This window comes from Eleutherodactylus coqui, chromosome 13, assembly GCF_035609145.1.
Source record: "Eleutherodactylus coqui strain aEleCoq1 chromosome 13, aEleCoq1.hap1, whole genome shotgun sequence".
Lineage (NCBI taxonomy): Eukaryota > Metazoa > Chordata > Amphibia > Anura > Eleutherodactylidae > Eleutherodactylus > Eleutherodactylus coqui.
Window position 1 is genome coordinate 129200676 of NC_089849.1, and position 144179 is coordinate 129344854.

Consider the following 144179-nt stretch of genomic DNA (forward strand, 5'->3'; position numbering starts at 1 on the left):
ATCCCCCAGAGCGGCCCCAGCGGGAATAGTGACATCCCCCAGAGCGGCCCCAGCGGGAATAGTGACATCCCCCAGAGCGACCCCAGCGGGAATAGTGACATCCCCCAGAGCGGCCCCAGCGGGAATAGTGACATCCCCCAGAGCGGCCCCAGCGGGAATAGTGACATCCCCCTGAGCGGCCCCAGCGGGAATAGTGACATCCCCCAGAGCGGCCCCAGCGGGAATAGTGACATCCCCCAGAGCGGCCCCAGCGGGAATAGTGACATCCCCCAGAGCGGCCCCAGCGGGAATAGTGACATCCCCCAGAGCGGCCCCAGCGGGAATAGTGACATCCCCCAGAGCGGCCCCAGCGGGAATAGTGACATCCCCCAGAGCGGCCCCAGCGGGAATAGTGACATCCCCCAGAGCGGCCCCAGCGGGAATAGTGACATCCCCCAGAGCGGCCCCAGCGGGAATAGTGACATCCCCCAGAGCGGCCCCAGCGGGAATAGTGACATCCCCCAGAGCGGCCCCAGCGGGAATAGTGACATCCCCCAGAGCGGCCCCAGCGGGAATAGTGACATCCCCCAGAGCGGCCCCAGCGGGAATAGTGACATCCCCCAGAGCGGCCCCAGCGGGAATAGTGACATCCCCCAGAGCGGCCCCAGCGGGAATAGTGACATCCCCCAGAGCGGCCCCAGCGGGAATAGTGACATCCCCCAGAGCGGCCCCAGCGGGAATAGTGACATCCCCCAGAGCGGCCCCAGCGGGAATAGTGACATCCCCCAGAGCGGCCCCAGCGGGAATAGTGACATCCCCCAGAGCGGCCCCAGCGGGAATAGTGACATCCCCCAGAGCGGCCCCAGCGGGAATAGTGACATCCCCCAGAGCGGCCCCAGCGGGAATAGTGACATCCCCCAGAGCGGCCCCAGCGGGAATAGTGACATCCCCCAGAGCGGCCCCAGCGGGAATAGTGACATCCCCCAGAGCGGCCCCAGCGGGAATAGTGACATCCCCCAGAGCGGCCCCAGCGGGAATAGTGACATCCCCCAGAGCGGCCCCAGCGGGAATAGTGACATCCCCCAGAGCGGCCCCAGCGGGAATAGTGACATCCCCCAGAGCGGCCCCAGCGGGAATAGTGACATCCCCCAGAGCGGCCCCAGCGGGAATAGTGACATCCCCCAGAGCGGCCCCAGCGGGAATAGTGACATCCCCCAGAGCGGCCCCAGCGGGAATAGTGACATCCCCCAGAGCGGCCCCAGCGGGAATAGTGACATCCCCCAGAGCGGCCCCAGCGGGAATAGTGACATCCCCCAGAGCGGCCCCAGCGGGAATAGTGACATCCCCCAGAGCGGCCCCAGCGGGAATAGTGACATCCCCCAGAGCGGCCCCAGCGGGAATAGTGACATCCCCCAGAGCGGCCCCAGCGGGAATAGTGACATCCCCCAGAGCGGCCCCAGCGGGAATAGTGACATCCCCCAGAGCGGCCCCAGCGGGAATAGTGACATCCCCCAGAGCGGCCCCAGCGGGAATAGTGACATCCCCCAGAGCGGCCCCAGCGGGAATAGTGACATCCCCCAGAGCGGCCCCAGCGGGAATAGTGACATCCCCCAGAGCGGCCCCAGCGGGAATAGTGACATCCCCCAGAGCGGCCCCAGCGGGAATAGTGACATCCCCCAGAGCGGCCCCAGCGGGAATAGTGACATCCCCCAGAGCGGCCCCAGCGGGAATAGTGACATCCCCCAGAGCGGCCCCAGCGGGAATAGTGACATCCCCCAGAGCGGCCCCAGCGGGAATAGTGACATCCCCCAGAGCGGCCCCAGCGGGAATAGTGACATCCCCCAGAGCGGCCCCAGCGGGAATAGTGACATCCCCCAGAGCGGCCCCAGCGGGAATAGTGACATCCCCCAGAGCGGCCCCAGCGGGAATAGTGACATCCCCCAGAGCGGCCCCAGCGGGAATAGTGACATCCCCCAGAGCGGCCCCAGCGGGAATAGTGACATCCCCCAGAGCGGCCCCAGCGGGAATAGTGACATCCCCCAGAGCGGCCCCAGCGGGAATAGTGACATCCCCCAGAGCGGCCCCAGCGGGAATAGTGACATCCCCCAGAGCGGCCCCAGCGGGAATAGTGACATCCCCCAGAGCGGCCCCAGCGGGAATAGTGACATCCCCCAGAGCGGCCCCAGCGGGAATAGTGACATCCCCCAGAGCGGCCCCAGCGGGAATAGTGACATCCCCCAGAGCGGCCCCAGCGGGAATAGTGACATCCCCCAGAGCGGCCCCAGCGGGAATAGTGACATCCCCCAGAGCGGCCCCAGCGGGAATAGTGACATCCCCCAGAGCGGCCCCAGCGGGAATAGTGACATCCCCCAGAGCGGCCCCAGCGGGAATAGTGACATCCCCCAGAGCGGCCCCAGCGGGAATAGTGACATCCCCCAGAGCGGCCCCAGCGGGAATAGTGACATCCCCCAGAGCGGCCCCAGCGGGAATAGTGACATCCCCCAGAGCGGCCCCAGCGGGAATAGTGACATCCCCCAGAGCGGCCCCAGCGGGAATAGTGACATCCCCCTGAGCGGCCCCAGCGGGAATAGTGACATCCCCCAGAGCGGCCCCAGCGGGAATAGTGACATCCCCCAGAGCGGCCCCAGCGGGAATAGTGACATCCCCCAGAGCGGCCCCAGCGGGAATAGTGACATCCCCCAGAGCGGCCCCAGCGGGAATAGTGACATCCCCCAGAGCGGCCCCAGCGGGAATAGTGACATCCCCCACAGCGGCCCCAGCGGGAATAGTGACATCCCCCAGAGCGGCCCCAGCGGGAATAGTGACATCCCCCTGAGCGGCCCCAGCGGTAGTAGTCACTATTAACGCTGGGGCCGGTCTGGGGGATGTCACTATTACTGCTGGGGCCGCTTTGGGGGATGTCACAATAACGACATCCCCAGCTGTAATAAACGCTGGGGCCGCTCTGGGGGATGTCACTATTACCGCTGGGGCCGGTCTTGGGGATGTGTCATCCCCCAAAACGGCCCCAGCGGTAATAGTGACATCCCCCGAGCGGCCCCAGCGTAATAGTGACATCCCCCAAAGCGGCCCCAGCGGTAATACAAGGGCCGCTCTGGGGGATCACACTATTAATGAGATCCTGGGACCGCTCCGGGGGGGGATTATAGTGTGATCCCCCAGAGCGGCCCTTGTATTACCGCTGGGGCCGCTTTGGGGGATGTCACTATTACGCTGGGACCGCTCGGGGGATGTCACTATTACGCTGGGACCGCTCGGGGGATGTCCCAGCGTTAATAGTAACATCCCCCAGAGCGGCCCCAGAAGTAATAATGACGTCCCACAGCGGCCCCCTGTCACAGATGACAGCTGCAGTAGAGGATCCAGCTGCCGGCACCCTGTAATTGTTTTTTAGGGAAGGGCTTTAAATATAAACCCGGCTGAAGAAAGGGGAGTCTGAATGAATATAAACCCCTCCCTGAAAAACAACCGAAACTGGTGTCAAAAAATAATCAAAGCCCTTACCTTGAAAACAATTACAGGGTGCCGGCAGATGGATCCTCTGCTGCAGCTGTCATATGTGACGGGGGGGGGGGCCGCCGCGGGCAGTCGTCTGTGACGGGGGGGCCGCCGCGGGCAGTCGTCTGTGACGGGGGGCCGCCGCGGGCAGTCGTCTGTGACCGGGGGGGGGGGGGGCCGCCGCGGGCAGTCGTCTGTGACGGGGGGGGCGGCCGCCGCGGGCAGTCGTCTGTGACGGGGGGGGGGGGGGCCGCCGCGGGCAGTCGTCTGTGACGGGGGGGGGGGGGGGGGCCGCCGCGGGCAGTCGTCTGTGACGGGGGGGGGGCCGCCGCGGGCAGTCGTCTGTGACGGGGGCAGCAGGGAATCCTTTATTCCCAGCGGGGATGAAGAAAACATCTGCCGCATGTGGTGGTGGGATGGGGGTGGTGGGGTGGTCATGGCAGCCCGCCCAACATACTGGCCTGTAATAGGGCCAGTAAAAAAAAAAAAAATATGCATAGGGTTGCCACCGGCCGGTAAGTATGCAGTGAATCTGCATGTATTGCGCATCTTTACGCTGTGACAGTGTCTTATTTTCAGGGAGGCGCGGTAGATCATCGTCACAACTCGTATGTCCTACACCAGAGCTCGCCCTAAAGCGGTGGCTCCAGAGTTCTCATCTTTTGCTGTGCTGACTGCGCTGTGAGTATTCTGCGTCTGGCCGCGGTCCGAGTCTCGCAGTCTTACCGCCACGGCGCGTCTTCTACATTGACGCTGCTTGGCAGATGTGCGGAGAGCTCTTACTGCGACCGGCCACACGTGCTTTAGGATGTTCACGCGTCTTCCATCCGCTGCTTCGAGGACTGCCGCTATAATGGCGCCTCCTCCGCACGCCCCCTGGCTGCTGGACTCGGAAATAGCTGAAGTCAAAGGAGTGGAGCAAAACCCAAAAGGTGTTGAAAGCTCGATGTCTGGAGAGGGTTGTAGAACAGACATGATGGAGATGTGCCGACCAGGTAGACGGCTGGATCGGTGGGTAAGAGGACTGCCAGCACAACTCTCCAGTGAAAAGTCATTCGGCAATGGGATAGGATACCCAACTTGTATTTAGTGAGTTCACCCCAAAACCCGTATCCGTTGCTGGCTTTGAACTCCATCAGTCATGCTGGGGGGTACATTTCTACGAGGGGTGCAGAAGTACAGGGGGTGGACAAAAATATGGAAACACTGTTCGAAATTCATGCCTTATTGAAATAGGATTTAGAATCCCATGTAACATAAGACATGTAGAGACCGAGGTTAAGCAGAGGTAATATGACACAGATGCTGCCGGCCAGAAGTGAACATCTACCCGAGCTACAAGGTTCCATTGATCAGGAGTTTGAGCCACTCAGCTGCTGTTACCAGCCGGCTCCCCCCCCCAGAGCAGGGCAAGAGGTGAAGTAAATACAAAGTGGGTGGGAAAGCTCTCAGCCAAGCAGGGGTCAGGGCGGCTCAGGGCTCATGATTAAAATCCTGTGCACTTTGGTGTTTCCATATTCCATACACCAGAGCAGGGGGCCCAGGGCTGTGACACCGGCAAGGAGGAGCATCTTCGGAGGTAGTCATGCCCATCTCCGGCCTTACCAGAGGCTCACATCACTGTTCTCTCCCACCCCTATGCTTCATACTGATGACAGGACAAGTCAGGATCTCCCCAGGAAATGGTTATTTCATGTGCGCACAGACCCCGGTGGAGTCCTCATCCCAAAGACCAGAGGGATTCTACAAGAGCCTTCCACAGCGCGGGCGGGCGGGCATTAGGAGCGAACACTTCTTGGTTCATCTTCTATCCATGCATCTGTATGTACGTAGCGGGTATAAGAACAGTCGGGGGGGGGGGGGGTGCAATCTTAGTATCCAACTACAACAGTGTGAGCAGAGACTTACAATATACTGCAGGTCTCTATGTACTTTGGCTGATAACAGAGAGGCAGTAGCAGTTAAAGTACATTAATGTCCTCGTACCACATTTCTGCCCCTTTGCTCCATTGGGGCCCGGCTGAACCAGTGACGCCACGTCTAGGATTGTCTAATGGCAGCTTTTCTGTATTCCTTTTCCACACTTACCTCAATAATACAACAGGATGCCAAAACTCGTGAGCTCCCTCTGGTGCTGGGTTCGGGTAATCAGCATTCTACCTTTTAACTCCTTCGTACATCTCAAAGTCACCCGCAAGAAGTTAATTGGCTCGGAATTTTGGACCTAAAATGACATGGTGGAGACTTGCTTGAGGCCCTTCACCTCGGCGATGGCGATATCGCCGCCAGACAATCACCACAAAGTTGCATTGTTGTTGAGGCGATGTTGAGCGTCGGTGGTGCGATGTCCTTGAAGAACTTCCCGCATCGCTGCTGCCTGGGTTTTCTTGCGCAATAGACATCAGATGTTGGTAACGCCAACAACACATCGACCGAACATCGCAAGTTTGTGTGTTGCAGTGCGATAATTCGGAGGCTCCATGGGGAAAGCTGGGAGACAAAAATAGCAAAACATAGAAAGACGGGCGAATGTCGCAACATGGCATGATAGAAAACATGGCGGATGGGAACAAAGCCACTGAAAAGCCTGGGATTCAGAATTCTGAGTGTGAAGGGAGCCTTAAAGGGTCATTTATCCAGGAAGGGGTCCGCTGACTTTGGGGTTCTTCATTCTGGGTGCTGTGGTTGTTCTATAAACACTGGCGTTGGGCGTCAGCTGCCATCGCCGTATGAGGACTCGTTTTTTCTGGGACGCGTTGTATTTTTTAATGGCGGCGCTCTGGGCTCCATATAATGTGCTGAGGAACGTTTGTTATTGGATTATAAAACCCCAATCTGCCGTGGAGACAGAATCGTATAGTACTTCAGAAATCCATAGAACTGAAAATTAGAGATGGGCGAGCACCAAAATGCTCGGGTGCTCGTTACTCGAATCGAACTTTTCGTAATGTTCGAGAGCTCGTTTCGAGTAACGAACCCCATTGAAAACAGTGGGCGACTCGACCATTTTTCAATGGAGCTGTGGCTGCTGTCGGCCCCCTGAATTGTTTTTCATGTAAGAGCTTTACATATAAGCCCTTCCCTGAAAAACCAGAATTTTAGTGTAAAAAAACCCACTTCGCCGCCGCTGCCATGTCCCCTGTGGGGATGCAGAACACAGCTGCCACATGCGGCAGATGTTTCCTTCATCCCCGCTAGTAAAAGAATTCCCTGCTGCTACATCTGCCACATCTGTAACAGATGCAGCAGAGGAAATCTTCAATTCTCTACCGCAGCTGTCACACGACAGCTGTGGTAGAGGATCCTGCTGCCGGCTCCCTGTCATTGGTTTTCAGGGAAGAGCTTTAAATATAAGCCCTTCCCTGAAAAACCAGTAAAAGCAGTGTAAAAACCAAAAAAATATATACTCACCTCCCTTTAGCTGCTGGGGATCAGCCGCGTCTTCTCTGCGCTGTTCCCCAACTCTGTAGTCAGCAGGCGGGGATTTAAAATCCCCGCCTGCTGAAAGAGCTGATTGTGATTGGCTGAGGCGCTCAGCCAATCACACACAGCTCTCACCTGTCATTTATTCGGCAAGAGCTGCCTGTGATTGGCTGAGGTGGTCAGCCAATCACATTCAGCTCTTTCAGCAGGCAGGGATTTTAAATCCCCGGCTGCTGATAGATCAGCACTACAGAATCGGGGACATCGAGGAGAAGACGCAGCTGAGCCTCGGCAGCTGAAGGGAGGTGAGTATCTATTTTTTTTTTTTTTTTGTTTTTTACAGCACTTTTTACTGGTTTTTCAGGGAAGGGCTTATATTTAAAGCTCTTCCTTGAAAACCAATAACAGGGAGCCAGCAGCAGGATCCTCTGCCGCAGCTGTCATGTGTGACAGCTGCAGTAGAGAATCGAAGAATTCCTCTGCTGCATCTGTCACAGATGTTTCCTTCATCCCTGCTGCTACATCTGCCACATGCAGCAGATGTGTTCTGCATCCCCGCGGAGGACACGGCAGCGGTGGAGGGTAAGTTTTTTTTTTTTAAATTTTTTTACACTAAAATGATTGTTTTTCATGGAAGAGCTTTACATATAAGCACTTACCCGAAAAACAATGCAGGGAGCCGGCAGACCACTGTTTTCAATGGAGCCGCCTGCAGCAGCCACGGCTCCATTGAAAACAATTTATTGTGTGTCCTGTCCATCCGCACTATATGACAAGACTGCGCCCCTGTCCTTCTGGCTACATAAGATTAGGGACATTTATGAGAACTATTTTTGAATAGGGCATGTTGGTCCAAACGTATGGCATAAACGGCTCACATAAAAGGGTTCTGTTCATATGATTAATGAATAGACCCGAAGGGAGTGCAGGCATTCAGCACTGTTGTGCCATCACTATATGGGCAGCCATAGTAATGAAATAGTTTAAAGGGTGTGTTACCAAAGAATCTCGTCCAGGGCATGTACAAGGTGGGTGACCCTTCTCTAGAAGGCATGTGCCACTGGGCAGGACCACCAGAGGTGTTAACAGGAGCCTATAGATTTATAGCCATGGAAGCATGAATTGGCCCCTTCCAGATAGTAAGGGTTCTACACAAGGCTTACCTCCCCCCTATGCGAATGCATACTATCTGACGTCTCGGTCAGGGTGACCCGCCAGTGGTGCCAGTGCTCCAGGGTTAGTGAGGACTGCAGGGTAGGTTAGCGTTTTGTAGTGTGCTAGAAGAAATGTTACAAACTATCCACACATGGGATTAAGCTTCCAAACTTGCTGATAATTCCAAGGAGATGTCGGGCGCAGGTCTTGTATGTGGAGGGGGCGTTACAGTAAGGAGTTTCAGGTTTTGACTGACTGATTTTATGGCCGGAGACTACACTAAACTTTTCAAGCGCTGATAAACGATTGGGGAAGGAGGTTGGGGGGAGTAGTTATAGTCCGTTTATTTGCTGACTACCTCCTCCTACGTTTACAATTAGTATTACTGGAGCGCCAAATATATTGGGGTTTGTGTGAATAGCCGTAGCTAGTGCAAACAACCCTGACGAGTACCCCTTGTGATATGGACTGGGGGTGGGTCGGTGGACACCATTTTAAGGTATGCTGTGGGGTTGGAGTAAAGAGGATTTGGTGGCCTCTTTCTAAATATCATCTCCACTATCTTATGAAGAACTACATGTAGGACCAACAGAGGCTGTCGAAAGCTTTGTCTATCCAACGCAGTAACTGAGTCGTGTTTTAGAGACATTTGCAGAGTGAATAAGGTTTAATATCTTCCGCACATTAGCGGGGGCTTGGCTACCTTGGATAAAGCCCACTCGATCCCGGTATTTTAGGGTCAATTAGTTACTACCTTTCCTATTACGAAAGATGGATGTGAACAGCTTGAGGTCAATACTGAGGAGGGACATTGGCCTGTAATTAGAGGGTAACGTATGGTCTTTGCCCAGTTTGGTTGTAATGAGGGTTTGTAGAAAGTCATGGTGGACATAGCCGTGCCGTAGAAAGTGGTTTAAGAGATCGATCAAATGGGGTTTCGGGATCAAGGCAAACATTTTGTAATATGAGGCAGTAAAGCCAGCGGGAGCTTTGCCTTTCACTTGTTTGCCCAATGCACGTCCTTCTCAGTCACGGCAGAGTGGGATCGGTCAGGGCAGCTTCTAATGGGGGAGTTGGAGATTACGTTACTTCTAGAAAGGCTGCAGTGCTTTGTGTGGTTGTGATTATATTGATGGAATGCATTCTAGATTTGGCCCAGTTTGAGATGGATTTCATGAATCCCATTAATAGACGGCCTTTCTCTACATTTACGGGCCAATTGTGTATTGAAAGAGACTGAGTCTAGGCCAACACGTTCTGTTTTATGAGTCAGGATAGCGGTAAGTTCTCATCTGGAGTCTTGGACAGCCTGCTGCAATCTAGGGAGGGCTGCGGAGTGTAAGCTACTTCTAGCTCATGGATTGTGGTCTAAATTTGCTTGGCCATGGGATCTTCACTTCTTTAGTCGTGAGGCCTGAGGGATAAAAGTCTCCCTGATGACAGGTTTGTGGGCCGAGCCATGGATGTCTGTTCATGTGGAATCTGAACTATTGTACTGGGGCCCGTCTTCCAGTTTCTGTTTTGTGGCGATGACAACATTGAGGTTGGTGAGTAGGGCTTCATTAATCTCCATGAGAGGAATATGTGTGTGACGTAAATAGGAGCTCCGTAAGAACGGAGTCATGATCTGACCAGGCGCACACTAGATGGTGAGAAAAAGTCAGGAGAGGGAGGGAAAGCGAGTTCGTGGCGATCCAGTCCAGTCTACAGTGATGTCTATGGGCTGGGGAGTAAGACGTCTTACAGTGATGTCTATGGGCTGGGGAGTAAGACGTCTTACAGTGATGTCTATGGGCTGGGGAGTAAGACGTCTTACAGTGATGTCTATGGGCTGGGGAGTAAGACATCTTACAGTGATGTCTATGGGCTGGGGAGTAAGACGTCTTACAGTGATGTCTATGGGCTGGGGAGTAAGACGTCTAACTTTTTTTTCAAGGATTGAATCCCCTCTAGGTATCTGCCAGTGTGAGCATCTGAAAGGTTTCTTTAAACTTGACATTCAATTTTCTGCCACGTGGGCGAGGAGCCGGGGAGTCTATAGCAGGCTCAAGGGAGAACGTAAAATCCCGACACCATAGTAATCGAGGGTAGTCCAAGGAGGTGAGGGCATCGCACATGGAGAGGAAGTATGCTGTTGGGGTATTATTAGGAGCAGAAGTATGTATAGTAAATAACTTCTCATTTCCCCAGTAGAATTCCATGCAGACTTAGCTCATCAGTAATGGACTTGGTGAGCGCAGAAGGAAGGGATTACGCAGAAAGATTACCATTCTAAGAGCAGGGAAGTAGCAATGAGTTTGGTAGGGGTTAAAGAACCCCTGAGATGTTGGTGTGAACTGGGATTCTTGTATGCAAATGACATCAGGTTTGTATCTTACATAGCCCATTAAAGGGGCTTTCTTAGGTTTATGGGGAGAGTTAAGACCCCAGACGTTGCGGCTTAAGAGTCTACAGTCACTATGTGTAAAGAAGGAATTCTGCTAACCAACAGGCAAGAGAAAGTCTAAGGGCTCCTTTCCACTGGCGATAATGATAATCGCTGCGAGAAAATCGCAATGTTAAAATCGCATCGCTACAAAATCGCAAGTTTTTGCGTTGCGAGAATCTGTTTTGCCATTACACTGTATGTGCGAGAGAAAAACGGAAACTGCTGAAACAATCCCCCTGCTGCGATTGTTAATCCTCGCATCGCAGCTTGCCCTTAAACATCACTAATGGAAAGGTTGTCATAGAACATGTGTGGGACTTTCCTGCGAGCGCGCACCCTCGCATCGCACTGAAAACGCACGATTATCTCGCCAGTGGAAAGGAGCCCTAAGGAGGAGAAGCCAGACCTTTAGTTAGTTACAAGTAAGGAGGGACCTGATAGTCTTCAGGAGTGAAGCAGCCGAGACCCATGCCAATACCCCATGTAAGCAACCTTCCGTAAATAAGTAGAGTAGCATAGAAAGAGTAATGTGGGGGAGGCCGGCATGAGAGGCATACCTGCATATAACAGTAGGACAACATGGTGGGGATCAGGCATACCTGCATATAACGGTAGGACAACATGGTGGGGATCTGAATGGGAACGTACAGTAGGATAAAGCTGGAAGGACAACAAATTCCTGAGAAAGAAGCGTGTCTGGCGCAGCGAGGCCACGGCCGTAGAGATTATCCGCTATAGCTACAACGTGCGCTCCCATCGATTGTATACAAGATGGATAGAGCCGAACAAAAAGCTCTTGTGGGGAACAAAGGCACTTGTGACCAGGACTAATTGGGGTTTGGGGGTGTTGAAGGGCGCATTCTCTGCCGCCTGTTCTCTCAGAGCCTAGAAGGACGCTGGGATAGTGGGATTTATGATCCTGAAGAGTGGAACCTCACAAGCGATGTTGTCTCGTGCTCAGTGTGTCTAGTACATTCTGGAAATATAGCATAAATGGAAGACCCCAGCGGTATTCGGTTGGTGCTCTTTGTGGGGCTGTGGTGATTTGGCATAGCTGTCGTAGGAGCTCAAGGGTGGATGGGGCCAGATCTCGAAAAGTTCTTTCTGGTGGCAGAGAGGATCCTGTACCTCGGGGTAATGAAGCTTTAGGATCATGTCCCTTGGTTGGTTGGGGCTTCATTCAGATTAGATCATATCCATAGTTTGGCGCAGGCTTGTGGTAATGGAGCCAGGAATACGTTAAGCACAGTAGAGCGTTTGGCCAATCCATGGATTGTAGGCCGGCTCGTCTGGACCGGTTTTCAAGGTCCTCAAGCTTCAGTTCAAGTTGCTCTATTGTATTCTGGTTGTTCCCGATGCGGGATCAGCATCCATTGTTCTAATAATGTCCTGTCGTTTGCGTTGGCACCATCTTAGAATGCATATGACTTTTTCATCGCTTTTTATTGCTTTTTTACCTGGAGACAGGGTGAGGGAAAAAGCACATTTCTGGCGTTATTTTTTTTCCGGACAGTGTTAACCATGCAGGGTAAATAATGCGCTGCTTTGATAGATCGGACTTATACATTTGGTATCGCTGCGCCTGTTAATAAAACTAAAATTATTTAGATTCTTTTATGGTAAATAGGGCTTTTTTAAAAACTTTTTTACTAATTATTTAAAAAAAGTAATATGGACAACTTTATTGATCTTATTTTTACTTTTTTTCCCCGTCCCCCTATGGGACCACAACTAGCGATGCTTTGATCGCTCCTGCAGTTTATTGTAATGCAGGCATATTGTGAGGCAGTCTATCAGGCCAACCCATGAGCATGGCTTGATAGGCATTCTGCCAAGGCTGCCCTGGGGTCTTTTAGAAGGCTCCCAGCTGCCATGACACCAGCTCAGCTCCCTGCGATCTCATCGTGGGTGGGGGCCATACGGGACCCTCGAACATTGTATGGGGGATTTAAATGCTAGTCAGAATTGGCAGCGTCCTCTAAAGGGTTAACAGCTCTGATCAGCCGTGCGGCTGAGTGGAGCTGTTGCCGCCGGGTGTCGGCTGTAATAAACACCCGACTCCTGCGTTGTATCCCTTCATACAGTTGGTCCTGCAGTGGTCGGAGTATGTATGTCCTATAGCGGGTTGGAATAAGCAGGCTATAGCGCTCCCATGTAAAAGCTCCGTTTTGTTTAGGTTGGGTCTGCGCTACTTTTCCATTTCAGCTACATTCACAATTTTGTAAAAGGATATATCCCAATCGGGGAATCGGTGGAGGGCTCACCTCTGTTGTAGTTGGAAGACCCTCCCAAGTGTTGGTCCTCCATGCCTGCCTTCAAGATGGCGCCTGCCCACTTCACGGAGTACGTGGAGAGCAGAGGAGATATAGTAGCGCTGCCCTCTGGCTGGGGTCTTGGGAACGGCAGGCCAGCGGTGGGGAGAAGCTGGAACATCCACAATTAGTAGCGTGGCCAGGCTCAATGATTCACTCATGTGCCGGTCTCTGCTTGTAGGACTTTTCCATCTTCCACCCCAAAGAATGTAATAAAAGCCCCCTGGGATTCCGCCATTGTTTTTAGAGCATTCACCATTTGGTAAAAATAACCTGCTAAGACAGTTATCTGCCCGAGCTGTCTGTTCTCACCCCACGTGTAGATCTGCCCTCACTACGCCCATCGGAGGAGCTGTCTGTTCTCACCCCACGTGTAGATCTGCCCTCACTACACCCATCGGAGGAGCTGTCTGCCCTCACTACGCCCAGCGGAGGAGCTGTCTGTTCTCACCCCACGTGTAGATCTGCCCTCACTACGCCCAGCGTAGGAGCTGTCTGTTCTCACCCCACGTGTAGATCTGCCCTCACTACGCCCATCGGAGGAGCTGTCTGTTCTCACCCCACATGTAGATCTGCCCTCACTACGCCCAGCGGAGGAGCTGTCTGTTCTCACCCCACGTGTAGATCTGCCCTCACTACGCCCAGCGGAGGAGCTGTCTGTTCTCACCCCACATGTAGATCTGCCCTCACTACGCCCATCGGAGGAGCTGTCTGTTCTCACCCCACCTGTAGATCTGCCCTCACTACGCCCATCGGAGGAGCTGTCTGTTCTCACCCCACCTGTAGATCTGCCCTCACTACGCCCATCGGAGGAGCTGTCTGTTCTCACCCCACGTGTAGATCTGCCCTCACTACGCCCATCGGAGGAGCTGTCTGTTCTCACCCCACATGTAGATCTACCCGCCCTCACTACGCCCATCGGAGGAGCTGTCTGCCCTCACTACGCCCATCGGAGGAGCTGTCTGCCCTCACTACGCCCAGCGGAGGAGCTGTCTGTTCTCACCCCACGTGTAGATCTGCCCTCACTACGCCCATCGGAGGAGCTGTCTGTTCTCACCCCACGTGTAGATCTGCCCTCACTACACCCATCGGAGGAGCTGTCTGCCCTCACTACGCCCAGCGGAGGAGCTGTCTGTTCTCACCCCACGTGTAGATCTGCCCTCACTACGCCCAGCGTAGGAGCTGTCTGTTCTCACCCCACGTGTAGATCTGCCCTCACTACGCCCATCGGAGGAGCTGTCTGTTCTCACCCCACATGTAGATCTGCCCTCACTACGCCCAGCGGAGGAGCTGTCTGTTCTCACCCCACGTGTAGATCTGCCCTCACTACGCCCAGCGGAGGAGCTGTCTGTTCTCACCCCACATGTAGATCTGCCCTCACTACGCCCATCGGAGGAGCTGTCTGTTCTCACCCCACCTGTAGATCTGCCCTCACTACGCCCATCGGAGGAGCTGTCTGTTCTCACCCCACCTGTAGATCTGCCCTCACTACGCCCATCGGAGGAGCTGTCTGTTCTCACCCCACGTGTAGATCTGCCCTCACTACGCCCATCGGAGGAGCTGTCTGTTCTCACCCCACATGTAGATCTACCCGCCCTCACTACGCCCATCGGAGGAGCTGTCTGCCCTCACTACGCCCATCGGAGGAGCTGTCTGCCCTCACTACGCCCAGCGGAGGAGCTGTCTGTTCTCACCCCACATGTAGATCTGCCCTCACTACGCCCATCGGAGGAGCTGTCTGTTCTCACCCCACGTGTAGATCTGCCCTCACTACGCCCAGCGGAGGAGCTGTCTGTTCTCACCCCACGTGTAGATCTGCCCTCACTACACCCATCGGAGGAGCTGTCTGCCCTCACTACGCCCAGCGGAGGAGCTGTCTGTTCTCACCCCACGTGTAGATCTGCCCTCACTACGCCCAGCGGAGGAGCTGTCTGTTCTCACCCCACGTGTAGATCTGCCCTCACTACACCCATCGGAGGAGCTGTCTGCCCTCACTACGCCCAGCGGAGGAACTGTCTGTTCTCACCCCACATGTAGATCTACCCGCCCTCACTACGCCCATCGGAGGAGCTGTCTGCCCTCACTACGCCCAGCGAAGGAGCTGTCTGCCCTCACTACGCCCAGCGGAGGAGCTGTCTGTTCTCACCCCACATGTAGATCTGCCCTCACTACGCCCATCGGAGGAGCTGTCTGTTCTCACCCCACGTGTAGATCTGCCCTCACTACGCCCAGCGGAGGAGCTGTCTGTTCTCACCCCACATGTAGATCTGCCCTCACTACGCCCATCGGAGGAGCTGTCTGTTCTCACCCCACGTGTAGATCTGCCCTCACTACGCCCATCGGAGGAGCTGTCTGTTCTCACCCCACCTGTAGATCTGCCCTCACTACGCCCATCGGAGGAGCTGTCTGTTCTCACCCCACGTGTAGATCTGCCCTCACTACGCCCATCGGAGGAGCTGTCTGTTCTCACCCCACATGTAGATCTACCCGCCCTCACTACGCCCATCGGAGGAGCTGTCTGCCCTCACTACGCCCATCGGAGGAGCTGTCTGCCCTCACTACGCCCATCGGAGGAGCTGTCTGCCCTCACTACACCCATCGGAGGAGCTGTCTGTTCTCACCCCACGTGTAGATCTGCCCTCACTACGCCCATCGGAGGAGCTGTGTTCTCACCCCACATGTAGATCTACCCGCCCTCACTACGCCCATCGGAGGAGCTGTCTGTTCTCACCCCACCTGTAGATCTGCCCTCACTACGCCCATCGGAGGAGCTGTCTGTTCTCACCCCACGTGTAGATCTGCCCTCACTACGCCCATCGGAGGAGCTGTCTGTTCTCACCCCACATGTAGATCTACCCGCCCTCACTACGCCCATCGGAGGAGCTGTCTGCCCTCACTACGCCCATCGGAGGAGCTGTCTGCCCTCACTACGCCCAGCGGAGGAGCTGTCTGTTCTCACCCCACATGTAGATCTGCCCTCACTACGCCCATCGGAGGAGCTGTCTGTTCTCACCCCACGTGTAGATCTGCCCTCACTACGCCCAGCGAAGGAGCTGTCTGTTCTCACCCCACATGTAGATCTGCCCTCACTACGCCCATCGGAGCTGTCTGTTCTCACCCCACCTGTAGATCTGCCCTCACTACGCCCATCGGAGGAGCTGTCTGTTCTCACCCCACGTGTAGATCTACCCGCCCTCACTACGCCCATCGGAGGAGCTGTCTGTTCTCACCCCACGTGTAGATCTGCCCTCACTACGCCCATCGGAGGAGCTGTCTGTTCTCACCCCACGTGTAGATCTGCCCTCACTACGCCCATCGGAGGAGCTGTCTGTTCTCACCCCACGTGTAGATCTGCCCTCACTACGGCCATCGGAGGAGCTGTCTGTTCTCACCCCACGTGTAGATCTGCCCTCACTACGCCCATCGGAGGAGCTGTCTGTTCTCACCCCACGTGTAGATCTGCCCTCACTACGCCCATCGGAGGAGCTGTCTGTTCTCACCCCACGTGTAGATCTGCCCTCACTACGCCCATCGGAGGAGCTGTCTGTTCTCACCCCACGTGTAGATCTGCCCTCACTACGGCCATCGGAGGAGCTGTCTGTTCTCACCCCACGTGTAGATCTGCCCTCACTACGCCCATCGGAGGAGCTGTCTGTTCTCACCCCACGTGTAGATCTGCCCTCACTACGCCCATCGGAGGAGCTGTCTGTTCTCACCCCACGTGTAGATCTGCCCTCACTACGCCCATCGGAGGAGCTGTCTGTTCTCACCCCACGTGTAGATCTGCCCTCACTACGCCCATCGGAGGAGCTGTCTGTTCTCACCCCACGTGTAGATCTGCCCTCACTACGCCCATCGGAGGAGCTGTCTGTTCTCACCCCACCTGTAGATCTGCCCTCACTACGCCCATCGGAGGAGCTGTCTGTTCTCACCCCACATGTAGATCTGCCCGCCCTCACTACGGCACCTGAAGTGGTTGATTTTAGAACACATTAACCCCTTAGTGACTGCCACTGTGCCTCTTTACAGCGTTTTTTCCCCCCATACCACCAGAAAACAATTCTACATCACGGAAAAGTCTTGATGACCTTTTATTTTGGCCACATATGGATATAAGACTCCCCAGACGCCGCGGACTCTGCTTCATATTCTGACACGGTTTAAAAACTAATGGAGACTTTTTCTATACTCAAGACAGCCAATCAGCCGCCTGTAATATGGTAGGTATGATTTCCGTATACGAGGCCCAGTGCCGGTATGATGGACGCGCACCGATTCATACTCATCAGACACACCAGCGCCATGTAGGTCCCAGCGATGAGCGGCAGGCAGCATGGTGCAGGAAGATCCCCGCTTCTCAGGCGATCAGGAATATATGATGGATAAGCGTTTACGGATAGCTTGGCATCACAGACTGACCCTTTGGCCGCTGGCGGGGGCCACGCTCCTACAGGCTTGCTGGGCATTTCAGTGCGAGTTTATTAAGGGACAATAGAGCTTCTGCCTTCTGGACCGATCTCCTATAGTCCTCAGGCGACCTGCACACGGGCAAGCGCGATATCAGGCGGGGAAATGCGGCCCAATATCACGCTCACCAATATGCGTTTTCATGGCGATGCAAGAATCATCAAAAGAATGGGGTCCATATTCTCGTGACGCACAAATCTGGCGCAGGTTTCTCAGTCACGTGAAGCGGCCATATTCTTAGATAACCCCAAGCAAAATCCCAGCTTGACAAGCAAAACTCCATTCTGTTACACGTATGTACTAGAATTAATCTTAATTGATCACATTAACCCTTAGTATACCAAAATGTGCAGCGTTTCATGTCGAGCATCGAGAAGATTTGTTGTCCAACACCAGCCTCCACCGGCCAGCACAGCGTAGACTTTATGTTCTGGTAGGTTTTAAAGGACTTTTCTACTCCTGTCAGACCTGATGAACATTAGAAAAAGGTAATTCAACTTTTTTCCTATCCACCAGTGTTTCCCACCTCCAGGCCTCGGGGACCCCCAGCAGGTCATGTTCTCAGGATGTCCTCAGTAATTACATCAGCTGTACAATGCTGAGGACATCCTGAGAAGATGACCCGTTAGGCTCCGTCCTCAAGACCCCTAACGGGTCATCTTCTCAGGATGTCCTCAGCATTGTACAGCTGATGTAATTACTATCAGTCCTCAGGGACCCCCAACAGGTCATGTGCTCAGGATGTCCTCAGCATTGTACAACTGTTGTAATTAGGGGTCTTGAGGACTGAGCGTACTTGCAACAGTTGTACAATACTGAGGATATCCTGAGAAGATGACCCGTTACGCTCAGTCCTCAAGACCCCTAATTACAACAGTTGTACAATACTGAGGACATGTAATTACAGGTGATTACTGTCAGTCCTCAGGGACCTCCTGCAGGTCAAGTGCGGAGGACATCCTTACAACATGACCTGCTGGGGGTCCCTGAGGACTGACAGTAATTACATCAGCTGTACAATGCTGTCAGTCCTCAAGGACCCCCAGCAGGTCATGTTCTCAGGATGTCCTCAGCATCTTACAGCTGATGTAATTACTATCAGTCCTCAAGGACCCCCAACAGGTCATGTGCTCAGGATATCCTCAGTATTGTACAACTGTTGTAATTAGGGGTCTTGAGGACTGAGCGTACTTGCAACAGTTGTACAATACTGAGGATATCCTGAGAAGATGACCCGTTACGCTCAGTCCTCAAGACCCCTAATTACAACAGTTGTACAATACTGAGGACATGTAATTACAGGTGATTACTGTCAGTCCTCAGGGACCTCCTGCAGGTCAAGTGCGGAGGACATCCTTACAACATGACCTGCTGGGGGTCCCTGAGGACTGACAGTAATTACATCAGCTGTACAGGGCTGTCAGTCCTCAAGGACCCCCAGCAGGTCATGTTCTCAGGATGTCCTCAGTGTTGCACAGGTGATGTAATTATTGTTGGTGCCTCAGACATTGCCGCAGGTGTTCTTACGATAGGATATCTTGAAAACCTGACCTGCAGGGTCCTGAGGACTGGAGGTGGGAACACCGCTGTGGACATAATCATTATGTCTAATCGCATGTCAAACACAGCATTACTTATTGTTCAATTTAACTCCTTTTAACGATAATTGTTCGGTTTAAACGGAGTCAACGACTGACTAATTCTCATTCACTTTTCATTCATTGTTATATGAAACATAAACCCACCGTTGGCTCATTCACTTATTGTTCGGCATAAACCGCGCTCGGTCACTTTCACATTCGCTGTATAAGACTGAACGATTCTTGTTTGACAGAGCGGCACGAGAGCCAATGGGGTTGTCTAAAGCAGTGTTCCCCAACTCCAGTCCTCAGGGACCCCCAACAGGTCATGTTTTCGGGATTTCCTCAGTGTTGCACAGGTGATGTAATTATCGTCAGTCCTCAGACATTGCCACAGGGGTTCTTACCATAGGATTTCCTGAACCTGTTGGTGGTCCCTGAGGACTGGAGTTGGGGGACCCCTGGTCTAAAAGGAGCATTACTCTGCAGACTTTGAGAAAATTAACTCTTAGTATACCAATTAGGATTAATTATACCCCATGTGCAACCGGTTGCAGCCTTGCTTTTAAACCCAGGTGCCCACCTGCTCAGCTAGGGCTGAGCGGGCACATTGGGAGCAGCAGAAATCAGAATGCTTATGTAGCTCAGACCAAAGATTTTCAACATATATTCATTATTGCATACATTTTAATTCTACTGCTGGAGACCCCCATCCTCTACATATACCCCCTACTGAGGCTGAAGCAGCTTATCTCCCTACACTGTTGCTTAAATCGCAGCTCCTATGGACAGTGGTGGGGAGTGGGTTACAAACGTGTCTCGATAGTGAGGATCAAGAAAGGTGGCCACTCTTTTTGGGAACGTCTACCTATCTCCATGGCCGACCAAAAGTGCAACACTGGAGATGGACAGAGGTCAATTTAAATAGAGAACCATTTGGGAACTTCCTAAGTAGTTGCGGCTAATCTTTACGCATCGGAGCTGGTGGGAAGCCCTCGTCAAGCTTCATGTGGAGCAAAGCTCCTCGAAATGTGAATAGTAATGTGAAAAGAAGTTATAAAACAATAACTAAATCCTCAAGTGACGGTGAGAAGGCCAAAGAGGAGCGGATCCTTCTAGACCCAACCGTTGTCCATCTCATAATCCAGAAAACTGTTTGTCTCTTCAGCAAATTCTTGGAAATTTAACAAGACGTTTTCCTCATCGATGTGTTGATCTATGGAATAGGAAACCAGATCACTGTAATAAGAGGTTTCACATTCTGGGTAGGAGGAGGTCGGTGGGGTTCTCTCAGTGGCGACGAGGTGGGAACTCTTGCCGAAGCCCTTGCCATAGTCAGGCCTCTCTCCTGAGTGTGTTCGCCGATGGGCGTCAAGACTGGAGCTACTGGAGAACGACTTCCCACATTCCGGACATGTAAACGGCTTCTCTCCCGTGTGGACACGCCGGTGTCGGAGAAGATGAGGTTTACTAGTGAAATACTTGCCACAGTCCAGGCAGACGAAGGGTTTCTCCCCGGTGTGAGTCCTCAGGTGCTTCAGAAGATTGGAATCCTGATTGAATTTCTTTCCACATTCTAAGCACTCAAAAGGCTTCTCCCCCGTATGGATTCTCTGGTGCCGAATCAGATGAGGGTTACGGGCAAAACGTTTCCCGCATTCCTTACAAGCAAACGGTTTTTCTCCTGTGTGTATCCTCTGATGCATAATGAGGTTCGAGCTGCTGGAGAAGAACTTCCCACACTCCAGACATTCGAATGGCCGTTCCCCTGTGTGTGTCCTCTGATGCCGGATGAGATGTGGACTGTTGGAGAAACATTTCCCACATTCTAAACATATATAGGTCTTGTTTCTCGAGGCGCTGGCGTCATTTAAACAGTTACTGTAAGTCAGCAACGACAAACTGAGATCAGCTGGTTGATGACTGATTTTCCAGTGGCCTTCATTCCTGAAAGGATCATTGTTCGAGGAGTTTCCTAAAGGCAGATAGAAGTCTTCACTGAGCCGCCGATTGGTAAATGTTGGTTCGTTACCTTTGGGAGACTTAGGAGAAAATATGTTAGCATCTGTGGGGTTTCTTCCACCGCATGAAGAAGGCTCTTCCTTAATAAGAGGCGGCAATCGCCCTTGCTCTGTAGATGTATACGCCGTGCAGTCTTGGAGCCTTGTAGCATTACATGAAGCTGCTTCTATCTTAATAGGATATGGACATTGCTGCGTATGAGCTGAAGGTGTATATACTTGGGGTTGTGCAAGGCTTCTTCCATCGCACGGTTCTTCTTTAATGTAAGGAGCTGGACGATGCGGTATATGACTCGGGGGGGCATCATTTGCAGGTTCTGCGGGTCTGTCTTCATCACATGAGCCAACCTTTCCCTGTGGAGACGGAGATGGATATTGTTCGCTATGACTTGTGGCTGGATTACGGTTTTGGTTTGCGAGGCTTAGACTATGACATGAGGCTGACTGGTCCTTCATATGAAGAGATGGGGATGTATGGACGCTTGGAGCTTGGAGGTTCTCTCCATCACATGAGACCGCTTCCTCTTTAATAGGCAGTGGACATTGCATGGAGGCCCCGTTAGGTCGATCTGAAGAAAAGAAACACAAATGTGGAATACGTTTCTAGAGTTATCAATTTTTGTGCACGATGTTTTGGTGACTCTCTTCTTACCCGGAGGTGTGAGGGGCCGGTGGTCCTCCATCATGACGTCCTTGTAGAGACCCTTATGTCCTTCTAAGTACTCCCACTCCTCCATGGAGAGGTGGACACTGACGTCCTGACACCTTATGGGGACCTGACAACACAATATACAGTAATCAGCCAGAACCATCACCACTTGTGTTACTGTATAACGTCCCCCATCCTCCCCGGTGGTCTCACCTCTCCCTTGTGTTACTGTATAATGTCCCCCATCCTCCCCGGCGGTCTCACCTCTCCCTTGTGTTACTATATAACGTCCCCCATCCTCCTCCGTGGTCTCACCTCTCCCTTGTGGTACTGTATAACGTCCCCCATCCTCCCCGGTGGTCTCACCTCTCCCTTGTGTTACTGTATAACGTCCCCCATCCTCCCCGGCGGTCTCACCTCTCCCTTGTGTTACTATATAACGTCCCCCATCCCCCCTGGTGGTCTCACCTCTCCCTTCTGTTACTATATAACGTCCCCCATCCCCCCTGGTGGTCTCACCTCTCCCTTGTGTTACTATATAACATCCCCCATCCTCCCCGGCGGTCTCACCTCTCCCTTGTGTTACTGTATAACGTCCCCCATCCTCCCCGGCGGTCTCACCTCTCCCTTGTGTTACTGTATAACGTCCCCCATCCTCCCCGGCGGTCTCACCTCTCCCTTGTGTTACTGTATAACGTCCCCCATCCTCCCCGGCGGTCTCACCTCTCCCTTGTGTTACTGTATAACGTCCCCCCTCCTCCCCGGCGGTCTCACCTCTCCCTTGTGTTACTGTATAACGTCCCCCATCCTCCCCGGCGGTCTCACCTCTCCCTTGCGTTACTATATAACGTCCCCCATCCTCCCCGGTGGTCTCACCTCTCCCTTGTGTTACTGTATAACGTCCCCCCTCCTCCCCGGCGGTCTCACCTCTCCCTTGTGTTACTGTATAACGTCCCCCATCCTCCCCGGCGGTCTCACCTCTCCCTTGTGTTACTGTATAACGTCCCCCATCCCCCCCGGCGGTCTCACCTCTCCCTTGTGTTACTGTATAACGTCCCCCATCCCCCCCGGCGGTCTCACCTCTCCCTTGTGTTACTGTATAACGTCCCCCCCTCCTCCCCGGCGGTCCCCCCTCTCCCTTGTGTTACTATATAACATCCCCCATCCTCCCCGGCGGTCTCACCTCTCCCTTGTGTTACTGTATAACGTCCCCCATCCTCCCCGGTGGTCTCACCTCTCCCTTGTGTTACTATATAACATCCCCCATCCTCCCCGGCGGTCTCACCTCTCTCTTGTGTTACTATATAACGTCCCCCTCCTCCCCGGTGGTCTCACCTCTCTCTTGTGTTACTATATAACATCCCCCATCCTCCCCGGTGGTCTCACCTCTCCCTTGTGTTACTGTATAACGTCCCCCATCCTCCCCGGTGGTCTCACCTCTCCCTTGTGTTACTATATAACGTCCCCCATCCTCCCCGGTGGTCTCACCTCTCCCTTGTGTTACTGTATAACATCCCCCATCCTCCCCGGTGGTCTCACCTCTCCCTTGTGTTACTATATAACGTCCCCCATCCTCCCCAGTGGTCTCACCTCTCCCTTGTGTTACTGTATAACGTCCCCCATCCCCCCGGTGGTCTCACCTCTCCCTTGTGTTACTATATAACATCCCCTATCCTCCCCGGTGGTCTCACCTCTCCCTTGTGTTACTGTATAACGTCCCCCATCCTCCCCGGTGGTCTCACCTCTCCCTTGTGTTACTATATAACGTCCCCCATCCTCCCCGGTGGTCTCACCTCTCCCTTGTGTTACTATATAACGTCCCCCATCCTCCCCGGCGGTCTCACCTCTCCCTTGTGTTACTGTATAACGTCCCCCATCCCCCCGGCGGTCTCACCTCTCCCTTGTATTACTGTATAACGTCCCCCATCCTCCCCGGTGGTCTCACCTCTCCCTTGTGTTACTATATAACGTCCCCCATCCTCCCCGGTGGTCTCACCTCTCCCTTGTGTTACTATATAACGTCCCCCATCCTCCCCGGCGGTCTCACCTCTCCCTTGTGTTACTGTATAACGTCCCCCATCCCCCCGGCGGTCTCACCTCTCCCTTGTATTACTGTATAACGTCCCCCATCCTCCCCGGTGGTCTCACCTCTCCCTTGTGTTACTATATAACGTCCCCCATCCTCCCCGGTGGTCTCACCTCTCCCTTGTGTTACTATTGATAGGGGTCAATCAATATTAATCAATAACCTAACATAAGAAAGATAAGGAAACAGTGTAATGAATGTGACATTAGTTATTTGGTTATATAATGTTATGTATTATATGTAAAACATTCCGGAAGTTGCTAGTTGAATTTGGATATAGAATCATATGTAAAAAGGGATATTCAAGCGTTTATTTGAATATTGATTTTAGAATACTAAATGTATGATTAATTAGATTTTATTCAGCTATCTTACTGAATACCAACTTATCAACTTTGTGCTGACTCCCGAGTAGGTGGCTGAACCAGTTTTGTCTATGTGAAAACTAGAAACAATGTCCCCTCTTTTGATGTGCAAATTGTTGATGGATCTTTAAGATTACATTCTGATTAAGTAGGTACTCAGCCAGCCAGGAGACAACCTTTATTATCACATGTAATTGTTTTATGTATAGTTCAAACAGCTTTGTTGATACCTTTTGTTTAAAAGGCTTTGGATTTACAGCCCTATTGTAATCTGTTGGAATGAGGGTTTGGTCAGCAAAAGTAGAATGAAACTAGGTATTGGAAACGCCTTCTTTCCAACTTGCATATAAACTAGCAATGTACAACAATAAACGGAATTCATTCTGATTTACTAAGTCTGTGTATAGTGGGTCATTATGGTTCTCAACTATGAGTACTCTATATAATATTTCCTCTTAATTTGGATACAGGCAACATTCGCATTTCGGTTTGCGTTCCAGACCCCCCACAGTTTATTTGGCGCCCGACAAGTGGGGCAGAAGCTAACTCCTTACCTGCAGCCGATACCTGACGACACTACCTGACGACCAGCCGGACCAGAGGCCACGGGACCCCAGATCTACAAAACACCGGTATACGGTAAGCTCTTGACTTGCCACTCAAGCTCTGGGCTCTCCTGACTTCATTCAGTCCTCGTGTCGACAGGGGGTGAGTTGCTGTATGTTATATAGGACGCTTCTGCCTGTTATTTACGGTGTTCTTAGTGACCGTGCTAGACGGAAGAACCCTTGTGTGTATATTGCCATGTTGCCTGTAGTAATTGTTGAAATCTGTACGTTGATTGTCTGTGTCATGTTAGCCATAATTTGCTTTTACTGAGTCTGTTATAATATCACCAGAAGTCCCCTAAACCCCCCCTTAAGGAGTCCGTAAAACTATTCCAGGACCAGGGACCAGGGGTCCTTAGTTTACTAGGTGATATCAGGTCCTGTTTACTTAGTGATGAATAGTGGGAAATAAAAATAAATAGTTATCCTGCCAGTTTCGGACTTGGCAGAAGGGACCGCCAGATTTATCTGAGGAAAGCTGTATGCATCCTCAATGCTGTGTAACAGTGGTAAATCAAGAGGTAAGTCCATAAGAGAAAGGGAAGGGGGAGACGTACGCAGACAAACGTATAAAATATAGAAAGATAGGACTTAGAAAAGCGGGAACCTTTTAACTATGAGTTCTGGCAATAGTACGGGAAAAAGCATATGAAAGATATCAGAGACGCCGGTTTAGATAAAGGAACAGACAATATGGGAAACGTACAGGGCAAGTAGTATGCCTATATGGAAATCAGCTAGAGAAATAGTAAAAGACTGCACAGAAAATAATGAAACACAATTGTTTTATGTGTGTGAAAGAATACAAAACAATAAGCCTCTTGGTGTACATAAGCCGCCAGCCCTTGTCCATACTGCTGGTAAAGAGGATAAGGTGTGAAAGATAGCTAAAGAAATTGGCAAATGAATATTGGTCCCCATCCCACTTATTAGGGTCCCAATCAACTACAGTATGAACCTTTTATAGTGTCTAACTCTCTATAAAGCGTAATTTGAACTAAGTCTTGCTCCTTGCAGCAATACATTAATAGCGATGTGAACAGGATTACGCAGAGAGTAATACACTAGTTTGTTTTAAAGGAAAATTTTGATAAACTGATAGTTGAAGAATTTCTTGTGATAATCTGGCATAGTGTGAAAATGTCGCCGTTTAAGAAAATCCGCAATAGTACGAAAATGTCGGTAGCTAAGAACAAAGAAGTGTCCGATGAATTGTTAATTATGCCAGGGTGGAATAAAGCCCCCTATAATATATTGGCCGCTGAGTGGTCACAGTGTGGTGAATATGAGTATATGGGTAGAAATGGGCATAAGTTGTATTGTGTTTGTCATTGGGTAGCCTATTCTGAACGAATTGTGTAAAAACCGCGGTACTAAGAGTTTTTCTTATCTATACATAATTCGCTCATTATTGGAAGTCTGGTGTACAGTAAATACAATCCCAATTTCTACTTCACATATTATCAGTCCGTATAGGAATGAAGAAAAAAAACAACCCCTTAGTGAGTGTGAATTTGCAGTTTTGTAAGGTGGGGGCAAGTGTATTACATTCTGGGTTAATCTTAAATAGTCAGCCCAGGTTATTTACACACAATAGAAGATGGTCACAGGCAGTGGAACCTGTTATACAGCTTTGCTATCTATCTGGAGAAGTTTCTCTGTAGACTAGAGGGCCTACTTGTCTTTGCAAAGAAATGTGAATTGAGAATTGGTTATATTTGGCTGCACAAGAAAAAGCCCCTATGTTGTATTATATTAAATATATATATACTTTGTTCAATATGGGAAGTTCTATGAACAGTAAATACAATCCCAGTTTCTACTTCACATGAGATACTTGTGTTATATGGTGTGTATACTGTCCGGTGGCTAGAAATGAAATGAGGCAAGAAAGACCAAACGCTGAGCCAGACCACAGGGGGTGGAGCTAGGTGATGTAAGGAGATGGGAGGGAAGAACAATAGGAAGAGGTGTTCCTCCACCCTCAACACAGACCAGCCTAGCTGAGAAGTATACGTCTTGTAATTACTAATAATTAATGCTGTTTGAAGTCTGAATGTTTTAGTTGCTTATTAATATCTTAGCTATTGTTTCATAGAGATAAAATTCAGTGTCATAGAAAGGAAGACAGACGCTGATGAAATAAGAAACTTGTAATGAATTATGTGAATTATACGGTCTTAAAAATAGAGAATATAGGGATTTTAAGATATATATATATATATTTTTGCTTTTTGTGTAAATCTCAGTTCTGTGATTGGTTGGACGTCTATATCACTGCTAAATGCTGTTAGTACTGCACTGTCTCTGAGAGAATGTTCTGTAGGAGAGACATGCAGACGACCAGCATCAAGGGGTGGAGCTAGATAATGTAAAAGTAGGTAATGTTTCATCCTTCTTTTGTCTACAAAAGGAGGGGGTGAGGAGCTTGGGCAGTTAGGAAATTTTTTTCTTCTTAAATTTGATGAGACATTGCAGGCAGGATCAGATTAATAATGAATTTGCTTAAAGAATATCATATTCCAATATGAATACATGTTTGTGGATTATTCTGCCTTGTTGTAATTCATGTCTGTTATTTGTACTAATATCTTACAAGCCTTATCTGCATCCATCAAATTTTCACCGGATGGATCGGTACGGGTTGAGACCTCAAGTGACAGTTCAGAGGAGGTTTGTAAACTAACTGCTCTCTTGGTAGATCCGGCTCATGCATTTGTCTTGATAGCTACTGCAGAAACTCAGCTTTCCGCAGGTCCTGACAAATAGTAAGCCACCTCCAAGACAAACTCCAATTCCTGAGTCATTGCTTAGCACAAGGAACTGGATATCTGACATAGGTGATCCAGGTATTGCAGGTCAGCAATTTCTAAATTTTTAAATTTAATTTTTATATTTTTTTTTTTTGCAACAAGGTTCTGATCTATTTTAATAGAATACCAGCTTGATTATCTAGCAGTAATTGGTGCAAGGGGTTTCAGGAGTGCCGATTCAGCTGGCAGAAACTGAACCGCTAGAGGTAATGTTTAAAGGCTCGTGATGCCTCATGCGCTTCCTTGTGCTGGAAAGTCCTGAAAGCATATTGGGAACCGATGTGATGGGACCCTTGGGATGTTGTATTGAACTTCACCCGTCCGGTGAGGCTCGTATACACCCCGGGTCTGAAAGTCACCTGACCTTCTGTCGGATGGCAGCAGACCTAGCGACACCTCTCCCTGTCCTCACTCTTACGCACGCAGAAGAACAAGTTCTTAGTGTCGTTCCTTCGAGCCTTTGGGCTACCAGTCAGATGGACCTCGGCAGACTGTCTGTATTTGTTTGTATTTAATTTCAGAGGAAAGCAGTACTGTTGGATAGTGCTGCCACAAGGGGCACAGTATAGCCCAATACCAGTTCACCAGATTCATGAAACTGGTATTAGACGCCTGGCCAATTCGCGAGGGCACCGCCCTCTTGTAATATGTTGATGATTTGTTTTTATTTTCTTTTATGTACTGCTGACACAAATAGTTACCTCAATGCATCACTAAGCCTTTTGTGTTTCCTCCATCAGAGTAGAATGGCTGCAAAGCCAGCAAAGAGAAACTTCTTAGATCACACCATGGTGATCTACACCCCACATGACATACATGGTATCCTGACACAGGTAAGCCGTAGACATCTGTCCCGTGCTAGACAGATCAAAATGGATCATGCAGTACACTCTTCATCCAATGTCTCATTTCAACGTTGCACCACTTTGAATCCGGCCACCTTATTGCCATTAGGTGACACTGATTCAAATGGGGGAGTAAGTACAGAGGACCAGCTTTTTGCAAATTCTCTGACTGATGATGAAGAGGAGGCCTTTGACGCAGAACACCAGCATGATTGTGACAGCTGGGTTCGCACATGTCACTGACAAACCCCTCCTAAACCCCCACCTTGAAATGTTTGTGGATGGATCTAGATACCTGAATGACGAAGGAAGGTTTGTAACAGGTTTTGAAGTAGTCACACTGAATGAGATACTTGTACAAAAGCCACTGCCGTCATACATGTCAGCGCAGGAACTGAGGCCTGTACGATTGAAAAAGGTACCACTGCTAATATCTACACTGATTCCAGGCTCGTCTTTGGTACTGCACACGATTATGGACCCATTTGGTGGTCCAGGAGCTTTCTCACGGCACAAGGCAAGCCCATTAAGCTATCATGTTGCCAGGACAGGTGGCCATAATAAAGGTTAAAGCACACACGCAGGGGCAGTCACCAGAGAACAAGGGGATAGGGCAGCCAAGGCTGCAGCCCTCCTGGACAGTACGCAAGACCCCTTGTGCTGTAAGTTGGATCTTGGTCCCACCACTCTTGTTGATTTGGGATTTGGCGTCCTACGGGACGTAGATGATGTACCAGCGGCTGCCTACACCCACCTCGCCGTCCTAGCTCACGGGAAAGTGCATACCTCTCGGAATGCCATGGTTTCTGTTGTGGACAAGGTATGGTATGCTCCAGGGTTCGACAGGTTGGCGAAGGCATATGTGAAGGCATGTGAAGTGACCACTGTATCCTATTCAGAGATTACAAATCGATTACATCCAGCTCTCCAAATCAGGCAGGTATGAGTACGTTCTTGTGTGCGTGGACCTGTTCAAAGCCACCGCACAATGTACAGTGGCTAAACTTGTGTCAGAACTTGTATGTAGATTTGGGGTACTAGAGACAATTGAGAGTGACAGAGGTACACATTTTACAGGTGAAGTGATGCGAGAGGTGATATCAGCCCTTGGGGTGGAACAAGCGTTTTACACTCCATACCACCCGCAGAGTTGAAAGAACTAAAACGGTATGCTTAAGTTAAAAGAAGTGTTTGGCTCTATGCCAAGATTAGGCCTGTACCATCCACAGGCCCTGCAGCAGGGGTGTGATAAGGTTATTGAATATGTACAAGAATTATGTCGTAAACTGAAAATAACACACGGTCTAGTGTTTTCCCCAATTCCAGACCCTGACAACCTAGAGGGGACTCATTTCTTGCCGCCTGGAGACTGGGTGGTCGCAAAAAGACACGTAGTAAAGGCCTTGGACCCAAGGTTTGACGACCATACCAAGTTCTGTTGTCAACGCCTACTTCTGTAAAAGTGGATACATGCCTCCCACTGCAAGAAAGTTCCCGAGCCAGAGGAAAAGTGATGGGTGGGATCCCGGCGTTGTTTGGGTGGGGGGGTAATGGACATTTTGACTTTGACTTCTGCATTTTGTCTTATTGGACTGTCTTCTTATTGGGAAACACCACTACGAACGATCCACATGGAGAAGCGATGGACTGGATGGGCAAATATTTCCCACACATGTATGCCCAACCTCAGGAGTGGAGAGGACATTTTGCGGACTTTTCTATTATCTGTCCCCACTCCTGTAGAGACTCTTCGAGACATATACTCAATAGTTCACAATGATAGTGATGTAGTAGATGACAATGTTGTTCAGGAAAACACCTTCCTTAATTTATTTGAATATTGTCCCCATTGCGATACCATTGAATATACACATTGGACGAATATAACTCGGTTTTAGGTGAGAAATGTTGCGTTGGCTGAAGAATGTTGTAATTTTACTTGTGACTCTAATGAAATCGGGAAATGCCAACGAATTAAGGCAACAGAAGTAACAACTACTCTGCAATCGTCCGACTAGTATAATCTTATGTGTATATATATATATTGCAATTAAGGTAATAATTTTATGCACAGCTAAATGTACTGAATGCCGATTTTCTACACCCCTTTAAGTGTCTAATATGACGATGACGATATTGATGTTGATAAATCTAAGATTACTGTATTGTAAACTTGATTGACTTGCAATATTTGATATTATGTCTTCATATCTTGATGGACATAGAGTGCACCATTCCTACCTGGGAACCCGGCACCTATGGGTGACAGAACCAGGAGATAATGGTGGCTCTGATGTCCAAATGGGGGAATGATAGGGGTCAATCAATATTAATCAATAACCTAACATAAGAAAGATAAGGAAACAGTGTAATGAATGTGACATTAGTTATTTGGTTATATAATGTTATGTATTATATGTAAAACATTCCGGAAGTTGCTAGTTGAATTTGGATATAGAATCATATGTAAAAAGGTATATTCAAGCGTTTATTTGAATATTGATTTTAGAATACTAAATGTATGATTAATTAGATTTTATTCAGCTATCTTACTGAATACCAACTTATCAACTTTGTGCTGACTCCCGAGTAGGTGGCTGAACCAGTTTTGTCTATGTGAAAACTAGAAACAATGTCCCCTCTTTTGATGTGCAAATTGTTGATGGATCTTTAAGATTACATTCTGATTAAGTAGGTACTCAGCCAGCCAGGAGACAACCTTTATTATCACATGTAATTGTTTTATGTATAGTTCAAACAGCTTTGTTGATACCTTTTGTTTAAAAGGCTTTGGATTTACAGCCCTATTGTAATCTGTTGGAATGAGGGTTTGGTCAGCAAAAGTAGAATGAAACTAGGTATTGGAAACGCCTTCTTTCCAACTTGCATATAAACTAGCAATGTACAACAATAAACAGAATTCATTCTGATTTACTAAGTCTGTGTATAGTGGGTCATTATGGTTCTCAACTATGAGTACTCTATATAATATTTCCTCTTAATTTGGATACAGGCAACATTCGCATTTCGGTTTGCGTTCCAGACCCCCCACACTATATAACGTCCCCCATCCTCCCCGGCGGTCTCACCTCTCCCTTGTGTTACTATATAACGTCCCCCTCCCTGGCGGTCTCACCTCTCCCTTGTGTTACTATATAACGTCCCCCATCCTCCCCGGCGGTCTCACCTCTCCCTTGTGTTACTATATAACGTCCCCCCCTCCCCGGTGGTCTCACCTCTCCCTTGTGTTACTGTATAACGTCCCCCATCCTCCCCGGCGGTCTCACCTCTCCCTTGTGTTACTATATAACGTCCCCCCCTCCCCGGTGGTCTCACCTCTCCCCTGTGTTACTATATAACGTCCCCCATCCTCCCCGGCGGTCTCACCTCTCCCTTGTGTTACTATATAACGTCCCCCATCCCCCCCGGCGGTCTCACCTCTCCCTTGTGTTACTGTATAACATCCCCCATCCTCCCCGGCGGTCTCACCTCTCCCTTGTGTTACTGTATTACGTCCCCCATCCTCCCCGGGGGTCTCACCTCTCCCTTGTGTTACTATATAACGTCCCCCATCCTCCCCGGCGGTCTCACCTCTCCCTTGTGTTACTGTATAACGTCCCCCATCCTCCCCGGGGGTCTCACCTCTCCCTTGTGTTACTATATAACGTCCCCCATCCTCCCCGGCGGTCTCACCTCTCCCTTGTGTTACTGTATAACATCCCCCATCCTCCCCTGGCGGTCTCACCTCTCCCTTGTGTTACTATATAACGTCCCCCATCCCCCCCGGCGGTCTCACCTCTCCCTTGTGTTACTATATAACGTCCCCCTCCCCGGCGGTCTCACCTCTCCCTTGTGTTACTGTATAACGTCCCCCATCCTCCCCGGTGGTCTCACCTCTCCCTTGTGTTACTATATAACGTCCCCCATCCTCCCCGGTGGTCTCACCTCTCCCTTGTGTTACTGTATAACGTCCCCCATCCTCCCCGGTGGTCTCACCTCTCCCTTGTGTTACTATATAACGTCCCCCATCCTCCCCGGTGGTCTTACCTCTCCCTTGTGTTACTATATAACGTCCCCCATCCCCCCCGGCGGTCTCACCTCTCCCTTGTGTTACTGTATAATGTCCCCCCTCCCCGGTTCTCTCACCTCTCCTGTCAGCAGCTCTATGATCTTGTGGGTGAGCTCCAGGATCTTCTGCTCGTGGTCTCTAACATTAGTCGCTGACTTCTGCTGAGGCAGCGGTACGGAGGTCTAATCAGACAAACAGACAGACATAATCTGACAGCAGGATACGTTCCGATCTCTATGTTATCGCCTATCCAGGGATGCCCCCAGCACTTTCTGCTGAGACCCCCTCCAATCTAGAGGACAGGACTCGTGTCCCCCATCCTTCTATCACTGTGGGGGGCGCTCCATTCATTTCAGTGAGAGTGATGGAACTACTGGAGCGGGTGCTGCTTCAGTTCCACTGAAAGTCAATGTAGCCTGGTGCGTTGGCATGACCAGCCCTCCCCCAGGCTCCTCCTCGCTGCGGGGGTGCAGCGAGCCTCCAGGGATGTCGACGGGGGTCTGAATGGCAAGCTGTCCCCATGGTGTGGCTAAGAGATGACATTAAAGGGGGCTGCCGCTCACCTCTCCGGTCAGCAGGTAGATGATGTCCAGGGTGAGGCGCAGGACCCTCGCCGTCATCTCACCGCTCTCTCCATCCATTGTGTGGCCTTCAGGAAGTCAGTGGATAGCGGTGCCCGGCTTCTGGCACAGGGCATGAAGACCCCCGAACATGAAGACCCCTGAGGAGACCGTGCATTAGTGAGGCCTGTTACAGGTGTCTGATGCACAAGTGGCCTGTGAAGGCCCAGATGTCCGCGGATCGTCTACTTACAGGACATCTAACCAGCGGAGCGGCGCAGCGTGGCGCTAACCTGGGGGAGTGCGGTACGAGGTCTGCCTAGATAGACTGGTGTGCCCGCGGGATCGGTGCCAGAGGCCGTACTAGAAGCTCTCCGACCCTGTGAGGGGCTCCTGCCATCTATCATACTGCCTTGGGCAATGGCTTCTTGTCTGCTCAGACACGCTGCACTCGGTCCGGGGGACCGGCGGAACTGTGCGGACAGTGGGGGGGAGGGGGAGACCGGCGGAACCGTGCGGACAGTGTGTGTGTGTGTGTGGATAGTTTGTGGGGGGGGGGACTGGCAGAACCGTGCGGACAGTGGGGGGGGAGGGGGAGACTGGCGGAACTGTGCGGACAGTGGGGGGGAGGGGGGGGGGGGGGGAGACTGGCGGAACTGTGCGGACAGTGGGGGGGAGGGGGGGGGGGGGGGGGAGACTGGCGGAACCGTGCGCAGTGTGGGGGGGAACCGTGCGGACAGTTTGGGGGGAGGAAACCCGGCAGAACAGTGCGGAGTGAAATGTCAGTTTTGGCCTGGTGTCTGCGGGATTGGGCAGTGCCCGCGGGCGTGAGGCTTACAAGGTGGGCTCATCATTGTGAGGAGCTGTTACCATCCTGGCCCACGGCAGGAAACACGTTAGTCAATGTTACAGTGTACCGACAGGACGTACAAACAAACGCTCCTCACATGTGCTTCCAGAATAAAGGCAGCAGCCGGCGGTGCAAACATGTGACTACAGAGGAAAGCGGGAGCGGCGGAGCCGTCACTAAGGGGTTAACCATGAGCGAGCAACCGGGGGAGATCACTAGGAGCGGGCACAAGGGGCGAGGATGAGACCACTAGGAGCGGGCACAAGGGGCGAGGATCAGATCACTAGGAGCGGGCACAAGGGGCGAGGATGAGACCACTAGGAGCGGGCACAAGGGGCGAGGATCAGATCACTAGGAGCGGGCACAAGGGGCGAGGATGAGATCACTAGGAGCGGGCACAAGGGGCGAGGCTCAGATCACTAGGAGCGGGCACAAGGGGCGAGGCTCAGATCACTAGGAGCGGGCACAAGGGGCGAGGATGAGATCACTAGGAGCGGGCACAAGGGGCGAGGATGAGATCACTAGGAGCGGGCACAAGGGGCGAGGATGAGATCACTAGGAGCGGGCACAAGGGGCGAGGCTGAGATCACTAGGAGCAGGCACAAGGGGCGAGGCTCAGATCACTAGGAGCGGGCACAAGGGGCGAGGATGAGATCACTAGGAGCGGGCACAAGGGGCGAGGATGAGATCACTAGGAGCGGGCACAAGGGGCGAGGATGAGATCACTAGGAGCGGGCACAAGGGGCGAGGCTGAGATCACTAGGAGCAGGCACAAGGGGCGAGGATGAGATCACTAGGAGCGGGCACAAGGGGCGAGGCTCAGATCACTAGGAGCGGGCACAAGGGGCGAGGCTCAGATCACTAGGAGCGGGCACAAGGGGCGAGGCTCAGATCACTAGGAGCGGGCACAAGGGGCGAGGATCAGATCACTAGGAGCGGGCACAAGGGGCGAGGATCAGATCACTAGGAGCGGGCACAAGGGGCGAGGATGAGATCACTAGGAGCGGGCACAAGGGGCGAGGATGAGATCACTAGGAGCGGGCACAAGGGGCGAGGCTCAGATCACTAGGAGCGGGCACAAGGGGCGAGGATGAGATCACTAGGAGCGGGCACAAGGGGCGAGGATGAGATCACTAGGAGCGGGCACAAGGGGCGAGGATGAGATCACTAGGAGCGGGCACAAGGGGCGAGGCTGAGATCACTAGGAGCGGGCACAAGGGGCGAGGATGAGATCACTAGGAGCGGGCACAAGGGGCGAGGCTGAGATCACTAGGAGCGGGCACAAGGGGCGAGGATCAGATCACTAGGAGCGGGCACAAGGGGCGAGGCTCAGATCACTAGGAGCGGGCACAAGGGGCGAGGACCAGATCACTAGGAGCGGGCACAAGGGGCGAGGCTCAGATCACTAGGAGCGGGCACAAGGGGCGAGGACCAGATCACTAGGAGCGGGCACAAGGGGCGAGGCTCAGATCACTAGGAGCGGGCACCAGGGGCGAGGATGAGATCACTAGGAGCGGGCACAAGGGGCGAGGATCAACAAGTGGTGCCGACACTAAGCAGCTCAACCCCCCCCCCCCCCCCGGCGCAGACAGGAAACACCCCCCCTCCCCCAACCCCCAATTCACGGCGCAGACAGAAGCCCCCCGCCCCCCCCCCTCCCCCCGCGGCGGGGTCACAGGTCACATGCAGCCCTAAAAACAATAGAGAGATTTCTAAAACGAAAAAGTTGCATCCCCGCCAAATGTCGTCCACGAGGTTGTGAGGAGCCGGATGTAACATGAGCCACACCGCGGTGTATAACCCCAGAGGGGGACCGGGGCCGCCACTACCTGCACTGGCCGCCAACTGCCAGCTGCTCGAGGACCTGCAAGAGGTCATCGACATGTGATCAGTCACGTGTGTGGGAGGAGACTAGCTACAAGCTGGGCTAAAGGACCTTTGATGATGTCATAAGCAGGTGATCAGTCACGTGTGTGGGAGGAGTCACGCTTCTGGCTGTCTTTCTACGGGAGATTCAAGTAGTTTGGTCCAGCTGTGGGCGGCCATGCAGCATATCTATCTGCTGTAGATTCCAACCACCAGAGCCGGCCCTAGCCCCGTATACATTATATACTGCCCCGCCGTACCCGTATACGATATACATTATATACTATACCCCGTATACATTATATACTGCCCCGCCGTACCCGTATACATGATATACATTATATACTGCCCCGCCATACCCGTATACATTATAAACTGCCCCGCCGTACCCGTATACATTCTATACTGCCCCGCCGTACCCGTATACATGATATACATTATATACTGCCCCGCCATACCCGTATACATTATATGCCATACCCGTATACATTATAAACTGCCCCGCCGTACCCGTACACATTCTATACTGCCGCACCGTACCCGTATACATGATATACATTATATACTGCCCCGCCGTACCCGTATACATGATATACATTATATACTGCCCCGCCATACCCGTATACATTATAAACTGCCCCGCCGTACCCGTATACATTCTATACTGCCCCGCCGTACCCGTATACATGATATACATTATATACTGCCCCGCCATACCCGTATACATTATATGCCATACCCGTATACATTATAAACTGCCCCGCCGTACCCGTATACATTCTATACTGCCGCACCGTACCCGTATACATGATATACATTATATACTGCCCCGCCGTACCCGTATACATGATATACATTATATACTGCCCCGCCATACCCGTATACATTATATGCCATACCCGTATACATTATAAACTGCCCCGCCGTACCCGTATACATTCTATACTGCCGCACCGTACCCGTATACATGATATACATTATATACTGCCCCGCCGTACCCGTATACATGATATACATTATATACTGCCCCGCCATACCCGTATACATTATATGCCATACCCGTATACATTATAAACTGCCCCGCCGTACCCATATACATTATATACTGCCCCGCCGTACCCGTATACATTATATATTGCCGCACCGTACCCGTATACATTATATACTGCCGCACCGTACCCGTATACATGATATACATTATATACTGTACCCCGTATACATTATATACTGCCCCGCCGTACCCGTATACATGATATACATTATATACTGTACCCCGTATACATTATATACTGCCGCACCGTACCCGTATACATGATATACATTATATACTGTACCCCGTATACATTATATACTGCCCCGCCGTACCCATATACATTATATACTGCCGCGCCGTACCCGTATACATGATATACATTATATACTGTACCCCGTATACATTATATACTGCCGCACCGTACCCGTATACATGATATACATTATATACTGTACCCCGTATACATTATATACTGCCCCGCCGTACCCGTATACGTTATAAACTGCCCCGCCGTACCCATATACATTATATACTGCCCCGCCGTACCCGTATACATTATATACTGTACCCCGTATACATTATATACTGCCCGCCGTACCCATATACATTATATACTGCCCCGCCGTACCCGTATACATTATATACTGCCCCGCCGTACCCATATACATTATATACTGTACCCCATATACATTATATACTGCCCCGCCGTACCCATATACGTTATAAACTGCCCCGCCGTACCCATATACATTATATACTGCCCCGCCGTACCCGTATACATGATATACAGCCCCGCCGTACCCGTATACATGATATACATTATATATTGTACCCCGTATACATTATATACTGCCCCGCCGTACCCATATACATTATATACTGTACCCTGTATAAATTATATACCGCCCGCCGTACCCTGTATACATTATATACTGTACCCTGTATACATTATATACCGCCCCGCCGTACCCTGTATACAGTATATACCGCCCCACCGTACCCTGTATACATTATATACTGCCGCGCCGTACCCATATACACTATATACCGCCCCGCCGTACCCGTATACACTATATACCGCCCCGCCGTACCCGTATACACTATATACTGCCCCGCCGTACCCGTATACATTATATACTGCCCCGCCATACCCATATACATTATATACTGTACCCCGTATACATTATATACTGCCCCGCCGTACCCGTATACGTTATAAACTGCCCCGCCGTACCCATATACATTATATACTGCATGAGCCGCCAACAGCTGTACCAACCACTAGAGCCGACCCACCAACCACCATTATATACTGCCCTGCCGTACTCGTATACATTATATACTGCCCCGCTGTACTCTGTATACATTATATACGGCCCGCCGTACCCCCGTATACATTATATACTGCCCCGCCGAACCCCCCGTATACATTATATACTGCCCCGCCGTACCCCCGTATACATTATATACTGCCCCGCCGTACCCATATACATTATATACTGTACCCCATATACATTATATACTGCCCCGCCGTACCCATATACGTTATAAACTGCCCCGCCGTACCCATATACATTATATACTGCCCCGCCGTACCCATATACATTATATACTGCCCCGCCGTACCCGTATACATGATATACAGCCCCGCCGTACCCGTATACATGATATACATTATATATTGTACCCCGTATACATTATATACTGCCCCGCCGTACCCATATACATTATATACTGTACCCTGTATACATTATATACCGCCCGCCGTACCCTGTATACATTATATACTGTACCCTGTATACATTATATACCGCCCCGCCGTACCCTGTATACAGTATATACCGCCCCACCGTACCCGTATACACTATATACCGCCGCGCCGTACCCGTATACACTATATACCGCCCCGCCGTACCCGTATACACTATATACCGCCCCGCCGTACCCGTATACACTATATACTGCCCCGCCGTACCCGTATACACTATATACTGCCCCGCCATACCCATATACATTATATACTGTACCCCGTATACATTATATACTGCCCCGCCGTACCCGTATACGTTATAAACTGCCCCGCCGTACCCATATACATTATATACTGCATGAGCTGCCAACAGCTGTACCAACCACTAGAGCCGACCCACCAACCACCATTATATACTGCCCTGCCGTACTCGTATACATTATATACTGCCCCGCTGTACTCTGTATACATTATATACGGCCCGCCGTACCCCCGTATACATTATATACTGCCCCGCCGAACTCCCCGTATACATTATATACTGCCCCGCCGTACCCCCGTATACATTATATACTGCCCCGCCGTACCCCCGTATACATTATATACTGCCCCGCCGTACCCCCGTATACATTATATACTGCCCCGCCGTACCCCCCGTATACATTATATACTGCCCCGCCGTACCCCCCGTATACATTATGTCATGGCATATAAAGTGTTAAGTTTCAGAATGCAATAAGTTTATGTTTCTTACCTTGTATTGGACTATTGACCCTTAAATAGAAGACTAAAACCTATGCTCTGTAGGGAACTAGGATTGTAAGATAAGAAGTCAACAGACAAATTAAATAATGCTAAGCTATGTTAACAGAGAAGACACACAGCGATAGCAGAACTATTGTCTAATGCAGCAGCAATATCCTGACGTAGGTAATTCTGTGTGTGAGACGGGCCTTAAGAGCTCTGAGACTATTTGGTAGATGTCAATAAGCTTTATGACCAGTAAGCTTTGTCACCTATGTAACACTAATCTTTGTACCAAGTAACTCTTGAATCCGCCTTCTTCTTTCTGTATAAGAGTTGGTAATGTTGATAATAAAGTAGAATTCATTGAGTTCTCATGGAGAAGTGTCCTGACATAACATGGAGGGATTTCATGCTATTGATAGATAATGCTAGCAAATCTCCTCATCACGGGCTTCCATATCTACCAATTTGGCACCTGGCCACGAGGTCATCAAATCGGTACCGGTGTGGTCCGATAACAGCTATATACTGCCTCGCCATACCCCGTATACATTATATGCTGCATGAGCCGCCAACAGCTGTACAAACCACCAGAGCCGGCCCTAGTCCCGTATACATTATATACTGCCTTGCTGTACCCGTATACATTATATACTGCTCCGCCGTACCCATATACATTATATAACCCCTGCCGTACCCATATACGTTATACAGCCTCGCCGAACCCGTATACATCATATACAGCCCTGCCGTACCCTGTATACATTATATACAGCCTCGCCGTACCCCGTATACATTATATACAGCCTCGCCGTACCCCGTATACATTATATACAGCCTCGCCGTACCCCGTATACATTATATACAGCCCCGCCGTACCCCGTATACATTATATACAGCCCCGCCGTACCCCGTATACATTATATACGGCCCCGCCGTACCCCGTATACATTATATGCCATACCCATATACATTATACACAGCCTTGCCATACCCTGTATACATTATATACTGCCCGCCGTACCCCGTATACATTATATACCGCCCCGCCGTACCCGTATACATTATATACCGCCCCGCCATACCCCGTATACATTATATGCCATACCCGTATACATTATACACAGCCTTGCCATACACTGTATACATTATATACTGCCCCGCCGTACCCCGTATACATTATATGTTGTACACCGTATGAATTATACACTGCCCCGCCATACCCCGTATACATTATATACAGCTCCGACGTGCCCCGTATACATTATATACAGCCTCGCCGTATACATTATATGCCGTACCCAGTTTACATTATATACAGCCCCGCCCAACCCCCGTATGCATTGTACACAGCCCCGCCCCACCCCCCGTATACATTGTACACAGCCCCGCCCCACCCCCGTATACATTGTACACAGCCTCGCCCCCCCCCCCCAAAAATACATTGTACACAGCCTCGCCCCACCCCCCGTATACATTGTACACAGCCTCGCCCCACCCCCGTATACATTGTACACAGCCTCGCCCTACCCCCCCCGTATACATTGTACACAGCCTCGCCCTACCCCCCCCGTATACATTGTACACAGCCTCGCCCCACCCACGTATACATTGTACACAGCCTCGCCCTACCCCCCCCCCCGTATACATTGTACACAGCCTCTCCCTACCCCCCCCCCGTATACATTGTACACAGCCTCTCCCTACCCCCCCCGTATACATTGTACACAGCCTCGCCCTACCCCCCCCCCCCGTATACATTGTACACAGCCTCGCCCTACCCCCCCCCCTGTATACATTGTACACAGCCTCTCCCTACCCCCCCGTATACATTGTACACAGCCTCTCCCTACCCCCCCCGTATACATTGTACACAGCCTCTCCCTACCCCCCCCCGTATACATTGTACACAGCCTCTCCCTACCCCCCCGTATACATTGTACACAGCCTCTCCCTACCCCCCCGTATACATTGTATACAGCCTCTCCCTACCCCCCCGTATACATTGTACACAGCCTCTCCCTACCCCCCCCGTATACATTGTACACAGCCTCTCCCTACCCCCCCGTATACATTGTACACAGCCTCTCCCTACCCCCCCGTATACATTGTACACAGCCTCTCCCTACCCCCCGTATACATTGTACACAGCCTCTCCCTACCCCCCGTATACATTTTATACAGCCCCTCCCTACCCCCCGTATACATTTTATACAGCCCCTCCCTACCCCCCGTATACATTTTATACAGCCCCTCCCTACCCCCTGTATACATTATATACAGCCTCACCCCACCCCCGTATACATTATATACAGCTTCACCCCACCCCGTATACATTATATACAGCCTCACCCCACCCCCGTATACATTATATACAGCCCGCCGTACCCCGTATACATTGTATACAGCCTTGCCATATTCCCAATATACATAATAAACAGCCTCGCCATATCCCCCATATACACTATATACAGCCTCGGCATATCCCTCATATACAATCATATACAGCCCCGGCATACCCCGCATACATTATATACAGCCCCGACGTACCCCATATACATAATATACAGCCCTGCTGTACCCCATATACAATATATACAGCCTTGTCCTATTCCCCATATACATTATATACAGCCTTGTCCTATTCCCCATATACATTATATACAGCCTCGGCCTATCCCTCATATACAATTATATATAGCCCTGCCCAACCCTGCATACATTATACACAGCCTCGCCCTACTTGGTATACATTATATACAGTCCCGTAATACCCCATATACATTATATACAGCCCTGCCGTACCCCCGTATACATTATATACAGCCTCGCTCTAGCCCGTATACATTATATACAGCCTTGCCCTACCTTGTATATATTATTTATAGCCCCGGCATACCTCGTATACATTATATACAGTCCCATCAGACCCCATATACATTATATACAGCCCTGCTGTACCCCATATACAATATATACAGCCTTGTCCTATTCCCCATATACATTATATACAGCCTCGGCCTATCCCTCATATACAATTATATATAGCCCTGCCCAACCCTGCATACATTATACACAGCCTCGCCCTACTTGGTATACATTATATACAGTCCCGTAATACCCCATATACATTATATACAGCCCTGCCGTACCCCCGTATACATTATATACAGCCTCGCTCTAGCCCGTATACATTATATACAGCCTTGCCCTACCTTGTATATATTATTTATAGCCCCGGCATACCTCGTATACATTATATACCGTCCCATCATACCCCATATACATTATATACAGCATCGCCCTATTCCGTATACATTATATACAGTCCCGCCATACCCCATATACATTAAATACAGCCTCGCCATACCCGGTATACATTATATACAGCCCTGCTCTACCCTGTATGCATTATGTACACCCCACTGTCCACCATATACATTATATACACACTCGCTGTACGCCGTATATATTATATACAGCCCTATACCGTATACATTACACCCCGCAGCTCTACATATAAATATCCAGCAGGTCTTTTAATCCCACCAAATCCGGTTCTGTTGCTGAAGACGACCCGGTTCCTCGTTCAGTCCAGTTTTGTTGTTCCCCTTTTAGGGGCTCAGGTGATGAAGCTTTAGAGCCCCCCTATAGAGGAGTCGCCTCTTACTTCAGGTTAGTTATGCCAGTAATACATACATCGAGACATGAATAAATATACCTACAGAACAAACAGGATAAAAGACAAAGCGCCCGGGTGACAACTAACATGCGGGGCGGTATACATTATATATACAGCGGCTGCGCTCGGATGACAACATGCGGGACGGTATACATTATATATACAGCGGCTGCGCTCGGATGACATGTGTCCGCCCTCTCCCAAAGTGGGTCACAAATCTACTGGACCTTTTCGGATTGCTGCAAAGATTAAGCGGGTCGCTTGAAAGTCCCTAACAGACTAAAGACGCATCCGGTATCCCATATGTCAAGGGGAAGCGATCCACCGCCTCCACCGGGGTTAAGAGGAAGCCATGGTGGACCAGTGTGGTGGGAGCCGGAGCGCGGGGCTCACAAGGGCATACGAGATATCTAGGGAAGCGGCCCCTAGGATGTCAGGATCCTGGAAGGAGGGGGGCCGCTTCATCGGACGCTGGCTGCCCTGCTGAGACTTGCAGCTGACCCCGGCTATCACATGCTATGCCCCTGCCATGCCCTTTGGATGCCGCAGTGAGACTTTTGATGTCATGCCCGGTTGCTGACCCTGGCTATCACATGCTATGCCCCTGCCATGCCCTTTGGATGCTACAGTGAGACTTTTGATGTCATGCCCGGTTGCTGACCCCAGTTATCACATGCTATGCCCCTGCCATGCCCTTTGGATGCCGCAGTGAGACTTTTGATGTCATGCCCGGTTGCTGACCCTGGCTATCACGAATCCTCCCAAATTGCCATTAGGAACCACTGACAGTTGTTCTACTTCAGAAGGGTGTAGAGAAGGCATGCTGGGACCCTGGAGGGCTGTGGGGACTCTGGATCACCAATGGATTGGCAGTTATGGAAGCTGCTGTCAACCAGACTTCCACCGGACTCTGGGTAGTAGGTATGACAGAGACTGAGTGAGTGAAGGCGCGGCGGGAATCTCCCCTTAAAGAACGTTTGCGGGTCGCCCGCTGCAGCAGATCGCCTTCTCCGCAGGCCGCTTGCATCAAAACACATCTTGACTTTTCTGAACCCTTAAATACACTTTGTAAAAAAAATAATCCCGCCACGGGGAGGAGGAGGAGTTTTACTGCAAAACCCGGCATGCAGGTACATCTCAGCCTCGGGCCGCCTGCAGACGGGCGGAGCTGCATCGCTAAATCCGGAGTGGGATTCCACCGCCAGATTCTGCAGCAAATCCAGCCCATAGCATGCAATGACAATCCGCCATGCCCACGGGCGGAAATAGATTGCGATTTTCCACTCGTGGGTGCATGCTGCAATTTTGTGCGGACTACACACGGCCGGCTTCCATTGAAGTCAACGGAAGTATCTGTCCTGCGGGCCTTTCACAGTAAGCACTGAGGAAGTATCTCAGGATCCGCGTCATCGCCAAGTGCCAATGGCTACTGCGCATTCGCAACGGAGTGCCGTCTGAACAGAAGACACTGGACAGGTATGCAGGGGTCAGCAGCCGAGCCCCGGGTCGAACTCCGCTGTGGGGTCAGACCCACCTGTGTGCAGGAGGCCTTATATGCAAATGATTAGTTGTGACGCGAGTACATGAATGGTCTTGCCACCCTTGGCCTATAGGAGGCTCCTTGTGTGTAGTGACCTCTTCTTTCGCTTGTAGAGCTTGTTGGCCACTAGACGCCTCTATGACGCAGAGAAGAGATTTCACCCCGTTACCAGAGGGGGGCGCATTATTGGGATGTGAGAAGCTGGAGGGTCGTATCCATGAATTGTCCCCAACCGGGCCGTTCTGTACAGACTGCTAGGGGGTGTTGGGACCAGTGAATGGGGGTACACAAGGTGACTGGGCTCAGGATGCCCCCTACAGACCACCAGTAGAGAGGAGCATCTGACCAGACTGTTAGGAGGTGTTGGGACCAGTGGATGTGTGGGGGCACACAAGGTGACCGGGCTCAGGACGCCCCCTACAGACCACCAGTAGAGAGGAGCATCTGACCAGACTGTTAGGAGGTGTTGGGAATCAGTGGATGGGGGCACACAAGGTGACCGGGCTCAGGACGCCCCCTACAGACCACCAGTAAAAAGGAGCGTCTGATCAGACTGTTAGGAGGTGTTGGGGATCAGTGGATGGGGGCACACAAGGTGAGCGGGCTCAGGACGCCCCCTACAGACCACCAGTAAAAAGGAGCGTCTGATCAGACTGTTAGGAGGTGTTGGGGATCAGTGGATGTGTGGGGGCACACAAGGTGACCGGGCTCAGGACGCCCCCTACAGACCACCAGTAGAGAGGAGCATCTGACCAGACTGTTAGGAGGTGTTGGGACCAGTGGATGGTGGCACACAAGGTGACCGGGCTCAGGATGAACCTACAGACCACCAGTAGAGAGGAGCGTCTGACCAGACTGTTAGGAGGTGTTGGGACCAGTGGATGGGGGCACACAAGGTGACCGGGCTCAGGACGCCCCCTACAGACCACCAGTAGAGAGGAGCGTCTGATCGCCCGACAAGCTCCAATCATTCTGTTGTCCGCCATCCAGAGAGCAGTGGTGGTATCGTTACACCCCTGTGTCTTTTGGAACCATTTCCAGGCCTTTGGTCTCACAACATCCATTACATGTACAGCCTATGACACCCACCCACCATCCTGTCCATTGGCAGTGGCATTGTGAACGATGAAGCTGGACGCTACGCAGGGGAACCGGGTTTTCTTCAGCGATGAATCCAGGGTTAGTTTGGGTGCTGACGACGGCCGTGTTCATGTTTGGAGACCGCGGGGTGAGCTCCTCAATCCTGTCTTTACTGTGGAGCGGCACACTGCCCCCTGCTGGTGTGATTGTCTGAGGGGGGCCCAGTGCCTACCTAGTGGTACGATGGACAATGACCGCTCAGCAATATGTTGAGGACATCCGGCAGCCTCATGTGTTCCTCTCCTCGAAGGCCTTGAGCAGTAGACACCATTTTAACCCTTTCCCTTTTTGTCATAAGCACTTGTTATCTTACATCTACCGAAATGGTTCTATTGGCCAATAAATCAGGCTATGCAGCACCAGATTAACCAAAGAGAGGAAGAATCTAATGGCTGAAGGAAAACCCACAAAAACACTAATAATATCAGTGGGGTGTAAAGTCAGGTAGAGTGGAGACTAAGGCCTCGCTCACACCAGCGTGCTCTTAGCGCAGAACAGGCACGTGAAAAGATGGCGGCTCCTAGATACAATGGTGTTCTATGGAAACAGTCACAGGAAGGAATGGTAGAAGTACAAAATACTCCCACCTAACAAAGACAGGACATGCGTGACTGCAACACTGCACCTAAGGCCCGCTCTGCGTGAAAACATCGAACCTGACCCACCTAAGGCCCGCGCTGCGTGAAAACATCGGACCTGACCCACCTAAGGCCCGCGCTGCGTGGAAACATCACGCCGGGCCCATCTAAGGCCCGCGCTGCGTGGAAACATCACGTCGGGCCCATCTAAGGCCCGCTCTGCGTGAAAACATCGAACCTAACCCACCTAAGGCCCGCTCTGCGTGAAAACATCGAACCTAACCCACCTAAGGCCCGCGCTGCGTGAAAACATCGGACCTGACCCACCTAAGGCCCGCGCTGCGTGGAAACATCACATCGGGCCCATCTAAGGCCCGCGCTGCGTGAAAACATCACACCGGGCCCATGTAAGGCCCGCGCTGCGTGAAAACATCACGCCGGGCCCATCTAAGGCCCGCGCTGCGTGGAAACATCACGTCGGGCCCATCTAAGGCCCGCTCTGCGTGGAAACATCGAACCTAACCCACCTAAGGCCCGCTCTGCGTGAAAACATCGAACCTAACCCACCTAAGGCCCGCGCTGCGTGAAAACATCGGACCTGACCCACCTAAGGCCCGCGCTGCGTGGAAACATCACGTCGGGCCCATCTAAGGCCCGCGCTGCGTGAAAACATCACACCGGGCCCATGTAAGGCCCGCGCTGCGTGAAAACATCACACCGAGCCCATGTAAGGCCCGCGCTGCGTGAAAACATCACACCGGGCCCATGTAAGGCCCGCGCTGCGTGAAAACATCACACCGGGCCCATGTAAGGCCCGCGCTGCGTGAAAACATCACACCGGGCCCATGTAAGGCCCGCGCTGCGTGAAAACATCACACCGGGCCCATGTAAGGCCCGCGCTGCGTGAAAACATCACACCGGGCCCATGTAAGGCCCGCGCTGCGTGAAAACATCACACCGGGCCCATGTAAGGCCCGCGCTGCGTGAAAACATCACACCGGGCCCATGTAAGGCCCGCGCTGCGTGAAAAGATCAGACCTGACCCATCTGAGGCCCGCGCTGCGTGAAAACATCAGATCTGACCCATCTAAGGCCCGCGCTGCGTGAAAACATCATACCTGACCCATCTAAGGCCCGCGCTGCGTAAAAACATCAGACCTGACCCACCTAAGGCCCGCGCTGCGTGGGAGTTTCCATGGACCACATGCAGGACGCACCTCCGACCGCGTTGACGGGCTGGTTCACTGCTAATTAAGCTCCAGACTTAATAGCCGGAAATCAGCGGTTCACGCCATGTTTAGTGCAGTTCGCTGCAATCTTCTCACGCGCCTATACTGCGTCTGAACGAGGCTTAAAGACCAGTAACTGACAAGCTAAAATACATTAATGTACATACAGACAAGGCGGTCAAAACTTTGTGTTGTAAGCAAACTAAAAAGTTGGGTGGAGTGCTATATCCAGGGATTAACCCCATAGTGACCAGCAGCAGACAGTGAGGAAATCACCTCCTAATGGGGGCCTAGTGGAAGGATTGCATGGGCTTCCCCTTTTGGTGGAAGCGAGGATCCTGCTCTAACAGACAAGACTGGACAAACCACCACTTCTGCCCATATTACACGGAGTGTCAATACAGACTGCGGCATCTAAGTGGTTTCAGAGGGAGGGGCTTCCTCTGTAGCTCACTGATCACTGGATCATCATGGGTTTGTTGGGGGTCTGTCAACGCAGACCAGATGCGAATGTTGCCTGAGTCCAAATTAAGAGGAAATATTATATCGAGTACTCGTAGATGAGAACCATAAGAAGCCACTACACACACAGTCTAGTGATATCAGTGTGAATTCTAGTTTATTGTTGAACATTGCTTAGTCTTTATGCAAGATGGAAAGAAGGCGTTTCCAAATGTTACCTGATAATTAGTTTCAATCTACTTTTGCTGACCAAATCTACATTCCAACAGATTACAACATGGCTGTAAATCAAAAGCCTTCTAAACAAAAGGTATCAGCAAAACTGTTTGAAGTGGACATAAAACAGTTACATATGATAATAAAGATTGACTCCGTACTGTCTGAGTACATTATTTCTTCCCAAACCAGAATGTAATCTTCAAGGTCCATCAACAATTTGCACATCAAAAGAGGGGGCATTGTTTCTAGTTAAACACATAGAACTGGTTTTGGCCACCTACTTAGTATTCAGTACATTGTCAAAAGTTCGGACTTGAAGTCAAGAAGGCTGAATGAAATCTAATTAATCATACATTTAGTATTTTAAAATCAATATTCAAATAAACGCTTGAATATCCCTTTTTACATATGATTCTATATCCAAGTTCTACCAGCAACTTCCGGAATGTTTTCCATATAATACATAACATTATATAACCAAATATCTGATGGCACATTTATTACACTGCTTCCTTATCTTTCTTATTAAAAATATGATTGACCCCTATCAGGTTACCATGGCAGCCGGAGGCCTAACAATGGAACAGTGGCCACTGCCGCTGGGTCTGCCATGCTAGGAAATACACTAGGCCCTGCTGGAGGCCCGATTTAAGAGACCCGTCAGTGTACTAGTAAGAAGGCTAATACGCTGCACTACAGAAGCAGTGCGGTGCATTATGCCCGCGGTCACATCTCAAGACCCCTTGTAAAAATAATCAGTGTTTAAAAAAAAATCTACATTTGTTTTAAACAAAATGCTTTTTATTAAGTCCCCCCGCTGAATTTCCGCCGGTGCCCTCTGCCATAGGGTTGTATTAGATAACGCAATCCTATGCCGACAGCCGTGATTTGACCGTGTGAAAACACGCGCGAAAAACAAATCGCGGCATGTCCTATTTCTGTGTGAGCCTTATAGAGGACCGTACAGAAACGTCCCAAGTGACGCGCCGGCTCCGCCCTGCACCCGCTGGGCACATAGCAGATCGGGGAGCCGCCGGGAGCAGGTGAGCCGCGGTGGGCACTGCAGGGGCATGGCTCGCATCCCGCTGCGAGAACTGGTTTGTTCATCTGCCTCCCAGAAACATAGTATAAAGCAATCAGAATGGTATATATTCCCAAATATGGCATAAATTAAAAGTACAGCCCGTGCCGCAACAAACAAGCCCTCACACAGCTCTGTCGGCTGACAGTCGTGGGTCTTGGGATGCAAAAAACTATTTTTTTTCAATTGTTTTCCTTTTAAAAAAAAAAAAAAAAAACTGTATAAAATTTGGTGTCGCCATCCTCGCACCAACCCAGAAAACAAAACACTACACCTTCATAGAAACAGGATCGCCGGTTTCCATTCCACTAATCAAGTTAATCAATGGTGCCATTAAAAAATATACAAAAAACAAGCCCTCATATGGCATGAAAAAAGGTGACGATTCCGGGAATGCAACAATAAGAAAATGAAGACCGTCACTGGGGCCTAAATGAGCTGGTGACTAAGGAGTTCGTAAAATCCTTGGCCCAGCCGGTGAGGTGGTTGTCAGAGGTTCAGACTAGTGCAACGAGAAAGCATAGAACTCATCGTTACCCAGCCCAATTCACGGCCCAAGCACTTCTAGCAGTTTGTAAGGCTTCTTCCCTTCTGGAACATCCCAGTGAGACACACATGTAGGAGACTAATGGTGGCCCCTGGAACTGTAGGACTCCAGTGGTGATGGCGGAGTGTTGTAGCTCTTATCCTGTACCATATGGTCTCCGGAGACGGAGCACCAACATGTAAAGAGATAGTTAATAAGATATGCTACACATTACACGCCTGGTCTTATACCAAGGTGCGCACCTCTAATATAAATATTGTTACTGTGGCCCTAAACCGGCAGGCCCCCCCAACCACGCCAATGGTTGTTGACATCAGCCCATCCCCGACCCAACATGTGTCCACTGGAAGGAGAATTCCATCATAAATCAAAACTAGATTTCATTAACAAAAATTATCTGAATACATTCTAGCCCAATTTTCCAGTTTTAGAAAAAAGAGAATGTTCTCGTCCGGTGCGTCCTTTGGTGCGCAAACAAGCTGGAGCTCTTCATGAAGGATTTACCGCACTCGTCACAGTAGAACGGCTTCTCCCCTCCGTGGATCCTTTGATGTGAAACAAGGTTGGAACTTTTGATAAAACGTTTCCCACAAATGGAACATACAAAAGGCTTCTCTCCTGTGTGGGTGCGCTGGTGCGTGACCAGGATGGACTTCTGGTTGAAGCTCTTCCCACACTCCGAACAAGAGAAAGGCTTCTCGCCGGTGTGAATCCTCTGATGTCGGATGAGATGTGGCTTAGTGGAGAAATATTTCCCACATTCGAAACAGAAAAACTGATTGTCTCTTGGGTTAAACCTGGGCTGCCTGATCGAGTCAGAAGTCTTGGCAAACCTTTGTTCTTGTTCATAACTAACAAGTGGCTTTACCATCGAATGCTCCTTCGGTTGGATGGCCAAACTGGAGTTACCGGCGATTGATCTCCACCAGTTCAAACAATTCACTGCTTTATTTCCTACAGAATGCCTCAGATTCATAGGAAAGAGTGATCTGCTGGACAAGATCTCCCCATGTTCAGAGCAGTGGATCCCCGACAACTGATGGACGTCCCAGTTCTCATATTCCACAATCCCCATGTCTGTATATAGCTGCTCTACTGGTGTATACACATTGAGGCTACTTTCTTGACAAACGTCCAGAGGTACATAAAAGTCAGACTCTGGAAAGCTTCCATCATCCCAAGCCTCCAATTCCACTTCAGTGTGAGCATTGGAGTGCGGGACGTGACAAAAGCTGTTACCAGTCCCCGAATTGGTCGCATTTTCATCTTCATATGAGGTGGTTTCCTCTTTAATAGAAGTAGATGGACAATAGGTAGATAAGGAAAGGTTTCCACCACCTGAGGATATCAATGTGTCCTCAGCAAGGGCAGACGGACACTTCTGTGTAGGACAGTAATCCAAGTCCTTGAAGTCCTTTTCTCTAGGTGGCCCCGATTGTACGTGGGCTTCCATCACAGGGCTCTTCAGAATATCATATCCTTCCTGTTCCATTAGGGATTTTGGAGAACGGATTTGATCGTTGACATGATTGCAGGTAGAGAGAGGGTTCAGAACCGCAGATGAACCTTTATCATCGGTAGGGATACCTGTGTAATGTCAAACATAGCGATTACTCTTCACCACCTACAAGAACTAAGGACCCTAGTGGGGTCTGGAGTTTTACCATTTACAAAAGGAACCCAAATGAAACATGCCACCGTATTGTCTTATTAATAAACATGCTCAAGCATTCTTTTTCCACCATTTTCTTTACATAGTTATGAAGATAGGCATCTTGTTTGGGTTACAACAGCAGATCCAGAGAAGTACCTGGAGATGCGCTAAGTCACAAGGCCGGGGTTAGAGGAGCTCAGCCACATCACCCATATTAGTGGTGTGATCCAGGGGTATCTGCTTGACCTGCCCTGTTCATATACCCTCTTATGGACATCACAGCCGGCTCCACCACTTGGGACCTTCCACTATGATCCAAAATATTCTGGTGGGCTTTGTGCCGCCCTTGCACGGGGCAGGACCATTCACCTCAACGGCCGTCATCTAGCACTACATTTCTGGCATTTACTCCAGCATCTTGTCACCTATTCCATCTTGATCAAGAATATTTAAATGCTCAAACTATATTCTGCTGAGTATAAAGAAAGTGTTGGCCATGCGTGCAGCGCCACGTGTAGGGAGACGGGGGCGCCTGCAAAAAGACTGACCACAAACACCTGACTATAGGCTGGACCAGAATAAGGGACTGCAGATCACGGACACCCGGCTACTGCGGTGGGACAGACATTCAGTCCAGCGCTGGAGGAGGCCATTCTATGCCGCACTGTTCTGACGGACACCCGGCTACTGCGGTGGGACAGACATTCAGTCCAGCACTGGAGGAGGCCATTCCATGCCGCACTGTTCTGACGGACACCCGGCTACTGCGGTGGGACAGACGTTCAGCCCAGCGCTGGAGGAGGCCATTCCATGCCGCACGGTTCTGACGGACACCCGGCTACTGCGGTGGGACAGACGTTCAGCCCAGCGCTGGAGGAGGCCATTCCATGCCGCACTGTTCTGACGGACACCCGGCTACTGCGGTGGGACAGACGTTCAGCCCAGCGCTAGAGGAGGCCATTCCATGCCGCACTGTTCTGACGGACACCCGGCTACTGCGGTGGGACAGACGTTCAGCCCAGCGCTGGAGGAGGCCATTCCATGCCGCACTGTTCTGACGGACACCCGGCTACTGCGGTGGGACAGACGTTCAGCCCAGCGCTGGAGGAGGCCATTCCATGCCGCACGGTTCTGACGCACACCCGGCTACTGCGGTGGGAGAGACGTTCACCCCAGCGCTGGAGGAGGCCATTCCGTGCCGCACGGTTCTGACGGACACCCGGCTACTGGAGCTCTTTTGCTTAAGCAATAAATTAGTCAAATAACTATTTTACCAGTCATGACTACCCCCAAAATACCAGCTGTTTTCTGGAGTACCCCATACTGCAAGGGGTTGTCATTGGTGGGACATCCCCTTTAAAGGCTGAACCAATTTTGGCCCAAGGATCAGAACAAAGTTTTGCTTTTCCATCCTGGTATTTCATCAACCATAACATTGTGTTTAACGCCTTGATGCTGTTTGGTGCACGTCTACCCCATCCTGGGGTTTGTATGGAGTCGAATTGTGAGCCAATGCTGCTCCAGCGTCACCCGCCCACAACAGCCATGGTCAGCGCTGAAGCCCATTACGGCTGCTAACATATGAAATGACCCGATCAGAGTTTGGGGGGGCGATGTTAAGGGGCTCAAAGGTGAGGGAACAGGGAGTCTAGGAGCGGCGCTTCATACTCACCAGGCGCCCGCCCCTGCCCTGTGTGCCCTCTGGGCTTGTGCCCACCCATCTGATATAAATCCGCCTCCAGGCCTCTTCTTGCACCGCACTTTGCTGCAACTTTGGTGGCTGCTGTTGGTCATTAGATGAGACACATGCTCACCGCCGCCGGATCACCACATGGGAGTGTAATACAATCAGGGACCATCAGGCGGGTTACAATGTTACATCTGTGGGTGGCGCTGCCGTGCTTCAGGCATGCGCTGGAATGAGGGAAGTGTTGCTAAGCAACACTGCATACACCGTTAAGCTGCCAGAACGCCCGACAGACAGCGCGACCTGTAGGCTTCTTTATATTAGATATCTGCTCCTCTCTCCACCCGCTGATCAACCCTCGGGTACTCCTCTCTCCACCCGCTGATCAACCCTCGGGTACTCCTCTCTCCACCCGCTGATCAACCCTCGGGTACTCCTCTCTCCACCCGCTGATCAACCCTCGGGTACTCCTCTCTCCACCCGCTGATCAACCCTCGGGTACTCCTCTCTCCACCCGCTGATCAACCCTCGGGTACTCCTCTCTCCACCCGCTGATCAACCCTCGGGTACTCCTCTCTCCACCCGCTGATCAACCCTCGGGTACGCCTCTCTCCACCCGCTGATCAACCCTCGGGTACGCCTCTCTCCACCAGCTGATCAACCCTCGGGTACGCCTCTCTCCACCCGCTGATCAACCCTCGGGTACGCCTCTCTCCACCCGCTGATCAACCCTCGGGTACTCCTCTCTCCACCCGCTGATCAACCCTCGGGTACTCCTCTCTCCACCCGCTGATCAACCCTCGGGTACGCCTCTCTCCACCCGCTGATCAACCCTCGGGTACGCCTCTCTCCACCCGCTGATCAACCCTCGGGTACGCCTCTCTCCACCCGCTGATCAACCCTCGGGTACTCCTCTCTCCACCCGCTGATCAACCCTCGGGTACGCCTCTCTCCACCCGCTGATCAACCCTCGGGTACTCCTCTCTCCACCCGCTGATCAACCCTCGGGTACTCCTCTCTCCACCCGCTGATCAACCCTCGGGTACTCCTCTCTCCACCCGCTGATCAACCCTCGGGTACTCCTCTCTCCACCCGCTGATCAACCCTCGGGTACTCCTCTCTCCACCCGCTGATCAACCCTCGGGTACTCCTCTCTCCACCCGCTGATCAACCCTCGGGTACTCCTGTCTTCACCCGCTGATCAACCCTCGGGTACTCCTGTCTTCACCCGCTGATTAACCCTCAGGTACTCCTGTCTTCACCTGCTGATTAACCCTCGGGTACTCCTCTCTTCACCCGTTGATTAACCCTCGGGTACTCCTGTCTCCACCCGCTGATTAACCCTCGGGTACTCCTGTTTTCACCCGGTGATTAACCCTCGGGTACTCCTCTCTTCACCCGCTGATTAACCCTCAGGTACTCCTGTCTCCACCCGCTGATTAACCCTCAGGTACTCCTGTCTTCAGCCGCTGATTAACCCTCAGGTACTCCTGTCTTCAGCCGCTGATTAACCCTCAGGTACTCCTGTCTCCACCCGCTGATTAACCCTCAGGTACTCCTGTCTCCACCCGCTGATTAACCCTCAGGTACTCCTGTCTTCAGCCGCTGATTAACCCTCGGGTACTCCTGTCTTCAGCCGCTGATTAACCCTCGGGTACTCCTCTCTCCACCCGCTGATCAACCCTCGGGTACTCCTCTCTCCACCCGCTGATCAACCCTCGGGTACTCCTCTCTCCACCCGCTGATCAACCCTCGGGTACTCCTCTCTCCACCCGCTGATCAACCCTCGGGTACTCCTCTCTCCACCCGCTGATCAACCCTCGGGTACTCCTCTCTCCACCCGCTGATCAACCCTCGGGTACGCCTCTCTCCACCCGCTGATCAACCCTCGGGTACGCCTCTCTCCACCAGCTGATCAACCCTCGGGTACGCCTCTCTCCACCCGCTGATCAACCCTCGGGTACGCCTCTCTCCACCCGCTGATCAACCCTCGGGTACTCCTCTCTCCACCCGCTGATCAACCCTCGGGTACTCCTCTCTCCACCCGCTGATCAACCCTCGGGTACGCCTCTCTCCACCCGCTGATCAACCCTCGGGTACGCCTCTCTCCACCCGCTGATCAACCCTCGGGTACGCCTCTCTCCACCCGCTGATCAACCCTCGGGTACTCCTCTCTCCACCCGCTGATCAACCCTCGGGTACGCCTCTCTCCACCCGCTGATCAACCCTCGGGTACTCCTCTCTCCACCCGCTGATCAACCCTCGGGTACTCCTCTCTCCACCCGCTGATCAACCCTCGGGTACTCCTCTCTCCACCCGCTGATCAACCCTCGGGTACTCCTCTCTCCACCCGCTGATCAACCCTCGGGTACTCCTCTCTCCACCCGCTGATCAACCCTCGGGTACTCCTCTCTCCACCCGCTGATCAACCCTCGGGTACTCCTGTCTTCACCCGCTGATCAACCCTCGGGTACTCCTGTCTTCACCCGCTGATTAACCCTCAGGTACTCCTGTCTTCACCTGCTGATTAACCCTCGGGTACTCCTCTCTTCACCCGTTGATTAACCCTCGGGTACTCCTGTCTCCACCCGCTGATTAACCCTCGGGTACTCCTGTTTTCACCCGGTGATTAACCCTCGGGTACTCCTCTCTTCACCCGCTGATTAACCCTCAGGTACTCCTGTCTCCACCCGCTGATTAACCCTCAGGTACTCCTGTCTTCAGCCGCTGATTAACCCTCAGGTACTCCTGTCTTCAGCCGCTGATTAACCCTCAGGTACTCCTGTCTCCACCCGCTGATTAACCCTCAGGTACTCCTGTCTCCACCCGCTGATTAACCCTCAGGTACTCCTGTCTTCAGCCGCTGATTAACCCTCGGGTACTCCTGTCTTCAGCCGCTGATTAACCCTCGGGTACTCCTGTCTTCAGCCGCTGATTAACCCTCGGGTACTCCTCTCTCCACCCGCTGATCAACCCTCGGGTACTCCTCTCTCCACCCGCTGATCAACCCTCAGGTACTCCTGTCTTCACCCGCTGATTAACCCTCGGGTACTCCTCTCTTCACCCGCTGATTAACCCTCGGGTACTCCTCTCTTCAGCCTCCGCGTCTTTCGGTCTACGGACCTAACGTATAAACAGAAGTATAGCTGATCCTCTAAACATCTGGAAGGGATTTCTTCTATATCCCACTGTCGGACTAAATAAGATGACAGACTATTTACACAAGGGGGGAGGGGTATTTGGAGTTTTTATTATAACTATTGGGAAAAGGTTTTTCTATAAACTTTTATTAATTCTTAATTTTAATAGTTATTAATCCTTCTTTAAGCTGAACTTGCGATAGTTTGATTGTTCCTGCAGTAGAATGTAATACCATAGTTAAGGGATTAAATCTACTCCTTGGGTCTACCAACGCTATGCAATTGTCAGAGTGCAAACAAAGCCCATGTAGTACCTCACAGGCAGGGGGAGGGGATAGGGCCCTGCGAGCACCTCAGGATCAGACGTGTCCGACCCTTCTTCCCCACTCAACCTCTCCTGTCAGGAACAGTCCGCAACCCCCATTACATGGTTGGCCAGTCGCTCCCAAAACAATGGGGTCCAGCAACCTCCCTCTAACTGTATACAGCCACCCCAAGATGTCTACAAACCCGGAGATGTGAGGAGCTGGGGGTCTACCGCCAAGTCCTGGTAGAGACCCTTGTGTCCTTCCAGGTACTCCCACTCCTCCGTGGAGAAGAAGACGGCCACATCCTGACACCTTATAGGAACCTGACAACACAACATACAGTCATCAGCCCTTGTGTTACTATATAACGTCCCCCATCCTCCGCGGCGGTCTCACCTCTCCCTTGTGTTACTGTATAACGTCCCCCACCCTCCCCAGTGGTCTCACCTCTCCCTTGTGTTACTATATAACGTCCCCCATCCTCCCTGGTGGTCTCACCTCTCCCTTGTGTTACTGTATAACGTCCCCTTCCCCGGCGGTCTCACCTCTCCCTTGTGTTACTGTATAACGTCCCCCATCCTCCCCGGCGGTCTCACCTCTCCCTTGTGTTACTGTATAACGTCCCCCATCCTCCCCGGTGGTCTCACCTCTCCCTTGTGTTACTGTATAACGTCCCCCACCCTCCCCAGTGGTCTCACCTCTCCCTTGTGTTACTATATAATGTCCCCCATCCTCCCCGGTGGTCTCACCTCTCCCTTGTGTTACTATATAACGTCCCCCATCCTCCCCGGCGGTCTCACCTCTCCCTTGTGTTACTGTATAACGTCCCCCCTCCTCCCCGGTGGTCTCACCTCTCCCTTGTGTTACTGTATAACGTCCCCCATCCTCCCCGGTGGTCTCACCTCTACCTTGTGTTACTATATAATGTCCCCCATCCTCCCCGGCGGTCTCCCCTCTCCCTTGTGTTACTATATAACGTCACCCTCCCCGGTGGTCTCACCTCTCCCTTGTGTTACTATATAACGTCCCCCCTCCTCCCCGGTGGTCTCACCTCTCCCTTGTGTTACTATACAACGTCCCCCATCCTCCCCGGCGGTCTCACCTCTCCCTTGTGTTACTATATAACATCCCCCATCCCCCCCGGCGGTCTCACCTCTCCCTTGTGTTACTGTATAACGTCCCCCATCCCCCCCTGGTGGTCTCACCTCTCCCTTGTGTTACTATATAACGTCCCCCATCCTCCCCGGCGGTCTCACCTCTCCCTTGTGTTACTATATAACGTCCCCCATCCTCCCCGGCGGTCCCCCCTCCCCCTTGTGTTACTGTATAACGTCCCCCATCCTCCCCGGTGGTCTCACCTCTCCCTTGTGTTACTGTATAACGTCCCCCATCCTCCCCGGCGGTCTCACCTCTCCCTTGTGTTACTATATAACATCCCCCATCCTCCCCGGTGGTCTCGCCTCTCCCTTGTGTTACTGTATAACGTCCCCCATCCTCCCCGGCGGTCTCACCTCTCCCGTGTGTTACTGTATAACGTCCCCCATCCTCCCCGGCGGTCTCACCTCTCCCGTGTATTACTGTATAACGTCCCCCATCCCCCCGGCGGTCTCACCTCTCCCTTGTGTTACTGTATAACGTCCCCCATCCCCCCTGGTGGTCTCACCTCTCCCTTGTGTTACTGTATAACGTCCCCCTCCTCCCCGGTGGTCTCACCTCTCCCTTGTGTTACTGTATAACGTCCCCCATCCTCCCCAGCGGTCTCACCTCTCCCTTGTGTTACTGTATAACATCCCCCATCCTCCCCGGTGGTCTCGCCTCTCCCTTGTGTTACTGTATAACGTCCCCCATCCCCCCTGGTGGTATCACCTCTCCCTTGTGTTACTGTATAACGTCCCCCTCCCCGGCGGTCTCACCTCTCCCTTGTGTTACTGTATAACATCCCCCCTCCCTGGTGGTCTCACCTCTCCCTTGTGTTACTATATAACGTCCCCCATCCCCCCCGGCGGTCTCACCTCTCCCTTGTGTTACTGTATAACGTCCCCCATCCTCCCCGGTGGTCTCACCTCTACCTTGTGTTACTATATAACGTCCCCCATCCTCCCCGGCGGTCTCACCTCTCCCTTGTGTTACTATATAACGTCCCCCATCCTCCCCGGCGGTCTCACCTCTCCCTTGTGTTACTGTATAATGTCCCCCATCCTCCCCGGCGGTCTCACCTCTCCCTTGTGTTACTGTATAACGTCCCCCATCCTCCCCGGTGGTCTCACCTCTCCCTTGTGTTACTATATAACGTCCCCCATCCCGCCTGGTGGTCTCACCTCTCCCTTGTGTTACTATATAACGTCCCCCATCCTCCCCGGTGGTCTCACCTCTCCCTTGTGTTACTATATAACGTCCCCCTCCCCGGCGGTCTCACCTCTCCCTTGTGTTACTATATAACGTTCCCCATCCTCCCCGGTGGTCTCACCTCTCCCTTGTGTTACTATATAACGTCCCCCATCCTCCCCGGTGGTCTCACCTCTCCCTCGTGTTACTATAGAACGTCCCCCACCCTCCCCGGTGGTCTCACCTCTCCCTTGTGTTACTGTATAACGTCCCCATCCTCCCCGGCGGTCTCACCTCTCCCTTGTGTTACTGTATAACGTCCCCCATCCTCCCCGGTGGTCTCACCTCTCCCTTGTGTTACTGTATAACGTCCCCCATCCTCCCCGGTGGTCTCACCTCTCCCTTGTGTTACTATATAACGTCCCCCATCCTCCCCGGCGGTCTCCCCTCTCCCTTGTGTTACTATATAATGTCCCCCATCCTCTCCGGCGGTCTCACCTCTCCCTTGTGTTACTGTATAACGTCCCCCATCCTCCCCGGCGGTCTCACCTCTCCCTTGTGTTACTATATAACGTCCCCCATCCTCCCCGGCGGTCTCCCCTCTCCCTTGTGTTACTATATAACGTCCCCCATCCTCCCCGGCGGTCTCACCTCTCCCTTGTGTTACTGTATAACGTCCCCCATCCTCCCCCGGTGGTCTCACCTCTCCCTTGTGTTACTATATAGCGTCCCCCATCCTCCCCGGCGGTCTCACCTCTCCCTTGTGTTACTGTATAACGTCCCCCATCCTCCCCGGTGGTCTCACCTCTCCCTTGTGTTACTATATAACGTCCCCCATCCTCCCCGGCGGTCTCACCTCTCCCTTGTGTTATTGTATAACGTCCTCCTCCCCGGTGGTCTCACCTCTCCCTTGTGTTACTATATAACGTCCCCCATCCTCCCCGGCGGTCTCACCTCTCCCTCGTGTTACTGTATAATGTCCCCCATCCTCCCAGGCGGTCTCACCTCTCCCTTGTGTTACTATATAACGTCCCCCATCCTCCCCGGCGGTCTCACCTCTCCCTTGTGTTACTATATAACGTCCCCCATCCTCCCCGGCGGTCTCACCTCTCCCTTGTGTTACTGTATAACATCCCCCATCCTCCTCCGTGGTCTCACCTCTCCCTTGTGTTACTGTATAACGTCCCCCATCCTCCCCGGCGGTCTCACCTCTCCCTTGTGTTACTATATAACGTCCCCCATCCTCCCCGGCGGTCTCACCTCTCCCTTGTGTTACTATATAACGTCCCCCTCCCCAGCGGTCTCACCTCTCCCTTGTGTTACTATATAACGTCCCCCATCCTCCCCGGCGGTCTCACCTCTCCCTTGTGTTACTGTATAACGTCCCCCTCCCCGGCGGTCTCACCTCTCCCTTGTGTTACTGTATAACGTCCCCCATCCTCCCAGGCGGTCTCACCTCTCCCTTGTGTTACTGTATAACATCCCCCATCCTCCCCGGTGGTCTCACCTCTCCCTTGTGTTACTGTATAACATCCCCCATCCTCCTCCGTGGTCTCACCTCTCCCTTGTGTTACTGTATAACGTCCCCCATCCTCCCAGGCGGTCTCACCTCTCCCTTGTGTTACTGTATAACGTCCCCCATCCTCCCCGGCGGTCTCACCTCTCCCTTGTGTTACTGTATAACATCCCCCATCCTCCCCAGCGGTCTCACCTCTCCCTTGTGTTACTATATAACGTCCCCCATCCTCCCCGGCGGTCTCACCTCTCCCTTGTGTTACTGTATAACGTCCCCCATCCTCCCCGGTGGTCTCACCTCCCCCTTGTGTTACTGTATAATGTCCCCCATCCTCCCCGGCGGTCTCACCTCTCCCTTGTGTTACTGTATAACGTCCCCCATCCTCCCCGGTGGTCTCACCTCTCCCTTGTGTTACTATATAACGTCCCCCTCCCCGGTGGTCTCACCTCTCCCTTGTGTTACTGTATAACGTCCCCCATCCTCCCCGGTGGTCTCACCTCTCCCTTGTGTTACTATATAACGTCCCCCATCCCCCCAGGTGGTCTCACCTCTCCCTTGTGTTACTATATAATGTCCCCCCTCCCCGGCGGTCTCACCTCTCCCTTGTGTTACTGTATAACATCCCCCATCCTCCCCGGTGGTCTCACCTCTCCCTTGTGTTACTATATAACGTCCCCCATCCCCCCCGGTGGTCTCACCTCTCCCTTGTGTTACTGTATAATGTCCCCCATCCCCCCAGGTGGTCTCACCTCTCCCATGTGTTACTATATAACGTCCCCCATCCTCCCCGGCGGTCTCACCTCTCCCTTGTGTTACTGTATAATGTCCCCCATCCCCCCCGGCGGTCTCACCTCTCCCTTGTGTTACTGTATAACGTCCCCCATCCTCCCCGGCGGTCTCACCTCTCCCTCGTGTTACTGTATAACGTCCCCCATCCTCCCCGGTGGTCTCACCTCTCCCTTGTGTTACTGTATAACGTCCCCCATCCTCCCCGGTGGTCTCACCTCTCCCTTGTGTTACTGTATAACGTCCCCCATCCTCCCCGGTGGTCTCACCTCTCCCTTGTGTTACTGTATAACGTCCCCCCTCCTCCCCGGCGGTCTCACCTCTCCCTTGTGTTACTGTATAACGTCCCCCATCCTCCCCGGCGGTCTCACCTCTCCCTTGTGTTACTGTATAACGTCCCCCATCCTCCCCGGCGGTCTCACCTCTCCCTTGTGTTACTGTATAACGTCCCCCATCCTCCCCGGCGGTCTCACCTCTCCCTTGTGTTACTGTATAACGTCCCCCCTCCTCCCCGGCGGTCTCACCTCTCCCTTGTGTTACTGTATAACGTCCCCCCTCCTCCCCGGCGGTCTCACCTCTCCCTTGTGTTACTGTATAACGTCCCCCATCCTCCCCGGCGGTCTCACCTCTCCCTTGTGTTACTGTATAACGTCCCCCATCCTCCCCGGCGGTCTCACCTCTCCCTTGTGTTACTGTATAACGTCCCCCATCCTCCCCGGTGGTCTCACCTCTCCCTTGTGTTACTGTATAACGTCCCCCATCCTCCCCGGCGGTCTCACCTCTCCCTTGTGTTACTGTATAACGTCCCCCATCCTCCCCGGCGGTCTCACCTCTCCCTTGTGTTACTATATAACGTCCCCCATCCTCCCCGGTGGTCTCACCTCTCCCTTGTGTTACTGTATAACGTCCCCCATCCTCCCCGGCGGTCTCACCTCTCCCTTGTGTTACTATATAACGTCCCCCATCCCCCCAGGTGGTCTCACCTCTCCCTTGTGTTACTATATAATGTCCCCCCTCCCCGGCGGTCTCACCTCTCCCTTGTGTTACTATATAACGTCCCCCATCCTCCCCGGTGGTCTCACCTCTCCCTTGTGTTACTATATAACGTCCCCCATCCCCCCCGGTGGTCTCACCTCTCCCTTGTGTTACTGTATAATGTCCCCCATCCCCCCAGGTGGTCTCACCTCTCCCATGTGTTACTATATAACGTCCCCCATCCTCCCCGGCGGTCTCACCTCTCCCTTGTGTTACTGTATAACGTCCCCCATCCCCCCCGGCGGTCTCACCTCTCCCTTGTGTTACTGTATAACGTCCCCCATCCTCCCCGGTGGTCTCACCTCTCCCTTGTGTTACTGTATAACATCCCCCCTCCTCCCCGGCGGTCTCACCTCTCCCTTGTGTTACTGTATAACGTCCCCCATCCTCCCCGGCGGTCTCACCTCTCCCTTGTGTTACTGTATAACGTCCCCCATCCTCCCCGGCGGTCTCACCTCTCCCTTGTGTTACTGTATAACGTCCCCCATCCTCCCCGGCGGTCTCACCTCTCCCTTGTGTTACTGTATAACGTCCCCCCTCCTCCCCGGCGGTCTCACCTCTCCCTTGTGTTACTGTATAACGTCCCCCATCCTCCCCGGCGGTCTCACCTCTCCCTTGTGTTACTGTATAACATCCCCCCTCCTCCCCGGCGGTCTCACCTCTCCCTTGTGTTACTATATAACGTCCCCCATCCTCCCCGGCGGTCTCACCTCTCCCTTGTGTTACTGTATAACGTCCCCCCTCCTCCCCGGCGGTCTCACCTCTCCCTTGTGTTACTGTATAACGTCCCCCATCCTCCCCGGCGGTCTCACCTCTCCCTTGTGTTACTGTATAACGTCCCCCATCCTCCCTGGTGGTCTCACCTCTCCCTTGTGTTACTGTATAACGTCCCCCATCCTCCCCGGCGGTCTCACCTCTCCCTTGTGTTACTATATAACGTCCCCCATCCTCCCCGGTGGTCTCACCTCTCCCTTGTGTTACTGTATAACGTCCCCCATCCCCCCTGGCGGTCTCACCTCTCCCTTGTGTTACTATATAACGTCCCCCATCCTCCCCGGCGGTCTCACCTCTCCCTTGTGTTACTATATAACGTCCCCCATCCTCCCCGGTGGTCTCACCTCTCCCTTGTGTTACTGTATAACATCCCCCATCCTCCTCCGTGGTCTCACCTCTCCCTTGTGTTACTGTATAACGTCCCCCATCCTCCCAGGCGGTCTCACCTCTCCCTTGTGTTACTGTATAACGTCCCCCATCCTCCCCGGCGGTCTCACCTCTCCCTTGTGTTACTGTATAACATCCCCCATCCTCCCCAGCGGTCTCACCTCTCCCTTGTGTTACTATATAACGTCCCCCATCCTCCCCGGCGGTCTCACCTCTCCCTTGTGTTACTGTATAACGTCCCCCATCCTCCCCGGTGGTCTCACCTCCCCCTTGTGTTACTGTATAATGTCCCCCATCCTCCCCGGCGGTCTCACCTCTCCCTTGTGTTACTGTATAACGTCCCCCATCCTCCCCGGTGGTCTCACCTCTCCCTTGTGTTACTATATAACGTCCCCCTCCCCGGTGGTCTCACCTCTCCCTTGTGTTACTGTATAACGTCCCCCATCCTCCCCGGTGGTCTCACCTCTCCCTTGTGTTACTATATAACGTCCCCCATCCCCCCAGGTGGTCTCACCTCTCCCTTGTGTTACTATATAATGTCCCCCCTCCCCGGCGGTCTCACCTCTCCCTTGTGTTACTGTATAACGTCCCCCATCCTCCCCGGCGGTCTCACCTCTCCCTTGTGTTACTATATAACGTCCCCCATCCTCCCCGGCGGTCTCACCTCTCCCTTGTGTTACTATATAACGTCCCCCATCCTCCCCGGCGGTCTCACCTCTCCCTTGTGTTACTGTATAACATCCCCCATCCTCCTCCGTGGTCTCACCTCTCCCTTGTGTTACTGTATAACGTCCCCCATCCTCCCCGGCGGTCTCACCTCTCCCTTGTGTTACTATATAACGTCCCCCATCCTCCCCGGCGGTCTCACCTCTCCCTTGTGTTACTATATAACGTCCCCCTCCCCAGCGGTCTCACCTCTCCCTTGTGTTACTATATAACGTCCCCCATCCTCCCCGGCGGTCTCACCTCTCCCTTGTGTTACTGTATAACGTCCCCCTCCCCGGCGGTCTCACCTCTCCCTTGTGTTACTGTATAACGTCCCCCATCCTCCCAGGCGGTCTCACCTCTCCCTTGTGTTACTGTATAACATCCCCCATCCTCCCCGGTGGTCTCACCTCTCCCTTGTGTTACTGTATAACATCCCCCATCCTCCTCCGTGGTCTCACCTCTCCCTTGTGTTACTGTATAACGTCCCCCATCCTCCCAGGCGGTCTCACCTCTCCCTTGTGTTACTGTATAACGTCCCCCATCCTCCCCGGCGGTCTCACCTCTCCCTTGTGTTACTGTATAACATCCCCCATCCTCCCCAGCGGTCTCACCTCTCCCTTGTGTTACTATATAACGTCCCCCATCCTCCCCGGCGGTCTCACCTCTCCCTTGTGTTACTGTATAACGTCCCCCATCCTCCCCGGTGGTCTCACCTCCCCCTTGTGTTACTGTATAATGTCCCCCATCCTCCCCGGCGGTCTCACCTCTCCCTTGTGTTACTGTATAACGTCCCCCATCCTCCCCGGTGGTCTCACCTCTCCCTTGTGTTACTATATAACGTCCCCCTCCCCGGTGGTCTCACCTCTCCCTTGTGTTACTGTATAACGTCCCCCATCCTCCCCGGTGGTCTCACCTCTCCCTTGTGTTACTATATAACGTCCCCCATCCCCCCAGGTGGTCTCACCTCTCCCTTGTGTTACTATATAATGTCCCCCCTCCCCGGCGGTCTCACCTCTCCCTTGTGTTACTGTATAACATCCCCCATCCTCCCCGGTGGTCTCACCTCTCCCTTGTGTTACTATATAACGTCCCCCATCCCCCCCGGTGGTCTCACCTCTCCCTTGTGTTACTGTATAATGTCCCCCATCCCCCCAGGTGGTCTCACCTCTCCCATGTGTTACTATATAACGTCCCCCATCCTCCCCGGCGGTCTCACCTCTCCCTTGTGTTACTGTATAATGTCCCCCATCCCCCCCGGCGGTCTCACCTCTCCCTTGTGTTACTGTATAACGTCCCCCATCCTCCCCGGCGGTCTCACCTCTCCCTCGTGTTACTGTATAACGTCCCCCATCCTCCCCGGTGGTCTCACCTCTCCCTTGTGTTACTGTATAACGTCCCCCATCCTCCCCGGTGGTCTCACCTCTCCCTTGTGTTACTGTATAACGTCCCCCATCCTCCCCGGTGGTCTCACCTCTCCCTTGTGTTACTGTATAACATCCCCCCTCCTCCCCGGCGGTCTCACCTCTCCCTTGTGTTACTGTATAACGTCCCCCATCCTCCCCGGCGGTCTCACCTCTCCCTTGTGTTACTGTATAACGTCCCCCATCCTCCCCGGCGGTCTCACCTCTCCCTTGTGTTACTGTATAACGTCCCCCATCCTCCCCGGCGGTCTCACCTCTCCCTTGTGTTACTGTATAACGTCCCCCCTCCTCCCCGGCGGTCTCACCTCTCCCTTGTGTTACTGTATAACGTCCCCCCTCCTCCCCGGCGGTCTCACCTCTCCCTTGTGTTACTGTATAACGTCCCCCATCCTCCCCGGCGGTCTCACCTCTCCCTTGTGTTACTGTATAACGTCCCCCATCCTCCCCGGCGGTCTCACCTCTCCCTTGTGTTACTGTATAACGTCCCCCATCCTCCCCGGCGGTCTCACCTCTCCCTTGTGTTACTATATAACGTCCCCCATCCCCCCAGGTGGTCTCACCTCTCCCTTGTGTTACTATATAATGTCCCCCCTCCCCGGCGGTCTCACCTCTCCCTTGTGTTACTATATAACGTCCCCCATCCTCCCCGGTGGTCTCACCTCTCCCTTGTGTTACTATATAACGTCCCCCATCCCCCCCGGTGGTCTCACCTCTCCCTTGTGTTACTGTATAATGTCCCCCATCCCCCCAGGTGGTCTCACCTCTCCCATGTGTTACTATATAACGTCCCCCATCCTCCCCGGCGGTCTCACCTCTCCCTTGTGTTACTGTATAACGTCCCCCATCCCCCCCGGCGGTCTCACCTCTCCCTTGTGTTACTGTATAACGTCCCCCATCCTCCCCGGCGGTCTCACCTCTCCCTCGTGTTACTGTATAACGTCCCCCATCCTCCCCGGTGGTCTCACCTCTCCCTTGTGTTACTGTATAACGTCCCCCATCCTCCCCGGTGGTCTCACCTCTCCCTTGTGTTACTGTATAACATCCCCCCTCCTCCCCGGCGGTCTCACCTCTCCCTTGTGTTACTGTATAACGTCCCCCATCCTCCCCGGCGGTCTCACCTCTCCCTTGTGTTACTGTATAACGTCCCCCATCCTCCCCGGCGGTCTCACCTCTCCCTTGTGTTACTGTATAACGTCCCCCATCCTCCCCGGCGGTCTCACCTCTCCCTTGTGTTACTGTATAACGTCCCCCCTCCTCCCCGGCGGTCTCACCTCTCCCTTGTGTTACTGTATAACGTCCCCCATCCTCCCCGGCGGTCTCACCTCTCCCTTGTGTTACTGTATAACATCCCCCCTCCTCCCCGGCGGTCTCACCTCTCCCTTGTGTTACTATATAACGTCCCCCATCCTCCCCGGCGGTCTCACCTCTCCCTTGTGTTACTGTATAACGTCCCCCCTCCTCCCCGGCGGTCTCACCTCTCCCTTGTGTTACTGTATAACGTCCCCCATCCTCCCCGGCGGTCTCACCTCTCCCTTGTGTTACTGTATAACGTCCCCCATCCTCCCCGGCGGTCTCACCTCTCCCTTGTGTTACTGCATAGCGTCCCCCATCCTCCTCGGCGGTCTCACCTCTCCCTTGTGTTACTGTATAACGTCCCCCATCCTCCCCGGCGGTCTCACCTCTCCCTTGTGTTACTGTATAACGTCCCCCATCCTCCCCGGCGGTCTCACCTCTCCCTTGTGTTACTGTATAACGTCCCCCATCCTCCCCGGCGGTCTCACCTCTCCCTTGTGTTACTGTATAACGTCCCCCATCCTCCCCGGTGGTCTCACCTCTCCCTTGTGTTACTGTATAATGTCCCCCATCCTCCCCGGTGGTCTCACCTCTCCCTTGTGTTACTGTATAACGTCCCCCATCCTCCCCGGCGGTCTCACCTCTCCCTTGTGTTACTGTATAACGTCCCCCATCCTCCCTGGTGGTCTCACCTCTCCCTTGTGTTACTGTATAACGTCCCCCATCCTCCCCGGCGGTCTCACCTCTCCCTTGTGTTACTATATAACGTCCCCCATCCTCCCTGGTGGTCTCACCTCTCCCTTGTGTTACTGTATAACGTCCCCCATCCTCCCCGGCGGTCTCACCTCTCCCTTGTGTTACTATATAACGTCCCCCATCCCCCCTGGCGGTCTCACCTCTCCCTTGTGTTACTATATAACGTCCCCCATCCCCCCCGGTGGTCTCACCTCTCCCTTGTGTTACTATATAACGTCCCCCATCCCCCCCGGTGGTCTCACCTCTCCCTTGTGTTACTATATAACGTCCCCCTCCTCCCCGGTGGTCTCACCTCTCCCTTGTGTTACTATATAACATCCCCCATCCTCCCCGGTGGTCTCACCTCTCCCTTGTGTTACTGTATAACATCCCCCATCCCCCCGGCGGTCTCACCTCTCCCTTGTGTTACTATATAACGTCCCCCATCCTCCCCGGTGGTCTCACCTTTCCCTTGTGTTACTATATAACGTCCCCCATCCCCCCCGGCGGTCTCACCTCTCCCTTGTGTTACTGTATAACGTCCCCCATCCTCCCCGGCGGTCTCACCTCTCCCTTGTGTTACTATATAACGTCCCCCTCCTCCCCGGCGGTCTCCCCTCTCCCTTGTGTTACTATATAACGTCCCCCATCCTCCCCCGGTGGTCTCCCCTCTCCCTTGTGTTACTATATAACGTCCCCCCCCCCCCCCCTCCCCGGTGGTCTCACCTCTCCTATGTGTTACTGTATAATGTCCCCCATCCTCCCCGGCGGTCTCACCTCTCCCTTGTGTTACTATATAACGTCCCCCATCCTCCCCGGCGGTCTCACCTCTCCCTTGTGTTACTGTATAACGTCCCCCATCCCCCCCGGTGGTCTCACCTCTCCCTTCTGTTACTGTATAACGTCCCCCTCCTCCCCCGCGGTCTCACCTCTCCCTTGTGTTACTGTATAACGTCCCCCTCCTCCCCGGCGGTCTCCCCTCTCCCTTGTGTTACTGTATAACGTCCCCCATCCTCCCCGGTGGTCTCACCTCTCCTATGTGTTACTGTATAATGTCCCCCATCCTCCCCGGCGGTCTCACCTCTCCCTTGTGTTACTATATAATGTCTCCCATCCTCCCTGGTGGTCTCCCCTCTCCCTTGTGTTACTGTATAACGTCCCCCACCCTCCCCGGCGGTCTCACCTCTCCCTTGTGTTACTGTATAGCGTCCCCCCTCCCCGGCGGTCTCACCTCTCCCTTGTGTTACTGTATAACGTCCCCCATCCTCCCCGGTGGTCTCACCTCTCCTATGTGTTACTGTATAATGTCCCCCATCCTCCCCGGCGGTCTCACCTCTCCCTTGTGTTACTATATAACGTCCCCCATCCTCTCCGGCGGTCTCACCTCTCCCTTGTGTTACTGTATAACGTCCCCCATCCTCCCCGGTGGTCTCACCTCTCCTATGTGTTACTGTATAATGTCCCCCATCCTCCCCGGCGGTCTCACCTCTCCCTTGTGTTACTATATAACGTCCCCCATCCTCTCCGGCGGTCTCACCTCTCCCTTGTGTTACTGTATAACGTCCCCCATCCTCCCCGGCGGTCTCACCTCTCCCTTGTGTTACTGTATAACGTCCCCCATCCTCCCCGGCGGTCTCACCTCTCCCTTGTGTTACTGTATAACGTCCCCCACCCTCCCCGGCGGTCTCACCTCTCCCTTGTGTTACTGTATAACGTCCCCCACCCTCCCCGGCGGTCTCACCTCTCCCTTGTGTTACTGTATAGCGTCCCCCCTCCCCGGCAGTCTCACCTCTCCCTTGTGTTACTGTATAACGTCCCCCATCCTCCCCGGTGGTCTCACCTCTCCCTTGTGTTACTATATAACGTCCCCCACCCTCCCCGGCGGTCTCACCTCTCCCTTGTGTTACTATATAACGTCCCCCACCCTCCCCGGCGGTCTCACCTCTTCCTTGTGTTACTGTATAACGTCCCCCTCCTCCCCGGTGGTCTCACCTCTCCCTTGTGTTACTGTATAACGTCCCGCATCCTCCCCGGCGGTCTCACCTCTCCATTGTGTTACTGTATAACGTCCCTCATCCTCCCCGGCGGTCTCACCTCTCCCTTGTGTTACTGTATAACGTCCCCCATCCTCCCCGGTGGTCTCACCTCTCCCTTGTGTTACTGTATAACGTCCCCCATCCTCCCCGGTGGTCTCACCTCTCCCTTGTGTTACTATATAACATCCCCCATCCTCCCCGGCGGTCTCACCTCTCCCTTGTGTTACTGTATAACGTCCCCCATCCTCCCCGGCGGTCTCACCTCTCCCTTGTGTTACTATATAACGTCCCTCATCCTCCCCGGCGGTCTCACCTCTCCCTTGTGTTACTGTATAACGTCCCCCATCCTCCCCCGCGGTCTCACCTCTCCCTTGTGTTACTGTATAACGTCCCCCATCCTCCCCGGTGGTCTCACCTCTCCCTTGTGTTACTGTATAACATCCCCCATCCTCCCCGGTGGTCTCACCTCTCCCTTGTGTTACTATATAACGTCCCCCATCCCCCCCGGCGGTCTCACCTCTCCCTTGTGTTACTGTATAACGTCCCCCATCCCCCCGGTGGTCTCACCTCTCCCTTGTGTTACTGTATAACGTCCCCCATCCCCCCGGTGGTCTCACCTCTCCCTTGTGTTACTGTATAACGTCCCCCTCCCCGGTGGTCTCACCTCTCCCTTGTGTTACTGTATAACGTCCCCCATCCTCCCCGGCGGTCTCACCTCTCCCTTGTGTTACTATATAATGTCCCCCTCCTCCCCGGCGGTCTCACCTCTCCCTTATGTTACTGTATAACATCCCCCATCCTCCCCGGTGGTCTCACCTCCCCCTTGTGTTACTATATAACGTCCCCCATCCTCCCCGGCGGTCTCACCTCTCCCTTGTGTTACTATATAACGTCCCCCATCCTCCCCGGTGGTCTCACCTCTCTCTTGTGTTACTATATAACGTCCCCCATCCTCCCCGGCGGTCTCACCTCTCCCTTGTGTTACTGTATAACGTCCCCCTCCCCGGTGGTCTCACCTCTCCCTTGTGTTACTGTATAATGTCCCCCATCCTCCCCGGGGGTCTCACCTCTCCTGTCAGCAGCTCTATGATCTTGTGGGTGAGCTCCAGGATCTCCCGCTTGCTCCTGTCGTGTATCTGTGAGGGCGGAGTCTCGGTGATGGGCCCCCGGGGCCCGGTCTCTGGTCCACCAGGCGGTTTCTTCACTGGCACATAATCCTATGAATTGAAGTATATTGAGATTTGTACATACATGTATTTTCCTAGTTTGCAGTGATCTGCGTCAGTCGGCGGTCCGAGGTCGCCCCGCAGATCCGCCGCAAAATACCAGAAGCGCAAATTGTAATTCTAGTTAATGGGGTGTGTGTGGCGCGGTTCCGCCCGGAGACGGAGCTGTGGGGCTTCCCCTTTCACTCCCCAACACAGGGGTGACACCATTACTCCTCTGGATCTTTTCTGCTCACGGACTGCAGATACCGCGGGTTTCTACCTACCGGCCGTTTATTACACATGGGAATACGCAGTGCGGAAACAATAAGAACAACCCGCGACTTCCTGCATACTGACGCCTACTGGACCCGGCGGGATATTATGGTGCATAGATGGGACGTGGAACCAGTGGGCGCCATGCAGTATCCCACGCGTGCGTGATAACATCCGTGCGACGGCACCCACCGTCAGATACAAGGTGTATGACCACATGACGCAAGATCCCCCTTGTGCCAGCGCCCCGGCGGGGTGTATGGAGGGGAGCAGCAGCGGTCCGGCCCCACAGCTGACACCCACCAGCAATGATACTGCAGGGTGCCCTCCCCTTGGCAGACAGGAATCTTCTGAGGCCCCCCGGATGGCCCCTGCAGACAGCCCGCAGCTCCAGGTGGCTTTATGTAATCATTTTACCGCTGATTTTGGAGAAAAATCTAAAAGATTTTTCATAAATTGGCGAATACGGCGTTTTCTTGGTTTTCTGCCTCCAGTTTCCGGCACCCTTGGAGATCCCCTTAAGGGTACGTGGAAAGGATCCCGACAATCCGCAGCCGGGATCCACTTACTGCGCCGCAAGGAATGAATCCCGGACTGAGAATCCGCGCCGCCACTCCTCTGCTGCACGTTTTACACGGTCTGCGCCGATTCACGCGATTGTCTGCGCATCTCAGCCACGCAGATACGCCGCCATGTTTGTGTGGCTGAAATGCGCTCGTGCCTACGTTATTTCGCCGGCTCGTATTTGTGCGCGCACATATATAGCGCGTACGCACAAGCAGACGCATACAAGTAGCGCGTACGCACAAGCAGACGCACACACTCAGCGCGTACGCACACACTCAGCGCGTACGCACAAGCAGACGCGCACACGTAGCGCGTACGCACAAGCAGACGCGCACACGTAGCGCGCACGCACAAGCAGACGCGCACACGTAGCGCGCACGCACAAGCAGACGCGCACACGTAGCGCGCACGCACAAGCAGACGCGCACACGTAGCGCGCACGCACAAGCAGACGCGCACACTCAGCGCGCACGCACAAGCAGACGCGCACACTCAGCGCGCACGCACAAGCAGACGCGCACACTCAGCGCGCACGCACACTCAGCGCGCACGCACAAGCAGACGCGCACACTCAGCGCGCACGCACAAGCAGACGCGCACACTCAGCGCGCACGCACAAGCAGACGCGCACACTCAGCGCGCACGCACAAGCAGACGCGCACACTCAGCGCGCACGCACAAGCAGACGCGCACACTCAGCGCGCACGCACAAGCAGACGCGCACACTCAGCGCGCACGCACAAGCAGACGCGCACACTCAGCGCGCACGCACAAGCAGACGCGCACACTCAGCGCGCACGCACAAGCAGACGCGCACACTCAGCGCGCACGCACAAGCAGACGCGCACACTCAGCGCGCACGCACAAGCAGACGCGCACACTCAGCGCGCACAAGCAGACGCGCACACTCAGCGCGCACGCACAAGCAGACGCGCACACGTAGCGCGCACGCACAAGCAGACGCGCACACGTAGCGCGCACGCACAAGCAGACGCGCACACGTAGCGCGCACACTCAGCGCGCACGCACAAGCAGACGCGCACACGTAGCGCGCACACTCAGCGCGTACACACAAGCAGACGCACACACTCAGCGCGTACGCACAAGCAGACGCACACATGTAGCGTGTACGCACAAGCAGACGCACACACTCAGCGCGTACGCACAAGCAGACGCACACATGTAGCGTGTACGCACAAGCAGACGCACACACTCAGCGCGTACGCACAAGCAGACGCACACACTCAGCGCGTACGCACAAGCAGACGCACACACTCAGCGCGTACGCACAAGCAGACGCACACACTCAGCGCGTACGCACAAGCAGACGCACACACTCAGCGCGTACGCACAAGCAGACGCACACATGTAGCGTGTACGCACAAGCAGACGCACACACTCAGCGCGTACGCACAAGCAGACGCACACATGTAGCGTGTACGCACAAGCAGACGCACACACTCAGCGCGTACGCACAAGCAGACGCACACACTCAGCGCGTACGCACAAGCAGACGCACACACTCAGCGCGTACGCACAAGCAGACGCACACATGTAGCGTGTACGCACAAGCAGACGCACACACTCAGCGTGTACACACAAGCAGACGCAGACATGTAGCGTGTACACACAAGCAGACGCACACATTCACACGGACGTATATGCTCGTGTATGTGGCGTCCATGTACATTAACTTCAATGAGCTCTTGTGGTGCGCAGATCTGCACACAGACGCCGGCGTGAAGGAGCCCCGCCCTGCAAGCTACAGGACTGACAAACTTTGGCGTAAAGTTCACCTACCAAACGGCGCTGTATTTCCCAGAATCCCTCACCTCTCCAGTCAGCAGGCGGATGATCTCCAGGGCGAGGCTGACGATGGCGCCGCGGTCTTTGGCCATCCTTACTGTCGGCGATCGCGGAGGGTTCTAGAAGTCATTGTACAAGAGAGGTTAGATTACAGGTAAATACGGTATATAAGGAGGCTGACGGGCATCTATTAGTGTATATACGTCACCTCGCTGACGTCATCCCCAGCGGCCGCAGCTCGGTCACATGACTAGTCTCAGGGCGGGCACGTCTGCCGGTACGCCGCATTGTGCTGCGACAGACCGGTGTACTCGGCAGAAGTCGCACAGCGCCCCCCCGAGGAGGAGAGAAGTCACCGCCGCTCCGCCGTAAGAACTGTACAGGCTTCAAAACCGGAGCGTCACGTGGCCACAGGCGGACAATCGTGAAGCAGCAGTTGCCGCCACAAGAGGGCGTAAAGTGCAGTGAGCGATGTCGCTCGAGCCTTGTGTGTCCTGCGGCGGCGCCGCCATCTTCTCGGAGACCACATGTAACAGGAGAGTACGGGGAGCAGAGAGCTCCTTGCCGAAGACACGTCCGGGACTGGGGGAGGTCTGCCTCCGAACCAGCAGCATGTGGGGAAGATATGAACGGCGACACGCCCGCGGCCGCTCGGGAGAGTGGATGGGTTTGAATGTCCTCCCTGTTCCCACACTGTGATGTGGAGAGTCCGTGACGGATCACTAGCAGAGGGAATGGGGCGTGACAGGGCGCTCCAGGCAGCGAGGAGACCGCGGGGTCGGAGGGGAAGCCTCTGCTCCGCCTACAGGAGACCGCGGGGTCGGAGGGGAAGCCTCTGCTCCGCCTCTGTAGCCGGCGGCCCTCGAAGCTGCAGGCCGGGGTCCGTGCGATTGCAGTGAGAGCTGCCCTTGTAGTTACAAGCGCCGGCCACTAGAGCGGCTCCACTCCGACCCCGCGGTCTCCGCGCTGCCCGGAACGCCCCTTTAATTCACCACTTTCAGTTTAACCCCCGCCCCTCCATCACTTTATACAGGAAGCGGCGGCGGGTGGACTGCCTGCTCTCCATCCCAGCGGATGTCCTCGTGTGGCGCCCCTCGCTCGCCGTGTAATGTGTCTGTCTCATTGACAACAATGGGCGATGCGTTCGGAGGGAACGCCCAGATGGGACGCGCCGCCATCACTCCTGTGTGACACAATTCACGTATTCGTGCGTCTCGCAGCACGCCATTGTCACGTCCGTCAGACCAGAGGATTCGCTGCCTTAGCGGCCTCTGCGACCAATCACAGCGCGGCTTTCATCTTGTATTCTGAGCTGGTAAAATGGAAGCTCTGATTGGTTGCCAGGAGCCACTAAGACAGCTTTTCTTTTGGACCGTTTCATAAATCTTCTCGTGTTTTTGTCCTCCTGCTTTATTTCCAGGAGAGACGCTGCGTTTGGCCCCGTGATACTTCAGGTGCGCCCAACGGCTGGGTGGGGATCTCCTCTCTTCTAGGGTCACAGGGCTTCTAGAGTTTGGCCCGGTGATACTTCGGGCGCGCCCAACGGCTGGGTGGGGATCTCCTCTTCTAGGGTCACAGGGCTTCTAGAGTTTGGCCCCGTGGTCCTTAGGGCGTGCCCCAACGGCTGGGTGGGGATCTCCTCTCTTCTAGGGTCACAGAGCCTCTAGAGTTTGGCCCCGTAGTCCTTAGGGCGTGCCCCAACGGCTGGGTGGGGATCTCCTCTCTTCTAGGGTCACAGAGCCTCTAGAGTTTGGCCCCGTAGTCCTTAGGGCGTGCCCCAACGGCTGGGAGGGGATCTCCTCTCTTCTAGGGTCACAGAGCCTCTAGAGTTTGGCCCCGTGGTCCTTAGGGCGTGCCCCAATGGCTGGGTGGGGGATCTCCTCTTCTAGGGTCACAGAGCTTCTAGAGTTTGGCCCCATGGTCCTTAGGGCGTGCCCCAACGGCTGGGAGGGGATCTCCTCTCTTCTAGGGTCACAGAGCTTCTAGAGTTTGGCCCCGTGGTCCTTAGGGCGTGCCCCAACGGCTGGGAGGGGATCTCTCTTCTAGGGTCACAGATTGGCGAGCATCTAGAGTTTGGCCCCGCGTTGCTTTGGGTGCCCCCCAATGGCTGGGTGGGGGATCTCCTCTCTTCTAGGGTCACCGAGCATCTAGGGTTTGGCTCCACGGCACTTCAGGCGCGCCCAACAGCTGGAGGGGGGATCTCCTCTCTTCTAGGGTCACAGGGCTTCTAGAGTTTGGCCCCGTGGTCCTTAGGGCGTGCCCCAACGGCTGGGTGGGGATCTCCTCTCTTCTAGGGTCACAGAGCCTCTAGAGTTTGGCCCCGTAGTCCTTAGGGCGTGCCCCAACGGCTGGGTGGGGATCTCCTCTCTTCTAGGGTCACAGAGCCTCTAGAGTTTGGCCCCGTAGTCCTTAGGGCGTGCCCCAACGGCTGGGAGGGGATCTCCTCTCTTCTAGGGTCACAGAGCCTCTAGAGTTTGGCCCCGTGGTCCTTAGGGCGTGCCCCAACGGCTGGGTGGGGGATCTCCTCTTCTAGGGTCACAGAGCTTCTAGAGTTTGGCCCCATGGTCCTTAGGGCGTGCCCCAACGGCTGGGAGGGGATCTCCTCTCTTCTAGGGTCACAGAGCTTCTAGAGTTTGGCCCCGTGGTCCTTAGGGCGTGCCCCAACGGCTGGGAGGGGATCTCTCTTCTAGGGTCACAGATTGGCGAGCATCTAGAGTTTGGCCCCGCGTTGCTTTGGGTGCCCCCCAATGGCTGGGTGGGGGATCTCCTCTCTTCTAGGGTCACCGAGCATCTAGGGTTTGGCTCCACGGCACTTCAGGCGCGCCCAACAGCTGGAGGGGGGATCTCCTCTCTTCTAGGGTCACAGAGTGGCGAGCAACTAGAGTTTGGCCCCGTGGTCCTTAGGGCGTACCCCAATGGCTAGGTGTCTCCTCTTTCCTAGGGTCACCGAGTGGCGAGCAACTAGAGTTTGGCCCCGTGGTCCTTAGGGCGTACCCCAATGGCTAGGTGTCTCCTCTTTCCTAGGGTCACCGAGTGGTGAGCATCTAGCGTTTGGCCCCATGGTGCTTCGGGTGCGCCCAACGGCTCGGTGGGGATCTCTCTTCTAGGGTCACTGGGCATCTAGAGTTTGGCCCCGCTGTGCTTCAGGCGCACCCCGACGGCTGGGTGGGGATCTCCTCTCTTCTAGGGTCACTGGGCATCTAGAGTTTGGCCCCGCTGTGCTTCAGGCGCACCCCGACGGCTGGGTGGGGATCTCCTCTCTTCTAGGGTCACTGGGCATCTAGAGTTTGGCCCCGCTGTGCTTCAGGCGCACCCCAACGGCTGGGTGGGGATCTCCTCTCTTCTAGGGTCACTGGGCATCTAGAGTTTGGCCCCGCTGTGCTTCAGGCGCACCCCGACGGCTGGGTGGGGATCTCCTCTCTTCTAGGGTCACCGAGCATCTAGGGTTTGGCTCCACGGCACTTCAGGCGTGCCCCAATGGCTGGGATGATTTCACACACACAGCTCGCATTGATTTCAATGAGAACCATAAAGTAGAAAAACAGGAAAGACTCGCTCCCCACCTTTCTCCCCATAGCATTTTGTTTTAGCTCCGGTGCCCAGTCCTTCGCGGTAATAGGCAAATAGTATAAATCCAGAGGAAGAGATGAAGCTCGTTGTAGTGAAAAAGATATTTTCTTGCCTTTATTCAAATTGTGCCTTTACATATCAGATGAAAACACAGTGTTTGAATAAAGGCAAGACAATATATTTTTCACTACAACCAGCCTAATATCTTCCTTTGGATTTATACTGTGAGACTACAGCCTGCAGTTACAAGCACCGGCCACTACGCAGAGGGTGGCGCTGAGACTTCCTCTGCCTCTGCTCCGACCACTGTGTATTTGCGGTGCTGACAGCATGTGCCTGCTCAGCTGATCGGTCGGGGTCCCAAGTGACAGACCCTAGCTGATCAACTACTAATGACCTATCCTAAGCATAGGTCATCAATAGTATTCTCCCTGGAAAACCCCTTTAAGTTGTGGCTTATTTGCTTTACTCTTGGTTATTCATACTGGGGTTTGGTCTTCTCCCTTGCCCCTTGTTGGGGTCAGATAGCAGGTCGAGAGGCCTTCAGCAGGTTCGCACTTATCAGAGCGGTTAATCTGCTGTTAGGCAGGGACCTTTCCCAGTTGGGAGCAGGGTCAGTTCTCACTCTTATTTTGTGTTTTCCTTTGTTGTATAGGGTTTTACTGCAGCATTGCGTTTTTGTATGTTTCCGCTGCCGAGTCTGCTGACGCAGTCTTACGTCTGTCCTGGGAGCGGTGTGCATTGCGCACAGGTCGAACATGACAGTATGATCTTATTTTCTGTGAAGTGGCTAGAGAGGTGCCCCTCATGTGTTGATGAAACTTTGGGGGGGTTCAGAAATATTTAATAGGTCCCACAAGGATGGGGAGTTGTAAGGAGGGTTCATATATATTGCAGGTGGTGAGGAAGTATATCCCGACCGGTCAGGTATTTTCAACTTCATAATGATACTAGCTGATGTACTCGGCTTTGCCCAAGTTAATTTGATACAGGTGTTTACGTGTTGTTCACACGGAAAATGTTATGAAGTCAAGGTTACTTTAGAGGAACTGAAGAATAAGATATTTATACACAGAGCAGCGTTAGATTCTCCTCAGGCTGCGTGTACTGATGTCCCTCTGCAGAATGTGCCGCCCCTCCCACTCTACTCATTTAGGACCTAAAGATGTCTCGCACCAAATTTCATGCTTGTACGACACTGAGAAGTTACATTATATAGAGCTGCTAATACTTTTGCACTTAGCATTGAATAATCAAGTTGTGACCCCTTTACTTTTCCTATTTAGGACCTAAAGAATGGTTGTGTCATACTTTGTTTCTACGACAGTGGGAAGTTAGAGAATTAGTGGCAAGTCAGTGAGTGAGTCAGGACACACACGCACACACGCACGTACAGACTTCGGGGGAGTAGTCAGATGTGCCAGAAGCTTCCCAGCTTTGTTTCCCCAGTGAAAGAATGTATTTCAAATGTATGCCGAGCGCCCATTATGCCCGGGCACTCAGGAATATCTCCAGCAATTGCTTAGCTTCTAGATAAGCTTGTTGCGATATGATGGCCGTGCGCCTCTTGTCTCATAGAGGGGGTTGTGTTCTTTTTATAAGACACATTAAAAATATGTGTAAGACAACAATGTGATTTATTTCTGAGGACACCGTCCCTTTAACTAGTCATGGATAGGAAGATCTCCAGGCAAAACCTGAAGCTGATGTGAAATCATTTATTTCATGTTTTATTCAAAGTCCTTTTATAATAGATGTTAGCTTTGGGTGGGAGAAGAGGCGCCGATGGGTCCACAAACTCACAAGTCCAGACTGTTGAATATGAAGGTATTTGGGGTTCCAGCCAATTGTTTACATGAAACTTGATTTTCGTTATCTCATTCTTTTACATCAACTGCAAGAGAAAGACCAAGATGCTGTGATATCAAGTATAAAACTGAACAGAAGCATATAGAGATTTAACGGGATTGTCCCGAACCTTTACTATTGAGGACTTATCTTCAAGAAAGGTCATGAATACTGAAAGTCTTGGAGAAGCCCATGAACTCTTCAGAAGTTGTTTCATGTGCAGGTGACAAATGGCCCAATTTCTGGCAGTTACATAACTTGTGTTCTTCATCTTTCCCCCAGTTGTCCTCAGTCCCGTTCTCAGTCTTCGCTGAGCTGGTTTGTGAAGACTAGCTGCTATGTTTCCATACATTGCACACACAAAAAAACAAGATCTCTTATTTAAAGATAAAGAATCCGAGGCGGCGCTCCAGTGGTATACGGCAGAAAAGGTGTACAATGCAATGCATAGAGGAATGAGTAAACTCACCCGACTTGGCCGGTCTACAAATTTGGAGGCCGGTCAGTCGTCTTATCCGGGAAAGTATTCTATCCCAATAATAATGGGTAATGAATGGATTCAACGATCCTAAAGCATCATCCCTTAGGGAGAGCAGCATGCAGATACCCCAAACATAGGATTGTCCAGAGGAAATAGAAACCATAAGAAAAAACCTCAGCACTCCGCTTAATGATATATAATATCCTTATGTAAGATCTTACTTGTTTGGTGGTGCCCGCTCCTATGGCACCCCTCTAATCCCAGTTGGCGTGTAAAATATGCAAGGAGATGATCTTAATAGCAGTTCAATTTAATGGCGACGCGTTTCGGCTTATAACCAAGTCTTTATCAAGCCTAAACATACAAACACAACCTACCTCTATAATTATGAGGCATTAACGAATGAGATAAAGAGTGACGAGGGGTCCAATATCGTTCCACCCTCATTCGTGGGATCCACTTCCAGCGTTTATTAGGGCTGCAGGGGGTGCAGTAACCCCACAGTGAGGACGGGGAACAAGGGATCTCAGCAGTGGGACCACCGATCAACGGCTTATCCCCTTTTCTATGGATAGGGCATAACTTGGAAGTGTGGTACAATCCCTTTAACATGTTCGCAGGTTGGAAAGCTAGTAATGGGTAGAAGAGGGCTTCACTTTTGGGTCAAGAGTGTTCCTTCCAAGTATAACTCCAGGCAAAAGTGGAACATTCAGATCTAGGCCTGTGCTGCAGCCTTTTTAGATCTCCCATCAGGCTATATTTTCCATATTGATGTATGGGTTATTTTCCATGCACGTTCTTGCACGGTGCTGCAACTTTAAAGGAATTTTCCAGGCAAATCCTATTGACCTATCCTGAGGCAGGTAGAAGAAGTGTCAAACCGCAATGAAGTAATTATCATGGGGGACTTTAATTATCCAGATATAATATGGGAAAATGAGACCTGCAAATCTCACAGGGGTGATAAGAGAACAATTAAAGATAATTACCTGAACCAACTGGTGCAGGAACCAACAAGAGGGAGGGCCATTCTGGACCTAGTACTAACTAACAAACCAGCCCGAATAAAGGGGGTGCAGGTTGAGGGGCACTTGGGGAACAGCAACCACAATATAATCAACTTCCAGCTGTCATTCAATAAGAAGCCTTATCAGGGAGCGACAAACAAACTAAAGTTTAGTAAAGCAAAATTTGATCAGCTCAGAGCTACTATCGGTAACATTAATTGGGACAACATCCTCAAAAATATCAGTACAGAGGACAAATGGGAGGAGTTCAAAAGGATCCTAATCACCTCATGTGAGCTGCTCATTCCCTTTAAATAAAAGAACTTCAAGTAAAAGGAAACCAATGTGGCTCGACAAGATGGTAAGGGGGGCAATAAATGAAAAAAAGAAAGCGTTCAAACTACTAAAGCAAGAAGGCAGCGAAGAAGCACTATAATTATACAGGAAAAAAAACAAAATATGCAAAGATACGATCAAAACTGCTAAGGAGGAAGCAGAAAGACGGATCGCCAAAGAGAGCAAAAACAACCTGAAACTATTCTTCAATTATATTAACAGCAAAAGGATTTGCACTGAGAGCGCTGGCCCTTTAAAAAATAATGCAGGAGAAATCATTGATGATGACGAAGGGAAGGCAAATCTACTAAACAGTTTCTTTTCAAGCATATTCACAAATGAAAAGGAAATGCCACACGAGATGCAGGGGAATAAAATGAACGCCTCACAAAATATCTCATACCTAACACAGGAGGAAGTGCGGAACAGGTTAAAGAAGATTAAAATCGATAAATCGCCGGGCCCAGATGGAATACACCCAAGGATACTAAGGGAACTAAGTGATGAAATAGCTAGGCCGCTATACCTAATATTTCTAGACACTATCAAGACCGGGGTTGTACCATTGGACTGGCGCATTGCCAACGTGGTTCCAATTTATAAAAAGGGGAGCAAAAGTGAGCCTGGTAACTACAGGCCGGTAAGTCTCACTTCAGTAACTGGAAAAATATTCAAGGGGTTTCTGAGAGATGCCATAGAAGAATACCTCAAGGAGAACAAGGGAATAACTGCTCACCAGCGCGGGTTCATGAAGGGTCGCTCATGTCAGACAAATCTGATCAGTTTCTACGATGAAGTAAGCTCTAAGCTGGACCTGGGAGAGTCTATGGATCTCGTATATCTGGACTTCTCTAAAGTATTTGATACCATGCCGCATAATAGGCTGATATATAAAATGAGAAGCTCGGATTGGGTGAAAACGTGTGTATCTGGGTAAGGAATTGGCTCAATAATAGAAAGCAGAGGGAGGTAATAAATGGTTCGTACTCTGATTGGGCCCCTGTCGCTAGTGGGGGCCACAGGGTTCAGTATTGGGCCCCATTCTGTTCAATATATTTATCAACGACCTGATAGAGGGACTGCACAGCAAAATATCAATATCTGCAGATGATACAAGATTATACAATATAATTAATGCAACGGAGGACAATGTGCGGCTACAAACGGACCGAGATAAGCCGGGGGCTTGGGGGGGAAATGGCAAATGAAGTTCAATGTTGATAAATGTAAGACTATGCACATGGGCAGGAGAAACGGATGTCACCAATATACACTGAATGGGGTACTGCTGGGAAAAGTGATATGGAAAAAGACCTGGGGGTACTAGTGGATTGTAGACTAAACTGGAGTAACCAATGCCAGTCAGCTGCTGCAAAAGCTAATAAAGTCTTGGGGTGCAGTAAAAGAGGTATATGGGCGAGGGGCGAGATCATTATCCTCCCACTATATAAGGCACTTGTCAGGCCTCACATGGAATACTGCGCACAGTTCTGGTCACCGGGGCTCAGGAAAGATGTCACAGTGCTGGAGGGGGTTCAAAGAAGGGCAACTAAACTAATACATGGAATGACGGGACTGGAATACCCAGAGAGGCACCAAAACTGGGATTATTCACCCCGGAAAAAAGACGGCTAAGGGGCGACCAAATAACTCTGTATAAGTACATGAGGGGACGATACAAGGATCTCTGCCAGGATCTGTTTATACCCAGGACTGCACCGGTAACAAGAGGGCATCCGCTAGAAGAAAGCAGGTTTCATTGCCAACACAGAAAAGGGTTCTTTACTGTAAGAGCAGTGAGACTGTGGAACTCTCTGCCTGAGGACGTGGTGATGGCAGGATCCATAGAGGAGTGTAAGAGGGACTTGATGTCTTTCTGGAGAGGAAGGATATTATAAGCTATAAATCTAAGATTATTTGTTAATCCGGGTATATAGGCAGGTAGGAACTATTAGGGGTTGATCCAGGGAACAGTCTGACTGCCATTAGGGAGTCGGGAAGGAAGTTTTTCCCCAAAAGGGCTATTTGGCTTCTGCTCTTGGGGTTTTTTGCCTTCCTCTGGATCAACAACACAGGAGGTTAGACAGGCTGGACTAGATGGACATTGTCTTCATTCAGCCTTACGAACTATGTTACTATTATCATTATCCGGTAAAGGTAACATTTGTGAAGGATTCTTACGTAAGCAATTGGTCATTTTCAGCCAGTAGTCCGCCAGTCCTTTCCTTAACTGTAAAAAGATAGAAAAAACTAATTATTTCATCCAATGAGATTTGAATATACAATTTTCATACATTCTACTCTATTCAGTATTAAAGGGAAGGTTTCTTCAGAAAATGACCTAATATATAAATCTACTTTTTTTGAACATATTTTTAAAGAATTTGTCGTGATTTTTATTTTTGATGTCACAATCTATATTTTACAAAAATCCAGCATTTGCACACTTCCACTAAGGCCTCATGTCCACGGGCAAAAGTAGAATTAAAATCTGCAGCGGATTTTAACTCTTCTCCTGCCTGCGGATCCGCACCCCATAGGGATGCATTGACCACCCGCAGGTAGATAAATACCCGCGGATCGTCAATAAAAGTGAATTTTAAAAAAATGGAGCATGAAAAAATCTGGACCATGCTCCATTTTCGTGCGGGTCTCCCGCGTGGACGGCTCCCGCAGGCTTCTATTGAAGCCTATGGAAGCCGTCCGGATCCGCGGGAGACAAAAATCGGAATTTACTCACCCGCTCCGGATCTTCCCTTCGCCGCGGCTTCATCTTCTCTCCGTCGGCATATTAGCACTTTCTGCTTAGGTTAAGCAACGCTGCTGATTAGAGCCACCTGATTGGCTCTTCGGCACCACGTGACTACAATCCGCGTGCACGCTGCGTAGTCACGTGGTGCCGAAGAGCCAATCAGGTGGCTCTAATCAGCAGCGCTGCTTCACCTAAGCAGAAAGTACTAATATGCTCTCCGTCGCGGCCGGGGCTTTTTTTCTTCGGGCCGGCGCATGCGCCGGGCACGCAGCCGACGTGCCCTGCGCATCCACCGGGCCGACGAAAGAAGATCCGGCCGCGACGGAGAGAAGATGAAGCCGCGGCGAAGAGAAGATCCAGAGCGGGTGAGAGGTGAGTAAAGTCTTATTTTTATGCCTCATGTCCGCGGGGCAGGAGGGACCCGCTACGGATTCTACATGGAGAATCCGTAGCGGGCCTGATTTTCCCCGTGGACATGAGGCCTTAGCCTAATAATTTCCTTAGGCCGTTTTCACATTTGCCTCGGAACTTTTGCTCTTTCTTCCACCCCAAATCCGGGCAGCTGGGGTCCAGCACTGTTCCGTCTCATCTAGAGACAGAGCCGTTCGGCTGCGGGGACTCCCCTTTCCTGTTCCCCGAATGGTGCTGGAAAGTGGCCTCCCCAACACAGATGTGAAAGCACCCTGACACGTCCTGTTGTGTAGAGGAACCTCTCAGCCGTCACCTCATTCTCATCACAGGCAGGATTACACTACCCGAGCAATCCAGGACTCGCAGAACTTCAGGCGTGCTCTAAAAATGCACCTCTTCAGGGAGGCATACCGAATTCCCTAAACAAACCCCTCTGTACTCCCCTGATAACATGCTCCCTGACCTACTGACTGCAATCCCTGCTAGCCATCTTAAACCGCTCCTGCAGTCATACTGTTTCTGCCGTCACACGGCCAAATGTCTGACCATTGTCTATGTGTATATCACCCCTCACTCTCCACCCCGCCATACCGTGCACATCTCCAGACCACCATACCGGGCACATCTCCACCCCCCATACCAGGCCCATCTCCAGCCCCTTTACCTTCTGTATCACCCCATTACTTGTAGTATGTAAGCTCGTTGGAGCAGGACCCTCACCCCTATTGTTTCCATCAGCTGATTACAATGTAACCGTGGTTCTGTAATGTTTGTACTTTTGTCTTTCTGTATCCCCCGTCTATGTAAGCGCTGCGGAATATGTTGGCGCTATACAAATAAAGTTTATTATTATTATACACACAGCCAAACCTTTTAGAACACCTCAGTTTTTCGTGATATTTACAGTTTAATGTCTCAAACGTACTTTGAAATGAAAGCAGAGAATAAACAAGTTAGAATGAATAAAGATAACGCATTAACTTTGCTTCACCAAATTCAGTCTAGACTTTTGACTCTTCAGTCGCCCCTCTGGCTGATATACCAGCTTTACACCAACTAGGCATCTTTTTACAATGATATTCAGTAATGTCTTCCTCACATTGTTGTAGAAGTTCCCACAGACGTGCTGCACTTGTAGGTTGCTTTGCTTTCCCCCTTCTGTCCCGTCCTTCCCAAACAAGCTCAATGGGGTTTAAGTCTGGAGACTGTGCAGGATATTCCATTCTTTGAAGCGTAGCAGATTCTTCTAGTTTTTAATCATTGCCTTGTTGTAATATGAACCCCTGACCAACTAGGCGCACACCAGAGGGTATTACATGGAGTATCAAACTGCTATGGTAGCCCTTTTTGTCCAGTGTGCCAGTCACCCTGTGCAAGTTGCCAATCCTGGATCCAGAAAAAGAGCCCCAGACCATCACGCTTCCTCCTCCATGTTTGACAGTTAGTGTCACACACTCAGGAACCATCTTTTCAGCTATTGATGGTGTAAAAAAAACCCTGCATGATGTACCAAAGATGTCAAATTTAAATTCATCTGTCCATTAGACCTTCTTCCACTCTTCAGCAGTCCACCTTCACTTTCTTGGCAATCTTCCTGAAGGAGACAACGGGACAACCTCTTGGGCATAGATGCCCAACAGGTCGTCCCAACGATAATCGTCCCTGTGCTTTTACAGAGGAAAGCTCATCCCTAGTGAATGGAGTTTGAGTGTTCCAGCCTGTCTGCCTCCATTCACAGTAATCTAGCAGTCATTCATAAGTAAATGACTGCCTGTTTACACGAGACGATCCATCTTAAGTTATCTGAATGCAGAAACTGAACAATGAATGAGAAGTGAATGAATTCTCACTTGTCATTCAGTCAGAACATGCATTTACACTGAATAATAAAATTGTTCAGATTTTCGCTGGATCGCAGGAATCCAAATGAGTATTGGCCCATGTAAAAAGACCCTCAAGGGTTATGATTGTCTTCTCTGGTTAATTGCTTTTTACTTGCCATTATGATAGCAATGTGCCCTGAAAAGCAAAACTGTCTAAATAATGCCCTAGAGAGTGTTGTGATGATGATCTATCAGATTTTGTACCCAGAGTCGTTAGGCCGTCAGCCATTTTGTTCTATGTACCTTGCCTTATATTCAGCAATCCATTTGGTACCTACTAGATAATCCCTGAATAGGTGGAAAGGAGCGACAGGTTTAGCAGCTTTTCCCCAGCCTGTCAATATGTGCATGTAGGAAAAGCCTTGTCTCACCTGCCTGGACAGGAGCCGTGCTGGGATGTAAATAACCCCCCATTCTCTCTCTCCCACCTGTATGTGTTGGGTGGTATTAGCATGAGGATGCTGACCCTGCAGGTGTTAAGTTTAGGAAAACCCTTCTTGTATTAATTTCCTCTTCCAGACTAGCCGGGGCTGAAAGAATCCCTATTGAGGAAATCTTTAATAAGAACATTCGGTGGTGTGAAGGTCCCAGCCGCATAGGATTTAGATTTTAAAAATCGTGTCTCCCAGACGGACAAAACGCATCCACTCGCGGTGCGCTAAGTGCTCAGGAACCCTTCCAAATTACGTAACCCCATCACTGGTTGGGATTGCGGCTGTCCGTTTGGTACTCACACGTAGCTAAAATCATAACCGGAAATATGGCGGGCATATCCTCACGATCGGAGGCTCTCCGCCGAGATATGACCAAACATAAATCAATATGATTCCTCAGAGCTCCTACAAGACCAACCCTCCATTCTCTGTATGACCTCAGAAGGAGCGGAGAGGAGGTGTGTACTAGGGACCCTTTAAAATGTGGGCCCCCTCAGGTCCCATTTGTCGATCCACGGAGCTATACTGCAGTATATGGACTTTCCTATGTTCTGGCTCTCCGCCGCCCAGACCCCTTTGGGCCGTGTATCCCAAGATCTGGTAACTTTCTTTTAATTTCTCCTGTTTTATGTTAAATCTGCTGAGTGTGTATATATACTGGATTCCTTATTCTCCCATGTAACAACCTTTTTCTTTGTATACCTTTGTACATTCTGTATATATTGCACTGCTAGACCTTTTCTAGAATAAAACTACAATTTATCAGTTCAAGCCTTGTCCGGGTTAATAACGAACCATAATTCGAAGATTGTGTTAATAATCTATAGATCGGGTCCAATGCCCGTGAACATTGGTGGTGGTGGCAGCTGTGTATGGGTATTGTACAGCTCTGGAGTGCGGTGGATCGGATCAGGCGTGATTTGAGCTTTCGCTTCACATGCGTGCAGAAGCCCCGAGGAAGCCAGGTACAAATCAGCCTGAATTCTAACGACTCCACGCTTACAATACCGCTAGAGTGATCGAGGACTGAGGTGGGATCAATAGATATCGTCCCCCCTCTCCCTCTCCTGTGTCCGGTACGTGACAGGTGTAATGCAGTCTCTTCCAACACTGGCTATATAGCATCAGAGGGTTTGAAAGTAATCTACAAAAGTTGAGACACCTGTAGGAATAATTTGCATGCAATTTCAAACCATAATTTGCTTTGTGTGCTGCCGAGACGCCGTCCGTGATGTGTTTCCTGAAAAAAGTCCTTTGGTTAACATAACAAATTCAGACTATTGTTGCCTTTAAGGTTAAAAATTCATTATATATTTATGTTTAACTTACTTTCGAACCTTTGTACCAATTTGTGTTATTTGCTAGGCTTGCAATGTGTTAATTTCACAAATAACTGGAAAAATTGAGATGTTCTAAAACATTTGGCCAGTAGTGTGGATACGACAGGATGCACCACCCACAATAGGTGATCGTTACAGCTCATTTCCTCCCCTTCCCTACATAATGACCTCTGCACACATGACAGTCAATGGGTCCCATCCTGCTCTTTGTGTGAACGGCCTACAATTCCTGCTGTAAAGCATCTCTAAATGCTACTCTGACAATATGGCAGCTACCATAGAATGGACAGACTAGATTAGAAAATGGTATATGTACCTGGTTGTAATGAGTAAAATAAATGTAGGTGGTATTTAGGTTCTATACAGCAGCCAACTAAAGCCAAATCCCAAATTAGCTTACAATTAGTTATTGCATTTAAATTCTCCCTGGAAACCTAAGGCATTATACAGAAATGATGGCGGTATAGTGACTTAAGATATCCAACAAGGCTTGGCAGATATGTCGGTCATCCCTGTAACTGAAGACACAGAGTATTTCAATTCCCTCAGTTAGTAAATTGCTCATTTAGTTTGAGACCACAGAAGACGGCAGGGGGTCTACATGGGGTGGCTGTAAGACCCATGATTGTTCCACCAGAGAAAGAAAGAAAATGTTACTTTTCCAATAAGAAAGACAATTGATAGAGAAAAGATGAAGTAAAGATTTCCAGATTTGTCATATTTAGCTGAAGCTCATGCAAGAGTAATTGTAAATGGGCATGCTACATTACCAGAGGTCTAATGCGATCACTGGTTGTGCCATCAGCTGAAGCTGGCTCCTCCCTAGAAAGGGATTAATGAATCCACGTTAATATGCCATTCTAGGTGCCATATACTATCTAAAGCCAAACAGTTCAGTACTTACACATTAAGTTCCATCTTGATGCTTACGCTGTCAAAGGGCATGAGCTCTCGTCTCCTCCTCTGTGTCCTAACAGAAAATCAAACCTTTTTATAAAATGCCAAGCAACTAATGACAACGCTACTTCATGCAATGGCTGTTACCTAACAATGGGCCAGGCCTAACAAATCTGCATACCTAAGGCAATCAACTATGGGTGGTGATGGTGTATATTCTGCTTGGGTTCTGAAGGACACATCAACCTCTATTTGGGTATTAATAGACATCTTCATTATTATCAAGCTAACGAAGTCAATTAAAATCAAAATACTACATCCCAAAAGTGGAAGTTTGTCATTGAATGGTCATAGTGTTCAATTTCTCTGGTCGTTATAAGACTTATGTGGGTTATAACCACTCATCAAGAGACAGTGCTTTTTGGCGCACTCACCATCAGTGAAGAATGGCCGTTTAAACTTTGCCATGAACACAGATTTTTTCATGTAACTGTTTCAATAATACTCTCTGACCAGCCATAACACTAAAACGAATGGACTAAAAATGTGCTGAGCCTCCTCGTGCCACCAAAACAGCTGTCACCCGTCGAGGCATGGGTTCTACAAGACCTCTGAAGGTGCCCTGTGGTATCTGGAGCCATGAGGAGAGCTGCAGATCCTTCCAGTCATGGCAATTACCAGATTGGGGCTTGTATGGATTGGACTTGTTTCTCCAGCACATCCATCCCACAGATATTTGGTCATATTAAGATCTGGGCAATTTGGAGCCATGCCAATACTCTGAGGAATATGACAACGTTCAGACAACACCTAAACAATTTTTGCAGTTTGGCAGGATAATTCCTGCTGCTAGAGGCCACTGCTATTAAGGAAAACCATTACCATAAAGAACTGTACTTGGTCTTCAACAAAGTAATATCCACAGGAATGCCAGAACCCAAGATTTCCCACCAGAACATTGCCCACAGCATCACACTGCCTTCTGCTGGCTTGCCTCCATCCAATAGTGCACCTTCCTTGGTAGCAACGCAAAAGCAACTTACCATCCACAAGGAAAGCTCCACAAGACCTTCTGCCATCACAATTTGCCCCTTATAAGAGTTACTCAGATTCTTATGCTTGCCCATTTTTCCTGATTGGAACACATGCGGTGGAAATTTACAACAGATCACAGCTATTCTTGAGCATGGACGGCCCAGAAATGCACTAAAGTATCTCATACTAGACTTATTGAAAGAATGACCAAATCTGGGATTGACAGGGCAAATGTTAGGTGGATTCACAGCCGGCTGAGTGATTGTTCTCAAAGAGTGGTCATAAATGGCTGCACATCCAAGTGGAAGAATGTATCAAGCTTTTTAGTATGATTACAGTGAGTCAGGACCTAGTCTGTCACGGTGACAGTTCTTTAGTACGATTACAGTGAGTCAGGACCTAGTCTGCCTCGGTGACGGTCCTTTAGTACGATTACAGTGAGTCAGGACCTAGTCTGTCACGGTGACAGTCCTTTAGTATGATTACAGTGAGTCAGGACCTAGTCTGCCTCGGTGACAGTTCTTTAGTTTGATTACAGTGGGTCAGGACCTAGTCTGTCACGGGGACAGTCCTTTAGTATGATTACAGTGAGTCAGGACCTAGTCTGTCTCGGGGACAGTCCTTTAGTATGATTACAGTGAGTCAGGACCTAGTCTGTCACGGTGACAGTCCTTTAGTATGATTACAGTGAGTCAGGACCTAGTCTGTCTCGGGGACAGTCCTTTAGTATGATTACAGTGAGTCAGGACCTAGTCTGTCTCGGGGACAGTCCTTTAGTATGATTACAGGAATTCAGGACCCAGTCTGCCTCGGTGACAGTCCTTTAGTATGATCATAGTGAGTCAGGACCTAGTCTGCCACGGTGACAGTCCTTTAGTATGATTACAGTGAGTCAGGACCTAGTCTGTCGTGGTGACAGTCCTTTAGTATGATTACAGTGAGTCAGGACCTAGTCTGTCGTGGTGACAGTCCTTTAGTATGATTACAGTGAGTCAGGACCTAGTCTGCCTCGGTGACAGTCCTTTAGTACGATTACAGTGAGTCAGGACCTAGTCTGCCTCGGTGACAGTCCTTTAGTATGATTACAGTGAGTCAGGACCTAGTCTGCCTTGGTGACAGTCCTTTAGTATGATCATAGTGAGTCAGGACCTAGTCTGCCTCGGTGACAGTCCTTTAGTATGATTACAGGGATTCAGGACCCAGTCTGCCTCGGTGACAATCCTTTACTATGATTACAGGGAGTCAGGACCTAGTCTGCCTCGGTGACAGTTCTTTACTATGATTACAGTGAGTCAGGACCCAGTCTGCCTCAGTGACGGTCCTTTAGTATGATTATACTGAGTCAGGAGCCAGTTTGCCTCGGTGACAGTCCTTTAGTACGATTACAGTGAGTCAGGACCTAGTCTGCCTCGGTGACAGTCCTTTAGTATGATTACAGTGAGTCAGGACCCAGTCTGCCTCGGTGACAGTCCTTTAGTATGATTACAGTGAGTCAGGACCTAGTCTGCCTCGGTGACAGTCCTTTAGTATGATTACAGTGAGTCAGGACCCAGTCTGCCTCGGTGACAGTTCTTTAGTATGATTACAGTGAGTCAGGACCCAGTCTGCCTCGGTGACAGTCCTTTAGTATGATTACAGGGATTCAGGACCCAGTCTGCCTCGGTGACAATCCTTTTCTATGATTACAGGGAGTCAGGACCCAGTCTGCCTCGGTGACAGTCCTTTACTATGATTACAGTGAGTCAGGACCTAGTCTGCCTCGGTGACAGTCCTTTAGTATGATTACAGTGAGTCAGGACCCAGTCTGCCTCGGTGACAGTTCTTTAGTATGATTACAGTGAGTCACGACCTAGTCTGCCTCGGTGACAGTCCTTTAGTACGATTACAGTGAGTCAGGACCTAGTCTGCCTCGGTGACGGTCCTTTAGTATGATTACAGTGAGTCAGGACCTAGTCTGCCTTGGTGACAGTTCTTTAGCATGATTATAGTGAGTCAGGACCTAGTCTGCCTCGGTGACAGTCCTTTAGTACGATTACAGTGAGTCAGGACCTAGTCTGCCTCGGTGACAGTCCTTTAGTACGATTACAGTGAGTCAGGACCTAGTCTGTCGCGGTGACAGTCCTTTAGTATGATTACAGTGAGTCAGGACCTAGTCTGCCGCGGTGACAGTCCTTTAGTATGAATACAGGGATTCAGGACCTAGTCTGCCTCGGTGACAGTTCTTTACTATGATTACAGTGAGTCAGGACCCAGTCTGCCTCAGTGACGGTCCTTTAGTATGATTATACTGAGTCAGGAGCCAGTTTGCCTCGGTGACAGTCCTTTAGTACGATTACAGTGAGTCAGGACCTAGTCTGCCTCGGTGACAGTTCTTTACTATGATTACAGTGAGTGAGGACCCAGTCTGCCTCAGTGACGGTCCTTTAGTATGATTATACTGAGTCAGGAGCCAGTTTGCCTCGGTGACAGTCCTTTAGTATGATTACAGTGAGTCAGGACCCAGTCTGCCTCGGTGACAGTCCTTTAGTATGATTACAGTGAGTCAGGACCTAGTCTGCCTCGGTGACAGTCCTTTAGTATGATTACAGTGAGTCAGGACCCAGTCTGCCTCGGTGACAGTTCTTTAGTATGATTACAGTGAGTCAGGACCCAGTCTGCCTCGGTGACAGTCCTTTAGTATGATTACAGGGATTCAGGACCCAGTCTGCCTCGGTGACAATCCTTTACTATGATTACAGGGAGTCAGGACCCAGTCTGCCTCGGTGACAGTCCTTTACTATGATTACAGTGAGTCAGGACCTAGTCTGCCTCGGTGACAGTCCTTTAGTATGATTACAGTGAGTCAGGACCCAGTCTGCCTCGGTGACAGTTCTTTAGTATGATTACAGTGAGTCACGACCTAGTCTGCCTCGGTGACAGTCCTTTAGTACGATTACAGTGAGTCAGGACCTAGTCTGCCTCGGTGACGGTCCTTTAGTACGATTACAGTGAGTCAGGACCTAGTCTGTCACGGTGACAGTCCTTTAGTATGATTACAGTGAGTCAGGACCTAGTCTGCCTTGGTGACAGTTCTTTAGCATGATTATAGTGAGTCAGGACCTAGTCTGCCTCGGTGACAGTCCTTTAGTACGATTACAGTGAGTCAGGACCTAGTCTGCCTCGGTGACAGTCCTTTAGTACGATTACAGTGAGTCAGGACCTAGTCTGTCGCGGTGACAGTCCTTTAGTATGATTACAGTGAGTCAGGACCTAGTCTGCCGCGGTGACAGTCCTTTAGTATGAATACAGGGATTCAGGACCTAGTCTGCCTTGGTGACAGTCCTTTAATATGATTACAGGGATTCAGGACCTAGTCTGCCTCGGTGACAGTCCTTTAGTATGATCATAGTGAGTCAGGACCTAGTCTGCCACGGTGACAGTCCTTTAGTATGATTACAGTGAGTCAGGACCTAGTCTGTCGTGGTGACAGTCCTTTAGTATGATCATAGTGAGTCAGGACCTAGTCTGTCTTGGTGACAGTCCTTTAGTATGATTACAGTGAGTCAGGACCTAGTCTGTCGTGGTGACAGTCCTTTAGTATGATTACAGTGAGTCAGGACCTAGTCTGTCACGGTGACAGTCCTTTAGTATGATTACAGTGAGTCAGGACCTAGTCTGTCTCGGGGACAGTCCTTTAGTATGATTACAGTGAGTCAGGACCTAGTCTGTCTCGGGGACAGTCCTTTAGTATGATTACAGTGAGTCACGACCTAGTCTGCCTCGGTGACAGTCCTTTAGTATGATTACAGTGAGTCACGACCCAGTCTGCCTCGGTGACAGTCCTTTAGTATGATTACAGTGAGTCACGACCCAGTCTGCCTCGGTGACAGTCCTTTAGTATGATTACAGTGAGTCACGACCTAGTCTGCCTCGGTGACAGTCCTTTAGTATGATTACAGTGAGTCACGACCTAGTCTGCCTCGGTGACTGTTTTAATATGATTACAGTGAGTCAGGACCTAGTCTGCCTTGGTGAGGATTCTTTAGTAGGATTACAGTGAGTCAGGACCTAGTCTGCCTTGGTGAGGATTCTTTAGTAGGATTACAGTGAGTCAGGACCTAGTCTGTCGTGGTCACAGTCCTTTACTATGATTACAGTGAGTCAGGACCTAGTCTGCCTCGGTGACAGTCCTTTAGTACGATTACAGTGAGTCAGGACCTAGTCTGCCGCGGTGACAGTCCTTTAGTACGATTACAGTGAGTCAGGACCTAGTCTGCCTTGGTGACAGTCATTTAGTATGATTACAGTGAGTCAGGACCTAGTCTGCCGCGGTGACAGTCCTTTAGTACGATTACAGTGAGTCAGGACCTAGTCTGCCTCGGTGACGGTCCTTTAGTACGATTACAGTGAGTTAGGACCTAGTCTGCCTTGGTGACAGTTCTTTAGTATGATTATAGTGAGTCAGGACCTAGTCTGTCGCGGTGAGTCCTTCAGTACGATTACAGTGAGTCAGGACCTAGTCTGCCTCGGTGACAGTCCTTTAGTACGATTACAGTGAGTCAGGACCTAGTCTGCCTCGGTGACAGTCCTTTAGTACGATTACAGTGAGTCAGGACCTAGTCTGTCGTGGTGACAGTCCTTTAATATGATTACAGTGAGTCAGGACCTAGTCTGCCGCGGTGACAGTCCTTTAGTATGAATACAGGGATTCAGGACCTAGTCTGCCTTGGTGACAGTCCTTTAATATGATTACAGGGATTCAGGACCTAGTCTGCCTCGGTGACAGTCCTTTAGTATGATCATAGTGAGTCAGGACCTAGTCTGCCACGGTGACAGTCCTTTAGTATGATTACAGTGAGTCAGGACCTAGTCTGTCGTGGTGACAGTCCTTTAGTATGATCATAGTGAGTCAGGACCTAGTCTGTCTTGGTGACAGTCCTTTAGTATGATTACAGTGAGTCAGGACCTAGTCTGTCGTGGTGACAGTCCTTTAGTATGATTACAGTGAGTCAGGACCTAGTCTGCCTCGGTGACAGTCCTTTAGTAGGATTACAGTGAGTCAGGACCTAGTCTGTCGCGGTGAGTCCTTCAGTACGATTACAGTGAGTCAGGACCTAGTCTGCCTCGGTGACAGTCCTTTAGTATGAATCCAGTGAGTCAGGACCTAGTCTGTCGCGGTGACAGTCCTTTAGTATGATTACAGTGAGTCAGGACCTAGTCTGTCGCGGTGACAGTCCTTTAGTATGATTACAGTGAGTCAGGACCTAGTCTGCCTCGGTGACAGTCCTTTAGTACGATTACAGTGAGTCAGGACCTAGTCTGTCGCGGTGACAGTCCTTTAGTATGATCATAGTGAGTCAGGACCTAGTCTGCCTTGGTGACAGTCCTTTAGTATGATTACAGTGAGTCAGGACCTAGTCTGCCTCGGTGACAGTCCTTTAGTATGATTACAGTGAGTCAGGACCTAGTCTGTAGTGGTGACAGTCCTTTAGTATGATCATAGTGAGTCAGGACCTAGTCTGTTGTGGTGACAGTCCTTTAGTATGATCATAGTGAGTCAGGACCTAGTCTGCTTCGGTGACAGTCCTTTAGTATGATTACAGTGAGTCAGGACCTAGTCTGTCGCGGTGACAGTCCTTTAGTATGATTATAGTGAGTCAGGACCTAGTCTGCCTCGGTGACAGTCCTTTAGTATGATTACAGTGCGTCAGGACCTAGTCTGCCTCGGTGACAGTCCTTTAGTATGATTACAGGGAGTCAGGACCTAGTCTGCCTCGGTGACAGTCCTTTAGTATGAATACAGTGAGTCAGGACCTAGTCTGTCGCGGTGAGTCCTTCAGTACGATTACAGTGAGTCAGGACCTAGTCTGCCTCGGTGACAGTCCTTTAGTATGATTACAGTGAGTCAGGACCTAGTCTGTCGCGGGGACAGTCCTTTAGTACGATTACAGGGAGTCAGGACCTAATCAGCCTCGGGGACAGTCCTTTAGGTCCTGACTCCCTGTAATCATACTAAAGGACTGTCCCCGAGGCTGATTAGGTCCTGACTCCCTGTAATCGTACTAAAGGACTGTCCCCGCGACAGACTAGGTCCGGACTCACTGTAATCATACTAAAGGACTGTCCCCGAGGCTGATTAGGTCCTGACTCCCTGTAATCATACTAATCAGCCTCGGGGACAGTCCTTTAGTATGATTACAGGGAGTCAGGACCTAGTCTGCCTCGGGGACAGTCCTTTAGTATGATTACAGGGATAGCAGACTTATGCAGTTTTTTGTGTTGCACTATCTGGTTGCTTTTGTCCTGGATGCTGTCATTTCCGTGATTTTTCCATCTATGGGGCTGCTTGAAGGCTTACTTTTTGTGGGGTGAGCTTTAGTTGCTATTGGCTTCTCCATGGAGAACATCCGATTAAAAAAAAAAAAGATTCAATATTTTTGGGAGACACGGTGAAAAAGCGCGATTGTCTTATGTATTTTTTTGGCAGAAGTTTCTGTGTAACTAATGAATGTGATATTCTAAGACAGTGAACTTTTATTGATGCATCGAGGCCAATGTCTTTATTGGGTTCAGGTTTTTATTTGTATTTTGGGAAAGAGGTTTTTCCACTTTTAAATTTAAAAAACTTTATTAAACTAACTTTTTTTCTTTTTTTTGTTCGGACACTTGAACTTGCGATCTTTTGTTGGCTTTTACAATATACTGCAACACCTTTGTTTTACAGTATATTTAATATTTGCCAGAATCCTATTAAGCCCTGCCACAGGTAGGCCTTAATAGTTAGAAGTTCATGACAGCACTGGGAGCCTTCGTAAGGCCCCAGACCGCCGAAGCAACTGAACAGCACCCTGCGATCTCGTCGTTTGGGGCCATTCATGGAAAGCACCCTTCCTCTGTCAAGCCATGAAAATGCTGCAGTCATTACCTACTGTAGCATTTAAAGAGTTAAAGGCCGGGATCTGAGTTATCCCTGAAGCTGCCCCCCCAGCCGGCTGTCTGGTGTATATGGAGTGGGCTCGACTCGAATTGTATGAAGGGGTTGACATTGGTATTCACTTCACCTATCAACACGTTTAATGCTCTGGCTGATCTATGAACTTGGAATGGAGAACTCTAGGGATACAACTGGAGCAAGAGTTACACACCCGGCACTGGAGGTGTCCACGTACGCCCGAGCCGCCGCTCCGAAGTATTTAGCAAGTATCTGTCCATTTTAGTACCAAAGGAATCCCGTATTCCATGTTTTTCAGAGTTCATATTAGAGTCCGTTAGTCGTACTCACCGCGTCGCCGAGTCCGCAGAGTCAGAGAGTTTTCCAGTATTTACATCCAATATAAAGGTGTACTGAGCTTTGTAGTCCTTCTTCTCACCCCCGGTTTCTGAATGTGAGTCATTTGATTGATTTGGCCTGCGGATACACAGATATTACAGTAATTCTATGCTGGACTGCAGGCGGCGAGCTGCGATGACATCACAGGCCCCGTCCTGCAACCTCAAACCAATCTAATCAAAGCATTGAGTCTGACTTACTGTTCTTGCGCAGCTCCTGCACCTTCTTGCTGTTGTCCCAGGTCCGGATTTTGTTGCAGTTGCCCAGTAGCCATGCTTTGTTTCATTTGTTCCATAACTAAATTGTCTAGCAGTTGTTCAGCTACTTGCTCTTGTCCCATATCCACCTCTTGTTGTGGGTCAATATCTCCATCTGTTTGCTCTTGTCCCATATCCACCTCTTGTTGTGGGTCAATATCTCCATCTGTTTGCTCTTCTACCATATCCACTTGTTGAAGTTCAATATACTCCTCTGTTTGCCCTTGTTCCATATCCACTTCTTCTTGCGGTTCAGTATCTTCAGACGCTTGCTGCTGCCCGATATCGTCTCCTTCTTGCTCCTGCCCGATATCGTCTCCTTCTTGCTCCTGCCCGAGACCGGCACCTCCTTGCTCCTGCCCGTTGTCACTGAGCTCTTGCTGCTGCACTTCGCCCTCCTCCTGTTCTTCGTTATGTACACTTGCATGATACAGCATACTGATTTCGATTCTCCCCGGTTTCGGAGACTTGTCCAGGACATGGGCTGTGCATTTGTCATTAGTTGATTGCCAGAGTGTTAACCTGTAATATATAATGGAAGAGTGGCAAACCCATCACACCATGACCATGAGGCTGAGACTTTCTCTTTAACTGGCTCTTGTGTGTATTCTGCCCCTAGAGGCGTAGCACGCAACCCAGCCATGACCCATTCTTAGAGAAGGTAAGCTAGTAGGAACAAACGGCAGGAGTCACATAGGTACGTGATGCTGATAACTGACTAGAAGAGGTCATAAGCCATCAGCGCTTCTCAGAAGAAAGATCCAGCAGGTGACAATTAAAATGCCCATTTGGCTCAAAATATGGTCCATATTAAATCTATGCCCAAATGGATGGGGGTAGTGAGGCCGCCCTCACACGGGGCGTGCGCAAAACGCTGCCCATTCATTTCAATGGGAGACTCAGTGAAAATGCCCAAAGATAGAACATGCAGCGTTTTCAGCCCTGTGTGAGCCGCCCCATTGAAATGAATGGGAGCCTCATACAGCGTTTAGCACAGGGCTGAAAACGCCCGTGTGGGGGAGGCCTGAGAGATTTCGGAGTGCTGGTCGGATCAGGGGCAAATCGGCCAATAGTCAAGTCTGTCAAACCCCCCCGTACAAATCGCATGTAATGTGATGTGTTTTTCTTGCAAATTGCATGGCATTGGCAGGCAAGATGGCAGGTTTAGGAGTGCGATATGGGTCTGAGGGTCTCCAACTGATATGGCACTCCCCGTGTAAAGGTAGGCCAACCCTATGCAAGCATCTCTACAGGCTATTGTTCCAAAGCAGCCGGACTGGAATCCCCGCTGCGGACGAGGCAGATTAAGGTTAATGACGCTGTTTAATCCTGAAGATACATTAGCAATCGTTAGCTCATTGTTCGTAAAAGCAAAACCTTCGAATGACTGATCTCTTGGCTGAGATGTGACGGCATCCCCCAGACTAACAGTCCTTCAATCCTTCCTCAGACGTGGCATGTAGACTTCAGTTACCTTAGCTTCTGCCCATTGAAACTCTCAGCGTCACTCTTGGCAACCGACTCTAGGAAGGCTTCTATGACATCGTTTGCACATGAGCCTATAAGAAACAGACATCAAGGCTCCATTAACTCATTACTAAAGCAGCCATACAGGTAAACCAGAAATTGGCCAAACCAACTGGGAACGGCCGGCGAGGACACAGCTTGAATTTCAATATACCAAATTGTTACTGTGGGAGATAAGTCTCCCCAAGAGGCTCCTGATAGTAGCTTACTTCCATCTCCCATTGATATAAACATGTCCATTCAGCCAAGTGTGCGCGTTTATGGTGAAGACATGGGAAATAGCTGTCAGCCGAATGTGCAGATATCTTGTGTGTATGGCCAGCTTCAGTCTTAAGTCGAGTGCGACCCCCTGACCCTTAGTTACCGGGGCTGTGGAATAGCCCATGGCAGAGTTGTACCCGGCAGCCCACAGACAAGAATGGAGCAATAGCAAGCCTTTTTGTAATCAGACACCAGGATTAAGAATCCCCATTAGTTAAGAAGATAATTAACTTTCAGCAATCCAGAATCTGCTGCAGCTTCCCTGACCCATCCATTCTCTCCCAGCTGAAGGGACTCCGACTACCCGGCTCCGCATCGTACCATCTACATGTCAGCAAGCTATTGGTGTGGGCACGACATGATGAAATGTTGGATCGGCTCCAATGAAAAATGTATGAATCCACTCCAAGATCTCAACATGTCTTCATCTCCTCCACCCTGTTTTATATCATCTTAATTATCCACCCATCTATCAGCTCATTATCAGCCACGTCTCCACCTTGTTTTCTTTGCTACCTCCCTAATATCCACCCAAATCTACTCTTTCTTGCCAGCTCTGTCACATAATCCACTCTGATACAATGTTTCCCATGACTAATCAGCACTTTGACCAAAGTACATAAAACCCAAAGGTTTCATCTGACTGCGCCGCTCGGCATGTCTCTACTCTTCACAATGCCACGTCCACCACTTCTAGAATACATGAATCCATTCAGGAGTTCCAGTTAACATCCGCCATTATCTCTGCCTGTCCCCATTTGTGTCTTATATCTGCCGTACATATGATATCAACCATATTCTTGTTTTCACTTATCATTCAGTGTTTCACATTCCTATGAACAATCAGTGATTAAACTGCCCGGCAAGTGAACGAGCCGCCAGGGATTTTTATGCCGGCTGAAACTGAACCACAAACGGAAACCTCACAATTCTCGTTCGCCCTACAGCCGTTCCGCCGTTCAGCTCTTTAGCCGTTCAGCCCTTTAGCCGTTCAGCCCTTTAGCCGTTCAGCCCTTTGACCCTTTAGCCGTTCAGCCCTTTAGCCGTTCAGCCCTTTAGCCGTTCAGCCCTTTAGCCGTTCAGCCCTTTGACCCTTTAGCCGTTCTGCCGTTCCGTCTTTGGCTCGCGTTTAAATAGAACCATTTTGTGAACGATAATTGTTCCATCTAAACGGACCATAAAGAACTTAACCTGTCAGAAACGAAACTTCTTTTGTTTCCACCATCTACTGAACAACCTAAACCTGAGATCTCCATTTAACCCTTTCTAATCCACTGTCTGATGTCTGAAGACATTATGATTTAAGGCTGTACAGCTCCGATGTTGGAAGACGTCCGTCAGGGTTCTCTTACTGTATATTGCCAGCCTCTCTGCTGTCAGAGCCTATCCAACGTGTCACCTCATGCAGTACTGGCTTTAGCCAGCAGGTAGCACCGTTGTATAACGGCAGAAAAAGAGTAAGCCCTCTAGGAAACCAGGATGCAAATTGGATTGGAAAGGGTTAAGTTTGTGGTAGCACCATAACTCCTCGGCAGCACTCACGCTGTCTTTGGGTGTTATGTGATTCTGACCTTTCCTTCACTCCCCATATTCAGTCATGCTCGCCCATGTCACCTGCACCTCAAGAACGTCTCCCGATTCCACCTTTCCCTCACTATAGAGACATCGAAAACTCTTCCTGTCACCCTTATCCCCTCTCCGATCTATCCTGAATGCAGCAGCCAGGTTCATCTTCTTGTCAAACCGCTACATCAATGCTTCCACCCTGTGCCAGTCACTACACTGATGCCTCCACCCTGTGCCAGTCACTACATTGATGCCTCCACCCTGTGCCAGTCACTACACTGATGCCTCCACCCTGTGCCAGTTACTACACTGACACCTCCAACCTGTGCCAGTCACTACACTAACGCCTCCACCCTGTGCCAGTTACTACACTCACACCTCCACCCTGTGCCAGTCACTACACTGACACCTCCACCCTGTGCCAGTCACTACACTGACACCTCCACCCTGTGCCAGTCACTACACTGACACCTCCAACCTGTGCCAGTCACTACACTGACACCTCCAACCTGTGCCAGTCACTGCCCTAATGCCTCCACCCTGTGCCAGTCACTACACTGACGCCTCCAACCTGTGCCAGTCACTACACTGTAACCTCCACCCTGTGCCAGTCACTGCACTAACGCCTCCAACCTGTGACAGTCACTACACTAACGCCTCCAACCTGTGCCAGTTACTATACTGACACCTCCACCCTGTGCCAGTCTCTACACTGATGCCTCCAAGCCTGTGCCAGTCACTACACTAACACCTCCAATCTGTGCCAGTCGCTACACTGATGCCTCCACCATGTGCCAGTCGCTATACTGATGCCTCCACCGTGTGCCAGTCATTACACTAATGCCTCCACCCTGTGCCAGTCATTACACTGATGCCTCCACCCTGTGCCAGTCATTACACTGATGCCTCCACCATGTGCCAGTCGTTACACTGATGCCTCCACCATGTGCCAGTCGCTACACTGATGCCTCCACCCTATGCCAGTCGCTACACTGACACCTCCACCCTATGCCAGTCGCTACACTGACACCTCCACCCTGTGCCAGTCGCTACACTGACACCTCCACCCTGTGCCAGTCGCTACACTGACACCTCCACCCTGTGCCAGTCGCTACACTGACACCTCCACCCTGTGCCAGTCGCTACACTGACACCTCCACCCTGTGCCAGTCGCTACACTGACACCTCCACCCTGTGCCAGTCACTACACTGACACCTCCACCCTATGCCAGTCACTACACTGACACCTCCACCCTGTGCCAGTCACTACACTGACACCTCCACCCTGTGCCAGTCACTACACTGATGCCTCCACCCTGTGCCAGTCACTACACTGACACCTCCACCCTGTGCCAGTCACTACACTGATGCCTCCACCCTGTGCCAGTCGCTACACTGACACCTCCACCCTGTGCCAGTCGCTACACTGACACCTCCACCCTGTGCCAGTCACTACACTGACACCTCCACCCTGTGCCAGTCACTACACTGACACCTCCACCCTATGCCAGTCACTACACTGACACCTCCACCCTGTGCCAGTCACTACACTGACACCTCCACCCTGTGCCAGTCACTACACTGATGCCTCCACCCTGTGCCAGTCACTACACTGACACCTCCACCCTGTGCCAGTCACTACACTGATGCCTCCACCCTGTGCCAGTCGCTACACTGACACCTCCACCCTGTGCCAAGTGGTTGTAGTTGCTTTCCTTAGAGGCACGAGACGTATAATTAAGCTCAACTCCTCTGTTTTTATTAACAAGTAATCCAGCCTACAATGGATGCGTTTCGTGGCCGTTGCGCCCCTTCCTCAGTATTTTAGCTGGGGGCACACTATACATATAATGGGGAATATGACGACAAATAGGGGGTAATTACATTATTTAATTTATAAGAAGTAGAAGAATACAAGCAAACTAATAAATAATGACATTAGGACTAATTAGGAACATAGCTTCCAATGTAATACTTGAATAAGGACCGCCCACTGGACTGTTCTGCGATATACTGAATCTGCCCCCATAAAGCTATATATCAGCCCGCTCGGGTCCCCCGGCGGACAAGACTCTAGTAATGCACCCAGCTGTAGAGATGAGACCCCCAATACTAGTCTGGCTAGAGACCAGGGAGAGGGGGGCAAACTGAACTTTAGCCAATGAGCTGCCCCCCTCGCCCCCCCCCCCCCCCATCACACATTGCCTTTATTGCCTTTTTGGAAAACATGAATACATCATTTTTTTCTAAATACAAAATAGAGCCGGCGGCGATTGGAATATTTACAGCACTGCTTTTAGAATACTCACACTCCTCCATTTTCTTAATGTCCCACTTCTGACCACTGGTGGTCTGGAGGAAGACCCCAAGAGCAGCAGCACAACATAAGATCGTCCACATGTTCACACAGAGAACCTGCACAGCAATGGGAAACATTGATACCTAGCATGTCACCGTATAACGGACATACTATATAATAATAATCTGTATGTGTATGGCGCCAACATATCCCGCAGCGCTTATATAGATGGGGGGATACAGAGAGACAGAAGGACAAACATTACTGAACCGCGGTTACATAGTAATCAGCTGATGGAAACAATAGGGGTGAGGGTCCGGCACCAACGAGCTTACATACTACAAGTAATGGGGGGGGGATACAGAGAGACAGAAGGACAAACATTACAGAACCGCGGTTACATAGTAAGATGGAGTCAATAGGGGTGCGGGTCCTGCTCCAACCAGCTTACATACTACAAGTAATGGGGTGATACAGAGAGACAGAAGGACAAACATTACATGGAGACAATAGGGGTGCGGGTCCTGCTCCAACCAGCTTACATACTACAAGTAATGGGGTGATACAGAGAGACAGAAGGACAAACATTACATGGAGACAATAGGGGTGAGGGTCCTGCTCCAACCAGCTTACATACTACAGATAATGGGGGGATACAGAGAGACAGAAGGACAAACATTACTGAACCGCGGTTACATAGTAATCAGCTGATGGAGACAATAGGGGTGCGGGTCCTGCTCCAACCAGCTTACATACTACAAGTAATGGGGTGATACAGAGAGACAGAAGGACAAACATTACATGGAGACAATAGGGGTGAGGGTCCTGCTCCAACCAGCTTACATACTACAGATAATGGGGGGATACAGAGAGACAGAAGGACAAACATTACTGAACCGCGGTTACATAGTAATCAGCTGATGGAGACAATAGGGGTGAGGGTCCGGCGCCAACGAGCTTACATACTACAGATAATGGGGGGGGGGGGGGGAATACAGAGAGACAGAAGGACAAACATTACTGAACCGCGGTTACATAGTAATCAGCTGATGGAGACTGTAGGGGTGAGGGTCCGGCACCAATGAGCTTACATACTACAAGTAATGGGGGGATACAGAGAGACAGAAGGACAAACATTACATGGAGACAATAGGGGTGAGGGTCCTGCTCCAACCAGCTTACATACTACAAGTAATGGGGGGATACTGAGAGACAGAAGGACAAACATTACAGAACCGCGGTTACATAGTAATCAGCTGATGGGAATAATAGGGGTGAGGGTCCGGCACCAATGAGCTTACATACTACAAGTAATGGGGTGATACAGAGAGACAGAAGGACAAACATTACATGGAGACAATAGGGGTGAGGGTCCGGCTCCACCGATATATATCAGAAGTGCAACAATGTCTCTCTGGCTACCTGAGTATATACAATGTGTATATATATGCAGTAACATGAAACAATTCCATGTGCTATGTATGTGCATGCGTGTGTCATTCCAGCAGCTACAGGTGAGAAACATCTTGCCTTACCTGAATCTCTATTCACCTGGGAAACCAGTGAGACTCGCTGGGCGAAGCTGTCTTAGCAAGGACAAGACAAAAGCAGAGAGGAGCAGCTATAATATAGTCTTGGTGATGGGAACGAGAACTAGGCGGGTCGGGTACAGCAATCAGGTGGAGCATCTTGGGCTCCAGTCCAAAGCTCTTCACGTCTGCTATCCCACAATAAGGGTAATGTGGAAACCTAGATTTTCTGAGCCGTCGGTGAAGAATCTTGCCGGAGTGCTGGAGTACATCCCATACAGGTCGCCCGTCCCGTACAGGTCGCCCGTCCCGTACAGGTCGCCCGTCCCGTACAGGTCGCCCGTCCCGTACAGGTAGCCCGTCCCGTACAGGTAGCCCGTCCCGTACAGGTAGCCCGTCCCGTACAGGTAGTCCAGGCACCACTACTGGCCCAATCAGCTGGCTTTCATCCCCTTCTTACAATACATAGTGGGGTCTTTGTAGGGATTCTCTCTCCTCGGACTCCACACCATTAGCAAACATTGAGGGATCTGTCCGAGGATCATGACAAGGGGCGCGTGGCAACAAGTATGAGGCCTTTCTTCTAGGTGACAGTAAGGGACGCGGTGATACTAATAGTAGCGGATGTCAACCGTGTACAACAAAGCCCCCATGTGTGCTCGGTGCGAGGGCGGTCAGGAGTGTCATAGGGCCCACATGACATCCTCAGGGGCCTTTCACATGGATAGAAGTGCGCCAAACCTGCAGCTGTGGATTCCACGCCAAGATCCCCAGATTTTGCTGCAGGGTTGCAGGCAGTTGTAAGCTTTTTTCAGTTAGCCCGCACGCTTTGGTGGGTAACTTACTGTGGATTGCGGTACGTTGTGCGGTTTATTCCATCCCGTGTGATAAGAGTGCGTTCCCACATAACTAAAAGCTCTTGTGGCTGAGATTCCACCAAGCCACGGCAAGTGATGGCCAATAAGGTCAGCAAGATGGGGTGGTCTCAGCCTTCCATGGGCGCTCCTCCAAAAGCTCTAGACTCTTGTGGGGGGGCCTTTCAACCTAAATGGATGTATTTTGGACTGGCAATGGTTTTTGTAATGGAGTTTCATGAAGACTTCTGCACCATTTGTCTTCTACATATCCCCGTATATAGAACCTGCAGTCTTAGGACTTCTTCACACCAGCGTTCAGCCTGAGCTCCAGAAACAGAACAGAGAGACGGAATTAAAAGCCAAGGCTGTGACCAATCAGGCCCACTTTGGGGGTCCGAGGAGAGGGGAGTATCACCTATGTGCTTTACTTTAGAATGGGCCCAGCTGATGGTGGTTATGGTCACCATCCACCCGTTACAGCCTACCATGAAGCTTATCATCAGTTATCCCCACACATCTCCCATTGGGGACCTTGGAGGCTTCGGATCAGCAGACTACACAGATTCACGCATGTCAACCATATTTCCTGATCCAGCATGAAGGCTACATCAAGGTTCCTGCAGTCCTCCCTGCTGGGCCCAAACCAGAAGCCATAGAGAACACCTCCTTGCCCATTAACGGCAATAGGTGAGGAAAGCGGGGTTTACCAGATGACCTGCGTGGATGAGCGCTAAGCAGCGCTACAAAATACAAGTTGGGCCTCTTACTTTCTTTGTGGGTCCGAAAAACGGATGACGCACAGAAGTAAAATAATTGGACCAACTCAATGCATGTGGATGACAGACGCCCATACACACAGATGACAGGCGGCCATACACACAAATGACAGACGCCCATACACACAGATGACAGGCGGCCATACACACAAATGACAGACGCCCATACACACAAAGGACAGGCGGCCATACACACAAATGACAGACGCCCATACACACAGATGACAGGCGGCCATACACACAGATGACAGGCGGCCATACACACAGATGACAGACGCCCATACACACAGATGACAGGCGGCCATACACACAGATGACAGGCGGCCATACACAAAGATGACAGACGCCCATACACACAAAGGACAGGCGCCCATACACACAAATGACAGACGCCCATACACACAAATGACAGACGGCCATACACACAGATGACAGACGCCCATACACACAGATGACAGGCGGCCATACACACAGATGACAGGCGGCCATACACACAGATGACAGGCGGCCATACACACAGATGACAGACGCCCATACACACAGATGACAGGCGCCCATACACACAAATGACAGACGCCCATACACACAAAGGACAGGCGGCCATACACACAAATGACAGACGCCCATACACACAAAGGACAGGCGGCCATACACACAGATGACAGACGCCCATACACACAGATGACAGACGCCCATACACACAGATGACAGACGGCCATACACACAGATGACAGACGCCCATACACACAGATGACAGACGCCCATACACACAGATGACAGACGCCCATACACACAGATGACAGACGCCCATACACACAGATGACAGACGCCCATACACACAGATGACAGACGGCCATACACACAGATGACAGACGCCCATACACACAGATGACAGACGCCCATACACACAGATGACAGACGCCCATACACACAAAGGACAGGCGGCCATACACACAAATGACAGACGCCCATACACACAAAGGACAGGCGGCCATACACACAGATGACAGACGCCCATACACACAGATGACAGACGCCCATACACACAGATGACAGACGCCCATACACACAGATGACAGACGCCCATACACACAGATGACAGGCGGCCATACACACAGATGACAGACGCCCATACACACAGATGACAGACGCCCATACACACAAATGACAGACGCCCATACACACAAATGACAGACGCCCATACACACAGATGACAGACGCCCATACACACAAATGACAGACGCCCATACACACAGATGACAGACGGCCATACACACAGATGACAGACGCCCATACACACAAATGACAGACGCCCATACACACAAATGACAGACGGCCATACACACAGATGACAGACGCCCATACACACAGATGACAGGCGGCCATACACACAGATGACAGACGGCCATACACACAAAGGACAGACGCCCATACACACAGATGACAGACGGCCATACACACAGATGACAGACGGCCATACACACAGATGACAGACGGCCATACACACAGATGACAGACGGCCATACACACAGATGACAGACGCCCATACACACAGATGACAGGCGGCCATACACAAAGGACAGGCGGCCATACACAAAGGACAGGCGGCCATACACACAGATGACAGACGCCCATACACACAAAGGACAGACGCCCATACACACAAAGGACAGACGCCCATACACACAAAGGACAGACGCCCATACACACAAAGGACAGACGCCCATACACACAGATGACAGGCGCCCATACACACAGATGACAGACGGCCATACACACAGATGACAGACGGCCATACACACAGATGACAGACGCCCATACACACAAAGGACAGGCGGCCATACACACAGATGACAGACGCCCATACACACAAATGACAGACGCCCATACACACAGATGACAGACGGCCATACACACAGATGACAGACGGCCATACACACAGATGACAGACGCCCATACACACAGATGACAGACGGCCATACACACAGATGACAGACGGCCATACACACAGATGACAGGCGCCCATACACACAGATGACAGGCGCCCATACACACAGATGACAGGCGCCCATACACACAGATGACAGGCGCCCATACACACAGATGACAGGCGCCCATACACACAGATGACAGGCGCCCATACACACAAATGACAGACGGCCATACACACAAATGACAGACGGCCATACACACAGATGACAGACGGCCATACACACAAAGGACAGACGGCCATACACACAAAGGACAGACGCCCATACACACAGATGACAGACGCCCATACACACAGATGACAGACGCCCATACACACAGATGACAGACGGCCATACACACAAAGGACAGGCGGCCATACACACAGATGACAGACGGCCATACACACAAAGGACAGACGCCCATACACACAAAGGACAGACGCCCATACATACAGATGACAGACGGCCATACACACAGATGACAGACGCCCATACACACACATGACAGACGCCCATACACACAGATGACAGACGCCCATACACACAGATGACAGACGCCCATACACACAGATGACAGGCGGCCATACACACAAATGACAGGCGGCCATACACACAGATGACAGACGCCCATACACACAGATGACAGGCGGCCATACACACAGATGACAGGCGGCCATACACACAGATGACAGACGGCCATACACACAGATGACAGGCGGCCATACACACAGATGACAGACGCCCATACACACAGATGACAGACGGCCATACACACAGATGACAGACGCCCATACACACAGATGACAGACGCCCATACACACAGATGACAGACGCCCATACACACAGATGACAGGCGGCCATACACACAGATGACAGGCGGCCATACACACAGATGACAGACGGCCATACACACAGATGACAGACGCCCATACACACAGATGACAGACGCCCATACACACAGATGACAGACGCCCATACACACAGATGACAGACGCCCATACACACAGATGACAGACGCCCATACACACAGATGACAGGCGGCCATACACACAAATGACAGGCGGCCATACACACAAATGACAGGCGGCCATACACACAGATGACAGACGCCCATACACACAGATGACAGGCGGCCATACACACAGATGACAGACGGCCATACACACAGATGACAGACGGCCATACACACAGATGACAGACGGCCATACACACAGATGACAGACGGCCATACACACAGATGACAGGCGGCCATACACACAAAGGACAGGCGCCCATACACACAGATGACAGACGCCCATACACATAGATGACAGACGCCCATACACACAGATGACAGGCGGCCATACACACAAAGGACAGGCGCCCATACACACAGATGACAGACGCCCATACACACAGATGACAGACGCCCATACACACAGATGACAGACGCCCATACACACAGATGACAGGCGGCCATACACACAGATGACAGGCGGCCATACACACAGATGACAGACGCCCATACACACAGATGACAGACGCCCATACACACAGATGACAGACGGCCATACACACAGATGACAGACGCCCATACACATAGATGACAGACGGCCATACACACAGATGACAGACGGCCATACACACAGATGACAGACGCCCATACACACAAATGACAGGCGGATAGCTTTGGGAAGCGAAATGGTAAGCTCTAGTCTGAATAATGGCGCCCCTCAAGGTCTGGCGAGCCGCAGGCTCCAACATGTATAGGAACATCTCCTATATTCCCTGACGATGTGTTGGGAATCGATATGGGGAATCCCACAACAGGAAGGGATACGGAATGTGGCCGTTAACCCCCTGATAACCATGAGCTCTGCTCCGGGCAGAAGACATTACAGGGTTTATTCTATTTCATATGGCTGTCGCTCCACCTCCATCTCGGCTATAGACATGTTTGTGATGTCATTTTAAAGTTTGACCTTACATTGCATGTTGTAGCTCCAGTAGAAGCAGAGGTCCAGCCGTTTGAAGTTAGAGCTGTCACTTTAGTCTGTGTGCAGAAGGGGCGGCAGAGAGCGATCTGTGATTCTCCCGCCTGTTCCTGTCCCCCAGGCGAGGAGTAACATGGACTTTGGTTCATCTTATCGTCCCCATACCATTATCAATCTAAGAACAGATCTGATTGTCTCCCCCCCCCCCCCCCCCCCCCCCCGTCCCCGGAATCACTCCTCTACAGCATTTAACCCCGTAGGTCATTGCTGATCCCCGCATCTAATTGTTTTTTGACGCTTCCACAATTCTTTCAAGTATTATAAAAAATGAGCCATAATTGGCAGAGCGGCATTGGTAACAAGCTGTACCATAAAGCATTACACTGTCCAGCGCAGCTAATACCCGAAAATGATGAACCAATGCCCAAAGAGGAATACAAAGTAACCAACAAGTGATATGTGCCTCAAAAGGGCGCCGCTAAAAACAAGCCCTCCTGCACAAAACAAGCCCTCATACAGCGGGGCGGGAAACAAGATGTCCAAAAGCAGTAAACCTTATGTGAGACATCTGTAACGCTGCAATCGGAATGGCCTGTAGGATAAAGCGAACATAATAGAGCGGCGCCCGGACACACGAGGGTAATCCGTTCACAGACGGAGCTCTGAAGCCCCTAAAGGGGAAACTAACTGCAAGCAGAAGAAAACTAACCATACTTACCTCCCACCGCGTTCCCCAATGACCTGCGGCGCAGCTGAACGCTGTCACTCCCTCCTCCCACACCAATGATGTCATTGAATAGCTGTGATTGGTTAACCCAGCTCCAGCTTTCATTGGCTGATGCAGCTCTGAGTTAACCAATCAGAGCATTAGCTTGCTGGAGGCGGGGCATTTAAGCCCCACATCCAGTAAACAATGCTCTGTGTCGGCGTGGAGTGGGGACTGAGAGCCTGCAGCAGTGCCGGAGCCCATTGCGAGGACGAAACGGCGGCGGCAGGTGAGTATAGACAACCCCTCCCCCGAGACTCATTTTGCAGGTTCTTTGACTTGCAAGCAGGCTCGTAAATGTGGGCAAAAATTCGGGAGAGAGCCTACTCACAAGTCAAAAAACTCGCAAGCTGAGGCGCTCGCATCCCGAGGGACCGCTGGACTGATAATACCAGAAAAAGGCATTGTGAAAACTGAGATGAAACGGCTTTATTTTCCATCGACTCCCTGAAAAATAAGGTGATTCAGTGTACGAAGTCACCAGAAATCACGGAAAGCGAGAGAAAAAGTGTACAAAGACACAACTCACAGGAAAAGAAGCCAAACATGCATCACCTGATACTGCGGCCAATCACCACGTCCCGTAGTAGCCTGCAGACAGGGCCCAAACATGCATCACCTGATACTGCGGCCAATCACCACGCCCCGTAGTAGCCAGCAGACAGGGGCCAAACATGCATCACCTGATACTGCGGCCAATCACCACGCCCCGTAGTAGCCTGCAGACAGGGGCCAAACATGCATCACCTGATACTGCGGCCAATCACCACGTCCCGTAGTAGCCTGCAGACAGGAGCCAAACATGCATCACCTGATACTGCGGCCAATCACCACGCCCCGTAGTAGCCAGCAGACAGGGGCCAAACATGCATCACCTGATACTGCGGCCAATCACCACGTCCCGTAGTAGCCTGCAGACAGAGGCCAAACATGCATCACCTGATACTGCGGCCAATCACCACGTCCCGTAGTAGCCTGCAGACAGGGGCCAAACATGCATCACCTGATACTGCGGCCAATCACCACGTCCCGTAGTAGCCTGCAGACAGAGGCCAAACATGCATCACCTGATACTGCAGGAATGGGGGGCCACACATGCATCACCTTATACTGCAGGAATGGGGGGGCCACACATGCATCACCTGATGCAGGAATGGGGGGCCACACATGCATCACCTGATGCTGCAGGAATGGGGGGGCCACACATGCATCACCTGATACTGCAGGAATGGGGGGCCACACATGCATCACCTGATACTGCAGGAATGGGGGGGCCACACATGCATCACCTGATACTGCAGGAATGAGGGGCCACACATGCATCACCTGATGCTGCAGGAATGGGGGGCCACACATGCATCACCTGATACTGCAGGAATGAGGGGCCACACATGCATCACCTGATACTGCAGGAATGGGGGGCCACACATGCATCACCTGATACTGCAAAAATGGGGGGGCCACACATGCATCACCTGATACTGCAGGAATGAGGGGCCACACATGCATCACCTGATACCGCAGGAATGGGGGGGCCACACATGCATCACCTGATACCGCAGGAATGGGGGGGCAACGCATGCATCACCTGATACCGCAGGAATGGGGGGGCCACGCATGCATCACCTGATACCGCAGGAATGGGGGGGCCACACATGCATCACCTGATACCGCAGGAATGGGGGGCCACACATGCATCACCTGATGCTGCAGGAATGGGGGGCCACACATGCATCACCTGATGCTGCAGGAATGGGGGGGCCACACATGCATCACTTGATGCTGCAGGAATGGGGGGCCACACATGCATCACCTGATGCTGCAGGAATGGGGGGCCACACATGCATCACCTGATGCTGCAGGAATGGGGGGGCCACACATGCATCACCTGATGCTGCAGGAATGGGGGGGCCACACATGCATCACCTGGTACCGCGGCCAATCACCACGTCCCGTAGTAGCCTGCAGACAGGGGCCAAACATGCATCACCTGATACTGCGGCCAATCACCACGTCCCGTAGTAGCCTGCAGACAGAGGCCAAACATGCATCACCTGATACTGCAGGGCGGCCAATCACCACGTCCCGTAGTAGCCTGCAGACAGGGGCCAAACATGCATCACCTGATACTGCAGCCAATCACCACGTCCCGTAGTAGCCTGCAGACAGGGGCCAAACATGCATCACCTGATACTGCGGCCAATCACCACGTCCCGTAGTAGCCTGCAGACAGAGGCCAAACATGCATCACCTGATACTGCGGCCAATCACCACGTCCCGTAGTAGCCTGCAGACGGGCCAAACATGCATCACCTGATATAACCCCGCCCCCTGTGAGAGGTCCCTAATAGGAGGTCTGCTGATTTATCTTGATAATGTGCTGTAAACTGTCCGCAGTAATTTATGTCTAACAAATTAGGTATAACAGAAGTGGAACATTTGTTAAAAAAAGCAGAAAGTAGAAGTTGAGCTGCTGATTGGAGACATGTCTAAAAGCACAGCTTAGAGGAAGAAATGGCAGAGCTGGACTAAATGTTACCTTGGTTATACTAGAAAACCCACATGGTAAAACCCGTGTCACGTGAAAAGGAAGAATCTAGGGGCCTACTATGGCACTGGTGTTACACACTGTCCAATCAGAGCATCCGCCCTGATAAGGGGGACCCCGATTCCCAACCTTTCCCTGACATTTTCTTAACTTATTTATCAGGAGAATTACAGAATTAGTGGCTGCACTAAGCAGCTTGTAGAAGTGTTAGTAATTAGAAAGGAAAACAATATCCATGCGGCCGTCCGATCGCCCCGCTGTTCACATTACCTGATCAGAGTATCCCTCCTGAAAAAGGGCAAATCTGATCTCACACCTTGCCTATTCTTTTCTATCCCCCTTGAATGTGTCTAGGAATTGTTTCTTGCTTATGGCAGCCCGAACTGACGACAGACTAAGAAGTAATTGCTTATACACTTTTTTTTTTAATTCAGTGTTTCGTAGCTTGACATGTAGCAGTTTGGTTTAAAAGGTGTTCCTGTCTACTTCCTGACCTCTCCCAGGTCACAAGCTCCTTACATCCCAATAGTAAAGGCCCATTTAGGCACAACGATTCTCGCTCAAGAATCACTCCAAGCCGTCTTTTGAGCGATGATCGCTGTGTAACCGCTGACATCCTGCAGTTTTGGTTCCCCCGTCGCTCATCGTTGTCTGTCAGCGTGCTGACGATGAGCCTCATCAGGGATTCACAGCGGGATACAGCTGATACTATTGTTTCATCCCGCGCCCTGATGACAGGCTGGTATGAAGAACAGAGCGGTCCAGCTGCATTCTCCATACCCCGCTCAGAGCGCTCGGCTGTATACCAGCCGGGCGCTCCAAGCAGAGAACAGCTGGGTGCAGGAAACAAGCGGGGACACCCCTGTATAACAGCCGGGCGCTCCAAGCAGAGAACAGGTGGATGTGTAACACAAGCGGGGACACCCCTATATACCAGCCGGGCGCTCCAAGCAGAGAACAGCTGGGTGTAGAACACAAGCGGGGACACCCCTGTATAACAGCCGGGCGCTCCAAGCAGAGAACAGCTGGGTGTAGAACACAAGCGGGGACACCCCTGTATAACAGCCGGGCGCTCCAAGCAGAGAACAGGTGGATGTGTAACACAAGCGGGGACACCCCTATATACCAGCCGGGCGCTCCAAGCAGAGAACAGCTGGGTGTAGAACACAAGCGGGGACACCCCTGTATAACAGCCGGGCGCTCCAAGCAGAGAACAGCTGGGTGTAGAACACAAGCGGGGACACCCCTGTATAACAGCCGGGCGCTCCGAGCAGAGAACAGCTGGATGTAGAATACAAGCGGGGACACCCCTGTATAACAGCCGGGCGCTCCGAGCAGAGAACAGCCGGGTGCAGGAGACAAGCGGGGACACCCCTGTATACCAGCCGGGCGCTCCAAGCAGAGAACAGCTGGGTGCAGGAGACAAGCGGGGACACCCCTGTATACCAGCCGGGCGCTCCGAGCAGAGAACAGCTGGGTGCAGGAGACAAGCGGGGCACCCCTGTATAACAGCCGGGCGCTCCGAGCGGAGAACAGCTGGATGCAGAACACAAGCGGGGACACCCCTGTATAACAACCAGGCGCTCCGAGCAGAGAACAGCTGGATGTGTAACACAAGCGGGGACACCCCTGTATACCAGCCGGGCGCTCCGAGCAGAGAACAGCTGGGTGCAGGAAACAAGCGGGGACACCCCTGTATAACAGCCAGGCGCTCCGAGCAGAGAACAGCTGGGTGCAGGAAACAAGCGGGGACACCCCTGTATAACAGCCGGACGCTCCGAGCAGAGAACAGCTGGATGTAAAACACAAGCGGGGACACCCCCGTATAACAGCCGGGCGCTCCGAGCAGAGAACAGCTGGGTGCAGGAGACAAGCGGGGACACCCCTGTATACCAGCCGGGCGCTCCGAGCAGAGAACAGCTGGGTGCAGGAGACAAGCGGGGACACCCCTGTATAACAGCCGGGCGCTCCGAGCAGAGAACAGCTGGATGCAGAACACAAGCGGGGACACCCCTGTATAACAGCCGGGCGCTCCGAGCAGAGAACAGCTGGATGCAGAACACAAGCGGGGACACCCCTGTATAACAGCCGGGCGCTCCGAGCAGAGAACAGCTGGATGTAGAAACAAGCGGGGACACCCCTGTATACCAGCCGGGCGCTCCGAGCAGAGAACAGCTGGATGTACAAACAAGCGGGGACACCCCTGTATACCAGCCGGGCGCTCCGAGCAGAGAACAGCTGGATGTGTAACACAAGCGGGGACACCCCTGTATAACAGCCGGGTGCTCCGAGCAGAGAACAGCTGGATGTAGAACACAAGCGGGGACACCCCTGTATAACAGCCAGGCGCTCCGAGCAGAGAACAGCTGAATGCAGAACACAAGCGGGGACACCCCTGTATAACAGCCGGGCGCTCTGAGAAGAGAACAGCTGGGTGCAGGAGACAAGCGGGGACACCCCTGTATAACAGCCGGGTGCTCCGAGCAGAGAACAGCTGGATGTAGAAGACAAGCGGGGACACCCCTGTATAACAGCCGGGCGCTCTGAGAAGAGAACAGCTGGGTGCAGGAGACAAGCGGGGACACCCCTGTATAACAGCCGGGTGCTCCGAACAGAGAACAGCTGGATGTAGAACGCAAGCGGGGACACCCCTGTATAACAGCCAGGCGCTCCGAGCAGAGAACAGGTGGATGCAGGAGACAAGTGGGGACACCCCTGTATACCAGCCGGGCACTCCGAGCAGAGAACAGCTGAAGGTAGAACACAAGCGGGGACACCCCTGTATAACAGCTGGGCGCTCCGAGCAGAGAACAGCTGGGTGCAGGAGACAAGCAGGGACACCCCTGTATAACAGCCGGGCGCTCCGAGCAGAGAACAGCTGGATGTAGAACACAAGCAGGAACACTCCTGTATAACAGCCGGGCGCTCCGAGCAGAGAACAGCCGGGTGCAGGAGACAAGCGGGGACACCCCTGTATAACAGCCGGGCGCTCCGAGCAGAGAAAAGCTGGATGTAGAAGACAAGCGGGGACACCCCTGTATAACAGCCGGGCGCTCCAAGCAGGGGACAGCTGGGTGCAGGAGACAAGCGGGGACACCCCTGTATTACAGCTGGGCGCTCCGAGCAGGGGACAGCTGGGTGCAGGAGACAAGCGGGGACACCCCTGTATAACAGCCAGGCGCTCCGAGCAGAGAACAGCTGGATGTAGAACACAAGCGGGGACACCCCTGTATAACAGCCGGGCGCTCCGAGCAGAGAACAGCTGGATGTAGAAGACAAGCGGGGACACCCCTGTATAACAGCCAGGCGCTCCGAGCAGGGGACAGCTGGGTGCAGAAGACAAGCGGGGACACCCCTGTATAACAGCCGGGCGCTCCGAGCAGAGAACAGCTGGGTGCAGGAGACAAGCGGGGACACCCCTGTATAACAGCCGGGGGCTCCGAGCAGAGAACAGCTGGATGTAGAACACAAGCGGGGACACCCCTGTATAACAGCCGGGCGCTCCGAGCAGAGAACAGCTGGATGCAGAACACAAGCGGGGACACCCCTGTATAACAGCCAGGCGCTCCGTGCAGAGAACAGCCGGGTGCAGGAAACAAGCAGGGACACCCCTGTATACCAGCCGGGCACTCCGAGCAGAGAACAGCTGGGTGCAGTAGACAAGCGGGGACACCCCTGTATAACAGCCAGGCGCTCCGTGTAGAGAACAGCTGGATGCAGAACACAAGCGGGGACACCCCTGTATAACAGCCGGGCACTCTGAGCAGAGAACAGCTGGGTGCAGGAGACAAGCGGGGACACCCCTGTATAACAGCCGGGCGTTCCAAGCAGAGAACAGCTGGATGTAGAAGACAAGCGGGGACACCCCTGTATACCAGCCGGGCGCTCCGAGCAGAGAACAGCTGGATGTAGAACACAAGCGGGGACACCCCTGTATACCAGCCGGGCGCTCCGAGCAGAGAACAGCTGGATGCAGAACACAAGCGGGGACACCCCTGTATACCAGCCGGGCGCTCCGAGCAGAGAACAGCTGGATGTAGAACACAAGCGGGGACACCCCTGTATACCAGCCGGGTGCTCCGAGCAGAGAACAGCTGGGTGTAGAACACAAGCGGGGACACCCCTGTATACCAGCCGGGTGCTCCGAGCAGAGAACAGCTGGGTGCAGGAAACAAGCGGGGACACCCCTGTATAACAGCCGGGCGCTCCGAGCAGAGAACAGCTGGAGACAGAACACAAGCGGGGACACCCCTGTATACCAGCCGGGTGCTCCGAGCAGAGAACAGCTGGGTGCAGGAGACAAGCGGGGACACCCCTGTATAACAGCCGGGTGCTCCGTGTAGAGAACAGCTGGATGTAGAACACAAGCGGGGACACCCCTGTATACCAGCCGGGTGCTCCGAGCAGAGAACAGCTGGGTGCAGGAGACAAGTGGGGACACCCCTGTATAACAGCCGGGTGCTCCGTGTAGAGAACAGCTGGATGCAGAACACAAGCGGGGACATCCCACTTGTCTTCTTCATCCTCCGCTGGGTGTGCTCAGCTGTATGACAGCCTGGCGCTCCCGGTGGGGAACAGCTGGACGCACAGAAGAAGCGGCCCTCCTCTTGTCCTCTGCATCCTGAGCAATCATCTTGGGCTGTAAATGACACAACGATTATCGCTCAAAAGTCACTCAAAAGACAGCTTTTGAGCGATAATTTTTGTGTGTAAATGGGCCATAAGAGTCAAGCCAGCACTTTCCTGCTCCTTTACATGCAAATTACTGAATAATAGCATCAATTAAAACAAACTTATTGTATATATTAAAATCTACAAATTCCCCGATCCAGTAATGTATCACAAATAAGGACAAGCAGATATAAAGTTTCCACCTCTTTCCTCGTAGTATAAACACTAGAGGGTACTAGTTTAGAAAGTGGCAGGCCTCTAGATTAGGGGCTGATGGGGAAATATGTCCTAGAAGGAATTAATTGGGCCCCAAACCCCAAGACTTCTAGACCAACACGTTTCTGATTGGGTGTCATGAGGGAGTCTATAGACTGGAGCGAGATGGGCCCGGTCAGGCGGGATGGTGGAATAAGAAGTGTTTGAGCGCACCGCAGTTCATGTAGACGTGTTCATTAGCGGCTGGTATAGGTATAGATTATCATGTGACTTAGATAGAGCGTTATGCATCAATGGCATCTCTGTGAATCATAACCCATTCCTGATGCAGTGACCCGGACAACCCATGGACTGCTCCACATGGCTGCTGCTGTAGGTTCATGAATCTGTAGTGACTTCACCGTGAGCCCGGACAATGCCGGACGCCTAGATGGAAAGGACTCCCAAGAAGTAATGCGCTGCTGCAGGCGCATGACCCAGGACTGGAGGCGAGACCTGCCCGGACAGGACATGAGCTTGCCTGTACTCGCCTGGCCTAGCTGCTTGCTCATGGAGACACAGTAGAGCCCCTACATCTATAGAAACGCCTGGTGTTCAATAGCAGCCCCTAATCTAGGGCTCTGGTACCAGACCTGCACCCGCTCTCCCAGGTATGCTGCGAGATCAGAGCTGGACACTTTGTATCGGTTTGTCCCTGTTTGTGATACATTACTGAAGCAGAGGATTCTTCCATTTACAATGAGCTTTCGTTGAGGCTGTTATTCAGGGACTCGTCCTGCTGGGCTTGCAGGGAATACATTTACATACATATTAACCTAAATGTTGCATGTTCAGTATTCTGTCAATCTGAGCGAAGCCATCGGCTGCGGTGGGAACCTGGGACGGTCCTGCCCCAATGTGTCATTCTAACAAGCTGGGACTTGAGACATAATATCACACAATCTGCTGTGTAGGAACGCCCTGTTAGACCCGTCATACTGGAAGGCTGGAGCGCCGGGCCTCACGCAGGGCTACAGCCTAACATTTCCAGCTCACATTTGGGAAACGTTTGCATCGAGGACTTTCAGCAAGTCTTGGCTTCTAGTCATTTCTCTTATATATTGTCATGGTGTAATTAATGCTTCAGGTTGAAACGGAGGATTCATTTGCAGGGTTTCTGCAGCTAAGGGCGCTTACACACGGGACGATGATCGTACGGCTTGTTGCTGGATCGCGTCATTCGGAACGAAAACCCTCCAATGTGAAAGAATGTGGAAAGCAGAATATAATCCAGCGCCCACAGCGTCGCTTCAAAGAGCCGGGATTAGATCCATCTAACAAACTTTGGGGAACTTACTCAGATGGGGGTCTAGGAACCGCCAGAACCCCCCTTGTGCCAAACAATGGAGACTGTCCACGAGAACACCAGAATAAGAGGGGTGTAATTGTAGATTATTAATAACGCATTACATGGATGGTGCCACACGTTTCACATATAGGGTTCTGCCATACAAGCATGTAAGGGATGTGGTACGGTTTATATGGTGTCCTTCCTTGCGAGGGGCCAGGGTGGCCCTAATTCTATCCGGAGGTAGACATGTGCATTCATGTGAAATCAGGGCTCTTATGTCGGGCGTGCTCTTCAGCCAAAAAGTGCCAAATCCAAGTGTGCGCTCCAACGGCCGGAAATGGCACACCGCCATTAGTAATGCATGCTCCCCAGCGTGGCATGGCATGAAGCTTGTGCCCACTCACTAGAGGAGAACTCCACGCTCTATTAGTGAAATGCTAATAAAATGCCAAGTGCCTTAATGTAATTAAACATGTGAATAAAAACAATCTGAAATGAAAGAATCGCTCTGTGCAGGATAAAACAGCGGCGGTAAGGCCGGGCTCACGCCATTGGATTTCCAACATGCTGCACGCATATCTCTCCTGCGCCAGTGAGCAACGACAAGGCATACTCGCTGTGTGCCGCCAATCCCCATGCACTAGCTTGGCTTTTTTGAGCGTGTAATACATGCCAAGATAGAACATGCCACGATTCTTATTTCACGCAATGAAAGAATATAGAGGTGTGGTGGACTGAAAATGGGCATAAAAGGGCTAGAGATATGAGCAGAGTTTATCTAATACTTCATTCCAACCATTTGCCACAAGTTATTACTCCAAAATATCCAGCACATTTCTTTGGATTTTGATGCTACCCGGCTGCCTGTCACTCCAGTAGATGTAAAAATGAAACCTGCATGCAACCACCCAAAATCAGAGAATACCCTGCGAGCGCTGCTCAGGAGGCCAGTATTTATGAGAAGGTCCAGGACTACCTTGAAAAGGGGATCATAAAGGTATATCATTCCCTTGACAACACCCCATTGTTTCCAACCACAAACCCTTGGCATGGTCCATGACCTGCGAGCAGTCAATGCTGTGACCATTGTAAACATTGAAAGCGAACCCCCCCCCCCCACCTCGTCTCAGGTGCCACAGCCAGCTCTGCCTTCTTCACAAACAGTTTTTTTAATGTGCCCTTACTAAAGAGTGCCAGCTCATGTTTACTTTCACACCTGGTGACAAGCAGTATTTCTGGGGTGCGTTGCCGCAGGGAGCAGCCAACTCCCCAGCACAGTACTCAAGCCTTAAGGCTCTTTTAGACACAACGATTATCGCTCAAAAGATGACTTTTGTGTCATTTACAGCGCAAGATGAGCGACCACCTTGTGCTGCCAGCGGAGGATGCAGAAGAAAAGTGGGGCCGCTTGTCTTCTGCATCCAGCTGTTCTCTGCTTGGAGCGCCCGGCTGGTATACAGGGGAGTCCCCGCTTGTGTTCTACCTTCAGCTGTTCTCTGCTCGGAGCGCCCGGCTGTTATACAGGGGTGTCCCCGCTTGTTTCCTGCACCCAGCTGTTCTCTGCTCGGAGCGCCCGGCTGTTATACAGGGGTGTCCCCGCTTGTGTTCTACATCCAGCTGTTCTCTGCTTGGAGCGCCCGGCTGGTATACAGGGGAGTCCCCGCTTGTGTTCTACATCCAGCTGTTCTCTGCTCGGAGCGCCCGGCTGGTATACAGGGGTGTCCCCGCTTGTCTCCTGCACCCAGCTGTTCTCTGCTCGGAGCGCCCGGCTGTTATACAGGGGTGTCCCCGCTTGTTTCCTGCACCCAGCTGTTCTCTGCTTGGAGCGCCCGGCTGGTATACAGCTGAGCGCTCCGAGCGGGGTATGGAGAATGCAGCTGGACCGCTCTGTTCTTCATACCAGCCTGTCATCAGGGAGCAGGATGAAACAATAGTATCAGCTGTATCCCGCTGTGAGTCCCTGATGAGGCTCATCGTCAGCACGCTGACAGACAACGATGAGCAACGGGGGAACCAAAACTGCAGGATGTCAGCGAAGCTACACACAGCGATATCGCTGAAGAGACGGCTTTGCGTGATTTTTGAGTGATAATCGTTGTGCCTAAATGGGCCTTTACTAACAGTTCTATAACACTGGGTCCTGAAATATGTTAGTACCTCATTGCTTCGATATGCTAACGATTTGCTTTTGTGCTGTGACGGTTTAGCAGTGATTGGAGGAGACTATCAGCCTTGCATCTTAGTCCAAACTTCAGCTTTGCCAACCCACAGTCGTATTTGTAGGCCATTGCATTTCACAAGGCACTAGACACATGACTACCGACAGAGTACAGGCCGTCCAGGCTGCGCCTCTTCCCAGAAACCCCTGGCAGCTACGTACGGTACTGGGAGCAGTGGGGTGTTGCAGGGAATGGACACCTCAAGCCTTTTACCGCCTATGCTGGCTGTCACTCCCAAAATGTGAGCTGTCTGTTGAGGCCCAACAATTACATCACAAGATACAGACATGAAATAGCCAGAAGGATCGCTGATCCGGGGATCTTCCAACTGCTGAACTTGGGAGTCGTTGATCCGGGATTATTCTAACTGCCTTTATGGAGTCGGGAAGGAATTTTTTCACCCAAAATGGGGTAAATTGGCTTCTACCTCATTGGGGACTTTCGCCTTCCTCTGGATCAACATGAAGGGGGGTGGAAACAGGCTGAACTGGATGGACATTTGTCTTTCCTCAGCCTAGCATACTATGTTAATTCTTTAGGGACTTGCAGAGATCCATTGCCTCAGTACCACCTGGGGGACTTCCCAGCTATGCCATGCCCTTCACCTTATTTTCTCATGAACTGCAGGGGCATGCACCCTGTGTACCTACCGTGGCTGCTGCTGTGTTGGCAGACAAATCTAACCTATTGTGCGTGATCACCCCCTGGCAGTCAGGGCTGCACCCGTAATACAGGAAATACTACATAAAGCACAAACCTTGTTGAGCCGCGAGGCTTACTAATTATGAAACTGCCTTGCTAGCACCCTCTCACATCACAACCAAAGGATGCACGGTCTTCAGTCCTGCTACTTCACTTCCACTGAATTCAGAAGAGGAGGAAATAGGATAGAGGGTGAACATCAAAGGCACGACTGTTTACAGCTAGTGGGAAGGGAGACCAGGGGGCTTGAAAATGTAGTTGAAACCTCCATTGCGAATGCATATGAGTTTTTCCTGAATGGACCCAGATACCATGAAAATGGACAAACCAAAACAGGAAGCCCATGCAGTGGTAACCATCAAGGAGGTAATTGTACAGAAAGTGCCCCCTCCTGGGAAGTCTGCTCAGGAGGCTGAGCTGATGGCACTCACTTGCAGCTTGTAGATTGGCTGCAGGTTAGACTGTTAACATCTACACCAATTCAAAGTACGCTTTTGGAATTGCGTTCGTTTTTGCCCCTTTGTGGTGCAGTAAAAGGTTTGTTGGATCATCGGATAAACCAATCCGGAATGCAGAGCAGTGTCTTTGTTGTACAAGGCTTTAGCTCTTCCCACATAGGTAGCAATCATCAAAGTCCCGGCTCATACTAAGGAGACAAGGCCTGAGGCCCTATGGAACCAGAGAACAGAAACAGCAGTTAAAGCAGTGGCCCGACTCCCCTTGGATGAGGTAATGGCCATTAACTTGGTTGCAACTGGACCAGGCGTGGATACTCTTCTGTTGTCTATTGTGCAGGAACAGGCCTCAAAGGGAGAAAAAGAGGAGCGGCACAAAAAGGGTGCAGAGACGGATGAAAGAGGAGTCTGGAGGAAAGTCTCCCCCGAATGCTCTATTCTATGATGTCACATGTGAGCCACGGACCAAGTCACAGTCAAATGAGGTCATGTGTGGTGTAGTGTCTTCTGCTTGGATTGCTCCAGGGTTCAACAATCCTACGACCAGGGCTGAGCAGGGATGCATAACTTGTGCTCGAGACAACTCAGGCAAACTTGCCAAAGTACCTCCTTGCTGTGCACTCCAAGGCCAGACTGCAGAAACTGCAAGAGGACTACATAAAACTGCTTAACATAGGTGTGTGAGGTTGTGGGGTTTACATAGACCTTTTCTCAGGTTATGCAGGGATGTAGTAGTGCAGCAGCACCCAGCAAATATATACCACAAACAGGTGCGAGGTGTGGGCAGAGGGTGCAAGCTCACCAGGTTCAAACTCCCAGAACCATACAGTCCAACTCCAGTAATAAAGATGAGAGCAGCCCAGCCAACAGTCCAAAGAATACTTCACTTTATTCAATCCATACAAAAGGAAGGGCAGCAACGTTTCAGCTCCAGAGGCGTGAAAAAGGCTGCCCAGAAGCATGGCCAATGAAATATACTAAAGACTACAGCTAAGAAATTGAATAAAGTAATTTGTAGATAAGGTGTACCCGAAGCCATAGGAAGTATCAGAGGTACAGATCCTACTGCACAGGTACTTCAGTAGGTCCTACAGGGGTTGGAAATTACTCAAGCCTTTCACACTGCTTATCATTTACAGAGCCGTGGTAAGCTAGAAAGATGAAAAGGCACCTTGAAGTTGAAAATAAGAAAAGCCATGGCGGAGACAGGGAAACGACGCCCTGAGTGTCCACCGTTAGCTCTCACTATATACGGGGGTAAGGGGTAATCTAACAAGAAAGAAGTCTTCACATCCAGTGGCTGCCTGATGAGAATGGTGGGAATAGTCACACACCTTTTAGCCTACAAGACACGACCTCGGTGACGTTTTCCTTCTGGCATGAATTGCTCATGTGTCCAGAATAAAGATGATAATTCAGTTAGCCCACTTTTTACACACACGCCATAAAAAACTTACTTGGGAAAAGTCCAAAACTCAGTGTATAGGGGTATCATCAATCAAGGGAGGTATGGGATTACATTGTGTTCATGCCACCCTTCCATTAGCCATCACAGTAGCTAAAAACTTTACCAAAAAATCTTATTATATGGCAATAGATGCAATTCTAGCCCAATGGTTACCCCGTGTCCCAAACCATACTGCCCTAGCACTCCCTCCAAGTATCTCCATTGTATGCGGACATGAGGCCTATAAATGGCTTCTGTTAAACAAGACATGGTTATGTACCCTTGCTCGGCTAACACCTGCCAACTATGTACTCAAACGCACTGGTGTACCATTAGGGGTCACAGGGGTTGCAATTTCAACCCGGCCCCTTAGCAAATGGGGCTCATGAGGACCTGCCATATGCTACTTGACAATTCTGGGTGATGTTCAGGGATGGGAGGGACCCTTACGTAGGCAGCCAACAGCCAATTCAATGCTGCACAATCCCTCGGTGCGTGGTCCTCCTACCACTGAGAGACTGTAGTTGTGATTCGTCAGTCTATCAGTGCACTACTGGCCATGTGATTAGTCTGGCCAGCAGTGTCTAATAGCAGAGGAGGGGAGCGGACCATGTAGTGTAACCAGGTATGTGCTGCATATGGGTGGCCCCACATCTTCTATTGTCCCCTTGCCTACCCCCATGCTGGTAACACTCGATGCTTGGAACCAGGCCTCGCGGCTGACCACTGAGGAGAGAGCCACATGGTACCCACATACCTCCCTGTGGAATAACCCCAATCTACTGCACCTACAATGTTTTCCTGGTGGCTCTGGTGATTTCTGGGTATCCCGGTGGGTCTGGTGATTTCTGGGTACCCTGATAGCTCTAGTGATTACTGGGTATCCTGGTGGCTCTCGTGATTTCTGGGTCTCCTGGTGGCTCTGGTAACACTCAATGCTTGGCGCCAGGCCTCATGGTTGACCACTGAGGAGAGAGCCACGTGGTCCCCACATACCCCCTGTGGAATAAGCCCAATCTACTGCACCTACAATGTTTTCCTGGTGGCTCTGGTGATTTCTGGGTATCCCGGTGGCTCTGGTGATTCCTGGGTATCCCGATAGCTATGGTGATTTCTGGGTACCCTGGTGGCTCTAGTGATTACTGGGTATCTTGGTGGCTCTGGGGATTCCTGGTGGCTCTGGTGATTTCTGGGTCTCCTGGTGGCTCTGGTGATTTCTGGGTCTCCTGGTGGCTCTGGTGATTTCTGGGTATTCCGGTGGCTCTGGTGATTTCTGGGTATCCCTGTGGCTCTGGTGATTCCTGGGTATCCCGGTGGCTCTGGTGATTCCTGGGTCTCCTGGTGGCTCTGGTGATTCCTGGGTGTCCTGCTGGCTCTGGTAATTTCTGGGTATCCTGGTGGCTCTGGTGATTTCTGGGTCTCCTGGTGGCTCTGGTGATTCCTGGGTGTCCTGCTGGCTCTGGTGATTTCTGGGGATCCTGGTGGCTCTAGTGATTCCTGGGTCTCCTGGTGGCTCTGGTGATTTCTGGGGATTCCTGCTGGCTCTGGTGATTTCTGGGTCTCCTGGTGGCTCTGGTGATTTCTGGGTCTCCTGGTGGCTCTAGTGATTCCTGGGTCTCCTGGTGGCTCTAGTGATTCCTGGGTCTCCTGGTGGCTCTAGTGATTCCTGGGTATCCCGGTGGCTATGGTGATTTCTGGGTCTCCCGGTGGCTCTGGTGATTCCTGGGTGTCCTGGTGGCTCTGGTGATTTCTGGGTCTCCTGGTGGCTCTGGTGATTTCTGGGTCTCCTGGTGGCTCTGGTGATTCCTGGGTCTCCTGGTGGCTCTGGTGATTTCTGGGTCTCCTGGTGGCTCTGGAGATTTCTGGGTATTCCGGTGGCTCTGGTGATTTCTGGGTATCCCGGTGGCTCTGGTGATTCCTGGGTATCCCGTGGGTCTGGTGATTTCTGGGTACCCTGGTGGCTCTAGTGATTACTGGGTATCCTGGTGGCTCTGGGGATTCCTGCTGGCTCTGGTGATTTCTGGGTCTCCTGGTGGCTCTGGTGATTCCTGGGTGTCCTGATGGCTCTGGTGATTTCTGGTGATCCTGGTGGCTCTAGTGATTCCTGGGTCTCCTGGTGGCTCTGGTGATTGCTGGGGATTCCTGCTGGCTCTGGTGATTTCTGGTGATCCTGGTGGCTCTGGTGATTTCTGGGTCTCCTGGTGGCTCTGGTGATTTCTGGGTCTCCTGGTGGCTCTGGTGATTTCTGGGTCTCCAGGTGGCTCTAGTGATTCCTGGGTCTCCTGGTGGCTCTAGTGATTCCTGGGTCTACTGGTGGCTCTAGTGATTCCTGGGTATCCTGGTGGCTATGGTGATTTATGGGTCTCCTGGTGGCTCTGGTGATTCCTGGGTGTCCTGGTGGCTCTGGTGATTTCTGGGGATCCTGGTGGCTCTGGTGATTTCTGGGTCTCCTGGTGGCTCTGGTGATTTCTGGGGATCCTGGTGGCTCTAGTGATTTCTGGGTCTCCTGGTGGCTCTGGTGATTCCTGGGTCTCCTGGTGACTCTAGTGATTCCTGGGTATCCCGGTGGCTATGGTGATTTCTGGGTCTCCTGGTGGCTCTGGTGATTCCTGGGTGTCCTGGTGGCTCTGGTGATTTCTGGGGATCCTGGTGGCTCTGGTGATTTCTGGGGATCCTGGTGGCTCTGGTGATTTCTGGGTCTCCTGGTGGCTCTGGTGATTTCTGGGTCTCCTGGTGGCTCTGGTGATTCCTGGGTCTCCTGGTGGCTCTGGTGATTTCTGGGTCTCCTGGTGGCTCTGGTGATTTCTGGGTATTCCGGTGGCTCTGGTGATTTCTGGGTATCCCAGTGGCTCTGGTGATTCCTGGGTATCCTGGTGGGTCTGGTGATTTCTGGGTACCCTGGTGGCTCTAGTGATTACTGGGTATCCTGGTGGCTCTGGGGATTCCTGCTGGCTCTGGTGATTTCTGGGTCTCCTGGTGGCTCTGGTGATTCCTGGGTGTCCTGATGGCTCTGGTGATTTCTGGGGATCCTGGTGGCTCTAGTGATTCCTGGGTCTCCTGGAGGCTCTGGGGATTTCTGGGGATTCCTGCTGGCTCTGGTGATTTCTGGGTCTCCTGGTGGCTCTGGTGATTTCTGGGTCTCCTGGTGGCTCTGGTGATTTCTGGGTCTCCTGGTGGCTCTGGTGATTTCTGGGTCTCCTGGTGGCTCTAGTGATTCCTGGGTCTCCTGGTGGCTCTAGTGATTCCTGGGTATCCCGGTGGCTATGGTGATTTATGGATCTCCTGGTGGCTCTGGTGATTCCTGAGTGTCCTGGTGGCTCTGGTGATTTCTGGGGATCCTGGTGGCTCTGGTGATTTCTGGGTCTCCTGGTGTCTCTGGTGATTTCTGGGGATCCTGGTGGCTCTGGTGATTTCTGGGTCTCCTGGTGGCTCTGGTGATTTCTGGGGATCCTGGTGGCTCTGGTGATTTCTGGGGATCCTGGTGGCTCTGGTGATTTCTGGGTCTCCTGGTGGCTCTGGTGATTCTTGGGTGTCCTGATGGCTCTGGTGATTTCTGGTATCCTGGTGGCTCTAGTGATTCCTGGGTCTCCTGGTGGCTCTGGTGATTTCTGGGTTTCCTGGTGGCTCTGGTGATTCCTGGGTATCCTGGTAACTCTGGTGATTCCTGCGTATCCTGGTGGCTCTGGTGATTTCTGGGTCTCCTGGTGGCTCTGGTGATTCCTGGGTGTCCTGATGGCTCTGGTGATTTAGTCATCAGTTGAGGTGAGATGGCAGCCCTGATTTATAAATGTCCTTTTAGATGGTATAGATGTTCCACTCTGTCTGTTGGGTTGGAGCAGATCCGGATGTATCTGATGGCCTGGCTGTAGATGATGGAGTTTTTGATGTATTTAGGATTGGAACTGTCCCATCTGAGGTATGTGGGCCGATCAATCGGTTTCCAGTATAGGGTTGTCTGTATTGAGTTGTTTGAAATTTTTATGGTGTTTCCAGAACGCTGATTCTGTATCCGAGTAGCTTAATGTCAGGTTTATGGTGGGGTGGAATGCATTGAATCTCCCTTTTTATTTTTTTAGCTCTTGTTCGGAGTTGGTCCGGGTTTTTATTTTAAATGCATGCATTGTTTAAATATACATGTGGTTTAATGGTGTATACGGTTTCTTATAAATGCCCGTAGTATTTGAATATCACTTGCAGTTTCTTAATTGTAGTTCAAAAATGCAAGGAAAAACATGAACACAGCCTAGGGGCCACTAACACATTTTCACGCAGTCTAGAAATGCAGTCGTGTTTGGAAAGCTTCTGTCGAGGGGCAGATCATGTATGGAAATTCATTTTGCAGCCGTATGCAGTGCAGTTTAGGCATTGGCGCGGGCACACATACAAGTAGTGGGTAAGAGGGGGCCCAAGTTGAACTTTTGTACTCGGGCCTCTGAGCCTTTAGCTTCGCCCCTGCTCCCACGTGATGATATCTTATATATGAATATTCTCAAACACCCTTTTTAATGAGCTGCAGACCAAGTAGTACATTTCATGCGGTCCCTAGGAGTCCAAGTAACAAGGTTATCAGTACATTGTTTGTCTACCCACTGATCATGCCGATGTGGGACACGTTAGTGGAGGCTACTGACTATTTATATGACCAAGTATTTGCAGTATTGGGATTAGTCAATCAAACCAATGCGTTACAAGCCCAGCTAAATGTGATAGCAAATGAGCACACCGTAGATTACCCCTACAGCCGCCCAGGGTGGGGGGTGCCAAATAATAGGTCCAATTTATTGCCATTATGTGTATCCTGAAGGTAATATGCAAGTTAAAGCTACTGCGCAGGTAGCAGATGAGACGAGAGATGGATGGATAAAACATGAGCCAGTACAGGTGAAGTGACACGCTTGCAGTATTCAACCCCAGCAATTGGTTCAAATCTATAGGAGTATGGATTATGGGGATAATGCAGGCGGTATTTCAGATATTGCTCTTATGTATAGCTGCCTATGTTGTATTCAAATTGCCTGCGTGTTGTATACCATATCTCTTTAAGACTTGCTAGAAAAGGAGTCAAGACAGCTACTAGAGTGGTGAAACCTGGAGAGCGCCCTTATGAAGAGGTCTACCCAATGAGATACCAAAAGTCACAGTCCACCCACCTATGTGCGTTTACCTGAACACCCGACTGGGGAATGAGGTAAAAACAAGTCCAGGTCAGGGATTAGCCCTCCCTTGGTGAAACCAAAATCCTCCCCCTGGGATTAGTCCAGGGAATATGCAAGGGGCATTCATGAAAGATTTCCCCTGACCCACTTAGTGTGGACTGAGAGCAACGAAACTTGCCACCTAGGGACACGCACTTCTCCCACCTTTTTCTGCAACTGTCAACACCTCACTTGTAGAAGTCAACAGGTTCCTCCAAAAACCACGTTGTGACTTCGGAAATCAGAGTCTCGTCATCTGGAAAATGCTTGCCCTTCAAAAATGACTTCATTGTTGGAAAGAGGTGGAAGTGCGATGGTGTGAGGTCAGGTAAATAAGGGGGATGCGGTAGAACTTTATACCCGTAGCAGCTTGCTTCCATCTGGGCAATGTGAGTTGTGAACTGGGGCATTGTCTTGCAGAAGGCGGACACCTTTGGTGAGTATGCCACGTCTCTTGGCCTTCATGGCCTCTTGCATTTTCCGCAGCAGTGAAGCATAGTATGCCCCAGTAATAGTGGGACCCTCTGCTAGGAAATCCATCAAGACTCCTCCGTGTCGGTCCGAAAACACTGTGAGCATGACCTTGCCTGCCGAGGGTTGGGCGTGTGCCTTCTTTGGAGGTGGTGAGTCCTGATGCTTCCATTGCATCAACTGGGCTTTAGTCTCCAGATCACAGTGATGGACCCAGCTTCTATCCTGTGTGATCAGTCTGTTCAGAAAGTCCACCTGGTTTCATGGCACATCGTCAAAAGAGCCTGGGAGCATTCGACTCATTCCTGCTTCTGGAAAAGTGTGAGCAGCTAAGGAACCCAGCGAGCAGATAACTTATGAAGATGGATTGGATGATTTTTTTCCACAGTCCCCACACTAATTTTGACATTTTAGGCAAGGTCGCGAATGGTTACGCAGCGATTTTCCAAAATGGCAGCCTCCACTTGCTGAATGGTGTGTTCATTGACAGCAGAGTGGGGTCACCCGGGAACTGGCGCTGTTTCCACTGAAGTCCGACCACATTTGAATTGACAATGCCAGTTCTTGAATACATCATATGATGGGGAATCCTCCCCATAAACCTCTTTCATTGAACGTCTCCCTTGGTCTGCGGCCTTTCAAGTAAAGGACCTTGATGACTGTCTGTATCCCACTGGGTCCATTATCGCACCTTGCACCACTTCAGAACCTGTAAAAGAATGACCGTTATCAGTTCAGAGCTGCACATTGGCAGGTGACCTATGGAGACGTATACCATTACACGTGTGCAGCTTCAGCATCCTGCGATAAACAGAAGTGGGTGAGGGGAAATCTTTAAGGAACGCCCCTCGTACCTAATCCAGAAATAAGGTGTTTAAACAGAAGAGGGAAGTTGTGAGAGTAATCCAGTGGTTGTTTTAGCACATTATTCCTCAGGGTTATTACAATCCCCTCAGACTCCCGTATAAGCAGTCAGAGCGCAGAACAAAGGGGTGTAAAAGTAACCTAGCAATCATTTCTCTACATCATCCCACAGGGTTAATATACTTCACTTAAAGACTCCTAAAAGTGGTCAAAGGCAGAACCAGCTTGTTGGGAAGGGGAGGGAGAGTGGAAAGTAAACGAATGGATTCAAATATCAGAAAAGATCTTGACTGTGCTTTGCAACAAAATGCTACACTTGGGGCGCTGCCACACAGCCGCTTTTATGGTCAGTCTTTTGGGAGCCAAAAGAGTGAGTGGAGAGAAAGTAGAATGGAAAGATTTGCATGTCTTCCGTATTTTGGACCCAGTCCTGGTTTTGGCGCACAGCGCCCTCAGGGCTCCCACACGCTTTTTGTAACGCAATTGTCAGTGGGACTTTCTAATGTTAAAAACGTATCGAAGTTTGCGATTCTTTCTGTGATGTCTTTTTTACATTAGAAAGTATATTGACAGTTAAAAAAAAATCACAGCGTTCAAAAAAGGCAAGTGGGTCAGAGGCAAGCTTTACACGGGCCATCAGATCACGCGGGATTTGTGCATTTTGAGACGCACATAACTTGCACAAATATAACATTGAATGGGTCCATACATATGAGCGCTGGTTTCCTGCGGCACGTTCTATCTGGCGGTGTGATCTCGCATCGCAGCCCCATCGCTTTCAATGCGGCCGGCAGCAGCAGTGCCGCCCGTCCTAAAAGCAATGCCAGTACTCCACAAAGTTATGCAAGGCTGTTTTCACATACAAACGCCTCGCATCCCTGGGGCTTTCACATGGATGGCAAGTGTGATATGGGGGGGATTCACGGCCCCATATCGCGCTCGCCCATGTGAAGCTAGCCTAACTCCACTTATAATTGTACATTATTATCAGTGTTTTCCAACCTTTTTCGTTTTGGGGCACCCCTAGGAAATTTGTATCGCGGGTACCCCTACCAAAAAGGGAAGGTGGTCAGGATATGGCTTATGACAACGTATGAATTATCTCTGACACTCCAGCGGCCTCTAGTGCCTGCTGGCCAGTTCTGCATCATCAGAGTCCTCCGGTGACAAGAGCGCAGACTTCAGGGATGAGAGGCATTATCTTCTTGAGTCATGATCTACTAATGATGTGTATTTGGATTCTGTCTTTTGCAGAAGTGCTGCAGATTTTGTAGCAGAAAATCGGCAACATTTCCGCTATGTGTAAACATACCGTAAGGCGGAGTCCACACAGAGCGAAAAGCCTGCCTCAAAACCCGCAACAAATGGTTTTCTCGTGTATTTCTGGGCGGAATTTACTCCCTTATTGAGAAGAAGTGAATTCTGCAGCAGAAGCGGTGATACAATTGACATGCAGTGGGATTACATTCTGCAGCAGAAGCGGTGATACAATTGACATGCAGTGGGATTACATTCTGCAGCAGAAGCGGTGATACAATTGACATGCACTGGGATTACATTCTGCAGCAGAAGCGGTGATACAATTGACATGCAGTGGGATTACATTCTGCAGCAGAAGCGGTGATACAATTGACATGCAGTGGGATTACATTCTGCAGCAGAAGCGGTGATACAATTGACATGCAGTGGGATTACATTCTGTAGCAGAAGCGGTGATACAATTGACATGCAGTGGGATTACATTCTGCAGCAGAAGCGGTGATACAATTGACATGCAGTGGGATTACATTCTGCAGCAGAAGCGGTGATACAATTGACATGCAGTGGGATTACATTCTGCAGCAGAAGCGGTGATACAATTGACATGCAGTGGGATTACATTCTGCAGCAGAAGCGGTGATACAATTGACATGCACTGGGATTACATTCTGCAGCAGAAGCGGTGATACAATTGACATGCACTGGGATTACATTCTGCAGCAGAAGCGGTGATACAATTGACATGCAGTGGGATTACATTCTGTAGCAGAAGCGGTGATACAATTGACATGCAGTGGGATTACATTCTGCAGCAGAAGCGGTGATACAATTGACATGCAGTGGGATTACATTCTGTAGCAGAAGCGGTGATACAATTGACATGCAGTGGGATTACATTCTGTAGCAGAAGCGGTGATACAATTGACATGCAGTGGGATTACATTCTGCAGCAGAAGCGGTGATACAATTGACATGCAGTGGGATTACATTCTGCAGCAGAAGCGGTGATACAATTGACATGCAGTGGGATTACATTCTGCAGCAGAAGCGGTGATACAATTGACATGCAGTGGGATTACATTCTGCAGCAGAAGCGGTGATACAATTGACATGCACTGGGATTACATTCTGCAGCAGAAGCGGTGATACAATTGACATGCACTGGGATTACATTCTGCAGCAGAAGCGGTGATACAATTGACATGCAGTGGGATTACATTCTGCAGCAGAAGCGGTGATACAATTGACATGCACTGGGATTACATTCTGCAGCAGAAGCGGTGATACAATTGACATGCAGTGGGATTACATTCTGCAGCAGAAGCGGTGATACAATTGACATGCAGTGGGATTACATTCTGCAGCAGAAGCGGTGATACAATTGACATGCAGTGGGATTACATTCTGCAGCAGAAGCGGTGATACAATTCACATGCAGTGGGATTACATTCTGCAGCAGAAGCGGTGATACAATTGACATGCAGTGGGATTACATTCTGCAGCAGAAGCGGTGATACAATTGACATGCACTGGGATTACATTCTGCAGCAGAAGCGGTGATACAATTGACATGCAGTGGGATTACATTCTGCAGCAGAAGCGGTGATACAATTGACATGCAGTGGGATTACATTCTGCAGCAGAAGCGGTGATACAATTGACATGCAGTGGGATTACATTCTGTAGCAGAAGCGGTGATACAATTGACATGCACTGGGATTACATTCTGCAGCAGAAGCGGTGATACAATTGACATGCAGTGGGATTACATTCTGTAGCAGAAGCGGTGATACAATTGACATGCAGTGGGATTACATTCTGCAGCAGAAGCGGTGATACAATTGACATGCAGTGGGATTACATTCTGCAGCAGAAGCGGTGATACAATTGACATGCAGTGGGATTACATTCTGCAGCAGAAGCGGTGATACAATTGACATGCAGTGGGATTACATTCTGCAGCAGAAGCGGTGATACAATTGACATGCACTGGGATTACATTCTGCAGCAGAAGCGGTGATACAATTGACATGCACTGGGATTACATTCTGCAGCAGAAGCGGTGATACAATTGACATGCAGTGGGATTACATTCTGTAGCAGAAGCGGTGATACAATTGACATGCAGTGGGATTACATTCTGCAGCAGAAGCGGTGATACAATTGACATGCACTGGGATTACATTCTGCAGCAGAAGCGGTGATACAATTGACATGCAGTGGGATTACATTCTGCAGCAGAAGCGGTGATACAATTGACATGCAGTGGGATTACATTCTGCAGCAGAAGCGGTGATACAATTGACATGCAGTGGGATTACATTCTGTAGCAGAAGCGGTGATACAATTGACATGCAGTGGGATTACATTCTGTAGCAGAAGCGGTGATACAATTGACATGCAGTGGGATTACATTCTGCAGCAGAAGCGGTGATACAATTGACATGCAGTGGGATTACATTCTGCAGCAGAAGCGGTGATACAATTGACATGCAGTGGGATTACATTCTGCAGCAGAAGCGGTGATACAATTGACATGCAGTGGGATTACATTCTGCAGCAGAAGCGGTGATACAATTGACATGCACTGGGATTACATTCTGCAGCAGAAGCGGTGATACAATTGACATGCACTGGGATTACATTCTGCAGCAGAAGCGGTGATACAATTGACATGCAGTGGGATTACATTCTGCAGCAGAAGCGGTGATACAATTGACATGCACTGGGATTACATTCTGCAGCAGAAGCGGTGATACAATTGACATGCAGTGGGATTACATTCTGCAGCAGAAGCGGTGATACAATTGACATGCAGTGGGATTACATTCTGCAGCAGAAGCGGTGATACAATTGACATGCAGTGGGATTACATTCTGCAGCAGAAGCGGTGATACAATTGACATGCAGTGGGATTACATTCTGCAGCAGAAGCGGTGATACAATTGACATGCACTGGGATTACATTCTGTAGCAGAAGCGGTGATACAATTGACATGCACTGGGATTACATTCTGCAGCAGAAGCGGTGATACAATTGACATGCAGTGGGATTACATTCTGCAGCAGAAGCGGTGATACAATTGACATGCAGTGGGATTACATTCTGCAGCAGAAGCGGTGATACAATTGACATGCACTGGGATTACATTCTGCAGCAGAAGCGGTGATACAATTGACATGCACTGGGATTACATTCTGCAGCAGAAGCGGTGATACAATTGACATGCACTGGGATTACATTCTGCAGCAGAAGCGGTGATACAATTGACATGCACTGGGATTACATTCTGTAGCAGAAGCGGTGATACAATTGACATGCACTGGGATTACATTCTGCAGCAGAAGCGGTGATACAATTGACATGCAGTGGGATTACATTCTGCAGCAGAAGCGGTGATACAATTGACATGCAGTGGGATTACATTCTGCAGCAGAAGCGGTGATACAATTGACATGCAGTGGGATTACATTCTGTAGCAGAAGCGGTGATACAATTGACATGCAGTGGGATTACATTCTGTAGCAGAAGCGGTGATACAATTGACATGCAGTGGGATTACATTCTGCAGCAGAAGCGGTGATACAATTGACATGCAGTGGGATTACATTCTGTAGCAGAAGCGGTGATACAATTGACATGCAGTGGGATTACATTCTGTAGCAGAAGCGGTGATACAATTGACATGCAGTGGGATTACATTCTGCAGCAGAAGCGGTGATACAATTGACATGCACTGGGATTACATTCTGCAGCAGAAGCGGTGATACAATTGACATGCAGTGGGATTACATTCTGTAGCAGAAGCGGTGATACAATTGACATGCAGTGGGATTACATTCTGTAGCAGAAGCGGTGATACAATTGACATGCAGTGGGATTACATTCTGCAGCAGAAGCGGTGATACAATTGACATGCACTGGGATTACATTCTGCAGCAGAAGCGGTGATACAATTGACATGCACTGGGATTACATTCTGCAGCAGAAGCGGTGATACAATTGACATGCAGTGGGATTACATTCTGCAGCAGAAGCGGTGATACAATTGACATGCAGTGGGATTACATTCTGTAGCAGAAGCGGTGATACAATTGACATGCAGTGGGATTACATTCTGCAGCAGAAGCGGTGATACAATTGACATGCAGTGGGATTACATTCTGTAGCAGAAGCGGTGATACAATTGACATGCACTGGGATTACATTCTGCAGCAGAAGCGGTGATACAATTGACATGCAGTGGGATTACATTCTGTAGCAGAAGCGGTGATACAATTGACATGCACTGGGATTACATTCTGTAGCAGAAGCGGTGATACAATTGACATGCAGTGGGATTACATTCTGTAGCAGAAGCGGTGATACAATTGACATGCAGTGGGATTACATTCTGCAGCAGAAGCGGTGATACAATTGACATGCAGTGGGATTACATTCTGCAGCAGAAGCGGTGATACAATTGACATGCAGTGGGATTACATTCTGCAGCAGAAGCGGTGATACAATTGACATGCAGTGGGATTACATTCTGCAGCAGAAGCGGTGATACAATTGACATGCAGTGGGATTACATTCTGTAGCAGAAGCGGTGATACAATTGACATGCAGTGGGATTACATTCTGCAGCAGAAGCGGTGATACAATTGACATGCACTGGGATTACATTCTGCAGCAGAAGCGGTGATACAATTGACATGCACTGGGATTACATTCTGCAGCAGAAGCGGTGATACAATTGACATGCACTGGGATTACATTCTGCAGCAGAAGCGGTGATACAATTGACATGCACTGGGATTACATTCTGCAGCAGAAGCGGTGATACAATTGACATGCACTGGGATTACATTCTGCAGCAGAAGCGGTGATACAATTGACATGCACTGGGATTACATTCTGCAGCAGAAGCGGTGATACAATTGACATGCAGTGGGATTACATTCTGCAGCAGAAGCGGTGATACAATTGACATGCAGTGGGATTACATTCTGCAGCAGAAGCGGTGATACAATTGACATGCAGTGGGATTACATTCTGCAGCAGAAGCGGTGATACAATTGACATGCAGTGGGATTACATTCTGCAGCAGAAGCGGTGATACAATTGACATGCAGTGGGATTACATTCTGCAGCAGAAGCGGTGATACAATTGACATGCAGTGGGATTACATTCTGCAGCAGAAGCGGTGATACAATTGACATGCAGTGGGATTACATTCTGCAGCAGAAGCGGTGATACAATTGACATGCAGTGGGATTACATTCTGCAGCAGAAGCGGTGATACAATTGACATGCAGTGGGATTACATTCTGCAGCAGAAGCGGTGATACAATTGACATGCAGTGGGATTACATTCTGCAGCAGAAGCGGTGATACAATTGACATGCAGTGGGATTACATTCTGCAGCAGAAGCGGTGATACAATTGACATGCAGTGGGATTACATTCTGCAGCAGAAGCGGTGATACAATTGACATGCAGTGGGATTACATTCTGCAGCAGAAGCGGTGATACAATTGACATGCAGTGGGATTACATTCTGCAGCACAAGTCAATTTCTGCACAGGTTTTGTGCAAATGTTTTCCACATATTTCCCACATCTCACTCACTTTACTGCTACTGTAAATAACATGGAAATTCTGCAGCTAATCCGCCTCATGTGGACCCAGCATAAATGGGATTTTCAGGCAAACATTGCAGATTTTGGTGCGGGCCTTCATGTTAATGTACCCTAACAGAGGTCCTTCTGTTCCCTGGCCTGAACCCCTGACCAAGTATTAATGGCCTTTGTGGGGTTTTTTCTTATTGATGGTCAAATATGTTTTTTTCTTTTGATTTTACCCCTTCCCTGTCGGACTTCCTAGCAAAACTACTGGCAGAGCGGGGGCGCATTCATGGCCGCACTGACAGCACACCATCCTGTACTTTGATGTTCTAAGCATCACTTGTGTGATCGGCACGATCTTGCTGCAGGATGTATGGATGGTAGCGTGTGCGCCTCAAACACTCCTCCTTTCTCCTGCACACCTCTGAGTATCAGAGGAACCAAGGAGGAGAGGTGGAATCTGTGTGTACAAACTGCCGTCAGTGCATCTCACAGCAGTGGGTGTTAATCACATAAGTGGCACTTACATATACAAGGAACTGGGAGGGTGCGCTGTCAGTGTGGCCGTTGCCGTTCCTCCCCCCTCCCCCCTCCACTCCGCTCCTGCATACAACTGCTTTAATGCGGATTTCTTAATTTGGGTTCAAAAGTACAACAAAAAACATGAACCACCCTAAGGCCACTCTCACACATGCGTTCAGAGAATGCAGTTTGAAATCATGGCATTTCTACCACAATTTTGAGTGGCGTTTTTGAACATATGGTACAGCGTTTGACAGCGCTTTTTAATGCACCCTATCATTATGATGGATAAGGAGATGCATTAAAAAACAAGAAAACACAAAAATTGAGCAGACAGCTCTCAAAAATCGCGGCATTAGGAACACCACATTAGAGCGCAGCTCTGACTAACCCCATTAAAATAGGAGCGTTGTACCAAGGTTAGCATGGCACTCGGTACGCTGCGCTAATGGCGATAAAAAGTGTGTGTGAGTGGCCTAAGGGGCTACCAAGAAATTTTCATGTAGTGCAGGATTTAGGCATGGGAATGGGGGGAGGGGAAGGCCCAGGGAGGCCCTGAGATGAACTTTTGCATTCGGGCCCCTGAGCCTTTAGGTACGCTCCTGGGTTAACGGGTTGTCCAAGTAGTTTTTTTTTGTTAAAACTAGCTGTCCCATATCCTAAAATAACAAGCCAGACTATACTCACCTCTACTCGCAAGTTCCCCACCGACAGCTCGAAGTCTCCGCTCTGACGTATGGTTTATAGGCTGCTGCAGCCTGTATGCATTACATCACAGCAGAGACCTGGAGCTGCCGACTGGGGAATCGCGGGAGTGGAGAGCATTGGCTGGGGCGTAGGGAACCTAGTTTGAACAAAAAAATGTAATTTGGACAGCACCTTTATGGTTATTAATGAGGTGCTGAAACCTGCGCCTTCTAGCGCTGTTAAAAACACGTGGAATTCGGTTAGCTGTGGGGGAGCGATTTCTAAGGTTTTGCTGCCACCTTCTGCACCAAAAATTGGGACTGCAGCCGACTCCTCTTGTACTCCCACTAATGAAGAAAAAATGGTTCTTGTGATTTAGTTTTAAAACTCTCAACTGTGAACCTCACCCCCACCCCCACCCCCCACAGCCACGCAGTCCAACATGAGATGTGACTGCCCTTTCATCAGCCCCCCGCAGCCACGCAGTACAACATAAGACGTGACTGCCCTTCCATCAGCCCCCCCGCAGCCTCGCAGTCCAACATAAAACGTGACATCCATCAGCCCCCCGCAGCCACGCAGTCCAACATAAGACGTGACTACCCTTCCATCAGCCCCCCGCAGCCATGCAGTCCAACATAAGATGTGACTGCCCTTCCATCAGCCCCCCCGCAGCCTCGCAGTCCAACATAAGACGTGACTGCCCTTCCATCAGCCCCCCCGCAGCCTCGCAGTCCAACATAAAACGTGACATCCATCAGCCCCCCCGCAGTCCAACATCAGACGCGATTCCCCTTCCATCAGCTTCCCACAGCCACGCAAACCAACATAAGACGTGACTGCCCTTCCATCAGCCCCCCACAGCTACGCAGTCCAACATAAGACCAGGCTGCCCTTCCATCAGCCCCCCGCAGCCACGCAGTCCAACATAAGACGTGACTACCCTTCCATCAGCCCCCCCGCAGTCTAACATAAAACGTGACAACCATCAGCCCCCCCACAGTCCAACATAAGACGCGACTCCCCTTCCATCAGCTCCCCGCAGCCACGCAAACCAACATAAGACGTAACTGCCCTTCCATCAGCCCCCCGCAGCTACGCAGTCCAACATAAGACGTGACTACTCTTCCATCAGCCCCCCAGCAGCCACACAATCCAACATAAGAAGCGACTCCCCTTCCATCAGCTCCCCGCAGCCACGCAGTCGCACATAAGATGCGACTCCCCTTCAATCAGCCCCCCGAAGCCACACAGTCCAAAATAACACCAGACTACCCTTCCATCAGCCCCCTGCAGCCACGAAGTCCAGCGTAAAAAGCGACTCCCCTTCCGTCAGCCCCCTGCAGCAACGCAATCCAACATAAGACGCGAGTCTCCTTCCATCAGCCCCCCGCAGCCACGCAGTCCAAAATAAGATGTGACTGCCTTTCCATCAGCCCTCTGTAGTCACGCAGTCCAACATAAGACGCGACTCCTCTTCCATCAGCCCCCCGCAGCCACGCAATCCAACATGAGATGTGACTCCCCTTCCATCAGCCCCCCGGAGCCACTCAGTCCAACATAAGACGTGACTACCCTTCCATCAGCCCCCCGCAGCCTCGCAGTCCAACATAAGACATGACTACCCTTCCATCAGCCCCCTGCAGCCACGCAGTCCAACATAAGTCGTGACTCCCCTTCCATCAGCCCCCCGCAGCCACGCAATCCAACATAAGACGTGACTCCCCTTCCATCAGCCCCCCGCAGCCACGCAATCCAACATAAGACGTGACTGCCCATCCATCAGCTTCCCGCAGACGTGACTACCCTTCCATCCGCCCCCCGCAGCCACGCTATCCAACAAAAGACGTGACACCCCATCCATCAGCCCCCCGCAGCCACGCAGTCCAGCGTAAGAAGCGATTCCCCTTCCGTCAGCCCCCTGCAGCCACGCAATCCAACATAAGACGCGACTCCCCATCCATCAGCCCCCCGCAGCCACGCAGTCCAATATGAGACGCGACTCCTCTTCCATTAGCCCCCCACAGCCACACAATCCAAAATAAGACGCGACTCCCCTTCCTTCACCCCCCCGCCGCCACGCAGTCCAACATAAGACGTGACTACCCTTCCATCCGCCCCCCGCAGCCACACAATCCAACATAAGACGAGACTCCCCTTCCATCAGCCCCCTGCAGCCACGCAATCCAACATAAGACGTGACTCCCCATCCATCAGCCCCCCGCAGCCAAGCAATCCAACATAAGACGTGACTCCCCTTCCATCAGCCCCGCTACAGCCACGCAGTCCAACATAAGAAGGGACTGCCCTTCCATTAACCCACCGCAGCCACACAATCCAACATAAGACGCGACTCTCCTTCCATCAGCCCCCTGCAGCCTTGCAATCCAAAATAAGACGCGACTCCCCTTCCATCAGCCTCCCGCAGCCACGTAGTCCAACATAAGACGTGACTCCCCTTCCATCAGCCCCCCGCAGCCACGCATTCCAACCTAAGACGCGACTCCCCTTCCATCAGCCCCCCGCAGCCACGCATTCCAACCTAAGACGCAACTCCCCATCCATTAGCCCCCCACAGCCAGGCAATCCAATATAAGATGTGACTCCCCTTCCGTCAGCCCCCCGCAGCCACGCAGTCCAACATAACACGCGACTCCCCTTCCCTTAACCCCACGCAGCCACGCAATCCAACATAAGACGCGACTCCCCTTCCGTCAGCCCCCCGCAGCCACGCAATCCAACATAAGACGTGACTCCCCTTCCATCAGCTTCCTGCAGCCATGCAGTCCAACATAAGACGTGACTCCCCTTCCATCAGCTTCCTGCAGCCAGGCAATCCAACATAAGACGTGACTCCCCATCCATCAGCCCCCTGCAGCCAAGCAGACCAGCGTAAAACGCGACTTCTCTTCCATCAGCCCCCCGCAGCCAAGCAATCCAACATAAGACGTGACTCCCATTTCATCAGCCCCCGCAGCCTCGCAGTCCAACATAAGACGTGACTGCCCTTCCATTAGCCCCCCGCAGCCACGCAGTCCAACATAAGACATGACTGCCCTTCCATCAGCCCCCCGCAGCCACGCAGTCCAACATAAGACATGACTCCCCTTCCATCAGCCTCCCACAGTCCAGTGTAAGACGCGACTCCCATTCAGTCAGCCCCCAGCAGCCAAGCAGTCCAACATAAAAAACGCAACTCCCCTTCCGTCAGTCCCTTACTGTTACGCGCTCCAATGTAAGAGATGCGACTCCCCTTCCGTCAGCCCCCCGCAGACAAGCAGTCCAATGTAAGACGCGACTTCCCTTCTGTCAGCCCCCGTAGCCAAGCAGTCCAGCGTTAGACACGACTCCCCTTCTGTCAGCCTCCCGCAGTCCAACGCAAAAAAAACACGACTCCCGTTTCGTCAGCCCCAAGCAGCCACACAGTCCAATGTAGGACGTGAGTCCCCTTCCGTCAGCCCCCGTAGCCAAGCAGTCCAACGTAAGACATGACTCTTCTTCCGTCAGCCCCCCCCGCAGCCACGCGGTCCAACATAAGAGACACGACTCCACTTCCGTCAGCCCCACGCAGCCACGCAGTCCAACATAAGACGTGACCCCCCCTTCCGTGAGCCCCCACAGCCACGCAGTCCAATGTAAGACGCGACTCCACTTCCGTCAGCCCCCCCCCCCAGTCCATCGTAAAAGGCGACTCCCGTTCCGTCAGCTCCCAGGAGCAGGAGCCACACAGTCCAACGTAAGAAACGTGACTCCCCTTCCATCAGCCCCTTACCACGCGGTCCAACATAAAACACATGACTCCCCCTCCGACGGCCTCTTGCCGCAACGTGGTCCAGCATAAGAGATGCGACTCCCCTTCTGTCAGCCCCTCGCTGCACGTCGTCCAACATAAGAGACGCGAATCCCCTTCCTTCAGCCCCTTGCTGTCACGCGGTCCAACATAAGAGACACAACTCCCCTTCCATCAGCCATGCAGTCCCTGCCCCTCTCCTCACACCTCCACTCCTGCCATAACACCCCGCGACCCTCTCCTCACACCCCCCCGCCTCTCTCCTCACAACCCCCACCCCTCTACTTACTATCCCCACCCCTCTCTTTACACCCCCCACCCCTCTTCTCACCGCCCCCGCCTCTCTCCTCACGCCGTCACACCCCCTGCCCCTCTCCTCACCCACCACCCCTCTCCTAACACTTCTACTCCCGACCCTCTCCTCACATCTCCACTCACACACATACACACCCCACACGCCTCTCCTCACACCTCCCTCTCCTCATACCCCCCCTCTGCTCACACCTCCTGCCCCTCTCCTCACACCACCCGCTCCTCTCCTCACAACTTCTGCCTTTCTCCCCAGCCCTACTTCTTTCCTCACACCGCCCGCTCCTCTCCTCACACCCCCTGCCCTTCTCCTCAAACCCCCGACCCCTCTACTCACACCTCCCCCTCCACCCTCCCTACTCACAACCCTCTGCCCCTCTCCTCACATCTGCCAACACTCTCCTCAACCCCCTGCCCTCTTCTCACCCTCCCCGCCCCTATCCTCACACCCCCTGCCCTTCTCCTCAAACCCCCGACCCTCTACTCACACCTCCCCCTCCGCCCTCCCTACTCACAACCCTCTGCCCCTCTCCTCACATCTGCCAACACTCTCCTCAACCCCCTGCCCTCTTCTCACCCTCCCCGCCCCTATCCTCACACCCCCCGGCCCTCTCCTCACACCTCCCACCCCTCTCCTCACACTTCCACTTCTGCCCCTCTCCTTACACCCCCACCCCTCTTCTCACAGCCCCCGCCTCTCTCCTCACACTGTCACACCCCCTGCCCCTCTCCTCACCCCCCACCCCTCTCCTAACACTTCCACTCCTGTCCCTCTCCTCACATCTCCACTTTCACACACACACATCCAACACGCCTCTCCTCACACCTCCCTCTCCTCATACCCCCGACCCTCTGCTCACACCTCCTGCCCCTCTCCTCACACCACCCGCTCCTCTCCACACAACTTCTGCCCCTCTCCTCAACCCCCTACTTCTCTCCTCACACCTCAAGCCCATCCTAACCCTCCCCACTTCTCTTCTCACACCCCCACCCCTGTCGCCACCCCCCCTCTCCTCACACACCCGCCCTACCCCTCACACCCTTGCCCCTCTACTCACAGCCCCCCTCCCCTTTACTCACACCTCCAACCCTCTTCTCACCCTCCCGCGCCTCTCCTCACACCTCCACTCCTGCCCCTCTTATGACACCATCTCCCCCTCTTCTGACGCTGCTTGCCCCTCTCCTCACACCCTCCACCCCTCTCCTCACACCCTCCACCCCTCTCCTCACACCCCTACCTCTCCTCACACCCCCAGCCCCTCTCCTCACACCCCCAGCCCCTCTCCTCACACCTCTACTCATGCCCCTTTTCTTACACCATCCACCTCTCTCCTCACACTGCCTGCCCCTCTCCTCACGCCCTTCTCCTCAAACCTCCACTCCGGCCCCTCTCCTTACATTGCCCACCTTTCTCCTCACACCCCCTGTCCTTCTCCTCACACCACCTGCTCCTCTCCTCACACCCCATGCCGCTCTCCTCACACCGCCCGCCCTTCTCCTCACACCGCCCACCCCTCTCCTTTCACTGCCTGCCCT

The 144179-nt window shown here is 51.5% G+C and overlaps 2 protein-coding genes across 2 annotated transcripts; both read right to left on the reverse strand.

The window, feature by feature from the left end:
• Positions 1-19514: 19514 nt before the first annotated feature.
• On the reverse strand, positions 19515-76835 carry LOC136587451 (zinc finger protein 420-like). The gene is made up of 9 exons (XM_066586020.1): positions 73471-76835; positions 73289-73381; positions 70476-70625; positions 56595-56715; positions 50037-51190; positions 32883-32978; positions 32397-32501; positions 21537-21660; positions 19515-21453 (listed from the first exon to the last, which is right to left on the reverse strand). The coding sequence occupies exons 2-9, from the start codon at positions 73352-73354 to the stop codon at positions 19979-19981; spliced, it is 3291 nt and encodes a 1096-aa protein (XP_066442117.1). The 5' UTR covers positions 73355-73381; positions 73471-76835; the 3' UTR covers positions 19515-19978.
• A 1615-nt stretch (positions 76836-78450) lies between these two features.
• LOC136588067 (uncharacterized) lies at positions 78451-104159 on the reverse strand. The gene is made up of 9 exons (XM_066586976.1): positions 104011-104159; positions 102486-102591; positions 98297-98381; positions 96766-97344; positions 96518-96643; positions 88229-88294; positions 88095-88146; positions 82686-82734; positions 78451-78726 (listed from the first exon to the last, which is right to left on the reverse strand). Exons 2-9 carry the CDS (start codon positions 102574-102576, stop codon positions 78710-78712), a joined length of 1065 nt encoding a protein of 354 aa, XP_066443073.1. The 5' UTR covers positions 102577-102591; positions 104011-104159; the 3' UTR covers positions 78451-78709.
• Between the last annotated feature and the right edge of the window lie 40020 nt (positions 104160-144179).

Bases quoted from the DNA above. Each gene is read 5' to 3' on its own strand.
- LOC136587451 (XM_066586020.1), bottom strand. From the start codon at position 73,354: ATGGCCAAAGACCGCGGCGCCATCGTCAGCCTCGCCCTGGAGATCATC. The intron at 56,716-70,475 runs GTGAGACCCCCG...TTGTGTTGTCAG, and splicing joins TAGAGCTGCTGACAGGAGAG to GTTCCTATAAGGTGTCAGGA. The intron at 51,191-56,594 runs GTTTGTAGACAT...GACATTACACAG, and splicing joins CCAGCTCCTCACATCTCCGG to GTATCCCTACCGATGATAAA.
- LOC136588067 (XM_066586976.1), bottom strand. From the start codon at position 102,576: ATGTGGACGATCTTATGTTGTGCTGCTGCTCTTGGGGTCTTCCTCCAG. The intron at 97,345-98,296 runs GTAACTGAAGTC...TATATATTACAG, and splicing joins TTCAATGGGCAGAAGCTAAG to GTTAACACTCTGGCAATCAA. The intron at 96,644-96,765 runs GTAAGTCAGACT...GTGTATCCGCAG, and splicing joins GCAGGAGCTGCGCAAGAACA to GCCAAATCAATCAAATGACT.